Source organism: Schistocerca americana, chromosome 3, assembly GCF_021461395.2.
Source record: "Schistocerca americana isolate TAMUIC-IGC-003095 chromosome 3, iqSchAmer2.1, whole genome shotgun sequence".
NCBI classification, from domain to species: Eukaryota; Metazoa; Arthropoda; class Insecta; order Orthoptera; family Acrididae; genus Schistocerca; species Schistocerca americana.
In genome coordinates, this window is record NC_060121.1 from 595,021,339 (window position 1) to 595,164,329 (window position 142,991).

The following is a 142,991-nucleotide window of genomic DNA, read 5'->3' on the forward strand; positions in this document are numbered from 1 at the left end:
TCCAGCCTTATTCCAAAGTAACTGGTATCCTGACTGTCAGGACCACTTACTCAAGTAAGTTTTCTTAGTTAAACATGTTGGTGACCACTCATATGTTGCCCATGGTTCATGAAATAGGACATGACAACAGGAACCTGCACCATGAACCACTCCTTTTCTATTTACTAAATTAAATAATTCTGGTGAAAAATAGTTTTTAATATTTCTTAATTCATTTTTGTTAAGATTTATTAAAGTTTATCAAGTGAAGAAGCCATAAATGTAAATGTATCATCAAATCTCATTTTTAAATTTTTTGTACATTTACCAAAGCTAATATACTTATTTTCATTACATGGTATTAATTCTACTTCTTCTTTATCATAACATAGTTCTTTTACAAAAAAATACGAATCGTAACCAGATAAATTATGTAAATAAATAGATACAAATCGGGTTGTTGTAGTTTTAAATTACAATTATTGCACAGTGGTGCAATATGTTTCCCAGTTACACGATCATGATGATGAACTTTTTTATTACTTTCAGTGTAATGATATGTACACCATGTACAAACTTAAGAATTATTATGTATTTTGTTTTCCTCAAATGTAAATGGTTTCATTTCTTCAATTTCAGAATAAAATTTTCCATTTTTTAACTTCTTATTTTGTACTTACACCTAATTTTTATGTCAAATTGGTTCTCTATAAATAACACGATGTTTATAATTTCCATATATATATGTTATGTAGTAACAAAATCTACTTGGTTCATGTTTTTGATATTTCATTGTATATGGTGTTTCTGGATTTGGTTCACAATTGTCCATATTTAAAAGTAAACATTCAAAATCAGCATAAATAACAAATGTAACTTTTTGTGTATATTGATAATTTTTAAAATATACACATTTTCCTTCACTTGGCATTTCAACTTTTAATAGTTTTCTTAGTTAAACATGTTGGTGTATGATTATTTAATTTTTCTGTACTATTGAAATGTAGTAAACTTAATCACAATTAAATTGTACTTCACTATGTTTGGTCATTTGACTTGATACAAGTCCAGATAAATTTATTATGTTACAACTGTGTGCATTATCATTTTTCTTGAAAAGAGTAGATTTACATGTTCACCTTTCTTTCATTTCGGAATTTTTTTATGGATACACATTCTTCATCATCAAATGAATAAACATTAATAGATATGTTAATTTTATTTTCTATTTTTGAAATATGATCAACCACTACAAGAAACTCAATATTTTCAAATTTATAATCAAGAGCAACGCTAACATTTTTATATTTTGTTATTCTTTCATCATCTTTATCTACAGGAAACAAAGCTTTTATGGTAGATCATAGAAAACTTTTTTCGTCATTTTTTTTTACATTAATACAAGCTTTCTTGTTCCTTATTACTTTACGTAAATCACTATAAGATGATGCTTTTAGTGGAACATATTTACTAATTGCTAGTAATAAACCAATAATTCTATTTAATGACCACCCTGATTCTTGTGCTTGAAAGTTAGGTATTTTTTGAAAATATCTCTCTTACCTTGTTCAAATTTTTTACTACAGTCCTTTTCTGTCATAATAGTGTAGTTTTGGGTTTGTTGTCCAAATTCTTGAACTTTTAAATTTATTTGATTTGTTTGTAGTTTACATTCACAATATAAATTAAAATTGATCTTTAAACCATAATGTACTTACAAATAGTTTTTAACAATACAAAAAATTTAGTTTTTACTGTGGTTGAAAAATGATTAGGATCAAGAATATCTAAACTATTTTCAAAATTTATAGTATCTAATCTGTTTTCAAAGATTTTTCAACTAAGTAATCTTTTAATTGTATTTCTATCTCTTGGTTTCCAAATAAATCATTATTAAAATTTATAATACTTCTTTAATGGCTCTAGTTTTTGGTATTACAAATATATCTGTAGAAAATGTTAATATTATTTTTGATGTTTTATCTTCTTTAGTTAGGAAAACATCAACATTATAATATGTTCACTGTTTCCAAAAATTATCATTTACTTCAGATGTATAATATCTTACTGCCTTTGTATGATTTTCACTTACCTCAGATGTATAATTTCTAACAATATTTGCATTATTTTCACTTACATCAGGTGTACAATTTCTAACAATATTTGTATGATTTTCACTTACATCAGGTGTATAACTTCTAACAATATTTGTATGATTTTGACTTACTTCTGTTGTTAATTTCTAACAATATTTGTATGATTTTCATTTACTTCAAGTGTATAATTTCTAACAATAATTCAACGATTTCTAATAATAAATTTAATTAAATCAGCTTTATGGTAATTTGAATAACCTCATAAATCATTTATTCTACAATTCTCATGAAGACTTGCAACAGTTAATTGTTGTAGTTCAGTATCAATGTATGTTTCCAATTTGCTCTTTTATTTATTGCAAAAAAATTCATTAGATTTCTAAAAAATATTTTTTAAGAAAATGATTTCTTTTAGTAGATGAATCAGGACTATTATTTAATAGATATTTAATCAAAAAGAGAATTCAATTATTATTTAGTTTAACCATCAATTTATAAACATTGGTCAATCATAGTTAAAAATAAAAAGAATTAGTTTAACTTTAGTTTATCAGTCAATTAGTTAGACAATCAATTACTTTTTAAACAATTTGTTTTAGTGATCTATGTAATTAATCAAAATGGATTATTATTTATTGAATAATTAATCAATTAGTTAAAGTTTTTTTAATCTTAGTATATTCTAAAGTACACTTCTTACATTTATTATTATGTTTATCTTTATGTGAAGTGTTTATGTAAAAACAATTTAAATCTTTAATTTCTTAACAACTTTTTACATAACTTTGTAGATGTAAATGTTTCTTGAGTCACAACTTTTTCGCTATACATTGTAGATGTTTCTTCAGTTACGACTTCTTTGCTACTCATTGTTAATAATATTTGTGTATGTTCTTCACTTGGATTTCGTTGTATATGTTCCTTGAAATAATATTTAGCAACATTTTTCCATACACACAAGGAATTTCTTGTATATTCTAATATTTTACAAGATATTTATTTATAAATGGTCTACATATAGTTCTATAATCATCTTTTTTATGTTTTTGTAAAGTAAAATTATCAATTTATTTCTCCATAATACAATATTTACAAAATAGAGATTTCACAGATGACTTATATTTAACTTGCTCCATTTATATATAAAAAATTTATTAAATTTGTGAAAAAGTAAATTTTTTATAATTTTTATAATTTTACAATTTAAATATATAAATAATCACCATAATATGCTGCTTCATCTTGATCATCAAAGATAGCACAAATATCAATTATTTTAACTGTTTCTGGTACTTTATTTTTAATAATAATGCTCCAAATTGGAGAATTTTCTTTTTTCCTTTAACCACTCATCAATAAATTTTTTATGAACTATATGATTGTAATTTGTTTTAACAAATTGATTATTATCTTCATTACTGAAACAAACAGGACAATCAAAATCTTTTTCAGAGTGCTCAATTAGTTCATATGTTGCTTTTAGTTTAATTTGCATTTCGTTAAGGTTTTCCATTTATAAGAAATAATTTTTATTATACTTTTTAAAAATAGAAAAAATTATTTTTAATAAATCATTTAGCTATAAGTTCAAAATTACAATTTTTAAAAAATATGGAGAGTACAAACTACTAATTTATGTTTGTAAAACTAATAAAAATTTTTGTACATAAATGGAAACTACTTTTATCAGGAGCTCAACAGAGTAAGTATTTCTAAAGAAATTAAAAAAGTAAGTGAGCTAGAGATAAATGTTTTATATAATATTACAAACTGTGAATATTTAAATACTAGATATGGAGAACAACTTTGTCTAGAACTCAATAATGATTTTAAAGTCATTTGACCAAATAGATTTTCTAAATTAGTTCATGATTCTGATTTTGAAATATTTAAAAAAGGAGAAATGAAAAATCTTAGAAATAGAATTAATGAATTCCATGACATAGAGTTCACAATATAAAATATTAAATAATGTACTTTTATTGTAATTAATTTATTTTATTAATTTACTTATGTTCACAATGTAAAATTTTTAAATTAAATTACTTTTGTTAGCTGATACATTTTTTTTATTTACTTACTTCACAATGTGATTTTTAAAATAATGTACTTTGTTAACTAATACATTTTAATAGATTTACTTATGTTCACAATGTGATTCTTTAAAATAATTACTTTGTTAACTGATATATTTTAATTAATTTACTTACATTAACAGTGTAAGTTTTTTAAAAAGTAACATACTTTTGATAAGTAATACATATTACTGTGTTACATTCACGCTGTATCTGAAATAATGAAGTTAAAAATCAGTTGTTTATTGTATTTAGTTGTGTCATTGTAAAAAATAGGTATTTACTTAACGTAATGAAATCGGTTTAGTTAATTAAATATACTGTTTTTTTTTTTAAATTAATTGTTTGACATATAAAACAGAATTTTGTTTAAAATTGCGTTAGTGCGCCAAAACCAGTAAAAACAATCTACTCCTCTGCCTGCTTGTAGGGGCCCTACACTATGTTAAGGAAGTGTACCAGTCCTCTTGGCTCTTCTTTGTAGAATAATTGCGTGGGAGTACACCTAAGGTGCAGATTGTATTGTCTTATGGAGGCAGAAGGCACGCGACTGTTTCCACTTTGAATGACATATAGTGAAAATGTCTAAAATCATATTACCAGTACTTTAAAGGAACCACAGACGTAGTGTCTGGGGAATACCGTACACTATAAAAGTGGGAACAGGGTCAAGAGGAATCGTATATAGATTGTGAGGTAAAAAACCATTTTTTTTCATCCAACATAAAAGTAATTTTACATTTCCGTGAGCAGACACTACTCTTTCTTCACACATGTTTTTCTTCTTCTTCTGCTTCTCCTTCTCCTTCAATCGAAGAAGAATTCCAGGTCTTGAGTAGCAGCAAACTTTAAGATTCGATGCATGCATGTAATCTTCTCATCACCTTTGTAAATGATGTTATCTGTGTCTTCATATAATCCAAGCGATGTCACCATACCTTTATAGAGTAATTGGGGATCTTCCTAGCAAATTCTGTCTTAGAAACCTGTTAACCACTTTGTAATCCCCTGTGTTTTAGCATACTTCACATCTGTGAAAGACCTCAGTCATGCAATGTTTGTTAAGAATATCTATATTATTCTGGCATCTTCTGTGTTTGCTGTGAAATATGAACTGTCTATACTCATCATCATAGAAACCCTGAGCATCTGCAATAATGTTCACTCCTTGAGATACCATTGGGAAATAATTTGGGTATGGTGCAGCACCTGTTCATTTCTATAGTTTGTTGCACAACACCAGTGAGGGATCATATAGAACTAGAGCATACGCTGCAGTGTGTTCTGAGAACTTTACCATGGATTTAAATTCAATTAATACATTTATAGATTTAATTATCTCGTTCTGTTTCGAGCAGTCTATTATGATGATTGGCACCAGATTTTTGAATTTCTATGAGCTGAGTAGATATCCTTCTTGATCATAGTATCAAGCATGGAGTGTTGCATACATGTCATATGTATAGACTGTATATATTTTCATTCCACTGCATGTGTAAGTTATCATACAGATAGAATTCAGAGTTCATATTCTAGTGTTAGTTAACCTGTAGTCAAATTTGGTGGAATCGTGCTTCATCCCCTCCTGTTGGTCTGAGACACAAATATGATGAACCAGGGGTCTACAATTGAGACAAGGCTTTAATAAGTCTCCTTTATCTTTGCAGTGGGTAGCAGTGGGTGAACCTCTCGTATCAGAAATATAGTGGTAGAAATACGTCGACGTTCAGAACTTTTAAAAGCTTCAAACACTGCTCATCCGATACAGTGATGTGTGATATTATCCATATTATTTTATTGATGGTGATTTTGTTCTCCTCTTGAGCTTCTTGAATGTTGTTGTGGGCCAGGATTATCTACAGTTGTTACCTGTTGTACTCTGTACTAAGATAAGTTCCGGTTTAGCATTCATGACAATTTGCTACATGTCCTCAAAGTATCCCATAAGCACTTTGAAAGGTATACATCCAGTAAATCTCTTGTACTCTTCCACTGTTCTACCCACTGGCTGGTCTATGAACCATACAGCATTTTCTAAATCGTCCAAATCTCAGAGAGAAGCAGAGACATACGTTTTAAGAGTTGGTGTTATGCCTACATGGATTGTAAGGTCAGACTCGACCACATTAAGCTCATATCATATCTAATGAAACAGGAACACACAATGTGGGTTGCCACTGTAGCAGTACCATTCTTTTTTGTAAATGACCCATCCAGGCATATGAAACTTGTGCACAGGATGGTGTAGGATACCAATTCTAATCTCATCGTTCTTGTTAAATGTGGTTGATGCATGAAATTCGTGTGAGAAGTTTTCCTGGTGTATAGTACACTCATCACATTCCATCATGTAAGTTATATCGAACGACATCATTGCAAGGTTTAAGACCTACTGATTTAAGAAACGCGTAGTCTGCACATGTCATCGCCTTGCTGTTCTGCTGTGAAGTCCAACAATGTACATTGTAAATTGATTTTATACCTTACGGCCATCCTATCTTCGTTGACAATACGAGGACGCTGAGGGCTGTTGCGATCCCTGACTGGTTAAAGCTCGCCACTGATGCTTCCAGTCTGGCAAGTTAAAGGTCGTCACTTCTGCTTTCAAGAGGCCCCGGCTGGTTGAAGATGGCCGCTTTCTCTCATCTCTCCCCCCCCCCCCCCCCCCATCCCCCTTACGGGTCTCTGCAAGTTTGAAGTCACTGCTGGTTCACCTTTAGATGTAGCTGTACAGTGATTTTCTTTCCATGAAAGTCAACAAATTGATTTTCCTGGACCACAACAAGCAGCACCAGATAGTCCAATGTTCGAGCAGTTACTGGTCGGTAAATAGCATTGGTAGGGGTCTCAACGATCTTCTACCCTTTTCCCACTGATGAGAAGCATCCATAAATTGCATAAATCGATCTGTTATTAAGATAAGAGTGTGTTATAATGTTACACTCGAGCCGGATTAGACTCACAGGAAGTACATCCAGTGACTGGTCAGATCTGAAAATTAATTAGGATCCTTCTTCAAAACCAGTCCTTTGGTGGAGTTCAAAGGCCATCATATTGAATCTTTCTGGTCGAAGCCAGTCATTGCACTCGTTTTGTTTATTTCAGATTTAAGTGTATTGATGTTTGCACATAGCACAATCTCTTTTCCAGACCATTTTAATACTTCTTCTAAATCGTTGGGTTCTGTTTCCACAATTTCTTTTTCACCATTAATTTCCAGATGAATTTTGTTATTAGCCTCTGATATGCGGAACACTGTTATATGCCTCCAATGCGTTAAATGCATGCTCACCTCACCATTACCTAAATCAACTGGTGAGAAGCAATTTGTGCATTATATACTTTTAAAGTATACTATGTTGCATCTGCAGTTCTACTGATGAGTGGATGTTTAATGCACCTTCTTATATATCCTTCTTTGTAAACACTAGGAGGAATATGATGCACAAGTGCCAACATAAGTAGGTACTAAAGTACTGGTAGCGATGAAAATTGTAAAAAGCATGTCTTCTGACACTGAAGTATCGTCGTAACTCTTCTGGTGGCTGCAGGTCTCCAAATGAGTCGAAATAGTAACCGTTATTTGTATTTTTCTTCACATGTGCCACCCAGTGGATTCCTGTAACATCTAAATTCACAATTTCACATTCTCCTGATCTCCACATACTCTTCGGTAATATATCCTGCATAAACACACCACGGAATGCTGATTTTTTCCTAACGAACTTGAGCAGATCTTTATATATAAGCAACCTATTCAGTAGGTTGGCTAACCGTTTTTTTTTAAATTTATTTATGGAGAGACCTAGTCCTTTCTTGTATGGTTCCAGGTGCAGTCCTTTTCTAATGGCTGCTGCGTCCTTCATGTGGTTATGTTTTCTTGCTTCGTCTGGGAGTTTTGTGCATTATTAACTGTTATAGCAAGAGCTACAGCACTTCCAGCCTGAGAACTAATCAACTGAGAGATCTATGAGGGCAGGAATGAGGAAGGGTACAATTATGCCTGTCTTGGGTATCTGCAAAACCTGGGCTGCTTTAACCAATCCTTTATGCTTCAGGAGGATATCAACTGCGTATGTCACTGTTGGGATACATTTGCTTAATCACCTCTGCCCAGGCTTCTTCTTCATCTTTGTCTTATTCTTCAATGCATAATGTGCAGCGTTCAGAGCTTGCGTGTAATACACAACCAAGACCAACTCAGTTTTAACGCGCCTAGTTCTATCAACTACAAAGCTGAAATGCGCTGCCCTATATCATTATCATTCCTCGCAGCTATTGATTTGGCTTTATCAGCTAAAATTCGATCGGTAGACGTCCTTTATGTTTGGTGTATGCAGTGTTGTTTTCCTAACATGCCTCATCAAGGAGGTTGATCCCTTTAACACCACATGCAAAATGTTTTTTAAGCTTTGTATTAGGTCTGCAGGAAGTATAACCAAGAATGCGCAATGCCACTGGAATTTTGTCGATAATACCATTACCCATATTGTGTCACCTATCATGCACGTTATGCTACTGTGCTGGTTTTACTCTGTGCACCCCACTGTATAGCAATCTGTCAGCCTCAGTCCAGCTCTTTTGTGTTGCAGGAAAATCAACCCATTTAACTAGTGCTCTATCCTCCCAATGTCGTATGGCACGCTGTATGAGAAATACATGTTGTTCAGAGCTGTTCTGCATTTCCTCTGTGTGAAAGTATCCTGAAATTTTAGTGCCACTGCTATTATTTAAGATGTAAGTTCTGAGATTGATTTTCTGCACTTTGGAACTGTGAACATCTCACTCGACCAGTATGCGACGTATGACTACTCAAATGCTGTCTTGTGTTTCAAGATACATACCAAATCACCCACATTAAATTTCTGTATACGTGAATCCAGCATTTTATTGTGACAGTGTACTGTATCCATCATTCCATTATCATGAACATCGACTGCAGTCATTTTTATTGTGCTATGTTTGTTTTAATTATACTGTGCATTTATTTCTGGAAAGATGTCCATCCATTTGTATCAGCTGTGAAGACTAAAATGAATCCACATCTGACATTTCATTGTTCTGTTCAGACGACCCATTATACTCACCTTTAGATAGTTGAATGTTGAGTAGTGATATATTCCACGTCACTGCACAACAGTCTTGAAATACATATTGTAAAACTTTCCACTACATTCGGTTTGGAGCTTGTCTGGACATCTATTCGTCCCTGTCTGAAACAAATGCTCAAACACATCAGTGACGTATCTCCCTGTTTTGCTTTTACCAGGTAATGCACAGAAAATTTGGAGTATGTAGCAATAACCATTATTTACATGTTAATATTCCTGCAAACCTACGAGATCAGACTGTCACAAGTCGTCAAAACCTTTAATCATAACGTACCTACCAGGGTATGTTTTGTGTGTTCGTTTGTGCTTTTGTCGTAGTACTGTCTCCATACTTATTGAATTATACCTCTCTCTCCAAGCTTGGAGAGTACTGAAACAACTTCATTCGAATGAGAAGTATTACCAGCAGCATCTGAAGCCACAAGCAGTCGCAGTTCATCTATTAGGTGATTGGGATCATTGTGGTATATACACTGTGGGGGTTTAGGGCTGACTCTTTTATGCTAATGTCAATACCATAATCAATGCTGTATCGAGATTCTTAATTGGTTTTATAATTTTTCTATATTTCGCGCTCCGCTTTTATCCCACTTTCCTATGTGCAATAGTCAAGTTCTGTATTTTGCCATACTTCACCATATATTTGGGCATATAATTTAAAGTTTTTGTGGGATTTAGAAAAATGTGGTTCATTAGACCACTTGTTTTTTCAAATTTTCTATTGTCTACCGGTATTGTTTTTTCTTTTAAACTTATAGGCTGCATAACCAATAAGTACGGTGTTTCTCCACTGGAACTGAGTTTTTAGTCTATCCTATTATCGTTGTGACAGTTAATGAAATCAGGAACGCCGTCGTTGTGTAATTTCGCTGAGAGTTAATCGAAAGGTCAGTAACTGGTTTGAAGGTTTCTCTCAGTGTGTGCTCTCGATCCAAATCTCCTAATCTTATTAGTTGTAACCTCTCTCAAATAGCCTTCTGTGCAACAATAACATGCTTAGTTGACATTTTGTTATACTCCAAGCAGACTCTTTCGCAGAGTGCACCTTATATACATTCCATACAATTCAATCGATCTTTACAGTTAAGTCATATACTTTCTTTTCAATTCAAGCAACCTTTGCACCTAAGTCATCTGCATCTTTCCCAGTAGGATCTGGGCTTATGTCTCTAGTTCCTTAACCCTAGGATTTAAGTCATTGATTGGAGTCAGAAGCGTTAGGGCATACATTTCTAGGTTCTTAACCTTATGTTTGAGAGGCTGAAATTTTTCAACTTTGTATACACACTGTCAGTCTATGCACACTGAGGCTGATTGCCTGACATACATGTGAACTTGTGCATAGTGTCATTAAACCTAATCTACTCATAACTCTTTTCATATCTGTACATAAAGTAATACTTGGAAGTTCCATCTATAACTACCATCACTTCAGTTTTCTTGGTTAATAGATAACGAAAATCTCATACCGTGTGTGTTCTTTATAAAAACATTCATTGATGTATCAATTCCTATATGCATCTGGAAAATGTGGTTTGAACTCAAACTGTCTTGTTTGAAAGCTATAGTGACATTTGCATTATCCCTCACGAGCTGTTTTGCGATTCTGGAGTAATTTTGACTCAAATAAGGTACAACAATATGTAGATGACAACCAAAACAGAAAGATCACAGACTTTTACCCTGATTTTCCACAGCAGCATCACCAAATATGAATATGGTGCTTGGCTTTACTTTTTCTTGTGGAGGCATTTGACTGTTTTAGCTGAAAGCTTCGTTTATTACACCATCTAAACCCAGCAGTGTCTTTGCAGTAACTGGTACTTAGACCAAAACACCATTTATGAAAATACATGCTCAAAGTGAACTCCTGATGTTTTACCTGCCCCACCACGATACTGACTGTATCAAGTTCTGGAGTGCAATAGGCTTTCATAATGAACACTTACAGTATTAATAATAATAATAATAATATTTGTAGCCACTATAGTGCAATCGTATTACCAGAGAGCTACAATGGCTACACCTTACATTACATAATGATAATGTAGTTAAATAAGAAAAGCAAAAAAGAGTTGTAATATTTTTTTTATATTCACACAGAAGCAATGGCACAGATATCAGTAAGAATTCACTAGTTCAGTCTTCACAACAGCACAGCAAATAAAGCTTTCTTGTATGGACAGAATTCAGCATGTATTTCTCACAAACTGATTGGTGCTCTTTCAGCTTCTTTTTTGACACTGTATTGATGCAGTGTTCTAAATCGTCTGCATGTACTCTATACAAAGAGGGACCATTCTGAGTATTTTTATATGGAAGCCCATGGTTCAGGCTTTCCAACACGAGGGATAGCACCATCCATAGAGCAAACAAGTTTGTAACAGTGGAGCATTGTATATAAATGGTTGAACCTTCACATCTCACCATGAGTGTCATGCTGTCATACAGATATGTTATAGATAGCATCAGGGGACAGCATAGTAAATTTCTGGGGGTGGACGAGATGGAAACTACTCTGAGATCATCTTTTGATCGATGTAGGGTTCTGAATGACGCAGTTCATACCATTATAACTCTGTAAATCACACTTTAACACTTATCGATTCATTTTAAATCTCTAACACAACATGCCAATCACTGTAAACCGATGTCCTTATACTAATATTGAAACGTTTTGAAGCACTAACTGTTAAATTATAATTTGAAGTGAAAAGCAGTGGAGCACTGGGAGGAATTGGTAGCTTCTTATCCAGCACATCAGCACTCTGCCCTTGCATTAACACCAGAATTTTCTGGGATGGTGTTAGAGAGCAGTACTGCCCTGACCCATGTAGTGTAGGGCCCCCAGCACATTTCTTCATAGAGCTGCAGGCTGTATGGGTGTCTTCGTTACACAATTCAAAGAGCATAATGGAAAGTAGCAGGTTGCTGTCCTGCTCCAACATGCTAACTAGATGTGCTACAAGATCCAACAGTGCTGCACAATGGATGGAGGTCACTGCAGGTCCCGACGAGTCAGCAATAGCTACTGCTTGCCTGGACATGCTTAAGGGTTGGACACACTAGAGGGTGCTGCCAGCATGCACAGTCAGAGATCACTGATCAAAGAGGAAGAAACAACAAGCATCCACAGGCAAAGATATGGAGTTGAATAAAGTCATGGAACTAAACCGAGTGTTTAATGCCTCTGCAAGGTAGTGGCAGGTGAGGATCTTGGCTACTGTTGACATTTCATAGTTCTTCCACAGACTGACTACAACTGAGACCAAATATGTTTTAGACCTTCCAACAGGATGATCACATGACCAGATACAGTGTTCCCACACTCCTATTGGTTTCTGCCAATTTTCATGTGGGGGAAAGGCCATGCATTCCTATTGGTTACTGAGGGAAGTAATGGGGGAACAAAACCGACATCAAATGCACTCTAGTGGTAATATTGTGAACTAGTACATTCAAGGCCCATACATCAAGGTGAACACCTCTGGTTCATTCTGTCTGGGATAGTGGAATAGGATCAAGTTGTCTCCTGCAATGTGAGTTAACTAGACATTTCAAAACACATGAACAGCTCCAGATCAGTTGGTAGTCTCTGTGAGGTGTGAAACGTATCTTCACTCCATCCCACTGTATCACAGCTATTTATATTGACTCCACACTCATTGAATATCACCTTCTTCCATTCCTCATGCAGTAAGCTTTGGACAGAGTCCTTAGCTGTATACTTACATGTAATGCACTTATTAAACTTCTTCCTGTGCAACACCTACATCTCATCAAAAGTGGTTCAAATGGCTCTGAGCACTATGGGACTTAACATATGAGGTCATCAGTCCCCTAGAACTTAGAACTACTTAAACCTAACTAACCTAAGGGCATCACACACATCCATGCCCTAGACATCTCATCAATTGAACACATGTTGACACTATCTTCTCAGGGGGAAATTACATGCTGAGGCACTGCAGTAATGTAGTTCTGAACTGAGCTAAAATATCTGGCAAAACGCGCACTATACCACAATATCTCTAATTTTTTTCATCATCATCACCTGAGTTCTCCATATTCAGATGCTTCCTGTATGACAGCTCATCACAGGTGAGGATTTAGGTGTGGGACCCAACAGGAATGCTAATACCACCTGGCAGCGATGTATGGAACTAAGGCTTCAGTAGGGGTCTGACCTCTACAGCACACAGATACAGTGCCCAGACAAAAGATACACGTTTAAGTGACCCAAAATGGCGACTAATATATGGCACTTCATTTCATTCCTCAGTGTTTACAGTTATTACATCATGAAAAGTGTGAGTAGGGGATGCAGACTTGAGCTGTACCTATTGGTGGAGGCATGTCTTCCACAAACTGATAAAATAAAGAATATACCACAAAATATGATCGACAATGTAATATTATTCCATGCCATGACATACTACCTCTCCTACACAGACTGAGTCTTTTTACCACCAATTTACAGTTGGTGGAGGGGAGTGAAAGTTGATGATGTAAGGAGAGGGTCAGGGCTTTTCCAGAGGGGGAGGAAGTAATCAATTGATCAGTATAATTAATTAGTCTAATAATTTGATATCAAAAGTATGCTTGTATCAGGGAGAAGGAGGGGGAGGGGGGACAGTTGGGGATTTCCGAGAGATGTGGGAAAGGAGAGTGAAGGGTGGTGGTTCCTCACAAGGATTATCCACAGGCAGTCTTAAATCAACCTATAGGAGGTGATGAATGACTGCACATAACAGTAGATTAAAGGGAGAGGGGTAATTTGCCCCTGACTGTATACTTGCCTGTGAATGTATGCAATCTGCACAAACAAAGTCATCCAAAAATCTCTTTGCCGCACTATTGCCTTAGAGACAATTACAAAATTGTTTAGCTTAATTAATCGTCTTGCAGCAACTCAACTGTAGGTATGCCAATGCTGGACACCATCACTGAGCAGCCATACTTCTTCCAGAAGTACTTCCTCGCTATGGGGTACAGAAGCCATGGCCTGATGTGTTCATCTCAGCTGACAGAAGGTAAGAGGATTGAAAAATTAGCATAGACGCCCAAAACCAACTTTGGATGCTGACAGCAAGAAGGAATGTCATCTCAACTGATGAGCTGTACCCTCTACACCTTGGTACAAACTCATATGATATTAATATATTGAAAACTCCTTGGCCGCATGGTATTGCTGTGAGTGGGAAGTTAACACAGAATGAAATTGGGTCCTATTATCATTACCATTGTCTCTCAGAAATCAATGATAAAGGAACCAACGATCCAGTTGTGCATTTCTTTGTCACAAATTTTAAACCACCACACCATCGCTCCCAATTTGAGTCTGACTTGTCTGTCCTATTTTCAGCCTATGCACTCTGTTGACTGTACATTTAGTTGATTGTTCACAGTTCACATTAGTCAACTGCTTCAGGCCCAATGTGGAGAAAAATGACATAAAGTTTGAGAAGTATACCAAGAAATTAAAGCAACATTTGTCATATAAGCAGATATTCTGAAAGTTTACCGTCTTACCTCCTTGCCTAGGGACGCCAGATGAAAGTTGATGTCAAGCCCTGAATCAAAATTGCGCAACAGATGACTGGGGAGAGGAGCTTGAGAGCGCTACCTAGAGAGCGTGTCCTCTCTGTACGATACTAGGCAAGGGGCTGGAGGGCTCACACGCTGATGTGTGGGTCCCTGCATTCTATAGCTTTTATTTTAAATAAATTCCTTTAACTTGACTTCTATGTGATTTTTAAGGTATGTTAAAGATTGATGACAGTTGATTACTTACTTATTTTAAACATTATCACTCGACTTTACAGCGATAGCAGCAATTGTTTCTGTTTACAGATATTACAATTTTGCAACTTATAGCTCGGATGTAGTATATAGAAATCTGCACGCACATTTCTATTGGTAAGACAGAATTGTGTTGGCCAAATGTATACCACCAAAGTCTCCCAATATTTTACACAGGACATTCACTATGTGAGGAGGATAACAGGCAAACTGAGGACCAGATACTTTAACACAGGGGTCAAATTTCCGGAATTAAACGAGCACATTCATTACCTTGCACAATCCGAAGCTGGAAATAAAAGAATTAGTACAAATATTCAAATACCTCTCTTCCATGCGTGAACATTGAGACAGACGCACTGAGGGCACGTCTGCTCACTTACGCGTCTTCTGTAACCCTCCCAGAATATGGGGAGCACCCGGAGGTCTTCCTGGGCCCTGGTGGAGGGGGTGGTCGAACCACTTGGCCGTGACCAACCTCTCCACCCCAAATCTTGTGACACTGGAAAGTCTTTGACTTTTACCTGCCTGTGCTGTCTCTCTGATCCCCTAGCCAGGAGTAAGGTTGGCACTACTATACCACAGAACTACTTCCCAACAAGGATTTGGCCACACTTTACGGAAAGGTGTGAGGAGGAATAGGAAAGTTCATGTACAGATTCACATCCATGTACAAGAAATGCATAATACATGACACATATAAATACGTATTATGAAGCCTGACACATTTCTTTCCACCTGCCCACATGGGTTCTGTTGCACCCACGGCCGGCCGCGTCATGTAGTGAAATTGGCTGCAGAGCCGCCTCTGTTTCTATTTCCCGGTGCGAGCGAGCAGCGAAACCTGCTGCTTATAGAGCAGAAACTACTGTACCATTTCAATTCAAACTTCGTTACTACTTAGCGCTAATGGCGAAATTTGTGTACTTAAAACATATAGCACTGCTTTCTATGAACACTGCATTTACTGTGACAAATGTTCAGGACTTCAGTTGTACTGAGATACTGACTGTATGGAGTAGTTTAGTAAACAGCTGTACCTTATTGCTGAATGCATTTCATGGACCGCTTTAGGTAAATTGTTTCGAATCACACATTTTACTAATAGATTTCGAGAAGCTACATGTGCTACATATAATTTAAATTACAGTCCTAATTTTACAGAGCTGGTAGGGTTTCTCAGTTTGTTGAATCATTTTGATCATTTGTCCATTATGAAACTATGCCAACCAGTGGAAGAAAGTGAAAGTAATAAAGTGATGGAAATAGATCCAGTACATATTTCAGTGACTGTGACAAATACGAAAAAGTCTAAAACATTTACTAAAATTGTTGCAGTGAAACATCATTGCGAGATAAAATTTCAGTATATAGATGTCTTCAGTTTTCTGGCATTCTCTCTAAAAAACGTTTCTCATTTCAAAAAGTAAAATTAATGTATTTCCCCAACAGCAAGCAGTTTAATATGTTTAATAAAAAAGTGGTGTTTCCATATGAGTGTGTGATTGGTGAATCCGTTTCGTTGGATGAGTTGTTGTGTTGCATTAAGGTGTTCAAAACAGTGAAACAACAGTGAACGAATTTCAGTACCAAAAAGCGTGCAACCTGTGGCGTTTATTTAAATGAAAGACTTTAAAAAATCACTCTGCGTTATTGTTCAAAACTGCCTTGTTATTAGCCGATGTCTTAGAATGTATCTCTGCACTCTGTCTCGAAACATACAGGCTGGATCCTGTCCTTTATATGACTTCACCCAGTTAACCATGGGAGATTTTGTTGAAAGTTACCGCTGTAAAACTTCTGCTTATTACAGACATAGAACAATTACAATTTGTTGAGTGTGGTTGCAGATGTGGTAGAGTTCACTGTTCTCATGGATATGCTTCTGCAGAATATAGCTTCATGGCGGATTACAAGGAAAATAACAACAAATCCCTCTATTTTATATATTTCCATGTTAATGGTCTCCATAGCAGGTCAACGATGTAATATCTTCCAGTGTCTGATATTTCATGGCTATCTGTGGACAGTTTTAATGCACTGGACACGCCAAGTGATTCAGACATAAGTTACATTATCTAACTGAATCTTGAGAATGCAAAAAATGTCCATGAACTTCACTCTGCTCTACCATTCTGCCCACATAAAACCGTAACAACTCCAAGCATCAACAAGCATGTGTTCCAAACTGACTGATTTCCATATTATATGTGATTTACCACCTCTACCTGAGTAAAAGAGGAAGAACAAATTAGATGAGCATCTTGTAGAAAGACTAAGGGGAGCCACAAGTAAAATACCTGTGGTTGCAGGAGACAGAAAGGCTCATTTTCTAGGTTGCAGTCAGGTTATAGACACATGGGCTGAAAAAAGTTAGAACAGAAGAAGGTTATAATATACATAACATTTTCCAGAAAAGTAACATTAATTTATTTCTCTAGAACATTAGGGGCTGGAAACATTGTAGATGGCCTTCTTGTAGCCTACAAGATGTGAAAAAGTTTGAAGTGACAGATGTCCTTGTCTCTCTGAGCACATTACAATCACAAGAACAGAGAAATTAAATATAATGGATTATAAAGTGGTATCATTTGCGTGTAAAATGACCATTAAAAAAGGAGTCGCAACATATGTAAAAGGTGGGCAGAAAATCAAGAATATTGACAGAATCAGTTGCTTGTAGATCAGAAACGAGAAATATGTGTTTGTGAGTTATTAGTGCAGAATACTTCCTTGCAGTTGTAGCAGTCTACAGACTCCCTCTAGCAAACTTTCATCTATTAACGACAAATGTAGATGCATGACTGAGCTATCTGTCAGACATAAAGGAACAGTTAGTAGTTTTTGAATATTTGAATGTAGATTTTTTTAAAGAGATGGATAGTGAAAATGAACTGTAATCATTATTTGGGTGTTTCAATCTGAGTTCAGTGGTTAATTTACCAACTTATATGGGGCAAGGTAGTGGGATCTTGATTCATAGCATTTTTATAGACAGTGCTCACACTGAAACAATTAATATGTACCCAGTAGGTAATGGACTACCTGATCATTGGTACAAGTAATGGAAATAAACAATACACCCTACACTCATGAGGCAGGTTCATACAAAGCAGTGAGGTTTATTAATCAGTACAGGATACTGTGTTTAAAGAATAAGTTAAAATAAGTGGTGAAGGATGATATATATGTACAGAAAGAGATGCTAATGTCAAATTACACTTATTTCTTGGTAAATATGTATCAATATAACTCACAAATGACTTAAAAAATTAAAACCTCATGTACGAGGAAGTGAGAAATTTATATAAAGGTCTAAGAAAGATATTAAGATCAGAATAATTCAAGAGCTGACATTACTTGAATACTTTAAAAGAGGGATATATTGTAAGGGAGGTCATTAATATGTCCAGAAGTATGCATGTCCTGACAGAAATTAATATTGCAGATAATAATGATAATGTTGTGACTGATAATTCACAAGCTGCAAGTACTTTTCACAATCACTTTCAGTGTGCAGCAGTAAAAGGAAGATTAAATGGTTTAGATGAAGCAGCAAGGGAAAATACTAAAAGGTCGTTCCACAAAACTGTAAGTAACTAGAAGTAGCACCAGAAGCCTTTACAGAAATTAAAAGAATTATAAAAATTATAAAATAAGGCTCACATTGTGGTGATGGAATTTCAAACAGAATTTTATTTATTTTTTTATTTGTGGTAAGGTCTTATGGAACCAAAACTGCTTAGTCCTCGGTCCCTAAGTTTACATACTACTTAATCTAATTTAAACTAACTTACACCAAGGACGACACACACGAGGACTCGAAATTCTGACGGGGGACCCACGCGGACTGTGACAAGGTGCTTGACACCACGCGGCGACCCCGCAAGGCTGAAACAGAATTCAGGTATGTTTTTCTAGCTTAGCAAGTAATGTCGTTAGTAACATACATAACGCGTCACTGGTACAGGGAATTTTTCCAGACAGGTTAAAATATGCAATTGTTATGGCTTTTTCTGGAAAAGGTGACAAGAAATACTTAAAATAATTCTCATCCAGTATCTATATTAATATCTTTCTCTTATTAATTGGAAAAAGTGCGTAGTTGAAATTAGTCTCACATATCAGTAGAAAAGATTACTTAGCTTATCACAGTTTGGATCCAGAAGAGTTAATCAACTGAGCATGCTGTTTGCACATTCAGTCACCAAATATTAAAAGCCTTAAATAATAAATTATCATCATTTGGTTTCTGTGATTCTTCTAAGGCATTTGATTGTGTAGGTTATGTCACTCTCTCAGAAAAACTTAGATTTTGTGGAATTTATTTCTTTACACACAACTGGGTTGAATCTTACTTGACAAACAGAATGCAAAAGTTGTATAAGGGACTCCAGTGGGGTTCAGCTTTTGGTCCACTCCTGTTCCTTATGTATGTCAACGACCTACCACATAACATTCAACAAGCAAAAGTGGTTCCATTTGGAGATATACTAGTGTTGTAAAACATACCATTAGAGAGAAAGCTACAGAACAGATTGCTAGTGATGTTTGACAGAGTGGTTATCTTTAAACTGACTACCCTAAATTTTGAGAAGGTACACTACATTCAGTTCTGTTCAAGAAACAGTGTCATACGAGCAGTTTATGTTTCACATGAGCAAGCGTCAGTACATAGGGTATAATGCTCCCAATTTTTAGGTGTACAAATTGATGAATACTCGAGATGGAAGAAGCATATTACAGGGCTTCTCAAAAAATTAATTTCAGATTACTTTGTTCTCTGTATTTTTATTAGTCTTAGAAACAAGCCAATGAATCTCCTAACATACCCTACATATTTGTGATCAGTCATGTCATGTGGAATAATTTTCTGGAGTAATTCATCAGTTTGAAAGTAAGTACTGATTGCACAAATGCGAGCAGTAAGAATGATATGTGGTGTTCGATGGTCATCATGTAGATACCTCTTCAAGAAGATGAGTTTCTTAACTGTGTCACCACAATATGAATATTCGTTAATAAAATTCGTCGTCAATAATAATCGAAATTTCAGAAGAATAGTGATATTCATACCTGTAACGTTAGAGGAAGAAATGGCCTAATACCCATTAGTAAAGCCATCAGTCATTCATAAAGCAGTCCAATATGCAGCAAAAAAAATTTGTGATCATTTGTCCAATATAATAAAATGTTTGACATGTAGCAAATCAAGTTTTAACGCTAATCGTTTCTCCTGGACAACTCCTTCCACTCCATTGCATTTAAAAATTGGTAACATGAAAAAAGACTAGTTTTTAGATTTTAAGTATAGTGGCATGAGTGGGACTACAAAAATGTTTTCTTTAGTATTAACAATATAGTCTAAGAAATTACAGTTTGAGCTGTAGGAAATACTACAACCAGCCACAAGTTTTAAAATGATTTTATTGTACCATTACTAGTTTCTGATCTAAGCCCATCATCAGATGGACGCATTGACTGCTTTGCAAGTTTAACATATGTAAATAAATGTATACACCATCTTGTATTTAGTTCATGTCACTATTCAGCATGAACTGTAAAAGAAAATCAGATCTCTGTGTTGGAATATGTAAAGGAGGGCTTTTCTTGAGGGTACAAATGTAAACATTACAAAGAAGTCAACGCTACCATCTGACTTTGGGCTCAGGCCCGAAACCAGTAACTGTACAAGAAAATTATTTCAGAAAAGCTTGTGGCTTGTTGCAGCATTTCCTGTAGAGCAATTTACGGAAACGGCTGCGATGTTTTCTAACCAAAAATATAAGTCACACTTTATTTTCTAGTATTGATAATTCTTTGTTTATTTCATCTTCACCACTAACCGTCGAGAAAAGTTATTGGGATCTCCTTTGTGGTCACAAGTTTCCTTTTGTTGCTCACCATGGACACCATACAGCAGTCGAGGGAGATATGCATGGCGTAAAGCTAGGGTTAAGTGGAACTGTGGACGTCCTGGTGAAAGTAAGCGGCAATTATCGAGAGCCACAACTCTTCAAAATCTGGACTTATTGGATATGAAAACAGAAATAATTTTGGAACAGCTAGAGAGAGGTTCAGGTCTCGTCAGTATGTAGCTGAAATGGTAAACCGTATTGTCATATACTTCGTGACAGGGGTATCAAATGGTGTATAATTCCAAGACAATCAAGGTCCCACATTGTAGTTCATACAACCAAAGGCTCGAGGTGTGCAGGAAGCCTTGATTGATCTGCTCAGCATCTCATTTGCCACTCACAGAACATGTGTTTGATGCAATGGAAAGATGTATACTTTCATACGTTCCTCCAGCTATCAGTTTTCATGAAGTGACGCAACATGTGCTAGAATAAAATGTGAGGAGGCTAGTTGCTTCCTCAATGCAACAAGTAAAAGAGTGCCCTGGCTGCCGGCCACACTGAATCTTGATGTTGACGATCTATGTGAATTCAAAATGGAATGAAAGGTGAATCATATGATACCTGTTAGGAGACGAATTTCTGAATGGCTCTTGATGGTGCAAAATTTTCTATTTCCCAAAACGTGAAGTACCGAGAATTTGACAGTGTGAGTCCATTTATCAGTATGACGTTGCGCCTCCTCTGGCCAGGATACATGCATTGATTTCAGTTGGGACGTGTGTGATAAAATCATTTGTATCCTGAAGCTATCCAAGGACGGTTGTAAATGGTCCTTGATAACTCAATACTGCCAGCGGAATGGAGATGACGTCTGAACACTTGTTTTATTGGGGAGAGATTGGGGGATTTTGTCAGCCACAGGAGGATCTCAACATCAGGTGTCATGAGTGGACGAGCATTGTCTTGTTGAAAAGTGTCATCACTATACTGTCACATGAGGAGTAACACTAGAGGACGCAGGATATCCATATCGTACCTGCGTAGTGTCAGAGTACCCTCAGTCACAACCAGCTATAATGCGATGTTATACCCGATGGTTTCCGACAACAGGAGTAACACTGCTGTGCTTCTTCAGAACACTATAAGAATGGGACCTCACCTCAGGTTGCAGCGTAACTGCGATTCATCACTAAACACAAAGCGACGCCAGTAATGAGCAGCTCATGCTTCCCATTCTTGGCACCACTCTAAACGCAGTCTTTTGCTGTGTGATGTTAACGGTAGCCTATGTGTGGGATGGTAATTCCCTGAGTAATGGTGCTGGATGACACAAAATGTTGCAGAGAGTCCTATATCTGTTATCTTTGGCCGTGCAGATGTGAAGGGGCTGCGGCGCACTTGGTATATAATACTGCGATCCTCTCATGAGGTTTCCAGGCAACATCGACTGGAACCTCGACTACGAGTTTCCCTGCCCTCACGTTCCCATGTAGCACAAAATCGAGACAATGCCACATCCTGATGTCCCACAAATGTGGGTATTGCGTGATTCCACCAGGCGGCACATACAGACACACAATGATGCCCCATTTAAACAATGATTAGTGCTGATAACGTTGTGCCACACGTGTATGAGACATCTCAGGATTCTTCGCAGTGATCTCTCATCACCTGTCCTCGTACGCGCCCTTATGTTCACTACCAGGCCTGGTAATAACACTAAACACGAACAACACTAGAGCACTCTGGTGGTCGATCTACTTGTCAAAGGAATTGCAAGTCTAACCATTTACATGCCTGCCGATATTGTGTACATGTACGGGTTGCCGTTGACATCCGACCATGCTTTCAAGATGCTTCACTTTTTTTGTCGGGCACTGTACATGTGAGGCTAATTGAGCACAGAAAGAGTCGAAATATAGGCGTAACCAAACTCGGCTACAAAAGCCTCCACTGAAGTGTTTACTGGAGGAACATTCAGCAGTGAGACGAAAGGCCTTCACATTGTAGAGAGCGTGCTTGGACAGAGGAAATTGCTGTTAGAGACAGGAAAGAATGGATAGACCTTACGATTATTTGAAACTGCAGATAAAGACCGATGGATATTAAAAGTGATGCATTGTTCGTTTTAAGTACTTTTCTGTGGGAATTGGGGAATGATTCCTCACCAAATAAATGTAACGAATAGCCGATACTTATTTAATTCAAAAGCTCCATCACGTATTCAGGATAAGGAACCAACTTTCACGACATCAAGTGGAATTTTGTTCATGAATCGCAGTGAGCCATGACTTTTACCTTATTCAGAAGGGAAGAATTTGATTTAGTTATAAGCGGTTCCGTAAGTGCAATGGTCGCAACGGGTCAGAGAGAAAAAATTCGATCCCTACAAAGAAAAGCACGAGATCCGCAGGACCTTATGGAGACCGACTAAGCAAAAGTATTTATTGATTAGTTAATGTGCTGAGCTTAAGGGTTGATGGGAGGCAGGAAGCTGCTCTTACGTGAAAGGGGAGTTTCATTGAATTGATGAATGCAGATAGACATTAGTATGACATCTTTATTACTAAAAGAGCATAAACGAGAGCTTGCATAAAGCATATAATTTTGCGGAGGAAGGAAAGATTGATACAGCAATCTGCCCTCCCTACAATGGCGAAGAACAGGAGGAGTGCGGAAGAGGAACAAGGGGTCTGATCGTTGTGCTTAAATGGATACGCTACGACTTTAACATGAGAGTGGAATTACCGTCATGCATGCGCCACTACCGTAGACTAAACAGAGTAAGAGATAAATACGAGAATAAGGAAGTGCCAAAGTGGCCTCCCCACCGAAAACCAAGTAACTCACGTGAATGTTCGTCACAGCAACACTCGTGTAAGCGAAGAAAATAAAATCACTGCAAAGCTTCGAAGTTCCTATGGAATTAGCAGTACGCAAGACCAACTGCTCGCCACGTGGTCTCGTGTTCTAGCACAGAGGACCACGAGTCCATTTCGCGAAGTTACAATCTAGAAACTTAACTCCACACACGTATCACAAGAAAAATATTAAAGAGTGATGCTGAAGGCGATACTGCAACCCTGAGGACAAGAATCTTTTATCCAGGTATGGCCCGTAGCTGACCTGGCTCTCGTAACGGACAGAGGTCAGACGTCAAGACCTACATCACTCACGAATTATCGAAATTACGAAACAAAATTTATGAGAAACGAATCCCGAGTGCTCAAAGTGCATTATGACCAAGTTGGCATTCACTGAGTACACACATGCTGACCGATGTCAGCATCGCGACCTCAGGCCTCCACCAGCGAGCGGGAACAGGACAGAACTGACCGAGGTTCCACATCTCCAAAGCGTAGCTGGGAACATCGTGGCACAAGAATTGGCGCTCCCCTAACCCGGCCAACCACAGGCCACGGGATTAGCGCGAAAAACGATATCGTTATGGCTAGCCGCCCAAGCACCGAAAAATGGCTGGTGATTCGTCAGAAGAAGTTTTGCCAGGGAGTCTACTTAGCAGCGTTAAAAGGGAGTAAGTAGTTAAGCTTCAGCATTGGTACTACAACATGTGAAACTAGGAAGGGCTCAACTTTGTCAACTACACAGCATTCAAATTGATCCCACATGCTCCCTACAGCAACGAACAACGAAGGAAAAGGAAAGCCATCATGGCCACTCCAGGGAGACTGCTACATTGGGTTCCCAAATAACGAAAATATCCTGACCCCGTCTTCTCTCACTGACCAGAAAATTGTAAAATGCGGAAAGAATGTAAATAAAATAAAAGACGTAAAACATGAAAGGCGTGCGTAGCGAATAAGAATGAAATGCACGTTTTTCAGTATCATGATTGGGAAGATTATTGACGAATAGTTTCACGGAGGGGAAAAGGCTGTTGCGACGCCCGACAGCTGATGTATCAGTGATTGCGACAGTGCTATTTCTTTCTGTGCAGAGTTCATTCGGGCTAAGTGTGTGTTTCCGGTGTGAGAGTGCGCTTGAAGGTCAATGAATGTAAAGTGACTCTCAGTGTACAATAAGCAGTTATTCTCTTCTGAAGGATTTATACTTTGTATACTGATTGTTAAACGGCTGACACTGTCGTGTTTCGAGCAACTATGAGTACGCCACGGTCTTACGTGTATGATCACAGAGTACAGTGCCAAGCCCATACACTCACAGCAGGAAGTATTACAGGAGAAAGTGGTGTACATCTTTTCCTAGCTGTGAGGACATTTCTTCTACATTACAGTAAGAATTGGTAGAATTCAACCGTATTTTTGTCCTACGCACACTCAGCAACGCATTTTAGTGGTCTATGCCTGCGTCATCAAATTATGAAACCTAGTCTCATGAAATTAAAAAACTAATTAGTCTACCACCATAATTGCAGCGTTCACAGTGTTAAAGGAAAAAAAAACACTATACTGTGTTGATTTGATGCCTTCAGACTGGGTAATTATGAGAAATCAACTGTTTCAAATCATGTATACGAAACGGGTCATGCCTCATGGCAATGGAAGAAGACTTGGAAACCTTGCACACAGAAAAGAAAGGGAGTAAACTTGACTTGCTGGAAGAATATGAGACCGACATCCATGAAACGAAACACGACAATATTCTGAATGCTGAACGTAATGATAAGGAATGAGATTTCTTAACGTCTTTCAAGAATTATTTTGAAGCAGATACATAATTAAAGCTTTAGAAAATGAATTTAAGTATCAGATGTTTTATTTAACCCTTATATCATCCAACGGTTCGGTCAAAGACAATCGTCATTGGATGTAATATAAAACCATACCTCAATTTGCTATTAAGTTGATGCAAAACCAAGATTCTCACAATGAAACCAGCCAAACAACTATCGTAATCTCTCCTCCAAATACCAACGAACGTATCAAACATTTCAAGTCAAATAGCTACTGGCTATTGGTATTAGCTATTTAACTTGAAGCACTGTGAGATATGTTCGTTAGTATTTCAAGGTCTGGTTACGATAGTCGTTTGGGAGGTTTAACTGCCAAATCTTTGATGTTGCATCAGCTTAGAAGGAAAATGGGATATGGTTTTAACTGATTCATTTTTACCTCGCATCCACTGATGAATGTCTATGATCTAAAGCGGTAGATGATATATAGGTTAAATGAAACAACTAGGTGGTAATATGCATTTTCACCTGATGAAAACGTTTAACATAACTTTAAATCTGCAGAGGCTTTTTAACGAAGTAGCTAGAAGCTGCCGACCGTAGACTTCGGAAATAAGGAAAATGTAGGCGACCAATAAAACAGCTCTATGGTTGATCCAGTATCTATGTTTACGCAAAATGAGCGCACAGCTGTCATTTCACAACCCTTGGAGCTCTGCATAAGCACCAACTTGACGCTCTTGGAATGCACAGCTGACCTGCAGGTCAGGGACAGGTGCAATGTGAGATGGGACAGCCACTGACAGAAGCCGTCGATTTTAACGTAAGACAATGACCCGTAGTCCAATGCGTTTATGTAACATTTTTTGAAAGCTGCAGTTATGGTGGCAGAGGTTTTAGTATTTTAACCTCGTGAATTAAGTTTACAACGTGATGTCATTGTTCCTCGAAACGCCTTGCTGAGTTTTGTGTAGGATAAAAATTACTACTGAACACTACCAATTACTGCTGCAAAAACCTAACACCCGTTGCCTCACATGCGCAATCGGTAATATTAAATCTTCTGTCTTAGTGGCTCATCATCGAGAGATGACTGGTTACTTATCATCCCAATATTCTGTTACGTAGGGTCGGGAAGGGGACTAATACAGAATTCTCTTCGACTACACTCCGACTGCAATGTCTTGGGGCTTGTTCCTGATTAGCCTAACATTTTAAAAAATGGATCATAATAGACATACTGGTAGTTTTCGCTCCATTTTTACCGGAAGAGAGGTAACATTTGTTTCAAATTTCTAAAAAATAAACAGTGCATTGCTCTGTTTCCACGTTACGAGTGAACAGCGACTAACGTGGTGGATGCATACCATGGCTGGCTGATACAAACAACGCACAGGAGTCGCCAGCTAGCTAGGTACAATACATCGTGTCATAGACTAGGAATATCTACAGAGTGAGCATAGAATGTGGCTAACATCAAACTTAAATAGTCACGTGACTTATGTGTACTGCTGTTTACATGTTGAGCTAAGACTGCACGTATTTGCCCTGCTTTTACGCAGCTATTTCTGTGTAATGGTGAATGATTGTTGCTGCTACAGTTGCAAGTCGAGATACATGAAGGTGGGAGAAAACTACTTTTCGTACGAAAGTACCACACGTTCTAATTGCATGTCAGATAGAGGCTCGTTATCAGTCCATTAATACCGAGACAAAGTCTAACAATTAGTTAACACACATGGGGTAGTTTACACAGGATGATCATAACTGATGGTGTAAACGCATACAATTGAAAGTACACAATATTACAAGCAAAGAAGTCTCAGTAAACACAGGGTCGAAAATGCATACCTTAAGAGCTACGAGCAATTTTTCATCTTCGATTGTGTCCAACAAATCTCTTCTAGTGCAAGCTCTTTGCTTTCCATATTTTGGGAAGTGACAGTATGGACCAAAACAAGGAAAAATATCCATTACATCTGCTCTAAAATGCATACTTTAAGAGTTACTTTGAAACATAACTCTTCTAATAAACATATGATCATAACTTTTAAGGTAGGCATTTTAGAGCATATGTTTACTAGACATTTTTTCTTGTTTTGGTCCGTATTGACACTTCCTAAAATATGGAAAGCAAAGAGCCTGCCGTAGAAGATATTTCTTTCACACTACTGAAGATGAAAAATTGCTCGTAGTTCGTAAGGTATCCATTTTCGACCCTATGTTTACTGAGACGTTTTTGCTTCTAGTATCGTGTACTTTCAACTTTATGCATTTACGCCATTAATTATAGGATACCCTGTATATTTACTAGGCAAAGGCTATATAAAAATTCTGTAAGGCGGGAATGTGCTCTCTGTCAGGCCACTGAATGACCTCATATTTCAAGGAATTTTGATCTACAGATGAGATTTATATATGGCAGTATCAGTCATCAACTCTTGATTGTCCAATTTCAAAACTAATTTGTTTATTTTGAAGTAGTCACAATAAGCTACGTTTGTCGTGCAGAATGGTTATGTGTGAATAATAACTTAGTGATCGCAAAATGAAAAAAAAAAGATTTTAAAACACGGTCAAAAAAAAAAAAAAAAAAAAAGCACAGAAATTTCGTTCGTAAAAGTATTTCGTTGTTTGATGAACCTTTGATTTTCTGCAGTTCATAGCTTCAAATTTCTCCTTTTTTGGAAAACTTTTACTTTGGCATGCTTGGAAGCCATTTCACAATCTAGCCACAGCAAAGTTCATTAAAACAGAAACTCGGTAATGCGATTAAGTGGTGTACAAAAATCTAAAATTGGCAGTGGCTGTCACTCCTTGTCCTATAGCTAAACAATTTGAGACGTCCTAGTTGTGACACTAATCGCAAATAAACGAAATTCCCTTGCTACAATATGTTAGAGGTTTCAAATCATGTTAGTAGGAATACTATGTGGCTGCTGGCCCACGGTTTACAGGTTTAGTGCCGTACCGTTATAACGTACTTCCTGTTACTTAATTTGTCTGACTGAGGCAAGTATAGCAAGCACTACCGTTATCGCACGGAATCGTGGCACGATCGACCTTCAAATTAAGTGGCGCAAACTTATTTACATATCTAAGTTATCTGTCTTATTTTTCGCAATACGGCAAGGTATTGGCAATACTGGTGCAACTTACAGATTAAGGTACATTTGACACTCAAACTGTTGTTCGATCTTTGAACCCACTCGATGCGAGGCACAATGGACCTTCAAATGAAATGCCACTGGGTCATCTCTATGTAAAAATTTTATGTATTATTTGTCAAAATACGTGAAGATTTGTTCTGCGCCAAACGAGACTGCGGCTCGATCTTTAACACGTATTAAAATATTCTGGGCTGTTGCGCCGTGGTCAGGTGAATTTGTTGTTGAAACACAAAGTTTTGTCATCTTCTGTAGATGACAACTTCTAAGCAGCTTGCATGTAGAAACTTTCCGGCGGATGAACCTGTGTGCCGGCTCGAGACTTGAAGTCGGATCCTTTGCCTTTCGCGGGAAAAAGTGCTCGAGCAATTGAGCTACCCAAACACGAATCACGACCCGTCCTCACAATTTTACTCCTGCCATTACCTCATCTCCCACCTACCACACTTCAGAGAAGCTCTCCTGTGAAACTTGCAAGGCTAGCACTCCTTAAGAAAGGATACGGCGGGATATGGCTTAGCCACGGCTGGGGAATGTTTCCAGAATGAGGTTTTCAGTCTGTAGTGATGTGTACACTGTTATTAAATTTTTTGACGGATTAAAACTGGCAGAAGGAAAGCTGTGAGACGAATCCTGAGTCGTTCTTCGGTAGCTCAGTCGGTAGAGCATTTAACTGCGAAAGGTAAAGGTCCTGAGTTCGAGTCTCAGTCCTACACACAACATAAATCTGCCAGGAAGTTTCATATCAGCGCACACTCCGCTGCAGATTGAAACTCTTATTCAGGTTGTGGCTTTTTTGAAAGCCCAATGCACTCCCTGGCTTGTTATTAACATAGCAGTTACTCCCATTTTAGTGAGATAGGATGTGCATCGGACCTTCGAATAACCTACAACACCCTCCCCTCGAAGATTTACTTTGCAAAATGGGATGAAAGACGGCATTTCGACAAGAAATCATCTGACCACTGCTTCATAGCTCTAAATCTTTTAATAAATGTGATATTTGCGGTCGTGGTAGTTTACATTTACAGTCAGTTTATCAGATCGGAAGATATTTCTGAGAAAGTGCGTTTGGAACACAGCACCGTATGGTAGTGAAACATGGGCTATGGGAAAACGAGAGAAGAAGAGCATCGAAACACTTGAGATGTGGTGTTACAGAAGAATGTTGAAAATTGTGTGGACTGATAAAGCAAGGAATGAGGAGGTTCTCTGGAGAATCGGCGCGGAAAGGAATACATGGAAAACACTGTCAAGAAGAAGGTAGAGGATGGTAGGACGTGTGTTAAGACATCACGGAGTAACTTCCATGGTACTAGAGGGAGCTGCAGAAGGTAAAGGTTTTAGACGAAGACACAGATTGGAATACACCCAGCAAATAACTGAGGACGTAGGTTGCAAGCGTTGGTCTGAGATAAAGAGGTTAGCACAGGAGATAAGTTCACGGCGGGCAAGACTGATGACTAAGAAGAAAGGCCTTTAAAGAAACCAAAAGTTGTTTCCCTGACATGTCACCCTGAAACGTTCCTTCAAGGGGCAATTCGAGGCTGATGCACCAAGCCACACACCATGGAAAGCACGGGAGAGAAGTTGTGGTGCGCATTGCTGCACAGATTTAGTCGGTAACGTCACTGGCGGAATCGGATTCATAGTCTGCACTGCAAGTGTAGTTATTTACAGTGAGAATCTGCCTGAGTTACTGTTACCCTCCCAGCCCTATCTTATGTATGGGGTACTTAGTTGGAGACTGGAATTATTTACTCCGAAAATTTTGAATCCATTAAGCCGGTAAGAAATACAATTGATAGGTAGATAATTGCAATAAAACTAATAGTTCACAATTTAATTGTAAAGTAAATAATTCTTTTAGGCACAAAAAGTTTTGTTTACACATGTCGTATGTAACAGAGATGCACAAGCAGCATTTGAGTGCAAAAATGTGCAGCAGGATTTAATTAATGTTAAGATAAACTTGTCTTGATTGACCTCTACTGAAACAAACTTAGAAGACATGTGTCTGCCACTGATAGGCTTCATGTCATTGCTGAATAATTCCAAAGATTCCTCGTCAGGTCCAGAGGAAAGTGGAAGCTGATGCAAAGAACAAACTGGAGAAAACTGGAAATTTGTGGTGAGTTCCTGTGGGACCAGACTGCTGGGGTCATCGGTCCCTAGGCTTACACACTACTTAATCTAACTTAAACTAACTTTACGTTAAGGACAACACAAACAGCCACGCCCGAGGGAGGACTCGAACCTCCGACGGGCGGAGCCGCGAGGACCGTAGCAAGGCGCCCCAGGCCGCGCAGCTACCCTGCGCCCCAACAAACTGGAGAACGTCATGAACAGGATTGCAGACTACGGATTCTTTTGTTCAGTGAAGAAAGAATTTTGTGGTGAAAGTATTTACGAAAAACGTGACCTCACTCTGTTAGAAATACAATCGTTCAAATTTGCGCCTATACGTTCTTGTGACGTTGATTGGTCATTTTGCGCCTAAAAAAATATTTTGAGTGATAAACGCAGCACCCTCAAAGAAAACAATTTACAAATATTGTTAATCGTTAACTGTGAAAAAAAGGAATAAAATAAATCGGGAAAAGAAATTATATTACAAGTTACATTTTATTTTTCACTTGATCTTGCTTGTAGTGTGGCAATGCATGAATGCAAGCATATTTTGGGATTTTATAGTGCTTGGAATTCTCGTCTTTACTTAAAAGCCCTGTCTTACAAATTTTCTGATGAAACAAACATACACACACTGAAACAAAGTATACAAGGTATTCGGAAATTCCTATTACAAACTTCTAGGATCTGCAGACGGAAGTGAGTTCATAATATTTTAAAGAGGAACACCGTTTCCGTGATACAACCGTTTGGAAACATGTACGCTACGTAGGCACTCAAAGGGTAGTCATGGAGAGGGCTGGTTAGGTCGGATCGGCTGATGACGTTTGATGTCTGTCGTACGTCTCTGACCTTGTTCGAGCCTCATTCACGTGTCTGCGAATGTTGGAGCAACACGGTTGAGTACACGCACGTTTGCAGAATACATCGACACGATTCTTTTGAATGCCGAAGCTCACGGTAGTGGAACTGCTATTCGTCGCCTATATGAAGATTGTTCTCCACAACATTCACTTCGTCGAATAGTCTCTTCACCACAATTACGCAACGGCTTCGAGAAAGGGTACCTCCACCGTCAGCAGCTGTGACTGTGGCGCTCCAAGTAGACACCTCTCGCCCGAGTTGGAATCCACTGCATCACGCTGAAGAGAACACGTCGAAGAGCACACGAGCAATTTCTTGCGCTATTAATGAGTGGAACTGTAAAACAAGTGATGTACTGGGTCACCCCTAATCAACTGCTTGTAAAAGTGGTTGCGTTACCAACTCGTTTTCAAATAGTAGAAGCATGGAGGGAGTACGTATCAGGAGATACGTTCCAATTAAAAATATTATCTACTCATTACCCTCTAAAAGTCCTAGAAATATGTAATGGGAATTTCTGAACGCCCTGTATATCTTTCACGTTGAAGCTAATGTGTGTGTGTAAAGTGTATGTGTAGCAAACTCTTTTTTTTAGCACTCACTTATTAAATAACTTATTTATAACAGCTTGTCTGCTTCTTCTGCACTACATTTAATATATATACTCATACTGTAGCTGTCTTCAAGCCTAATCACATGGTGTGTAGTACATTGTATTACGTCTGTAACTTTTGACATTGTTGTTATAAGCAATTTTACAGTTAAATGTTAATAACTTTACATAATATTTGTTGTATAAAAATGCTAATAATTTGATTGAACTCGTATCTTTATTGCAATTTAAACGCTGTCTTCGGATTTTCTGTAGCTTGACCGGAAGTGCTTTTAGTGTTTGTGGTGGACATTTGGAGCTTTAATTTTACCACAGTTAGATTCTCGCCGTACTGCTTGGCGTCCTTATTAGTACGGTGACACAGTATACCCTCGCCACTGAGGGATTTCCTGGCGGCTTCCACGCAGCAGTCCGCTATTCTTCGTCCGACGTCCCTTCCCGCTTCCTGCAGTACCTGGAAGTTGCCCAAGCGCTTGCGTACCTACCACATCTAGCAGCCTGGCGGCGACTACCGAGGTACCTGACCCACAAATCAGCTTCCAGTTCGCTGATTAATTAATGTAAACATTAAAGTGACCACCACCTGCATTCAACATCAACGTGCAGGAGCCACTCACAGTCGGCAAGTGGCAGCACTAGCAGTGGACGGTATATAAAGCGTGTCGGCGGAACTCCCGAAAAAGTGTGGTGGTTGTCATAATGCGGAAACGGAGCGATTTATCTGACGTCCAAAAGGTCATGATCAGTGGTTTTGGGCCAAAGGTGGAAGCATTTCAGAAACTGCTAAGTTTGTAAAACTATTCGCTCGCTGCCGCTGTTTAAGTACAAACTACATAGCAACTGGCGCCGAGGCAACTATAGTGTTTCACGAGTCATAGGTGACGGGGGTGAATGACGACTGCGGAGATATGTACATGCGAGTAGACAGGAAATTCTGGAGCAGCTGACCACCCAAATGAAGCAAATGGCTGCCAACAGTGTCTACTCAACGGCTTTTCGGCGAACGTGGCAGCGCAAAAGCCTTCGCAGCAAGCACCAGGTTCATGAGCCTATGCTGCCTGCTCTACATCGGCTACGAAGTCTGGAATTGGCACGCCAGGACCTCAAATGGACGTCCACTGAGTGGCGACAGGAGGCCCCTTCAGATGAATCGCGTTTCGTGCTCCATCGGACGAGTGGCCGTTGGCGTGAAAGGCGTGAAACATTTGAAAGTAGACACCCTGCAACTATCGTTGCAAAGGTCTGGGCCGAAGGAGGGAGCGTTATGGTCTGGGTACGTTTTCGCGGCATTCCTTGGGTTATCTCGTCATTCTGGAAGGCACAATGGCTCAACACAAGTACGCGTCTACCCTCAGGCATCATGTCCACCCCCTACATTCAGTCTGTGTTCCGAATCTACTAGCAGGCAGTGCGACGTGTCACAGAGCTCACACTGTGCGTGCGTGGTTCGAGGAGCAACAGGATGCGTTTACCGTACTCCCCTGGCCACCAGACTCCCAGGTTTAAAACCCGGTCGGTTGTCTGTTCGGCCAAGTGATCCTGAACCGAAAAACCTAGCGTAGTTGACTGCGATACAGGAATCGGCATGGCTCCACGTCCGTGTCGGCACACTCCAGGGCCTCACCGACTCCCTTCTTGCGGCTCTCGCAGCGGCCCGCACTGCAAAAGGTGGTTATTCAGGCTTTTGACAGTTGGTGACAATAGTGTATCTGGACAGTTTAGATAGAGGACACACCGCTCGTAATATTACAAATGAACTGTCCGTCAGTGCTTCACAACTGATTTGTTTGAATTTGCTGCTCCCACCGAAAGTGAAATTCCCGTGATTGCATTTGGAAGAGGGAAGGATACTGGGAGACTGAATTAGCAACACCCACCTGTGGCATCCCAAAACACCATTTTTCTGGCTCCTGGACTACGGCTGCATCACAGAGTATGAATGTTGAATTGTAATGACTCAGTAAACCATCATGGTGCCTGTAAACATAAACAGTAGTAACAGCATCGCCATCTTGCCAACAATACAAATAAAAAGACATTTGGTGTTTTCACACGTTCTTGGACATTTATTTTGCGCATATTAGACAAATATGCCCACACACGGTTTCCACACGAGCTTTTTATAACTTCGATGTGATGTATATTTACACTGTCACTTTGATACGTATACTTATATTGACACTTAGGTATTGTTGATGCTATCTTTTTGCAGGGACTATTTATACATAGGTGCTCATTCTGTGGTTAACTTATTTCTGATGTTGTTTTAGTTTCTTTCATAACCTATCATTTTGCATAGTTGATTTTTTAGATTGGCATGTTACATCAGGATTTTGCAGTTTAGTGTATCATCTAAGTGACCAGTTTTTAAACATGGAATATTTAATTAATGATTTTATTCTTAAATAGTACATTTATACAGTGCATAGAGTGGAAATTCGCTATGGTATACTATATATAATTTTATTGTATTTATGTGAAACCGACATGTCTGTTGATTTTTATCAAATTATTACTGTAAATTCAGTTATACAGTTTTATCCTTGATTCGTATTCTGTTTTTAAACTGTCTTTGTATTTGCAAGGTTGGTAAGGTCATGATGCTATTAACTGCTCTGTACGGTTGCAGGACTGAAGATGGTATACCGAGTCACCGAAACTGGTTGCAATAACATAAAATAAAATCAGAACGACAACTGCACATGTTTCATTTTATTATGTAAGTGAACGGCCGTAGTCCGACGGACTATCAGTCGTAAGGACGGACATACATAGAAAAACTTTATTTTTATTCTGTTGTAAAACGAAAATAAATTATGCTACAAATATATCAGACACAAATTGTCACCAAAAGCTTATTTGTTTATTATATGCAATTACAGTAAGCATGAGATGCTCATTTTCTGGAGTTGGCGGGTACGTCCCACAGGATAGAGACGTGGCTGTCGAACGCCTCCTGGCAGGTGGTGAAGATCTGGTCCGGTCAGCAGGAAGCAATTGGCACGCAAAAGTTTTACGGATTGCTGGTGACGCCTTGCACCCAGAATTTCCTGAACCCACAAAAATACTTGAACGTCTGACAAGGACTTTTCACTCGACTGTTTGATAACAATAGCGCTCTTATTCTGAGATGATGCCAGTGCTACCAAATGATTGAGGTGATATTCACAAGCTGTCTTCTCAAATTTATTTTTTAGTCACTGGGACTCACAGTACATCTCCTTACTTGATTTATTAGCCACTGGTGTCCTCAATTTCTCTCTTCGCTTGTCAAATAACTATCATCATCCCATAATTGCAGTGCAAGACCTGATATGTCAGGCATCTTGACTATATTTATGCGTAACTTTAAATGCTACTCCATGTATACCAATTATTTTTTGTGTTCTGTCTTACTTCATTTCCTTCCTGTTTACAAGCATGCATCTCTGAGGCAACATAGCTTGTAACCCCCGTCTAATCCAAACACTCTACCTTTAAGAAGAGATTAAAGATTTTCCATTATCATGGCCGTTATTCCAGCTGCCTCCGCCTTATCGAATCTTTGTTGCATTTTACTTCCTACTTTTCCAAATCTATGTTCACTTCCGTGTTTTCTTCCATATCATCTGATAATTTCACGCTATTAGTTGTCGCTCTTCCCTAGGCCTGTTGACTTCTTTACCAGATCTGATTCCCTTTGCGCTTCTGCCATGCTAAAAATAATTTGTACACGTTATATACTGTGCACTCAGCATTCTTACTTGCATTGTTTGGTTTTGAAGCTCTGCCACCACCTATTTTTCTAGACTAAGTTACGGAAAAACAAATGGAAAAAATCAGCAACCAGTTGCATAAAGAAACTTTCTTTTCGATTCTTCTATGTGCGGAGGCTTTCTGCTGTGGTAATTTTTTTGTATAGTTGGTAGCTCGATTTTAGTGTTTTTAAATTTGTGTTATTTGTGGTGATGTGGGATGTTAAGTGGTGAGCATATGTACTGCGTGAACTGTAACGGTTTAGTGCTCTGGGGGTTCCGAATATCTTGTTTAAAAATTTCTGCGAATGTGTCCTACTTATAGTGACTGCTAAGAGGATCAGGTAAGTTGGTGTATGCCTCATCTGTTACATTTGTCTCTACCGTGTGTACTGAATTTTTTCTGTGTTGTCTTTTCGATATCCTATTTGAAGTCCCTGTTTATTAAAATTGTTGCTTATTTTGTATACTACGAGTATTTTATTATTATTGGTGAGTACGAGCCATTTTGGTTTGTGTATGGATCATTTTTACGTTCCGTCCGCGTGTTACCCTGTCTGTCGGTTGGATTCGTCTGTTCTGTTCACTGTGTGGAATATTCATTCCCTTTTTGTTTGTAAATTTCACAGCTTAGTTTCTCTGTCATGTGAGTGTTGTAACTATTCTCCTCTGATATTTGTTATGTTATTTTTAAGACCTGGGTGTAGTTCTGCTTGTTTATGGGTGCACGAATCTGAAGCTTTTATGTTAGCGTGCCAATGTATGGTTTGATTCCTTGTAAACAGTGCTTATGGTTGTGGGTTTTGCGCATATTGCGAAATCAAGTCTATCAGTTATCTTTCGTAGCTTGAGATCCTCAGTATTTGCTTCGTTGTCTGTTTATGTTCCTACTGTGAAATGAATTTTAGGATGTGGAATTTGTGTTATTGCAAAACTTTCGTTCCATGTTTGCTGGCAATAAAAATTTTATATGTGGAAAGAATAGTTCGCAGAACAGAATCAACTGTAGATTACGTGCCATAACTAAATATTCCTTTCGTCGTTCGAAAATTTCTCAATTGCACACCAGAAAAAAACTGTGACGCTTCTGTAGTTGAGAAACTACTGCCATTTTTTTACTTTTAGACAGTGAAAGGCGGATGTTACAGTGCCTGATATTAGAAAGTACTCGAGGATGACCTTGAAACCTAGCCACTGAATAAGGGCTAAATCGGTTACTCACTGAGACGCAATTACTGATTCAAGCGGGTTGCAATTGTCTTCACAAATGCCAAAAGGTTTAGGGATATTCCAGTGGGTGAATATCTCGAGCCTGGCGTCAAATCAAGGTGGGGATGAGGGGTTTACGAAAGTCATAATGCACGACCTCCCATACGGCCGCCCAAATGCATACCAATGTAAATGTTTATATTTTTACATACCTAAATTTCTTAATTTCTCTGTTATCTTTCGGAGAATAAAGTAAAGCGAGAAGTATGAGTATCCAAAGTAGCGATAAATTGTAGAAATTACATGCTATGTTTAACACTGGATACTATTAATCTGCTTTCTTCAGGACGTATCTATGTAACTGAGCAGGTTGCCTGACATGACCGGCCACAGAGAACATTCCAGGTAGGAAACGACACATATTCACAGGCTAACTGTGCCCACTTCCAGACATAGATCGGAGCGGTTCATTAATGCTCAGTTGGAAACATCAAAACTACAGGATGGCAGGATACGAAGGGAAAGACTATCCTCCATCTTTAGAACAAAATTTCTATGAAGCTATGGTGAAAACGATCGGAAATTCGACGACGAGTATGCCGGCCCCCATGTTCCCACGCAGTCCAAGATGGGCCCACTGTCACATCCTAATGCCCACAAATGTGGATATTACACAGTTCGACTGGCCGGCCAAAGGGAGACACACAGTGAGGAACCTTTCAAACTATGTCATATACCTGATGTGCATTTTCAACTTCTTGCGGCCGCTCGGCTTGTTGTCGTGTCTTGTGACTCACTCTGAGGATGACCGGACGATACGTAGCCGAAATACCAGTGTAGGAAATTTTATTTGCGCTGCTGCATGGCCGAAATTTAACGGACTATGTCACATACTGATAACGCAGTCATTCAACATCTGACACTGTACACGCCCCCTATATAGTCCACCAGGCCTGTTAACGGTACTGTACACGAACGAGACTAACACAGTCTGGTGCCCATTTCACCTATCACAAAGAATTGCACCTCTAATTATTTACTTACCTGCCGTTCGTATGTCCGTGTAAGATGTTACATTCACACACAACCACGTATACGCGTACTTCACTTTTTTGTCAGACAGTGTGTTTTGCACACCTCTGGTGTATCAGTTTCATCCTCATTAAAGATAAGTGTACTATGGTGAACACCCACTTTCCGCTGTGATACCTGTTCCATAATTCACCATAAAGTTGTAATTGCGTTCTGAGAGCTATTTATTTTCTTCGTGTAACGCATTGATTTAACCTCGTGGTTTCTAATCTTTCTGAAACCATTAGCCCCGAGTGTAATCAGATGTTAACTGGAACCCAACCCCGTGCCCCCCACTCCGCCCATTGCCCCCATCATCATTGACATTAGCGCGTAACTAAACAATAGAATGGAAAAGAATTTTCTTTGAACAATTTAATTCGTAAAATACCAAAAGATTAGTGGTATTTAGTTTTTGCAGGTGTTTTATTAGACAACGAAGTAATGACTCGATTGGTCGATTGGTACTGCTTACTTCTAGCAATTTTTTTGTTTTGTTTTGTACAGAAAGATGCAATTCTGAGTGGATAGCGAGTGCTGCCTACAACACCTTCTTAGGAAAGAAAGCTTTGCATTCAGGGTAGACAACTGTTAAAAAACATGCTTGCTCTGCAGCACTCCTCTCCATAATGAGGCCTGCTTCATCCCGACCCGGAAACCACATATAAAATTACACAAGTTAAATGTGCGTCTACACTTTTTGTTTTTAAATCACTTGATTCATGGACTATATACCGCTGAAACGGCGGAAATTGGAAGACTTCTGGCTGGCACCAATGTTTGTCTCCACCATTGCCACCAGTAATAAAAAATGTAATAATAGTGATAATACTATGTAGGCCCCCAGAGCAATGTAGTAGCTACGTTCTACAATTACTTCGTTTATCTATTGCGAAGTAAACAATGACACAATTTCTGATCCATTTCTGGACCTATGTACAGCTCGGAGAAACCATTTTCATGAGATATTTAAGCATTCACGATGCGTGTGTCTCCATTTTACTGTCATGGAATGATAATATAGCGTGTAAGTAGGCTGTTTGGGTTTTTATGTTGGTAACACCATGTAGCGCTCTGTATGAAAACCACTGACTGTGCTGTGTTCAGTCTGTGGCTAGTTGGCATTGTTGGAATATTCGCCGGCCGGGGTGGCCGAGCGGTTCTAGGGGTTACAGTCTGGAACCGCGTGACCGCTACGGTCGCAGGTTCGAATCCTGCTTCGGGCATGGATGTGTGTGATGTCCTTAGGTTAGTTAGGTTTAAGTAGTTCTAAGTTCTAGGGGACTGATGACCTCAGAAGTTAAGTCCCATAGTGCTGAGAGCCATTTTTTTTTTTGAATATTCGCTATTGTAGTGTTGGGAAGATGGATGTGAACAGCGTGTAGCGTTGTGCATTTGGAGGTGAGCCGCCAGCAGTGGTGAATCTGGGGAGAGAGATGGCAGTTTTTTGAGAGCGGACGATCTGGATGTGTGTCCGTCAGAAAAAGAAAATTTGTAAGACTGGATGTCATGACCTGATATATGTATGATGACTTTTGAACATTATTAAGGTAAATACATTGTTTGTTCTCCATCAAAATCTTTGATTTGCTAACTATGCCCATGAGTAGTTAGTGCCTTCAGTAGCTAGAATCTTTTATTTTTAGCTGGCAGTATTGGCACACGCTATATTGCCGTAGTTTGAGCAACGAAGATTTTTGTGAGGTAAGTGATTCATGAAAGGTATAAGTTATTGTTAGTCAGGGCCATATATATATATATATATATATATATTTTGTGTGTCAGTTTAGTGTTGATCAGAATAAGTAAAGAGAGAAATGTCTGAGTACGTTCAGTTTTGCTCAGCTGTTTGAAAATCTGAAAATCAAATAACGTAGAAGTTTACCAGCACAGTCTTTCATAATTTTTTTAAGGGGACGTTTCATACGTAGAGGTAAGCGTACAGGGAATGTGTGTAGTGGAGGCACTATGTGAAGAAGATATTATTTGTACATTTATTTCGCAAGATGTAACAGCCACTGCATTGTGTCACTTGTTAATGATAGTATTTGAAAAAAAAATTAGTTACTGGGAACTTATGTAATCATTGTTATGGTCTTATGAAAGGTGGTGATAGTAATAATCTTTTAAAAATTACTAAGCTTCGTGACGGAAACACTACTGAACCCGTTTTTACCCCCCAGAAAATTTCATTTCACCCCTCAGGTGGTAACTATCCACAGCTTGGGAACCACTACTTTAACCTGACATTCATCAGAACTTTGCAGTATTGTCTGAAGTGAAATTCTGATACCGGAGTGTGACTGCCCTTCATGTTATGAGGCAACTCCCACACTCTCGTAGATAGTATTGTAGACCCTAATGCCATTAGTAACCCAAATCGGTTGCTTATTGCTAGTAATGGGATATGAAAGAAGGCGACAAAAGGTATAACAAATATTTTACATTCTTTGTTCAAGCTGTCTGTATTGTAGACTTCTTGGCAAGTTTACTCTTCCAGATTGGCTTCAAATATTTATTTCAAGTGGATTCGTATCTCTTTGTCTTTTTTTCACTGCTTTGGGATATGACTCTGCTTCAAATCCTCCCAGTATTACTACATGTGTATCGTGTTACTACAGGCGGTTACTAACTTCTCATACTGCGCTCTTCAACTAGAAAACCATCTATGACTATACTGTCTACGATCGTTCCGAACCCTGCATCTGCTTCCTGCGTCTTTGATGGTACCGCTGCCTCTCTTGTTTCCCTAATTGCTAATTGGCATTTGCTTTTTCAGAGGCATCCCATAGCCGAACCTAAGACTCCTCTACGGAGTTATTATCGTTTCAACATTTGTTCTACCGAACGTTGTACGTGGTGTACAAATGTGACGTAATCGAGCACTAGTCAGGGAGAATCGTATCTGGCGATTGTTGCACAGACTAGTGTCTGTCCATTGCTACTCTACTGAAAAAGGAAGTATTACCATTGTAAACAGGACTAACCGGTACGTTAATGAGTTACTGGTAGTATGTTGACTTCTGGATACCCTGCTCTCGTAATCTGAAATTCACTATTCTTTACTTCACGCTATTCTTCCAAGGACAATGTGATCTGCTGCGATTTTGTATTGCAGGTGGTATCCATTCAAATATATGCGTAAGCTTCGTACATAATTTATCTATATGTGAAATACTGAATATCGTTTTTTTCAAAAACTTGCTCCTCGTGTAACATAAGCTTTAGCTATCGAATTCAACTGCTGAACAAAACTGACTCTTGTTTGGTCCTGTGCGGCGCGTGTGAGTGGAGTCATGAAACAAAACTTAAATCTTAATGAAGTTCTGAATGTGAAATAATGAAAATGAATCTAATTAAATCGCAAAAGAAACTAATTGTGTACTCAGTGAAAAATATTTAACCCTTTGTTTCCTGACATAAGAAAAAACTTACTTTTTAACACTTTCTTTGCAGAATTAATGCTATTGTGGCCTCAAATGACGGTAGCATTTTTTGTAAAATTTTATTTTATTTTTCACAACCTTTTTCTCTCCTGGTACTCAGAAGTACCGTCAGACTCCATGGACATAATCAAAATATGCGCCGAAAAGTGCTCCCATTTTTATAACTTGTACTTTATTCCACATAAATATTAAATATTTTTACATTAGAAAATTAATTAACAGAAATATGATATTTCTGAATTATTTTTTTTTAAATTTCGCATAAATTTATTCTAGAGCAACTTCACAATACATAGTAACTTAGCTATACATTTTTGACAGTATATACATATCACATATTTAGTGTTAGTGATACCTCATGAAATTGTAGGAAACAGTTCTTTTTCTCATTGTAACACAAATACACTTTACATGTACAACATTGTGAATGTGGTGTCGACTGAATTTTATTTTTCGCACACATTTCGCATCGTCCTCTTTTATAAATGAACACTACAAAATGGTTTTCTCAGTTGCCAAGACGTACATTCTTCGGAACAGAAAAGTTATCCTTCCTTCTCTTAGGGGGAGTTATTTCATCTTTACCAGAGTTTCTCTTTTTGAAATCTGGCACTTGCTGTTCATTCATTAGCCCTAGCGCCACAGCACGGCTGAATTCCAGCAGTGGCAGTGCCCCTTGTAGATTACTGCAAATGACGTAAGCATTGACAAAAGCAATTTCTATTGCTCCGCAGAAGAGACGGTGCCACCATTTCTTTGATCGCCTGTCAAGACCATAAGTTGAACGTAATCTGTCTGCATGATCCACACCACCCATGTGTTTATTGTAATCACATACAATAACTGGTCATGGTATAGTCATACTAGTTCCATCTTTCTGTTTTCTTGTCACTACGCTCTTTTCAGTGCCATGGAAGTTTGACGCAAAATACACTACTTTATTTTCCCTCCATTGAAATACTGTTAGGTCTAAAGATGACTCTCTGTGATTTGATTCCCCACGGTTTAGACATTTTTCTTTAGGTAAATTCCCTGGCAAACCTTTCCTGTTTGTTCTAATTGTTCCACAGGCAAATGTATTTACAGATTTCTGTGTGAGAAAAAGTGGACAGAACAACTAGTGAGAGGTAACGCATTGTTGTTACAATAAAGTGTTCGCACAACCTGACGGTACTAATAAGTTGGCCTTATATTTTCCACTTTATCTCATTCACTTGTAACGTAATGTTTCAAACTATTATAAAAAAAAAGAAGGTAAGTACGTACAATGGAAAACTCAACGAAAGTTTCAATAAATTGCACACAAATTCAGGCAACACCGTGGAAACAAGCACATACAATCTTCTGTTTTCACAGCAGCGCGCGAAAAACAATTTCAAGCTCTGACCGCCAGAGAGGTCTATGTATTGCACAATAACATCTATGTAACAGTAGAGCAGAGCTACTGTTACGTACCGACAGGCTTTCAGATCACGAAACTGCACCACGAGAAAATAATGAGAGTCAAAACTTACTGGTACTTTTAAGTACCGTCAGGTAACAAAGGGTTAACTGAAGTTGAATATTGAAGTACGTTATGAAAGTTACGTGAAATGAAGTGCAATATCTGACTTGAAATATCCACAAAATAAAATACTATTCAACACGAAAAAAATAACTATTTAATATTCCCTTCACTGTTCACTGTAAATTAATCCGCTTAGTTAGTACAACACTTGAAAATTCTGACGACGTACTGTTTGCCTACAAGACAGACCCTTGAAAGAAAAATAACCTACTTCTTGCTCAGTATACAATTTCCGGTCTGATGGACTGATGTTATAGAAAGCGAATTGAAATCAGCAAACGCAGCACCTAAACAAAAAAAAAAATCTACTGCAATTTTTTCCTTGCTTGTCAGAAATAATAAGCGAGTGTAGTAAGGTAGGATACACACACGACACATTACTATATTTAAAACTTCACAAGGGATCATGGAGAAGAGTTTTGCTTCAAAGAAAAGTGTTCTCGAAATGTTAAACACTGGTTATTGTCAAAAAAGACGGTACAACATAAGAAGAGTATAAAAATTACGAAATTCTCTCATTACAAAAATTACAAACATTTCAACCAATTACGTAATTGGTGTCGTAACGGAAACAAAGAGATCAAATTAAAAGAAATCTTGAATACTATTACTTATCTAAGGGACAAAGACTTCCTTGTGTTGATAGTTCTGACAAACACTTCATTCTTGCGCTTACATGAGTGACCTTCAAATAGTACTCCAACAATCTTTTCCGTCAATACAATCAATAAAATAGCTTTATAAACTAGTTTTCATCTCCGTAATAAAGTATTTCAGATATTTTCTCCCAGATCTACAAACATTAGAGTTCCTTCTCTAATACTCAACTGCAGGCTACTATGCCTCAAACGAGAATGTCTCAGCCCTGTACAATTGACGGACAAGCAAGCGCACCTCAGTTTACATTAAAAACAGAGTCAAGGATCTTATCCCCTACTCGTGCAGCGCGGTCTTGTATCTTTGTCCCAGTGCAGTAAAGCTGAATAATTATTTACAATGGCAGGAAACAAATGAAAACCACAAATATGGAACACCGACTTAACGACCATCTTTCAGTTCTGTCCATCACCGTTTAGCCCTTCCTCACTCTAGCAATTTCTTTTTAATTATGCTTTGTCGATTCTAGGCATTGTCTCACTCAAAAAGTAATCCATTGCCACACAATTCTTGAAACAGGTTTGGTGTTTTAAAAACTAATAATCGTGTCATCCTTACAATAAAACCAGTCGCTTTGTATCTAGCACGCATATTTTGTGAACTGATTTCACAATGAATGGACAAGTGATTCCCAGGTATTGATTAGCTAGCACTTGAAGATATCAGGAGAACGTGCTCGAATGACCCTGTGGCCTATTGGCTGCTCAAGTGACGATAAAACGTCCCGTCCACTATAAAAATACCACGGAGCCGAGATTTCGCAAGCACACGGACTTGCTGCTACAGTAAGTATGAACTTCCTTCACCGAATCTTTATATGTTTGCAAAATGATTAGATTTACGAGAACTGAGTTTCTACTTTTGCATTGAAATACCTAATTTACTGATGTTAGTGACCGTATTCGGCAGAATAATAGTATCTCTTCTCAAAAAATAATTTTTTTTTTTTTTTAAATTTATAATAGAATTGTCAGAAGAGGTAAGTTTTCGTAGGTCTGATAATCTCCAGTGCGGGCACTATTTGTAGCGAAATTCTCTGCCAACAATGCTTTGTTTCGATTTGTGGTATTGAGTCGTCTAGGATACAATTGTAGCAACAGCTTAGAAAGAAACTTGATTCATTGTATCTACGTTTGTGATAAAGAGCAATTAGAGCATGAGTATTTATCTACCACTCTAAGCAATTTTTTTCGATAAGCAGAGACCCATAACTCTTGTGTCACTCTACCAGCGTCACACTTCCATTCTGGGGACAACACAGACGAACTCAGTCACCTCGCATTTCTCTCTGAAATCAACTTTAAGACACATTTCAGATTTTCAGAGCCGTTGTCATGGAAAATAAACTTATCAGTGAAAATCACGCCTCTTTATAACGTTTCCCGTAGCAAGTCTACTACAGGTTCGGGCAAATAAAAGTGGCCTGGAGAACAGGGTTTCAGGATACAAAGAAACAGAGCAGAGGAAAGGAAATACAGTACTAACCTGACTACAGGAGACGTTGAAAATGACCACGATTCATCTCTTTGCACTTCTGGGCCCTAGTCAGCAAGCTGTTGGAGGCGGATCGAAGTTGGACTGCTGAAATTGCTGCAGTCTCATTCGAAATGATCAGCTGTAGTTCTTGAAGACTCCGAGGGTTGTTGCAGTACACCTTAGACTGGTGGGCCCTCCACTCTAATTAATCGCATACAGACAAATAAGGTGACCTGGGTGGCCAGAGTGACCTCTGTTAACAATCCTGCCACGATGAAGAGTGTGCAAATGCACTCCAAGGTTCGGTCGGCCAGCTGTATGGGTAGTTGCTCCAGTCTGTTGGAAGTAACTGTTTTTTCCTCCTCCGCTAATGCTACCACAAATGGTTTCAAAATGTAGGCAATGTAACGCGCCGAAGTTAGCGTATGATGAAAGAAATTGGAACCAATAATGCGACATGGACACTGCACACCAAACACCAACCTTTCGATCATGCAGTGGTGTTTCGTGGAAGTTATGCGGATTCTCCACTGCCGAAAACTTGTGATTCTGTGACTTGACATAACCAATCAGGTGAAACCAGATAGAAAGAACAGGTTCATATCCAAGCCATTCATTGATATCTCACTGAACAGCCGCTCGCGAAACTGGAGGCGTTGAGCAGCATCCGCTGGTTCTAATGCATGAACAACAGACACTCGCTAGGGATGCATATACAGGTCCAGGTGGAGTTTTTGTCTGTATGATCGCCGTGATATGCCGGTCTCTTCCGGCAGGCTTCGGGATGATTTGATAGAACTCTGAAGCATCCTCTGGTGAACTACAAGCAGATTTTCTGGTGTGCGGACACGTTTCGGAATGTTTTTTGACTTGCTGAAAACAGATCCCGTCTGACGCCATTTTCGAATCAAGTGTTGCATGGCACTCTTCGCTGGCACTTTGACACCATTAAACTTATCAGCAAACAACTGACCACACCGTTTCCACGACTTTTTTGTCGTGTAACTTCCCACAGCGAACACCTGCTGCTTCAATTTGAGTACCATCGTCACTTTTGTACTGATCCACTCACAATGACACAGTCCACACTACCGAGCGTGGTGGCGTACTGGTTAGCACACTGGACTCGCATTCGGCAGGACGATGGTTCAATCCCGCGTCCGGCCATCCTGATTTAGGTTTTCCGCGATTTCCCTAATTCGCTCCAGGCAAATGCCGGGATGATTCCTTTGAAAGGGCACGGCCGACTTCCTTCCCCGTCATACCCTAATCCGATGAGACCGATGACCTCGCTGTTTGGTCTCTACCCCCAAACAACCCAGCCCAACCCCAACAGTCCACACTACGCTCTGAACCGGAATGGCTCTTGACCTCCTAGCAACAAGTAGTCCAGAGATAATAACGAACGTAAAAATGGATATAGGGATTAGTGAACACAGGGTTGTCGTAGCAGACTGAATACAATCCTCATAAACAAAAGAAAAATATATCTATTCCAGAAAGCAGATAAAAATTCGCTTGAAGCCTTCCTGAGAGACAATCTCTACTCCTCCAAATTAATAATTTATGTGCAGACCAGATGTAGCTTGAATTCAAAGAAATAGTATTTACAGCAACTGAGAGACTTACACCAAATAAATTAACAATCGGTGAAACTAATCCTCCGTGGTACATAAAACAGGTCAGAACACTGTTGCAGAAACAACGAAAAAAGTATGCCAAATTTATACGAACGTGAAATCCCCAAGATTGGCGATCTTTTTCAGAAGCTCGGAATGTAGCACGGACTTCAACGCGAGACCCTTATAATAGTTTTCGCAACGAAACTTTATTTCGAAACCTGGCACAAAACCGGAAGAGATTCTGGTCGTATATAAAGTATGCTAGCGGCCAGCTAAAATCAGTGTCGTCTCTGCACGATAGCAAAAGAAATGCAATCATGTCAGTGTTGTCATGGCAGAGTTACTAAAAATAGCTTTCCGAAACTCCTTCACCAATGAGAAGGAAGTACATATTCCAGGAATCGAATCAAGAACAGATGCCAGCATGAGTAACTCAGAAGTAGATGTTCTCAGAGTAGTGAAGCAACTTAAATCATTTAACAAAAGCAAGTCTTTCGGTTCAGAATGTGCACCAGTTAGGTTCCTTTCAGACTGTGCTGGTGCAACAGCTCCATAATTAACGATCATATACAACCGCTCGCTCCACGAAAGATCCGTACACAACGACTGGAAACTTGTACAGCTCGCACCAATATTCAAGAAATGCAATAGCAGTAATTCACTAAATTATATGCTCATATTATTAACGTCAATATGCAGCAAAAGTTTGAACGTATGTTGTGTTTGAACACTGACAATTATCTCGAAGAGAACGCTCTACTGACACTCAAAATGGTTCAAATGGCTATAAGCACTGTGGGACTTAACATCTACATCTACATCTTCGTGATTACTCTGCTATTCACAATAAAGTGCCTGGCAGAAGGTTCAGTGAACCACCTTCAAGCTGTCTCTCTACCGTTCCACTCATGAATGGCACGCGGGAAAAACGAGCACTTAAATTTTTCTGTGCGAGCCCTGATTTGTCTTATTTTATCGTGATGATCATTTCTTCCTATGTAGGTGGGTGCCAACAGAATGTTTTCGCAATCACAGTTAAAAACTGGTGATTGAAATTTCCTGAGAAGACCCCGTTGCAACGAAAAACGCCTTTGTTTTAATGATTGCCACTCCAATTGACGTATCGTGTCTGTGACACTATCTCCCCTATTTTGCAATGATACAAAACGAGCTGCCCTTCTTTGTACTTGTTCGATGTCATCCGTCAGTCCCAACTGATGCGGATCCCACATCGCACAGCAATACTCCAGAACAGGGCGGACAAGCGTGGTGTAAGCAGTCTCTTCAGTAGACCTGTTGCACCTTCTAAGTGTTCTGCCAATGGATTGCAGTCTTTGGTTTGCTCTACCCACGATATTATCTATGTGATCGTTCCAATTTAGGTTATTTGTAATTGTAATCCCTAAGTATTTAGTTGAATTTAGCCTTCAGATTTGTGTGACTTATCGCGAAATCGAATTTTAGCTGATTTCCTCTAGTATTCATGTGAATAACTTCACACTTTTCCTTATTCAGGGTCAACTGCCACTTTTCGCACCATACAGATATCTTATCTAAATCATTTTGCAAGTCGTTTTGATCACCTGATGACTTTACAAGACGGTAAATGACAGCATCATCTGCAAACAATCTAAGACAGCTACTCAAATTTTCTCCTAAGTCGTTAATATAGATCAGGAACAATAGAGGGCCTAAAACACTTCCTTGGGGAACGTTGGATATTACTTCAGTTTTACTCGGTGACTTTCCGTCTATTACTACGAACTGTGACCCTTCTGACAGGAAATCACGAATCCAATCATGCAACTGAGCTGTTACTCCGTAGGCACGCAGTTTGCTTAGAAGACTCTTGTGAGGACCGGTGTCGAAAGCCTTCTTGAAATCTAAAAATGTGGAATCAATTTGACATCCCCTGTCGATAGCACTTACTACTTCATGAGTATAAAGACCCACTTGTATTTCACTAGAACGTTATTTTCTGAAACCGTGCTTACTATGTGTCAATAAATCGTTTTCTTCGAGTTACTTCATAATGTTCGAATACAGTATATGTTCCAAAACCCTGCAGCAAATCGAGTTAGTGATATAGACCTGTAATTCAGCGGATTACTCCTACTTCCCTTTTTGGGTATTGGTGTGACATGAGCAATTTTCCAGTCTTTAGGTACGAATCTTTGTGTGAGCGAGTGGTTGTATATAACTGCTAAATATGGAGCTATTTTATCAGGATACTCTGAAACGAACCTGACTGATATACTATCTGGACCGGAGGCCTTGCCTTTATTAAGTGATGTAAGCTGCTTCGTTACACCGAGGATATCTACTTCTATATTTCTCATCGTGGCAGTTGTTCTTGATTGGAATTCGAGAATATTTACTTCGTCTTGTTTGGTGAATGAGTTTCGGAAAAACCGCGTTTATTAATTCTGCTTTAGTGGCACTGTCGTCAGTGACTTCACCGTTGTTTTCGCGCAGTGCAGGTATTGATTGTGTCTTGCCACTGGTGTGCTTTATGTATGAGCAGAATTTCTTTGGGTTTTCTGCCAGATTTCGAGACAGAATTACATTAGGGAAATTATTAAAAGCATTTCGCATTGAAGTAATCGCCATATATCGAACTTCTGTAAAACTTTGCCAATCGTGTGGATTTTGCGTTCTTTTATATTTCGCATGCTTTTTTTCGTTGCTTCTGCAGCAGCGATCTGACCCGTTTTGTGTACCATGGGGGATCAGTACCATCACTTATTAATTTTGAAAAGCGTCAAAGCTTTTCATGTTTATAATTAAAGGAGATAATTGCTTTTAAAATCAGTCATTAGTTTATTGCAATGTATGAAGTGTGATGGAGGTGAATTATTGTGTCAATAAGCATCGGTATAGGGCAGGGCCGCACAAAGTGCATGCACCGGTGCATCTCACAGTGCAGAGTGCAGAAGACGGCTGCGCTGTGTTGACGACGGTGCAGACCCCCCACTCCTCGGCTTTGCGCAACAGCGCTGCCTCTCACTTCCTTAGCTTGAGTCGCACGCGCCGCCTGTCTCGACCTGTTTCAAAGCTTTTACCCTGTTGTCTTCGTCATTGCCAAATACTAATGTACACTAGGTGGAGAGCTTAGTTTGGTGTACCGGTACTAAAGAGATTTATATAATAACTGTAATGGTAACAATTTTAAATTTGGTTTCAACACGAATGTATCTTCCTATGTGCTCTTTATTTTATTTGCAATTATGCTACTAAGATCTGGAACAAGAGATTGGCTGACAGCAATTCTGAGAGAATTTTTTAAATTACAATTAGAAATACTCACACGCAATCTAGTTTTTGTACAAGACAAAACAGAAAAAAAACCTTTCACTTACACAAGTGGAACCAAACACAGAAATAATCTTCGCTGCTTCTCTGTGTAACTTGGGAAATTCTTCCTTCTGCAAATTCTGGTAGAAATGGAGCAAATCTTTTGTATTGCAAACCACATCCTTTCGGTGAACATCGCTTTGCAAATCAAATAGCTCGAAATGTAAATCTGAAGGCGCACTTTCAATATCCATCGAAAAAGGTTTCACAAAAACGTCGAGAATTGGCTGCAAGTAGCTAATTTCCTGAAACAATAACAAAGCCAATGTTAATGAATGAAAGTAATGTAAGCCGTTGTTTCGAAGTACTACAATGCGATAGATTTTAATAAACATGTAATGTTTACTATTGGTTATAACGCAATCTCCTTTATTTAGCTGTATGTCATATACCGGCACATTACCTGGAATCGGTCGTTAAACGCATTTTCAAGGGATTGTAGCTCCTCGACGTATTTTTCAAAGCGCGCTCCTTACTGCACAGATGCTGTCAAACAAAAACATAGTACCGTTTTGATAAGAGCGGTTATAAAAATCAGGCTGTTTTAATAAAGGTACAATTTATATCTCGGTTACCTAGTTCAGGAAAGTGTTGCGTATTTTTCTCTGAAAGGTTGTTTTTGAGGAGCTTCAGTTTATACTGAAAGGCGTTTATTTTGCTGATAATATCGTTGATGAGACTGTTTTCTTTTTGGAGTTTCAGACTTAAATCATTTAGGAGAGCCATAATGTCTGCTAAAAATCCTAAATCAGCTACCCATTCAGGGTCATGAAAAAGTGGCTCCAGACGTCCTTTGCTGTCCAAAAACTGAGCCCAGTGTGGCGTAGTCGAAAAATTCGGAAAATCACCTTCCCTTAGCTCAGCCAGCGCACCTCAGCGTGGTAGGGAATATCTGGATACTCCTCTTCAAAGCAAATCAAAAATTCTTTGAATTGACGATGAGTGAGTCCATGAGAACGAATGTAGTTCACGATACGCACCACTACCTTCATCGCATCTTGAAGACCGATAACTTTCGCACAAAGAGCCTCTTGGTGTGCAAAACAATGAACGGAAGGAAAATTCGGCATGTTAAGTTTCTCCGCAGTAGGCCAATAAACCCTTTTGCTTTACCGCACATTGCTGGTGCCCCGTCTGTGGTTACGGAAAACAGCTATTCCCAAGGGAGTCCTATTCCTTCAGCTGCCATTTCAACAGCTGCTACAATACCCGCCCCTGTAACAGTGTCCGTCAACGAAATCACATCCAGGAGCTCTTCCGTTACATGTAAGTCGTCGTCTACGCCACGCAAAAATATTGCTAACTGAGCCGTGTCGTTAATATCCGTGGACTCATCAAGTGCGATGGAGTACGCTAGGAAGTTTTCAATTTTGGCTGCCAGTTGTTCATGCAAATTCTCAGCAATGTTGTTGATTCTCCGATGTATTGTCATTCTGGAAAGTGGTATTCTGCTGTACGCGGGAGCTAATGTGGGATTCATTGTCTCTAGCCGGCCGAAGTGGCCGTGCGGTTAAAGGCGCTGCAGTCTGGAACCGCAAGACCGCTACGGTCGCAAGTTCGAATCCTGCCTCGGGCATGGATGTTTGTGATGTCCTTAGGTTAGTTAGGTTTAACTAGTTCTAAGTTCTAGGGGACTAATGACCTCAGCAGTTGAGTCCCATAGTGCTCAGAGCCAGTCATTGTCTCTACTACGTCCAACATAATGTTTTTTGTTAATGTCCCGTCCATAAATGGCCTCCCACCTCTTGCTAAACGTAGAGCAACTTTTTAACTAGCTCTGAGAGTCCTTTCGCTACACCCCTCATCTTCTTCATCCTAAAGTAGAGAAAAAAAGGTACGTTAGAAATAATTTATGCGAAAACGAAAACTAAGGAATCTAAACAAATGTTATTTCGTTTCGCATGACCGTTAACCAAAATATACATGCTAAATTACTTGCAACAAACCTCGTTTGTAGAAACAGAATTCTCTTCTGCAAGAGTTTGCAACTTCCGTAATTCTTCCTCTCTGGCATCCCCTGTTATATCACTATACTTTTCTGAATGCAATTTGCTGTAGTGCCTTTCAATAGACGATTTTCTGACACACGTAATTAGTGTACCGCAGGTTAGACATTTGGCTTTATCGTCAGAACGCACAAAAAAGTAGGAGAGTTCCCATTCCGGTTTAAATTGACTTTCGGCAATTTTCCCTTTTTTTGGAGCAGATGGTTCCATTATTCCGGTAATTGTCTTGCGCTTACGTATTCCAATGTTGACTAAGCCGTCTGGCAGCGCACAGCGTCGGCCTCACCTAGCAAGCCGAGTTGAGGCGAAGTGTGCCGAGTTGAACCGATGCACTGTGCAGGCACTCGCTGCACCTCGCTTTGCACGCGTGCGGTTTTCCGTGTTTGTGCGGCCCTGGTATTGGGCTATGAGTCTTCTCTTTGCAAACTTGGTACATTTTGTGCATGAAAGGAATTCTTTTGATGCGTTCCTAGCTGGGAAGCCCGGCGACCAGGTGGACACAGGTGCTGCGCCCACGGGCGAGCGGCGGTCTCGCGCCCATGTCGGCACACTTCACAGAGGGCAGGCCCCCACAGGATTAGCGACAGGCGAAGACGCTGCATACATCAACACGCTGCCAAGGGAAGCCGTGGACATTCGCACGTGTGCCCGAGGCAGCGGAAACTACAAACTTAGAGTGAAAAACAGTTTTGTCACGATTCTAGGTAACGCGGACAGAGCAGCAAGTTGAATAGCAACAGCACGACTTGGGTGTCCAGGAATCTCAAGTGGCCCGGCGAATTCTGGCCGTTTCCCGCGAGCAGAGCACCTGGGAACGTATCGGCAATACTCAAAGTGAGAAGTCTTGGTTTATTTGTATACTCTGTCTCACACAGAGTAGCGCTCTCTTTTCCTCGTGGAATGCGATGGCAAGGAGGGAGGAAATTTTGAAAGGGACTTCTTCACTGGCAAAAATCTAATGTTCGCTTTGAAAAATGGTACGAGCTACGTAATTTGTGGAGGGGCGGAGACAAGACGCTGGAGGGGAGCGGCTCTCTCTCTCCAGGTGCGAGGAGCGTAATGGTATGGGGATTCTGAATATTGCCTCTGAGGAGGCAGGAGTTCACTCTTGACTGCTTCCGATAAGTCGCAAGGATTCTCTTATCGCTTGTCATGAGACAATGCACTTTGCATTCGTCGCAAACAGCGTAGGGAGCTAAGTTTGTTAGATCCTAGTAGGCGAGCTTCACTCACTGTGCGCGTTATCAAGAGCTTCTTAACTCAGGATCACATTTTGATTTACTACATGTCCGATGATGGTACTACTGTTAGAACAGTTTTGAGCTTTGTTTAATGCAGTTTCACGTAGGTTTGCACTTGAAGATGGACGCATACCGTCGTCCAGTAATGCTAACTTGCAGTAGCAGGTTTCGGTCACTATTTTCAGCGAAGGGCATGTTAGACGCTATCAACTACGACGCCGGCAGAGTCTTGATGCAGCCGCACGCAATCAGCCGACTCCACCGCCACGCCGACCACGCTATGAACATGGTAATAAAGAAAACGCCAGCCTTCTTAGCTGCGCATTCTTCTTTCACTTTCCTCAATTTCTTTGCAACGTGTTAGATGCTCATACAGACGCAAGGCACGATTGTCCGTTAAGAGAGTCGTATTTTCAGCTGTTATTTTTTTTATTCCTTCCTCATTTAATACACCAGGTCAACCCATCTCGCATAATTTATTTCTATGTTAAATTAGAATGAAGTCATATAATGCTCATGTTAAAAGGCAAATACCAGGGCAGGCACCTCATATAATTCACTTGTTGTGAGCTCTTGGTGCCAATTCAATCCTATTTGTTGTTTTTTTTATTTGATACTTTCTACAATATCTGGCGACCCAAATTTTTTATTTTTGTTTATCATTATTTGAATAATTTGTGAGTGATTGTTAAATGAATTTGATAAAATTTCAATAATTACTGCATGTGTCATTTAATGCAGTTTCAGTGAATAAACCACTTATATGCTGAACAGCACTCCTTGCATTTCATTTATAGAATTTAAATCAAAATTCACACCTCTTTCTCCCTCCCACACGAGGTATCTTGCAATTTATGTGGTATATACCTCAATTGCTGTCGATACTATCTCTTTGAAAACATTCCACAACTTTTCTACACTTACATGATCAGATCGGAAGGAGTGAAGACAGTCTCTTAAAAAGGCGTTAAGAGCATTTTATCAGCTTTTTTAAATAGATATACTTTGCGTTTCTTTTTTATGGTTTAGGTGTTACGGTATTCAGCCTGGCAGTGACTGCCTTGTGGTCGCTAATTCCTGTATTCGTCACAGTACTCATTATTTGTCCAGGCTTATTTGTTGCTAAAAGATCAAGTATGCTTTCGCTACCATTTACGCTTCGAGTGGGCTCATGAACTAATTGTTCAAAATAATTTTCTGAGAAAGCATTCAGTACAATTTCGGATGACGTTTTATGCCTGCCGCCGGCTTTAAACGTATAATTTTTCCAGTATATCGGGGGTAGATTGAAGTCACCACAGACTATAATTGTATGAGCGGGGTACTAATTTGAAATGAGACTCAAGTTTTCTTTGAACTGTTCAGCAACTATATCTTCTGAGTCGGGGGATCGGTAAAACGATCCAACTAATAGTTTAGTCCGATTGTCGGGTATAACCTCTACCCATACAATTTCACACGAACTATCTACTTTAATTTCGCTTCAATTTCGAATCTGAGGTCATCTGTCCGCTAGAGTTAGAACTGCTTAAATCTAACTAACCTAAGGACATAGCACACATACGTGCCCGAGACAGGATTCGAACCTGCGACTGTAGCAGCAGCGCTGTTCCGGACTGAAGTGCCTAGAACCGCTGGGCCACGACGACCGGCATTTAGGAGACAATCTGAGCTGCCATCTCTGGTTGATTGCAGATGACGCTGTCATTTATCGTCTGTAAAGTCACCAGAAGATCAAGACCAATTGCAGAAGATACCTGCAAGGTGCGACAGTTGGCAATGAAAAGTGTGAGGTCATCCACATGAGTGCTAAAAGGAATCCATTAAATATCGGTTACACAATAAATCAATCAAATCTAAAGGCAGTAAATTAAACTAATTACCTAGGAATTACTGTTACGAACAACTTAAATTGGAACACATCGAAAATATTGTGGGGAAGGTGGATCGAAGAGTGCGTTTTGTTGACAGAATACTTAGAAGATGAAACAGATCTACTTAAAAGACTGCCTACACCACGCTTGTCCGTCCTTCTTTGGAGTACTGCTGCGCGGTGTGGGTCCTTACCAGATAGGATTAACGGGCTACATCAAGAAAGTTCAAAGAAGGGGAGCACGTTTTATATTATCGAGAAACACGAGAAACGGGAGAGAGAGTGTCGCGGACATGATACAGGATTTGGGGTGAACATCATTAGAACCAAGGCGTTTCTCGTTGAGGCGGGATCTTCTTACAAAGTTTCAATCAGCATCTTTCTCCTCCGAAAGTAAAAATATTTTGTTGATACCGATCGGCAGAGGGAGAAACTATCATCATAATAAAACAAAACAAAAATCAGAGCTCACGCGGAAAGATATAGATGTTCATTTTTCCGCTCACTCATCGGCAGTGGAATAACAGAGATTTATTGTGAAGGTGGATTGCAGAGTAGTCATGTAGTTGCAGATGTAGATTCCGGATCAAAGTCACCGGTCCAGCACACGTTTTCACTCGTCGCTGCTGATTCCGCATCAAGTCCCGGTGCAGTTGATATCATCAGTTTCTCCCCTTTCCTTTCCTTTCTTCCCACTCCACCTTCAATTTACATAATAGATATCTGACACATCGGTCATTCTCTTCATTAGTGCAAGTTTTCAGGCAATTCATTTTGAGGTTTACTGGGCTCTTTAACATATAGTTCCTCTCATTTACCGTGTTGTTCGTTAAGGCTTCTCTGACGGGTGTTCGTCTGCTGAACTGAAACAGCAGACTTAATTTCGAAAAGCACAAAACACACTGTGCTTTTTCTGCCAATATAGTGTTTAGCAACTTCCTACTGAAATGCTAAACATAAAAACAGTACAGCCAGTGTACTCCGATGAGCGAAAACCTTATGACCACGGTCCTGGGGGAGACAGACTGTCACTCGTGGCGTTATCGACACGTAACCTGATAAGGGGAGCACACGGGTTGTCTCAGGAGGAAAGGCCAGTAGTCAGGGATGTGACAGGACCGATAATTTCAAACAAAAAAAATCTTATGGTCTTTTGCCCTGGTCCAAATTGCTTCCAACACAGAATGAAACTCGTGTCTATAGTTATTTAGTTTCTGTAGAATTGAATACAACGACAGGTTTACGCATGTACACACCGGCAACAGTTAATAAACATTACATCAAGCATTTCTCAGAGTATTAATTGAAAAATACATATTTTTAACACATTCACTTCTAAGCATTATCGTACACGTCACATTACATGTTATACAGTTCACAATAGACGTTCAAATCTCCCAGAGTGTTACCGCTCTCTTCGAAGAACATGTTGCCTTGCTTGTTCGAGTGCCTCTGCATATTCCCTGTTGAGGGTAGCAACGTCCATGATGCGATCAGTCAGCTCACCTTGAGAATTCAGTTTTCGTTTCTGAATTTCAGACCATCCAACTCCATAAGCAAAAATCTAATGGCTTAACATCTGGCGGTCTTGCTGACCAGTTACTTGTACTATCACGACAAATCCAGTGATTAAGGTGAAGTCCTCCCCCCACGAACCATGGACCTCGCCGTTGGTGAGGAGACTTGCGTGCCTCAGCGATACAGATGGCCGTACCGTAGGTGCAACCATAACGGAGGGGTATCTGTTGAGAGGCCAGACAAACATGTGTTTCCCGAAGAGGGGCAGCAGTCTTTTCAGTAGTTGCAGGGGCAACAGTCTGGATGATTGACTGATCTGACCTTGTAACACTAACCAAAACGGCCTTGCTGTGCTGGTACTGAGAATGGCTGAAAGCAAGGGGAAACTACAGGCGTTATTTTTCCCGAGGGCATGCAGCTTTATTGTATGATTAAATGATGATGGCGTCCTCTTGGGTAAAATATTCCGGAGGTAAAATAGTCCCCTATTCGGATCTCCGGGCGGGGACTACTCAAGAGGACGTCGTATCAGGAGAAAGAAAACTGGCATTCTACTGATCGGAGCGTGGAATGTCAGATCCCTTAATCGGGCAGGTAGGTTAGAAAATTTATAAAGGGAAATGGATAGGTTAAAGTTAGATATAGCGGGAATTAGTGAAGTTCGGTGGCAGGAGGAACAAGACTTTGGTCAGGTGAATACAAAATCAAATAGGGGTAATGAAGGAGTAGGTTTAAGAATGAATAAAAAATAGGAGTACGGGTAAGCTACTACAAACAGCAAAGTGAACGCATTATTGTGGACAAGATAGATACGACGCCCACGCCTACTACAGTAGTACATGTTAACATGCCAACTAGCTCTGCAGATGATGAAAAAACTGATGAATTGTATGATGAGATAAAAGAAATTATTCAGGTAGTGAAGGGAGACGAAAATTTAATAGTCATGTGTGACTGGAATTCGAGAGTAGGAAAAGGGAGAGAAGGAAACATAGCAGGTGAATATGAATTGGGGGAGAGAAATGAAAGAGGAAGCCGTCTGGTAGAATTTTGCACAGAGCATAACTTAATCATAGCTAACACTTGGTTCAAGAATCATAAAAGAAGGCTGTACACATGGAAGAATCCTGGCGATACTAGAAGGTATCAGATAGATTATATAATGGTAAGACAGAGATTTAGGAACCAAGTTTTACATTGTAAGACATTTCCAGGGGCAGATTTGGACTCTGACCACAATCTATTGGTTATGAACTGTAGATTAAAACTGAAGAAACTGCAAAAAGGTGGGAATTTAAGGAGATGGGACCTGGATAAACTGACTAAACCTGAGGTTGTACAGAGTTTCAGGGAGAGCATAAGGTAACAATTGTCGCGAATGGGGGAAAGAAACACAGTAGAAGAAGAATGGGTTGCTCTGAGAGATGAAGTAGTGGAGGCAGCAGAAGATCAAATAGATAAAAAGACGAGGGCTAGTATAAATCCTTGGATAACAGAAGAAATATTGAATTTAATTGATGAAAGGAGAAAATATAAAAATGCAGTAATGAAGCAGGCAAAAAGGAATACAAACATCTCAAAAATGAAATCGACAGGAAGTGTAAAATGGCTAAGCAGGGATGGCTAGAGGACAAATGTAAGGATGTAGAGTCTTATCTCACTACGGGTAGGATAGATACTACCAACAGGAAAATTAAAGAGACCTTTGGAGAAAAGAGGGCCACTTGTATGAATATCAAGAGCTCAGATGGAAACCCAGTGCTAAGCAAAGAAGGGAAAGCAGAAAGGTGGAAGGGGTATATAGAGAGTCCATACAAGGGCGATGTACTTGAGGACAATATTATGGAAATGGAAGAGGATGCAGATGAAAATGAAATGGTAGATGCGATACTGTGTGGAGAGTTTGACAGAGCACTGAAAGACATGAGTAGAAACAAGGCCCCGGGAGTGGACAACATTGCATTAGAACTACTGACGGCCTTGGGAGAGCCAGTCATGACAAAACTCTGCCATGTGGTGAGCAAGATGTATGAGACAGGCGAAATACTCTCAGACTTCAAGAAGAATATAATAATTCCAAGCCCAAAGAAAGCAGGTGTTGACAGATGTGAGACTTACCAAACTATCAGTTTAATAAGTCACAGCTGCAAAATACTAAAGCGAATTCTTTACAGACGAATGAAAAAACTGGTAGAAGCCGACCTCGGGGAAGATCAGTTTGGATTTCCGTAGAAGTGTTGGAACACGTGAGGCAATACTGACCTTACGACCTATCTTAGAAGAAAGATTAAGGAAAGGCAAACCTACGTTTCTAGAATTTGTAAACTTAGAGAAAGCTTTTGACAATTTTGACTGGAATACTCTCTTTCAAATTCTAAAGGTGGCAGGGGTAAAATACAGAGAGCGAAAGGCTATTTACAATTTGTACAGAAACCAAATGGCAGTTGTAAGAGTCGAGGGGCATGAAAGGGAAGCAGTGGTTGGGAGGGGAGTGAGACAGGGTTGTAGCCTCTCCCCGATGTTATTCAATCTTTATATTGAGCAAGCGGTAAAGGAAACAAAAGAAAAATTCGTAGTAGGTATTAAAATCAATGGAGAAGAAATAAAAACTTTGAGGTTCGCCGATGACATTGTAATTCTGTCAGAGACAGCAAAGGACTTGGAAGAGCAGTTGGACGGAATGGACATTGTCTTGAAAGGAGGATATAAGATGAACATCAACAAAAGCAAAAAGAGGTTAATGGAATGTAGTCGAATTAAGTCGGGTGATGCTGAGGGAATTAGATTAGGAAATGAGTCACTTAAAGTAGTAAAGGAGTTTTGCTATTTGGGGAGCAAAATAACTGATGATGGTCGAAGTAGAGAGGATATAAAATGTAGACTGGCAATGGCAAGGAAAGCGTTTCTGAAGAAGAGAAATTTGTTAACATCGAGTATAGATTTAAGTGTCAGGAAGTCGTTTCTGAAAGTACTTGTATGGAGTGTAGCCATGTATGGAATTGAAACAAGGACAATAAATAGTTTGGACAAGAAGAGAATTGATGCTTTCGAAACGTGGTGCTATAGAAGAATGCTGAAGATTAGATGGGTAGATCACATAACTAATGAGGAGGTATTGAATAGAATTGGAGAGAAGATGAGTTTGTGGCACAACTTGACTAGAAGAAGGGACCAGTTGGTAGGACATGTTCTGAGGTATGAAGGGATCACAAATTTAGCATTGGAAGGCAGCGTGGAGGGTAAAAATCGTAGAGGGAGGCCAAGAGATGAATACACTAAGCAGATTCAAAAGGATGTAGGTTGCAGTAAGTACTGGGAGGTGAAGAAGCTTGCACAGGAGCATGGAGAGCTGCATCAAACCAATCTCAGGACTGAAGACCACAACAACAACAAGGTGAGGTACATAAGTGTGCTCCATTGGTCCACAAATAAATGGATATTAAATGAAACTATTTTGAATAGGGCATATGACCAAATGGAGTTTATTTTGCTTCAAATGAGCGTTTCTGTCACATCCCTGAATATTGATCATTCCTCTTGGGACATATTACGTAAGAGGAAAAGAGACAAGTGGGGATTTGTGATAGCAACGATAAAGCTGGCAGTTGTCGAAATCCATTGACGTAAGTAACTGACAAAGGACAGATTGCCGTGGCCCTACGAATAGGAAGAAGTATCAGGGAAACGGCGAAGGTTGTGGGCTGCTAGCGTGCTACTGATGTGAGAATCCATGGAAAGTGGCTGAAGAATGTTGAAATCACAAGCAGGAGAGAAAGTGTTGGACGGCCACGCCTCATCACAGGACATGTTCACAACATATGCGCTGTGCAAAGCAGGGTCGGCGGCTATCTGTGGCAGATTTGACGCCAGAGTACAATCGTGGTGCAGGAACTGTTCAGCGCTCACTGTTGAGCCTGGGGCTCCGCTTCAGAGGACTCCTGTGTTTTCGCATGTTGACTCAAAGACAACTTCAGTTGCGGTTCCAGTTGGCACGGCATCACTGAGATTGAAGGCAGGTCAAAGGAAACGGGTCGCCTCGTCAGAGGAATGAAATTTATTTTTACACTAGGCCGCCATTCATACGAAAGGCTGCTGGAAACATGCACTGCGCCGACGAGGCAGTCCCTGTCGACGTCGGTATCATGCTATGGGGGGCATTCGCCTGGGTTTCCATGGTACCACAGGTGATACACATTATTCATTTCTTTGGCCCAAATGTTATACAGCAATGTTTGTGATCTGACGGAATCTGTAGTCGAGGTTTGGATTCGAAGACTACTTTACTGGGCTGCTGGAAATATTACTCGAGGATCCAGAAAACTGTATTTCATAGCTTTCAGTAACCGCTTTATACAATGTGATACATGTTGCTGCCTCATAGCAGTTACGAGAGGTGCCCAATATATGCTCGTCATTTCAGATATTTTACTAAACTGCGAACCTACGTTTCAGTATTACTGATGGAGTCCATGAATTTTGATCAACAATACAAAAAATATTTTAACATCACAAGTAGACACCTTCATAAAAGCAGCCTGCAGAGGTAGTAAAAACAATCGTTAGCAGTGTGCATCGTGACACGGATAGAAATTCATAAGGATTTCATAGTATTGTCTTTCTTGTTATTAGGGCTACCTTCGCAGTTTTTATTAAAAAAAGGAGAGAGAAACATGTTCTTCATACAAATAGCCTTATTGGTTCGCCAAAATATTCTTCATTAAAAGTTATACTTCTTGCATTCGTTCAAATCTATTCTGGAAATATTCATTCCACCCTGATATTAATAGGTCAAAACCATACTTAAAATAATCTTTAGGCGATTAATAAAGCAAAATGGGGCAGTGACACATCAATTCCTTGTTTTCCTCTGTTAAATAATAAACTGTTCGACCTGGTGCGTAGCAGCTATCATTCTTGTGATGAAGACTGATGGGACGTTTTCGGGTGTTTCCCAGTTTCCGTCCGTGGCGTGTGGCAAACAAATTGTTGTATACGATTTTGCGTGATCTGGTCGTTGAAAGCCTAAAGCAGTGCTTGTGATTTGTTCAGTTTAATGCAACAAGCAAGTCATATTTTTCTTGGAAGTGTTTCACAAACGAACCACGTTTGTTGGTTTCGGTTCTTCTTGAAACACCCATACAACTGATCGATACTTAGTCTCCCACTCGAACGAATATAACGAATTTACTCTCCTACTATAATGAGGTATATGAATTTTGCATTTCCTTGGCAGAATTTTCTGTGTGTTTCTTTACACTGATTGGCACGAACTGGATTCTGAGCTACACTGAAGTTGTACAGACCCAACTGGGAACTGGAGTGAATTGAGTTATAATTTCTTTGTCAGTTATTGAAGCAAAGTTGGGCGAGACACCAAGCAACAGAATATTTCGAATGCTGAAATCAATTAAATTCGTCACCTCATTTTTCGCTACGAGGAACTGATAACACTACAGATACAATAACAACTACAGATCTACAGGTTTCGTAGGTGACCTGCTCATTTGGCTAAATTCAAAATGTATCACATATTTGTAAAAGGTTATGGCGATACAATGTTATAATTCATTGAAACGACTATTTTCTAAAATAACATTGGTTAAACAAATGCTGGAGGACAAAGATCATGTTTTAAATACACAGCTGTAGCTGAAATGCATCAGTGAAATTAATATTACTAAAACTTCAATCATAAAATTAAATTATCCATAATCGCGGAAATATTAAACATCTAAGACCAGATTTGGAGTCAGCACAAGAATTCCTTCAAGACGAGACATTTTAGACATCAATTCGCAGTTGTTTTAAATCTCGAAAAAATCCTTGTTTTTCTAAAATGGCAGAACGAACTGCCAAAAAAAAATAATCACTCAGATATGGTTGCTACCACAGTAAAATACGTTCCGACCAATCTAATACATGAAGGGAAAACTCTTTTAAGCTAATACTAATATATTTTAAAACACCACTAGACGTCATGCAGCTTAATTCTACTATAAATTATGAATTTATATTTCGTATTGGTGACGTCACTTCATTTAAACCGGAGGGGAGATGCATGTTTGCAAATAAATTTTAAAGAGACTCCAGAAGGTAGTTCAGATTGAATATTTGTAGATGTGTGGTAGGTTGTATAGACCAACAATAGTTTTATTTCTGAATAGCTTCCAAGAGTAGGTTGACAACAGTGGCAAAATATGGCCAATGGTTGTTGTTACTGTGAACTTGTATTGTGAACTGTGTTTATGAAGTAAATACTATGGTATAGTTACATGGTTCTGAATAATTAACTTTCCATAGATTGTAGCACATAGTATAAGTGAACTCCAGAAATATACTCCTGGAATAGACTACAGCTAGTTTAATTCATCATACATTATTGATAAAATCCGTAAGTTAGATTTGGGCAGCATTGAATAGGGGCTGTGACTATTTTTTGTCAACCCTGAGTATCGAAAAGTCACAAAATGATTAAGAAAAATCGAATAAACCTCAGTCTTGAACCTGAATAAGGATTTATCTTTATGAAAGTACCTCTACGCCGAATTTCTGTAAAGAATTGTAAACAACCATTTCTGAAGGTGATTGATTACCATAATCTGAATGAAGCTATTCGAGTCTTTGCTGCTGAGTCACACCGCTAAAAAACTCATTAAAAATCATTCATCAAAAGCATTCGAGTGAAATTTCAACTTCTCAAGAACAATGTTTCTTGAAATACTGCATATGATCATATTATATGGCTAATTTCCTGACAGCCATCATTTAAAAAAGTCACAAATGACAAATTTTAAAACAATAGTAGCTGACAAACTTTAAGATAATAGTAATGTCAAATCTCAATAGCGCTGTCTAGTGTTTGTTCTAAAAGCTTAAAATAAGACTCCTGAGTGTTACTTTGCTTCCTACGGTTTCATTACTGTTAGTCGCTTGTCCAACATCACAAAGATTGCTGCAGCGTAGCGAAGGACACTGGTTCCAGTTTCAGGATGCTGTGGAGAGTTGCGTTGTTGGTGTTGGCGGTGCTGTCGCTGGCAGCTGGGGAACCCCGGCGATTCGACGGCCACCGTGTGTACCGCGTGGTGCCCACCAAAAAGCACCACGTCCAGTTTCTCAACGAGCTCGCCAGCAAGTACTACAATGACGTAAGTACCCTCTGCTGACGGTAGTTTCAAATACACTGACTGTTCTCGCATATTTTTTAATCTATCCATGCTGCTGCTTCTTTTTGGTCTCATTTACAAGATCGTGATGTAGCATTTTCGATTGATTGACTTTCTTTTACGAATAACTTGTGAAATATGTTCGCTATAAAGGATCTAATACCAGGTTTAGCATATATCCAATGCGCAGAGCCATTTCTTAGAAAGAATGGTATTCGACTGTTTTGTTGTGCTGCATTACGCAGAAGGTTGCCTTTTGGTTATTATTTTTGGCTCTATGAAAGCAATAGTAAGGTACTAATATCTTACAAGTAATGTCAATAATATAGCAATGGTATTAAAATACGCAACTTGTAGGGAAGCAGCCTACTCACGCCGTATAAAATTCACATCAGTCTTTCCATTGTGTGCCAGCCAGTCCGCTGTAACTAGCTCTGACGTCATAAATGTTGCACAATACTTTAAAAATCAAGTAAATGACCTGAAACGTCTCTAGCATGTCAGGAGTAATACTAAATCAATATGTGTTGAATAGGAGTTCAATAACTTTAACCATTTTCGAAATTTGGGTGTTTTTCTGTAAAAATCATTGGCGCAACAGAAAAGAGCTAGAAACTTAAAAATTTATATTTAGATTCCTTTTTCATAATAATTTAGTAGAAACAGTATTCGGGATCTCACAAATTAAAATTTTAGTTGAAATTCATAATTTTCTGGTTTTTGTCTTAAAAATTAAGGAAGCAAGATAGATTAAGTAGGCGAATGAATAAGGCTAGGATGTTTATATTTAAGTAGAAGGGAGATCCGCTATAATCATAAAGATATGAGAAGTTTCAACTGAATAGCTATAAAACTATAGTGATAGCGTATCTCCAAAGGACAAGTTCAGAGCTCGTCTACTGCGTGTAGTGTAATAAATTAATTCTCTCGCCCAAAATATTTGACTTAGCCACGTCAGACTTTTATTATGATTACTTACCTGTGTGCTGATTGCACATTTAAATTGAGAGCTTCATCGGCCATCAGCAAAGGAAGCAATGATTTATTCGATAACTTAAAGTGGTGCATTACTAGCCCAGCGCCTAGTCGGGAGAGCCGATTTGATCAGGCGTTCCCTTAGCCGTCCGCACCGCGGCTTTATATATAAGAACGCTGCGCGTGAGAAGAAGGCCCCAGTTCTCTCCAGACGCTGATTTGCGCACCACATGTGCCGGGAGTCGCGTCGCGTCGGTATCATTGCTATAAACAGCCTCGGATGCCGTAATAAGTTACTCGGGATACGCGTAACCATGAAATCGTTTTCGAGTGAAGTGTTAATTCTGGGATGACTTTAATGATCTATCTTCAGTTTGCGTAGGTCGTATTTTCACGTGCCGCCGCGGGACAGACATCGTACCATTATTTAGCGTGGCGTTTGATGAACATTATCATCAGATTATGGCGAGCATTCACTTAAACCTTTAATTTGAACAGTTATAGTTGCATCAGCGCATTAGACTCTGAACTGCTCTGGTAGTTGGATTGTGTGGATTCTTTTTTGGTCTGTGACTTTCAGAATATAGTGAACATTTTAGAGAGAATCGTTTTTGATTATGAATCCCAGACAATCTCCTAATTCCTCAGAGCTATAAGCTGTAGCTGTAAGTGTATTTCTCAGATGAAGTGGGCTCTAGGAATTCTAATTACAGGCTTCACGTTTTGCTAATCACTTCCTGGTTGCCAATATTGTAGTTAGAGAGCCAGTGTTGAGAACGGCAAACAACAGCATTAAATAAATAATAGGAAACATTTTATAACAACAATAAATTCCACCCGCCGCCCCACATATGCTAATCGGCCGGGAAATGCATCTTTTCTACATTACATTCTACATTTATATATAGCAAAAATATCCACCCGCTGCCCCACAAACTGCCAGTTTTTTTGCATCCCATTAATCTGAACTCCATTGTACAGCAATAATTCAGTTGTAGGGGGAATAGAGTAAACATGGCTTTGTTCATGAAACTATTTATGTAATTGCCAGCATTGTTTTAATGGAAACAGAGGACAAGTCTACTACAATGTGAATATCACATGAAATATCATTGACCAGTTCGTTACATTAAAGAAATTGTCAGTGAAGCTGATGCGTGAGTTGGATTGCTCAGATATTTATGATGTTTGACAATGTTTCGGATAGGAATCGTATTTTGCGACTGTTGTGAACAAAGAAAACCAGGTATTTACTCAAGTTAGAACTATAACGAAATCGCAGCATTTTGGTATATGTCCGTCGCTATAAATACCTGTGCACAAAATTATTGAAACATTAACTACAGAATTTAAGAATAGGGGAATAAATCTTACAGAGATGGAAAAAGGCGACTGACTACCGTAGGATTCCTTGTAGAGTCCCTGTGACCCGAGTGTGAGGTAAGCACAAACATTTATTACGAAAGAAATAGAACGACTGATATAATTTACATAAATTACGAAAAATGTGAAACTGCTGAAAACAACGAGAACGCAAACGACACTGTAATATCATTGAACGCACACTTTGAGGGCTATGACCACTTGCTCATCTTGGATAGTGTGAAACACATCTCTTCTACCGAACAATTCTCATAGCTCTTAAGGTATGCACTTTAGAGCCCATGTTTACAAGATATTTTTTGTTGTTCTTAAAGATACTGCATCCTCCCAAAATATGAGAAGCAAAGAGCTTTCAGTAGAAGAAAAGTGTTTCGTAGTATCGAAGGTGAACAAGTGTTCATATCTCTTAAGATATGCACTTTCAAGGCCCTGTTCACTAGGCATTTTTTTCTTGCTTTGAGGTAAGGAACCTGTCTCTAAAGTTTGTTCGTGTTTTTTTTTTGCGACACCCTGTTTACAATATGATTCAAAATTCCTTTAACCGGCTTCTAAAGGTTGTAGAAGACACATAGTAGACGAAGGTTTGGCAAGGAAAACCGTCTCACGATACGCACATAGCGGGGACTATGAGCTATGGTGGTTCAAATGGCTCTGAGCACTATGGGACTCAACTGCGGAGGTCATTAGTCCCCTAGAACATAGAACTAGTTAAACCTAACTAACCTAAGGACATCACAAACATCCATGCCCGAGGCAGGATTCGAACCTGCGACCGTAGCGGTCTTGCGGTTCCAGACTGCAGCGCCTTTAACCGCACGGCCACTTCGGCCGGCTATGAGCTATAAGCTGTGTGTTACAGGAGCACATGGCACGGGCAATTATTTGAATACTTGTCCTCGGCTTCTGTTCTATGTGACGAAGGACGTGTAGTTTTGGACGTCCCAGCTATCTCGCAGCCGTTGTAGTCGGGCGAAGGCGCTGTGTGTCGTCATAATTACAGCAGGGACTGACGACGACGTCCTCTTCTCAGATTGTGAAGTGGGAAATTTGAAAGTGATCCAGTATTCGAACGGTGCATTTCCGGACACGGTTCCCTTTCAATACTTCATCTGCTAAGCCCCTCTACAGCCCCTAGAAGCCTGTAAGAGGAATTTTGAATCACCCTATATATTTGCTAACGACTGTATTTAACTGAAAATTCCGAAGGAAGAGTCACGTAACTGTACCAGATATGAACAAACATAATTAGTTTGCAACGTGCTCAGTAGTCCTCGACTCTTGATCTGAGGCGCACCAGTGCATATATTGATCAGCCACTGGTGCTGGTTTTTCTTCAATGAAAGCACGTCCAATTGTCGTTAACGAATTATGGACTTACAGTGTGCACATCGAATTCAGCGCTCACTGAAATTTCATAATAAAACTGCTTTTCTACAGTGATAACGAACCTGTCTCTGGATAGCCTCTACCACATACGTACTCCAGGATGTGTACAACAAACACGTCGCCAGGGACACACGCAGTTGGCACGAAAGCGCGGAACAAAACACGTTCTCTTCCCTTTCTTCTTCCGAAAGCTAATTGTTCCGGCTATTTCTGTGTTCTGTCGATGTAACCAGTTTTTATGTTTCCTCGTTAAATATTTTCGTTTTTACGTATTACTTTTCTCATTAGTACTATTGCGTGAAATTTAAATAAGGAAGAACAAACACATAAACTTACTAAGAAACTTATCAAAATTCGACAACATAAAGGAAACTGCTTAGTGCTGAATTAAGTATTTGTTAGAGAGAAAACGTGCACAAAACGTAACATTTACAAAACAAAACATCTGTAACTGGGTACTGAAAATAAATTCACAACTTATAGAACACAATGTTGCTAGAGGTAAAACAAAATTTTTTTGTGATGACAGCGTCAACTTGTACAAGCATTCTCTTAAATTTTTCAATATGATTCGTCTGCCTTTAGTTTCTAAAGATTTCTTAATAACATTGTATGTGTGTCTCAAAGCATAATGATAAAGTAATGATTTTTAAAGGTGCCTTAGTAGCCTACCAGTAACAGTGTGAGCCTGTTGCTGATCCTGCTGATCCGCCGCTTCTTTTTCCACTTCCAAAACCGTTCGCCCCTTGTCTAGTCTAGAAGCGAGGCAGCTGCCAGCAGTGTGTCTCCCACAATATAAACGACACTAAATTTCATGGTGAAAGCTGCTGTGATGCCTATAGTTTCTAAAATGAGTTACAAGAGCGGCCATTTTTGTTTCCAAAACAGATCCTGTTCTGGAAGGACGCCAGTGTCGCCAACAGAACGGCAGACGTGATGGTATCGCCGGAATTGCAAAATAGCTTTCTGGAGGCACTCGAAAAGAAGGGTATGAAGTCTTCTGTCTACGTAGAAGACGTGCAAAAGTAAGTCTCTTTATTTAACAGTATTAGTTTTCTCACTTTGTGTTAGGGGTCGCAACACATATACAGTACAAAACTTCAACCAGTGGTGCTCCTCTTAATATATCCGATCACTGTCATTCCTAAAACGACGTGAATGTTATTGCAACGGCTGTGCAAATGGAAGCTTTGCGACGGATGGAGAGAAGTGATCAGATGACTTAACTCAAGAAGCTCATTGTGCTACAGCAAGTGTTCCAGTTCGAGTTTCATTCGTAAAGATTAGCCTCGGACGAACGGTGGAAAACAGACATTTTGTTTCCAGAGAAATTATTAATTTGTGAGTTGTGATCGATATCAGTCGCTTTAAATATTTAATTCCGGACTTGTAGCATTCCTAGCGTAACTAGGCATTTAGAAATTGATGCTAATCAAATTTTCACTGGCGTTAATAAATGGTTTGCGGCTAATTCACTGTCATTAAACTTTTAAAAGACCCACTATATGCAGTTCAGAACATGTAAGAGATTTCCTTCCAGAATTTGTATAACATATGAAGACATCCATATCGAAGAGGTTGACAGTGTTAAATTTCTGGGCTACAACTCGATAATATATTCAGTTGGGGAGGGAATACCAAAAAATTGCTGAAGCGCCTAAACAGGTCCATATCTGCAGGAGGCAGCTGTAGGAGATATAAATATATACACTCCTGGAAATTGAAATAAGAACACCGTGAATTCATTGTCCCAGGAAGGGGAAACTTTATTGACACACTCCTGGGGTCAGATACATCACATGATCACACTGACAGAACCACAGGCACATAGACACAGGCAACAGAGCATGCACAATGTCGGCACTAGTACAGTGTATATCCACCTTTCGCAGCAATGCAGGCTGCTATTCTCCCATGGAGACGATCGTAGAGATGCTGGATGTAGTCCTGTGGAACGGCTTGCCATGCCATTTCCACCTGGCGCCTCAGTTGGACCAGCGTTCGTGCTGGACGTGCAGACCGCGTGAGACGACGCTTCATCCAGTCCCAAACATGCTCAATGGGGGACAGATCCGGAGATCTTGCTGGCCAGGGTAGTTGACTTACACCTTCTAGAGCACGTTGGGTGGCACGGGATACATGCGGACGTGCATTGTCCTGTTGGAACAGCAAGTTCCCTTGCCGGTCTAGGAATGGTAGAACGATGGGTTCGATGACGGTTTGGATGTACCGTGCACTATTCAGTGTCCCGTCGACGATGACCAGTGGTGTACGGCCAGTGTAGGAGATCGCTCCCCACACCATGATGCCGGGTGTTGGCCCTGTGTGCCTCGGTCGTATGCAGTCCTGATTGTGGCGCTCACCTGCACGGCGCCAAACACACATACGACCATCATTGGCACCAAGGCAGAAGCGACTCTCATCGCTGAAGACGACACGTCTCCATTCGTCCCTCCATTCACGCCTGTCGCGACACCACTGGAGGCGGGCTGCACGATGTTGGGGCGTGAGCGGGAGACGGCCTAACGGTGTGCGGGACCGTAGCCCAGCTTCATGGAGACGGTTACGAATGGTCCTCGCCGATACCTCACGAGCAACAGTGTCCCTAATTTGCTGGGAAGTGGCGGTGCGGTCCCCTACGGCACTGCGTAGGATCCTACGGTCTTGGCGTGCATCCGTGCGTCGCTGCGGTCCGGTCCCAGGTCGACGGGCACGTGCACCTTCCGCCGACCACTGGCGACAACATCGATGTACTGTGGAGACCTCACGCCCCACGTGTTGAGCAATTCGGCGGTACGTCCACCCGGCCTCCCGCATGCCCACTATACGCCCTCGCTCAAAGTCCGTCAACTGCACATACGGTTCACGTCCGCGCTGTCGCGGCATGCTACCAGTGTTAAAGACTGCGATGGAGCTCCGTATGCCACGGCAAACTGGCTGACACTGACGGCGGCGGTGCACAAATGCTGCGCAGCTAGCGCCATTCGACGGCCAACACCGCGGTTCCTGGTGTGTCCGCTGTGCCGTGCGTGTGATCATTGCTTGTACAGCCCTCTCGCGGTGTCCGGAGCAAGTATGGTGGGTCTGACACACCGGTGTCAATGTGTTCTTTTTTCCATTTCCGGGAGTGTATATAAAAAAACTTGTATAATTTGCTTACTTTCGTTTTATTATGTCATATGGGATCATATTCTGGGGTAACTCGTCAAACCGAGCAGAAGGTTTTAGAGTGCAAAAGCGTGTAAAAAGACTCATCTGTGGTGCAAATTCAAGACTCTTGTAGAAACCTGTTCAAGGAACTGGGTATTCTAACCACTGCTTCTCAGTATATTTATTCCATAACGAACCTCTGTTTCCAACCAATAACTCAATAAATAATGTCAATATTGGGGATACGAACAATTTACATAAAGACCTAAAACCACTTAACTTCGTTCGAAAAGGGTCCAATATTCAGGAACACGTATTTTCAATAAATTCCCAGCAGCTATTAAAAACTTGGTTACAGATAAAGTGCAGTTCAAACGCAGTTTTAAAGACTTTTTGACAGGCAATTACTTCTACTCTGTAGATGAATATCTTAAGAGGGAATGTTAGACAAGCTTAAGTAAAAAAGTCTGTTAGATTTCTGTTTTGACAGCACTTAGTCACAACAGTCAAGATAAAATGTTTTGTGTATGATACATTTATTTAATGCGCATGACTGTGTTTCATTTTGACAGTGTATTAATTCTGTAAATATTAACAGCTCCAGTTTACTGTAATGTATTTACCTATTGTGACTATCTCCTGACAAATGATGTGGGTAGTGAGTATTATATTTGAACGTTTTATGTTTTTTATTTTAGGCTTTCTGACTTGTTGTAGACCCACGAGAATCGTCTCATTATAGGGTTAGTGCGACGAAAAAAAAAGAGAATTATCATAGTAATAGTGCTGTTAGAATGAACATACAGGAGAGACAGAAGACCGGTGTGGTCTGAACTCGTTCAAGAGCTTACACACGATATGGGAAAGAGTATCTGTATTACGAGGGGTGTTCGAAAAGTAAGTTACAGATTGTTATGGCAGAGCAAGTAAGGTTTATTAAACGCTGCACTACTCTTGAAATTGACATAGGTGATTGACAATATTTTTCACCATACTGACCAAACTTTTGTAAACAATGGGCGGAACGTTCTGTCAATCGTTCAATTTCTCGACGATAAAATACATCTTCTTGGTCACAGAGCCGTTCGAGAACCACTGTGTGAACGTCCTCATCAGTGGAAAATCTGAAATTTCTGCGAATCTGTTCCGCAGATATACCTGAACATTGTTGACGGCGGTCGATGTCGGTGATCTTTCTTCTCCATCAGCAACACTTACGTCTGCGCTGCCCTGCTGAAATTACGGGCACCATTTTACTACGGCTGGACGAAACAGGCCATTTGATCCATATACTGCTGAATAGCAAAATGTATCTGTGTGTAATTTAGATGATTTGCTCACAGGAATCGCACTGCGTCGCGTTTTTCTAGTTTGGAGAACGTTCCCAGTTACTGCCTCATTTCATTGTCACAGGTGTGATGCACCTGTTATCCATTGTTATTGTTGTTGTGGTCTTCAGTCCAAAGACTGGTTTGATGCAACTCTCCACGCTGGTCCATCCTGTGGAAACCTCTTCATTTTCCAGTACCTATTGCTAGCTACGTTCTTCTGAATCTTTTTAGTGTATTTATCTCTTGGTCCTCTACGATTTTTATCGTCCACGCTACCCTCCAATACTAAATTGGTGATCCCTCGATGTCTCAGAACATGTCCTACCAACCGATCCCTTCTTCTAGTCAAGTAGTGCCACAAGCTCCTCTTCTCCCCAATTCTATTCAATACCACCTCCTCTAATCTTCAGCATCCTTCTGTAGCACCACATTTCGAAAGCTTCTATTCTCTTCTTGTCTAAACTATTTATCGTCCACGTTTCACTTCCATACATGGCTACACTCCATATAAACACTTTCAGAAACGACTTCCTGACATTTAATCTATACTCGCTGTTAACAAATTTCTCTTCTTCAGAAACGCTTTCCTTGCCATTGCCAATCTACATTTTATATCATCTCTACTTCGACCATCATCAGTTATTTTGCTGCCCAAATAGCAAAACTCCTTTAGTATTTTAATGTCTCATTTTCTAATCTAATACCCTCAGCTTCACCCGACTTAATTCGACTACATTCCATTATCCTCGTTTTGCTTTTGTTGATGTTCATCTTATAGCCTCCTTTCAAGACACTGTCCATTCCGTTCAACTGCTCTTCCAAGTCCTTTGCTGTCTCTGACAGAATTACAATGTCATCGGCGAACCTCAAAGTTTGTATTTCTTCACCATGGATTTTAATACCTACTCCCAACTTTTCTTTTTTTTCCTTTATTGCTTGCTCAATATACAAATTAAATAAGTTCGGGGATAGGCTGCAACCCTGTCTCACTCCCTTCCCAACCATTGGTTCCCTTTCATACCCCTCGACTCTTATAACTGCCATCTGGTTTCTATACAAATTGTAAATAGCCTTTCGCTCCCTGTATTTTACCCCTGCCACCTTCAGAATTTGAAAGAGAGTATTCCAATCAACATTGTCAAAAGCTTTCTCTAAATCTACAAATGCTAGAAACGTAGGTTTGCCTTTCCTTAATCTTTCTTCTAAGATAGGTCGTAAGGTCAGTATTGCCTCACGTGTTCCAACATTTCTACGGAATCCAAACTGATCTTCCCCGAGGTCGGCTTTCACCAGTTTTTCCATTCGTCTGTAAAGAATTCGTGTTAGTCTTTTGCAGCCTTGACTTATTAAAGCGATAGTTTGGTAATTTTCACATCTGTCAACACCTGCTTTCTTTGGGCTTGGAATTATTATATTCTTCTTGAAGTCTGAGGGTGTTTCGCCTGTCTCATACATCTTGCTCACCACATGGTAGAGTTTTGTCAGGACTGGCTCTCCCAAGGCCGTCAATAGTTCTAATGGAATGTTGTCAACTCCCGGGGCCTTGTTTCGACTCAGGTCTTCCAGTGCTATGTCAAACTCTTCACGCAGTATCGTATCTCCCAATTCATCTTCATCTACATCCTCTTCCATTTCCATAATATTGTCCTCAAGTACATCACCCTTGTGTGGACTCTCTATATACTCCTTCCTCCTTTCTACTTTCCCTTCTTTGCTTAGCACTGGGTTTCCATCTGAGCTCTTGATATTCATACAAGTGGCCCTCCTTTCTCCAAAGGTCTCTTTAATTTTCCTGTTGGCAGTATCTATCTTACCCCTAGTGAGATAAGCCTCTACATCCTTACATTTGTCCTCTAGCCATCCCTGCTTACCCATTTTGCACTGCCTGTCGATATCATTTTTGAGACGTTTGTATTCCTTTTAGCCTGCTTCATTACTGCATTTTTATATTTTCTCCTTTCATCAATTAAATTCAATATTTCTTCTGTTACTCAAGGGTTTCTACTAGCCCTCGTCCTTTTACCTATTTGATCCTCTGCTGCCTTCACTATTTCATCCCTCTTTCCCCCATTCGTGAAAATTGTTCCCTTATGCTCTCCCTGAAACTCTGTACAACCTCTGGTTTAGTCAGTTTATCCATGTCCCATCTCCTTAAATTCCCACCTTTTTGCAGTTTCTTCAGTTTTAATCTACAGTTCATAACCAATAGATTGTGGTCAGAGTCACATCTGCCCCTGGAAATGTCTTACAATTTAAAGCCTGGTTCCTAAATCTCTGTCTTACCATTATATAATCTATCTGATACCTTTTAGTATCTCCAGGGTTCTTTCATGTATACAACCTTCTTTCATGATTCTTAAACCAATTGTTAGGTATGATTAAGTTATGCTCTGTGTAAAATTCTACCAGGCGGCTCCCTCATTCATTTCTTAGCCCCAATCCATATTCACCTACTATGTTTACTTTTCTCCTTTTTCCTACTCTTGAATTCCAGTCACACATGACTATTACATTTTCGTCTCCCTTCACTACTTGAATAATTTCTTTTAACTCATCATACATTTCATCAATTTCTTCGTCATCTGCAGAGCTAGATGGAATATTAACTTGTACTACTGTAGTAGGCGTGGACTTCGTGTCTATCTTGGCCACAATAGTGCGTTCACTATGCTGTTTGTAGTAGCCTCCCCGTACTCCTATTTTTTTTATTCATTATTAAACCTACTCCTGCATTACCTCTATTTGATTCTGCATTTATAACCCTGTATTCACCTGACCAAAAGTCTTGTTCCTCCTGCTACCGAACTTCACTAATTCCCATTATATCTAACTTTAACCTATCCATTTCCCTTTATAAATTTTCTAACCTACAACCCGATTAAGCGATCTGACATTCCACGCTCCGATCCGTAGAATGCCAGTTTTCTTTCTCCTGATAACAACGTCCTCTTGAGTAGTCCCCGCCCGGAGATCGGAATGGGGGACTATTTTACCTCCGGAATACTTTACCCAAGAGGACGCCATCATCATTTAATCATACAATAAAGCTGCACGCCCTCGGGAAAAATTACGCCTGTAGTTTCTCCTTGCTTTCAGCCGTTCTCAGTACCAGCACAGCAAGGCCGTTTTGGTTAGTGTTATAAGGCCAGATCAATCAATCATCCAGACTGTTGCTCCTGCAACTACTGTGAAGGCTACTGCCCCTCTTCAGGAACCACACGTTTGTCTGGCCTCTCCACAGATACCTCTCCGTTGCGGTTGCACCTACGGTGCGGCTATCTGTATCGCTGAGGCACGCAAGCCTCCCCACCAGCGGCAAGGTCCATGGTTCATGGGGCGAGGGCTTCTCATTACCTGATCATTAGTTACGTGATCTACCCACCTAATCCATTCTTCTGTAGCCCCACATTTAAAAGGTTTATATTCTCTTCTTGTCTAAACTATTTATTGTCCATGTTTCAGGTCCATAAATAGCTGCTCTCCATACAAATACTTTCAGAAAAGACTTCCTGACACTAAAATCTATACTCAGTGTTAACATCTCTCTCTTCTTCAGCAACGCTTTGCTTGCCATCGCCCATCTACATTTTATAACCTCTCTACTTCGACCATTCTCAGTTATTTTACTGCCGAAATAGCAAAACTCATCTACTGCTTTAAGGGTCTCATTTCCTAATCAAATTCCCTCAGAATCACCTGATTTAGTTCGACTACATTCCATTGCCCTCGTTTAGCTTTTGTTGATGTTCATTTCATATCTTCCATTCAAGACAATGTCATTCCATTCAACTATTGTTCCAAGTCCTTTGCTGCATCTGACAGTACTGCAATGTTATCGGCAAACATCAGGGTTTTTATTTTTTCTCCCTGGATTTTACTTCGTACTCTAAATTTTTCTTTGGTTTACTTTACTGCTTGTTGAATGTACAGATTGAATAACATCGAGTATAGGTTACAACCCTGCCTCACTCCCTTCTCAGCCATTGGTTGCCTTTCGTGCCCCTCGACTCTTATAACAGCCTGGTTTCTGTACAAAATGTAAACAGCCTTTCGCTCCCTGTATTTTACCCCTTCCACCTTCAGAATTAGAAAGAGAGTGTTCCAGTCATCATTTTCAAAAGCTTTCTCTATGCCTACAAAAGCCAGAAACGTAGGTTTGCCTTTCCTTAATCTATCTTCTAAGGTAAGTCATAGGGTCAGTACTGCCTCGCATGTTCCTACATTTCTAGCGAATCCAAACTCATCGTCCCCGACGTCGGCTTTCACCAGTCTGTCCGTTCGTCTGTAAAGAATTCGTGTTAGTATTTTGCAGCCTTGACTTATTAAAGTGATAGTTTGGTAATTTTCGTACCTGTCAACACCTGCTTTCTTTGGAATTGGAATTATTGTATTCCTCTTGAAGTCTGAGGGTATTTCGCCTGTCTCGAACATCTTGCTCATCAGATGGTAGAGTTTTGTCATGGCCGGCTCTCCCAAGACTATCAGTAGCTCTAACGGAATGTTATCTACTCTTGTGGCCTTTTTTCGACTTAGGTCTTTCTGTACTCTGTCAATTTCTTCACGCAGTATCATGTCTCCCATTTCATCTTTATCTACGACCTCTTCCATTTCCATAATATTGCCCTCAAGTATATCGCTCTTGTCTAGACCCTCTGTATACTTCTACCGGCTTTCCCTTCTTTGCTGGGGACTGGTTTTCCATCTGAGCTCTTGATATTCATACAGGTGGTTCTCTTTTCTCCAAAGGTCTCTTTATCTTTTCTGTAGACAGCATCTACTTTAGCCCTAGTGATATGTGCTTCTACATCCTTACATTTGTCTTCTAGCCATTCCCGCTTGTCCATTTTGCACTTCCAATCTGTCTAATTTTTGAGACGTTTGTATTCTTTTTCGAGTGCGTCATTTACTGCATTTTATATTTTCCCCTTTCATCAAATAAATTCAGTATCTCTTCTGATACCCACGGATTTCTACAAGCCCTCGACCTTTTACTACTTGATCCTCTGCTGCTTTCACTATTTCATTTCTCAAAGCTACCCATTCTTCTTCTACTGTATTCCTTTTGCCTGTTCTCTAATGCTCCCTCTGCACCTCTCTACAGCCACTAGTTATTTCAGTTTATCCAGGTCCCATCTCCTTAAATTTCCACCTTTCTGCAGTTTCTTCAGTTTTGATCTATAGTTCATAACCAATAGGTTGTGGTCAGAGACCACATCTGCCCCTGGAAATACCTTACAATTTAATACTTGGTTCCTAAATCTGTGTCTTACTATTATAGAGTCAATATGAAACCTTCCGGTGTCCCCAGTTCTCTTCCAGGTGCACAATCTTCTTTCCTGATTGTTAAACCAAGTGTTAGCGATGATTAAGTTATGCTGTGTGCAAAATTCTACCACACGGTATACTCTTTCATTCCTTATCCCCAGCCCGCATTGACATACTATTTTTCCTTCTCTTCAATTTCCTACTATCGAGTTCCAGTCCCCAATGACTACTAAATTGTCATCTCCCTTAACTATTTGAATTATTTCTTTTATCTCATCATACATTTCTTCAATCACTTCGTTATCTGCGGAGCTTGTTGGAATATAAACTTGTTCAACTGTGGAGGGCGTGATGTTCGTGTCAATCTTGGCTACAATAGTGCGTTCACTGTACTATACATAGTAGCTTATCTGCGTTCCTATTTTTTATTCATTATTAAACCTACTCCTGCAATACCCCTATTTGATTTTGTATTCATCACCTGACCGGAAGTCCTGTTCCTCCTGGCATCGAACTTCACTAATTCCCACTATATCTAATTTTAACCCATCCGTTTTCCTTTTTAAATTTTCTAACCTACCTGATCGATTAAGGGATCTGACTTTCCACACTTCGATCCGTAGAACGCCAGTTTTGTTTCTCCTGATAACTACTTCCTCCTGAGTATTTGCCGAACGGGATATTGTACCCAATAGGAAGACATCATCATTTAATCATACAATAAACCTGCATGCCCTAGGGAAAAAATACGGTTGTAGTTTCCCCTTACTTTCAGCTGTTCGTAGTACCAGCTCAGCAATGTTGTTTTGGTTGATGTTACAAGGCTGCTTCAGTCAATCATCCCGTCTATTGCCCCTGCAACTACTGAAAAGGCTGCTGGCCCTCTTCAGGAACCACACGTTAGTCTGACCGCCTCAACAGATGAGCCTCCGTTGTGGCTGTACCTACGGTATGGCTACCTGCAACGCTGACGCACGCAAGCCTCTTCACCAACGGCAAGGTCCATGGTTCACAGGGCGGCTGTTATCTGTACCGCAGCAGAACTTTTGGTGTGTGTGTGAAGGAAAACGGCAACATGGGAATGCACAACTCTTGTTGTGCAAAGGTCCTAGAATGGATCGACATGTGTAATTTACATTTCAACGTCCTCTCGTAGTTTCGCATATGGTAGAGGGGTGGAGGAACGAAGAACAGTTTCTGATAATATACAATGAAGTCTATTTTCATTAATCATAAAATACACTAACACTTCCTTTTGTAATACGTCGTTAGTACTGACAATGTTCTTAACCGAGAGACACTGGTTTTGCACGTACTAATCTGATGTCAGGCCGCTAGGATTGAGATACGAGTGTCATTCGCAAAGTAGATAACGGTTTGACCACACAGTTTAAGCTTTCACGGCTGGTACTGACATCACTTAAAACTGCCACTTTACCTCTGAATGTGTGTCCTGCAGTCGGAGGGGAAACGGTAGGAGAATGTTTTATAAATCGACCACGGCCTGTTAGCCCCGAAGTTTTAAATGTTTAAAACAACGTTTGTTCTGCAGAAATTTTTATTTTATATAATTAAAAGAAACTTTATTTTACAAACAATTTTATACCCAAGCTACTTTTCTACGCAGTCACTGCTCAAATTTAAGCACTTGTCGTACAGTTTTATCAGGTTTGCTACACCTTCTTCATACCCGGTTGTCGCCAAGTTGTTGAACCACTGATAACGGCTTCTTTACGTTCGTCATCATTTCCGTAGCATTGTCTACACCAAAGCTTTTAATTTGAGGAATAATCACATGGGGTTAAGTCCGGACTGTATGGCGGATGTTGAAATATTTTCCACTGAAATCACTGAAGCAAGCATTGTGTCTCTCCCGCTGCATGTAGACGTGCATTATCGTGAAGGAGGCGACTCCGCTGGTTACCATTCGGTGGCTGTTGTTTCTAATAGCGCGGCGAAGTCATTGAAGAGTCTGACAGTAAGACACTGCATTTACGAAACGCCTATCTTTGAGTTTTGTTTCAGTCCTTGCTCTATCAGTCACCAATGAGGGCCAGCTCGAGCGATCTTCGTCTTGAACCATATTTCGGTCCGCCATTAAAGATGATACGCCACTTCTAAGCTTGCGCTTCGTTCATCACATTGCCTAGAACTCATTTATCTGTCTATAAATTTCGATAGGTCGGACTTGTGGGTTGTGGGTTTAAAAAGAGGATAATACTACGCCCTTCACACTTAACCGGATCGTCAATTTTTTCGCGCGTTTTAAAGTGGCACAGCTAAGCAGTAAGCGACCGCATAGAATCGCAGCTGCCGTCAAAGTGAAGCGGACGAGTACCAAGATCAGTGGTCGGGCGGCGGTGGTGGGGTAGGGACACGGCGACGTGTCAAAACAAAACGTTCTTAACTTCCCGGATGACCCTCGTATATGCGAATAATTTCTAAACTCACCTTTTTGGTAGTTTTACAATGGCTGGTAGCACAAGCAAAACCGTCGCAAACTGAAGGTACAGAGCTACTGGAAAATTTTGAGATAGAGAAGCATCTTATATTTTCAGCTATATGAAAATAGGGGAGAGCGGCAGAGTAATTTTGTGGCTGAATGGCAAATAGCTATGAGTACGCTTACTCTACCGTAAAATATTCAGCAGAAGCGTAAATTGGAATGAACACATAAAATATACATTAGGAAAAGAAGATGAACTCAACCGTGAAAGGAGTGGGTTATAAAACACTTGTTCCGCCCATCAGTCTGCGACCCTAACCAGATTGGCTTGAAACCAGATGTGGACAAGATCCAAAGAAAATCGTCTCGTTTCGTCACGGGATCGTTTAGATGGCGCGGTAGCTTTACAGAGATGCTCAACAAACTCCAGTGGCAGAAGCTGAACGATAGTTGTTGTGCACCACGGATACGATTGTTACGAAAATTCTGAGAGATTGCTTTCCAGGTAGAGACAGACAACATGTTACTTCCTCCCATATACGTCTCGCAAAATGACCGTAACGACAAAATTCGAGCAATCAGAGCTAATAGAGAGATTTACCGACGGTCATTGCCTCCACTTGCCACTCACGAATGGAACTGGATACGGCGAATCAGTTAGTGGTAGCAGGAGTGCCTTCCACCACACGTCGTCGGGTGGCCTTCGGAGTGTTGATGTAAATGTAGCTGTAGGTGTAGATATTAGCCGGTATTCATATTATGGTTTTCTTCAAACTGACACTGATTCATACGTCTGTCTTTGCGGCGGAGCAGGACGCGACTTGGGTTTGCGAAGATCGTATGAGTCTTAAATACTACACAGAATGTTCTGTGGAGATGCCTTCTGTGACCGTTGTGTTCAGTTTGTATTCAGATGAATTAATCAATAAATAGATGATCTAAGGGCATGAAGGTGTTGAGCTACACTGACATGTAGCTGTTAATACTATTCGTTTTGTTGAGAGTAAAATCATATTAACCTCGTCTAAAAATTTCCCAAAAACCTTTAGTCACGTCGTTAATCTCACCGTAATCTGTAGTTGTGAATATCAAAAAAGAAAGCTGGAGTTATGGTACCATAAGGCAAAGTTACTACAAGATCTAAAATATGATTGGAAAATGTCCCATTAGAACAAATAATGCGTTTTATATACCTCTGATGCTACGGTATACGCGACTGCAACAGAAAAGCTTAAGAAAAGCTCGATAGATATTCAAGAACGTGCGTAGCAATAAGAAGAGCTCTGGGTCTCCACTGTAGAAAAGATATACAAATAAAATTCTGTAAGATCGTACCGTTTCATCACACCTTATGAGTGGGAGTCCATCATTTGCCGATAAGTCAACCGGAAAAGGCAGCAGCGTCTGATTGTAGCGGGGATGATGGGAAATAAATGTTTCATTAATGTTCGCAATGTTCATCCAGCGCTGATCTGCTTCCAGAATTCGATGGCGATAAACGTGTACTTCACGCACGTGAACTTCAAGAGTCGCGCAGAAATGGTCGATCAACAAGTTGGACTATTGTTGATACAATTTTTCTAGAAATAATTAATTTGGGAAAGTGGATCACATTTCAATTACAGCTAGGTTTACCGTTCATACACCTCTTTAGTCATTATAAGTTGATCTCGAGTAACGTTTTCTCCATTATTGCAGGCTTATCGACAATGAACTTCCTGCAAAGAAATCGAGGGCATCCTTTGGTTGGGACGACTACCACACATTGGACGAGGTGAGTCAATACTTCCGGTATACTAGTCGCAAAGTAAACGACAGAGAGGAAATTTAAGATTTAAAAATTTATCGAGAAATGCTTAGTTGAATTCTTTGTAGACTTTTAAGCAGACTTGTACTTTAGTAATCTCCATAAAATTACTTGTAACTATGCAATTACTTTTCATTTTGATTCCAAATTTTGTTGGCCTGCACATAACTGCTTCAGTGACCTGGTTCACGCTTGGGAAGGCGCCAATGACGTGGAATCGGCGTACAAACATGACTACTATATTTTACTATTGCTTCATTTGCGTTAAGGGATGAACAATAAAAATATGATACATTAGAATTGCTGTTTCTTATGAAGCTGAATACGTAAATCAAATACAATAAGAAGTACTAATTATGGATAATACACCCAGAACACAAAGACATCCTGGACAGGACAGACGCTGTGAAATTGGAATGGGCAGGGCATGTTACCAGAAGATATGATGACCAACGGGCAAAGGGAGTGCAGGATTAGAGTCTAAGAGACGGAGACCGACCACGGAGAAAACTACCGGACCGATGATCGAAGACCTGCGGAAGATAATTGAGATCAACTGGCTGCATATCGCCAAAGATCGTTGCTCACGAACGAAGAAGTTACCGACATATCTGAGCTCAATACTTGGTGAGATCACTTCCTTTAGTGATAGAAATAACTGATAATGATGACTCTCAGTGCATTTGTATTATAGATAATTAGGAAATTACTTCCAAAACCTTCTCCGTAACATCGGTCAACTGATTCGGTTGCCATACATCCATAAAGAAGAAGGGAGATAACAAAACTCGATATATTAGTATTAAACACATGACAAATTTATTTCGCTAGTTATGAAGCTTCAGGAAATCTGGACCATGTGAACACTAGGAGAGAAAAGAGGCTTACCAAGTTATGTGTTCGCATAACAGTTACGTAATCCTGTCAGTTTAAACGATTGTCATCATCGTATGGAGTTCAGTACTACGCCGTTCTCCAATTCATTCGCTGCTGTCTTCACCTTGTTATTGGCTACCTGGCACCCTAGCATCCATGACCACAGTGTAAATTCCCCATTATGTGGTTCTGTATGAAATTTAGCCCAAATTAACCTTCCACTCTATAAAAAGTCTACGTATTACCAAAACTATGTACCCACAAACTGTTATTGAACTTAAACTCATATGCTAACCTTTGACTAAAGGAACCTAATTTGGATTGAACTGGAACTGGTCTGAATACAGCTCTTCTTTATATGAAATGCACAACTGAAGTAAAACAATTATCTGGCCCTAACCAAAATTTTTACTAACCCCACGTCTTGACAAAATTGTTGCAGATTTCTCGAAAGCAAACAGCAACCAGGCAGCGGCTAATCTATATTTCAATTTAAAATAAAATTTCCAAACAATATTCAAAATCTTCTATTTGTATAGCCTGAAGCGGACAGTGAAAATTTGTACCAAGGCCGAGAACTGAAGCCGGCTCTTCTGCCTCAATTCCCGGCCTTGGTTCAAATCTTCATTCAACGCTTCAGTCTATATACATAAATTCATATCTGTATGAGACCAGTAAAGACACTGAAACTGTGTCATATCATTTATATAAACATTCAGAGTGTTGCATACTACAGTGTATAGCGCAAAGTGGTAATGAAAAAACTTCTTTGAACAGTAGGGTGGGGAGAGTAACTATTCCTATGAAATGATGTTCCAAAGACAATGGTTTTAGAACGAAGTTTGTATTCAAAAAGACAGAGTAAACCTAACACTGGACTGGATAATATTAGATGGTTTTAGAACGAAGTTTGTATTCAAAAAGACAGAGTAAACCTAACACTGGACTGGATAATATTATGCTTGACAAAGTGAACAACGATTTAAAAAGGGTACAATGTTAACAGACAATATTTAAAAATCAAACAGCTTAATCAGTTGATATGTTAGTGCATGACCCAGGGAAGTTGGGTGGTCTTTCTCTCAGCTCTAAGAAAGTTAACTGGCTGACAGTAATCATTCCGACAAACTTGCTGCGGAGTGTTGCAGTCTTACCTCAGATTTCTTCTCTTAAAAAAAAAAAAAAAAAAAAAAAAAACATTATTCAAAATTTATAGTGTTTTCGCCTTCCAATATGTACGTCATATTCATCCTTTCTGGTGTTGACAATTCTCTGTTCATCTAACAGATTCATTCACAAGTCAATACAGCACTGCTAAATACGTCGATAACCTACCACACTTCAACTAAGAAAGTAGCAGACTGCGCAAAGGCGAAGACTGTGCCACAACAAGACCAAAGATTGATTAACAGTAACTTGCTCTCTCTCTGACGTGCACATCAATAACTTATAAAAAGAAGACATGTCCACCTTACAACAGGCCCTGCACACTCCCACCTCTGACTCTGCGCACTCCTGCCTTTGCACGTATTCTATCGTTAGATGTTTTCTTCTGTAAATGATAATACATATACTTCTTACTTTGCCTTTCCTGTCTAACACATTCTAATTGTGTCCTTTTAACTCTATGTTTAATGTCACACATCCTCTCTGGCTTCCAGTTTCTCGTTCTTCAGCTTCCCCACATCGCATGCCTCTCATCAGCACAAGCACATGTGTTGCTATAAACGTGCATCCTCCTCTGTGCAGATAAACGAGTGGCTTGACTCGCTGGCCGACTCCTACTCCGGCGTAGTGACTACAGTTGTGGGCGGCAGCACCTATGAGGGCCGCGAAATCCGCGGAGTCAAAATTTCCTACGGCACCGGCAACCCCGCAGTCGTCATCGAGGGAGGTGAGTAAACAAGTGAGCCATCACCGTTCTTGCATTCAGTATTTGTCAGTCGATCATCAGTGCTTAATCAATTTTCCTATCATTTGCGTTAAGCAAGATCCCGTTACCGTTTTTCTGTTAATATGCTTTGCTGAGTCTCTACTCTCCATGAACTCTGGATGGAATCCTGCGTCGTCCACCCAAGAGATGGGCTAATTGATCAGAAGCAGATGGACCTCCTATACAATTCGGAATTGTTCACTAGATGTCACTACATGCGGAGCCTTCCGTATAAAATGAGGCGGGAAGTATTCTGATGTCAGCAGAGAAGCAGTCACAGTCAGGACAGCTACCTGACTTCGATGGTGGACTAGTCTTTGCATGTCATCTGACTAAGAAATCCATCAGGACATTTCTACCCCTCTAAAGCTGCCGGTATCGACTGTTCGTGATGTGATTGTGAAGACGAAACGCGTAGGCACGAACAGAGCTAGACCAAGAACTGACAGGCCTGATGTACAGACGGACGGGAGCCATCGAGCACGAGAGAGGACGGCTAAAAAAAATCGCATCATGTCAGCACAAGGAACCACTCATGAGTTGCAAAGTGCTACCAACAGTCTAGTGAGCACATTGACGGAATGGTGAAGAAAATCCTTATAAGTGGCACATTTCTGTAGCCAGTGGCAGGCGACGCTTGAGGTGCTGCAAAGAGCGACGGAGCGACGCCACTGGGCAGTGGACGATTGGAGACGAGTGATCCGGAGTGATGCATTACGCTGTACTCTGTGGCAATCGGGTGAATCGCTTTGGTTTGACGAACGCGTGAAGAACGTTATCTGCCGTCGTGTGTATTGCCAGCAGTGCAGTGTGGTGGAGGTAGTGTTAGGGCACGCTGTGTTTTTCATGGTTAGGGTGTGGTGCCTTTGATGCACTTAAGAAAAACACTCAGTACGGAAGGTTAAAAAAATGGTTTAAATGGCTCTGAGCACTATGGGACTTAACTTCTGAGGTCATCAGTCCCCTACAACTTAGAACTACTTAAACCTAACTAACCTAAGGACACCACACACATCCGTGCCCGAGGCAGGATTAGAACCTGCGACCGTAGCGGTCGCGTGGTTCCAGACTGAAGCACCTAGAACCGCTCGGCCACAGCGGCTGGCAGTACGGAAGGATATGAAAACGTTTTACAGCACTGTGCACTGCGTACAGTGAAGGAGCAGTTCGGAAATGATGACTGTTTGTGTTAAGATGGCAGTACACCCTGTCATAAAGCAGCATCTGTGAGGAAATGATTTGTGGACGGTAACTTTCCTGAAATGAACTGGCCTGCCCAGAGTCCCTGCTGGAACTCCGAGATGAATTGGGAAGTCGACTTCACTTCAGACTTCAATGCCCAACAACCTGACCTTCCCTGGTTTCTCCTCATGAGGATGAACGGGTTGCCATTCCTCCGCGGACATTCGGACACTTGATTAAAAGTGTCCCTGGCTTTTAAACCGTCATAAGGGCAGAATATGGACACACCACATATTAATGTCCAGTAGAAGCGCTGCGGATATAGTGCAATTTATCAGTTGAATGTTACCTTTGGATGAGTTGACTGAAGTGTACTAGAACCGTTATAAATATTAACTTTTACGTATGACTTGAGGCCACAACCCGGCGGCACATGTTTCCGCCGAGAGTGGCGTACATTTTCATTCGCACCGTCGAACAATACTACGAAAGCACAATATGATTTTATTTCATAATTTGTTTTCGGTTCTACAGAAGCGTTATATGACTGAAATCGTCTCATACAGATCTCGTCGAAAAAAATACCACAGTTGTATTAAACGAAAAGTCTGATTATTAAGGATGATTTGAGGACGTATTAGTCATTACTTATGAGTCTCTAGTCTCTGTATAAATAAAAAGACATCAAAGACGTCTTTTAGGACTAAAAAGTTGAGGTGCAGAAGTTGAGCGATTCATTCTCTCTACAAAGTGTCACTAAATCACCGACAAAACTTTGTATGTAGCGAGGGACCACATGTTGTTTATTTTTCAAGAAAGAACTACTGTCCGGAAATGCATAGTTAAGATACTGTCGTACGCTGGAGAAGGGACATGACCAAACAACTTCGGGTTGTGTTTGATATCATGATTTACTACGCAACGCCTTAACTATCAGCGTAAAGAGAATTGCCCCTAACAAATAACATTCCTCCTCACTTCCGGAGCAAAGTTCCATAATTAAAATGATCAGTTCGTCCTCCAGCTCAACACACTAAATTTTCCGCAGGCAGTGTTATTCCTCAATTTTACACACAAGCCAAATTATTTGCTAGCCAAAAGCTTACCGAAAACAATTGAAGAATCTTTGACGCCATCGTTCTCAAGCTTCGACGCCCCGCGGCATCACAACCCTGCATTGCGCGTCGTGCAGTGTACTAAGTGTTGTCGATGTTATTTTTTATACATCATGCATAAAAGAGCTAAAGAGCTGCCCTTTCTATAATAATTTCATTAGAATGTCGTTGACAGTCTGAAAAGCGCGCTGTTTGCAGGCATCCACGCGAGGGAGTGGATCAGCGCTGCCAGCGTGACGTGGTTCATCAACGAGATCCTCACCTCGACCGACGCCAGCGTGAGGAGCATCGTTGAGAGCTTCGACTTCTACATCTTCCCCAGCACCAACCCCGACGGTTACGTGTACACCTGGACGGACGTAAGTGGTTGCCTGATAAATGTGGCCAAAACTGTTTTCCCAAAAAATTCTTGAGATTCGTAGACCGCACCGTTGTGTACGACTTCGTATACAATGGTTAGGAGACGTGGGTTACAGGGTGCTGCGCAGAGTCGTCGTAGGAAAGCTGGAAAGAAGTACAAATGATTGGCGAACAAGTTAACACAGTAAACAGAAGATTTACTTAACTTTTATTTCTCGCTACAAATAATGCAACAAGAAATACGGTCCTGCTCTCAGTGGTAACAAGAATGAGGCTCTCTGAACTAAGGCAAGAATGATACTGTCGTAGTCACGACTAGGCGGCGTCTGCGTAGCGTCACGTAGCGAAGGGGCTCCAAGTGTGAGTGGGTTGTCTGGCTGCCACCGGCTGTCTCATACTGCAGCGGCAGAGGTCTCTAGTCAAACGCAGCCGCAGTAGGTGAGACGCAGTGGGTGGGCACGACTGATGTGGGGGTAAGACAGAAACCTGCGATTCTGTTGTCAACTTCGTTGCTCGCAGGTGCTATTGAATACATGACAGCATATGCATCATATTGCTGTTGTGCCTTGCACGCCAGTGTAATCCAGTCTGTCAAGGCTTCATCTTCTCTTCATAACTATTTTAACCTACATCCAATTGATCTTCCTACTGTAGTTGAGCTGTGGTGCCACACTGCTGTTTTTAACCCTTACACTATACTCTACATGCATCCTTGCACGCTAGTGTAGTCCAGTCTGTCCAGGCTTCATCTTCATAACTATTGTAACCTACATCCAGTTGAACTTCCTACTGTAATCGAGCTGTGGTGTCACACTGCTGTTTTTAGCCCTTACACTATACTCTACATGCGTATTAGTTATTTCTTGATTCCTCAGGATATGCTCTCTCAGCCCTAGGGTTTCACAGGTCTCCTTGCAAATACGTTATTTCTCGATGTCTCAGAATGTGTTCCGTCAACCTTACCATTTCACAGGTGCGTACGCTTCAGCTAATCGAGCTCCCCAACATTAGAACTCGACAACGCAAGGCAACTTTTATCATACTCTGTGGTGACAAAAGTCATGGGATAGCGATAGGCACACATGCAGGTGGCGGTAGTATAATGTATAAAAGGGATTAATGGGCAAAGCGTTGGCGATGATGTCATTTGTACTCAGATGATTCATGTCAAAAGTTTTCCGATGTGATTATGGCCGCACGAAGGGAATTAATGGAATCTGAACCCGAAATGGTAGTTGGAGCTAGTTGCATAGAATATATTCGATAATCGTTAGAGACTTCAGTATTCAGAGATCCACAGTGTCAAAAGTGTGCCGACAATACCAAATTTCAGGCATTTCCTCTCACTACGGACAATGCAGTGGCCGACGATCTTCACTTAACGACCGAGAGCGGTGACATTTGCGTAGAGCTATCAGTGTTATCAAACAACCAACACTTCGTGAAATAGCCGCTGAAGCCAGTGTCGATCGTACGACGAACGTACCCGTTAGGACAGTGTTGCGTAATCTGGCGTTAGTGGGCTATGGCAGCAGGCTACTGACCCAAGTGCCTTTGCTAACAGCACGACATCGCCTGCAATGCCCCCCTTGGGCTCGTGACCGAATCGATTTGACCCTAGACAATTGGAAAACCGTGGCCTGCTCAGATGAGTCCCGATTTCAGATGGTAAGTTCTGATGGTACGATCAGAGTGTAGTACTGAGGCCACGAAGCCACACAACCACATTGTTGAAAAGGCACTGTGCAAGCTGATGGTGGCTCCATAACGATGTTGGCTGTGTTTACACAGAATGGACTGGGTCCTATAGTCCAACTGAACCGATCATTTATTGGAAATGGTTATGTTCGGCCTCTTACAGACTATTTGTAGCCATTCATCGACTTCATGTTCTCAAAAAGCGATGGAATTCTTGTGGATGACAAAGCTCCATGTCACTGGGGCACAACTGTTGGCGATTGGTTTGAAGAACATTCTGGACAATTCTCGCGAAAGATTTGGTCACCCAGATCGCCAGATTATGGGACATAATCGAGAGGTTAGATCGTGGACAAAATCATCCATCGGTAACACTGTCGCAGTTATGGACAGCTATAGAGGCAGCGTGGCTCATTATTTCTGCAGAGGACTTCCAACCCTTGTTCAGTCCATGCCACGTCAAGGTACAGAACTACGCCTGGCAAAAGGAAGTCCGACACGATATTAGGAGGTATTGCACGACTTTTGTCATCTCGGTGTACGATACCTAACTAGAGATACTGTTGTGTCTGCCAGCTGGAGGAGATGCTGAAATAGCTAGACTTACATCGTTCGCCTGTCTGTTTCGCCTCTGTAGTATTCTTAACTTAAGTGTCTGACGTTCTGCACCGACACCACTCAAAACTTTAGCATCAGTCTTTTTCTCGAATGAAATACGAAAATGCATTGATATATTATTACTATACAAGATTCCTCATAATCACTGTCGAGAGATAAAGTCACGTACACTCGTTGTTGTTCTCAAGTACAGGTGCAATTCTATGAGTAGATGGGAAAAGACTTTTCCGATCCTGCCAGAATTCTGAATCAGTTCCCGATCACTCCCTAGTTTTGAATCACTGGAGTCGTAGATAGTGAAGCACGTCCATGATATATTTCTTAACAACACTGTTGATGAACAAAACTCACATAGCTCAATTTTTGCTACGTTTCTCGACTTCTTGCCCTTAAACCGACTGTTTGCACATTCGCAGAGATAAGTCATTAACGAACGAAAACTTGTATAAAGTGATGCACGTTTTCCCCACGCATTGTCTCACCCACATCTCTTGGAAAGAAAATCTTTCCGTGTTCCATCACCATGCTCTAAACACAGACTGTTTACTGAGGTATGATAAGAGAAGTGTTTCTCACGTCTTTTTAGTGATAGGCAACGGCTGGTTAAGTTGGTCAGTCACAGGTCCGTCTATTTTTCAACCTTCGTCGAGTATCTTTCTGCATATCTTAATGTCCTTGATTTTCTAAACCGGATTATGAACTACTTCTGCGTTAGTGAATATAGTAACCACTGTTTTTTTTATTTAGATAGATTTCGATGGTATCTCTCTACAGCTGAAATCCAACTAATATTACCAAGGAAAACTCATTTTTGAAGTAGGTTATGTGTTGAAGTTCTCTGAAATGTTCTACGCCCATAAAAAAACCTTTACATTTGCAGTTTTTTATATACGACCTTTAAATATGTGTGGGTGTATAAAAATATCTTTAATGTTACTAACTTTCAGCCTCAAAATACTGAGAACATTTGTTACGATTTTCATTAAATTACATGGAAAGTATTCAGTTCAAATTTGCTAAATACCACTCTCTAAACATAGTGTACATTAAAATAAAATTTACAAGTTGTCACAAAACCCAAAAATACGTATGGGTGAAAACTGCAACAAATTAATAACTGGTTTCCTTTATCATCTTCTCAATTCAGTTGATGAAAAGTTCGGTGAAAATTTTAATTTCATTTCAGATAGGTACCACATACATACAACTATACAGGTGTTAGTTGTGACTTTAATACACCCTCGAAATACCGGCGAAAATTCGTGTTTAAAGTTGGTGGTGGCATAAAATATCTTCCTAAATTCTACAAGTGCTTACTACTAAAATTATTTGAGCAATAATTTCGGGAGCCCACCCGAAGTAAAAATGATTACGAAAACGTACTTGAACACTTAACAACAAACAATCATGAGCAGACAGGGAGCTTATTGAACGGCGCATGGATTAGTGACCACTAGGTCGCTATAGCGAGACTGGATACTGTAACGTCAAAATCCGCCAAAGAAAAAGGCAAAATATATCTTTTTAGAAAAGCAGATAAAAATTCGCTTGACACCTTTCTAAGTGACACTTTCCAATTCTTTCAAAGTAACAATGGAAGCGCAGAACAGATGTGGCTTACAGTCACAGAAAAACAATCGACGTGAGTTGAGGGTTATGGTACACAAAACACGTTTTAACAGAACAGTGTTACTTTTACATTCAGGCAGTGTATTGTCCATGTCTGACATGGACTGCATATTTAAAGACGATTATGAGGGTGAGATGTTTTCGAACCATTGTAAAAGTAAATTATAATTAGTAACTGAACATATATTTTGTTATTATCTATGTAATGGATCAAAACAGTCAGTTTTCTAAACTGTCAGTTCTTCCACAGGATGCTATATTTTACTGATACGAAAAGAGCAGTTTTCTTCGGAAGAAATAAGGATGCCCCTTAGGCATGGGGACGGCCTAGTTTTTTTCTTTCTCCGAGGGATAAATTTGCAGTAAACTAATTCAGAGGATAGCGTCTACACAGGGTTGCCAGGTGTGTCTTTCCGTTTCCATTCTGTGAAAGCTTTATGCGTAGAACAAAGTATATCACAAACAAACTGAAATGTAAGAAGTAACTAGCTATCAGTGGTTGAGTGAGGTCACGTATTGGTGCGCTGTTCAACGTATTAAATATTTTGCCTAACTTTGTTACAATTTCTGGAAGGAGTTGCTAATTAGCACTTCTGCAATAATAAGTCGTCTCCCGTAAATCGTTGCAGTGTATGCAAGACTTTTTCAGGCCAGAATATGGTGTTGCAAGAATCGCACAATCTTACTTCAAGAATTTTTTCAAATGTAAACATTACGGAGACTTTGGTCTAATTAATAAGGAACGTGAAGAATCGCTGTAAGTATTTATGTTCGACATTTTCAAGTCTCCTACATCTGACAAGGCAGACTACAGACAGTTTATTTCGTTGTTCATACGCAGGAAGCCAGGCTTCTGTTAACGTAATCTATTATAAAAGGTGCCTTTGGTTCAGTATATTGACAGTTAGTTTAACAAGTCTCACAATCTTATTTGAAGTACGGTACGTGTCATCACTTTACTTAAATCCTATCGTAAAAGTACTATTTATTCTGTGGAAAAGTAACAACAGTGAATGAAATTTTTGTACGATTTATTACAGTAAGAACATGGGGACGCACAACTTGGATTGATCACTGGCATCTGATTAAATTCCTGTTTCTTTAACTCCATTTAGCAAAAATATAAAGATTAAAGTAGCTCCAGTCTGGAAACAATTACCAATTCAATTTTTGGTTTGCAAAGTCTGTATAAAAGTAATTAAAAAAGGAATCCTTTAAGATCTTTTAACTTTAGTTCTGTTACGGAAAACAATAATTCCATTTATTAAAATATAAATTCTTTAAAAACTCTAAGTTTAATGAACAGACTTACATTCCAAATTCGTCCCTTCAGGATACAGAAACTGGTATTACCAAGCAGAATTACTGATTTTCAAAAGAGAAATTGTCGAGGAGATTTAGTATTTGTTCCTGACCCAGTGGTAAATGCTGACACTGTGCTTTAGTGGAAAACATTAATTATAAGAAAGATAATTTTAGGTAAGAAGTTAAGTGTATACTTTGTTTCTGGATACTACGCCCACCTAGGTTCTCTGCTAGACTTTGTGGAAGATTTACGATAGCGTATTTAATATACAGAATGATACAAACGTAAGAGAGTTCAGTATAATCTAAAATAGTGTTCAGAATGTTAATATTACTTTTATTCGCGAGTCCAAAGTTAGATGTTACGAAAAACAAGCAAAGGTTGTAGCAAGGCCATGCTGTTTAAGAGGCGTGACCGGACACTTGCAATAAAAGACGATACGAGAACACTATATTTACGAATAAATAAGAGGGCGTAGGATCGTTATAAGTTCGGAATACTGTTGCAGAAGCCGAAAAAGCATCCAAAAGAACCCAAAATCTCGAAGTTGGGCGACGTTTTACAGAAGCTCGAAATTTAGCTCGGACTTGAATGCCAAATGCTTTTAATAGTATCCTCAGGGAAATTTTGTTTCGAAATCTGCTGAAAATCGAAAAGGTTTCTATCGTATGTAAAGGACACCATCGCCAAGACACAATCAATACCTTCACTGGGTGATTTCAATGGTGATGTTACTCCTCAGGTTAACTTTGTTTCGAAATTGCTGAATATCGAAAAGGTTTCTATCGTATGTAAAGGACACCATCTCCAAGATACAATCAATACCTTCACTGGGTGATTTCAATGGTGATGTTACTGATAACAGTAGCAGTAAAGGAGAGTTACTAAACACAGTTCTCCGAAGTTTATTCACCAAAGAAAACGAAGTAAATATTCCAGAATTCGAATTAGGAACAGCTCCCAGCATAAGTTACAAGTGACCCTCTTAGTTCAGCGAAGCATCTTGAATCATAAAATAAAGGCAAGTATTCCAGACCAGATTGTATACCAGTTATCTTCCCTTCTGAGTGGGTTGATATAACAGCTCCATACTGAGCAGTCATATCCAGCAGAAAGACTGGAAAGATGCACAGGTCACGTCATTTACTCAAGTAGGAGAATAGCGGTAATCCGCCACGGTTTCAACTACCAGTTAGAAATGATCATTTTAACCTACGTGATTTTCACACTATAACTTAATAATCGAAAGTGCTTAATATTCCAGAGTGATGCTTTATAAGGCGCACTCTTGCGCCATTTCAGGCAGTCTACGTTAAGTATTAGCTTTGAGTTCATTTCGGTGGGTGAGTCCCAGATTTGCTTTCACAAATGTTGGCATTTCATCGATCGCTTCATACGATCACATTTGTCATTCCTGCGATACCACGTTTCATTTACAGAAAAGTATGCATTGCGTCTCGTATTTGAGTTCATTTGTGTCTATCAGCCTGAGGAACCCTTATACTGCAATATAATGTTGAAAAGGCAGTACCATGTAGACTCACCTGCAGCTTTTGAGCAGTATGTTAGAATGTGAGTGAAACAATTTGAGTATATGTACAATTATTGCCACTGTATGTTGTGGAAAGATTGTTAATACTTCGTGTACCAGCAATAAACTTCAAGAACACTTAATTTACTGTTATTGACACTATCAGTAAGGATTTGTAATAGACGTTTGTGTAAAGACTACCAGAAAACGTAACATTTATCTTCTTTTGTCGAAAATATCTGTTTCCCTTACCTGTCAGAAACGTCTAAACTGTTTGAAATCTTCTCATCATCCGTCGGAAATGACTGAAAAAAATGAAAGTAGGAAGAATTTTCCTTTGAAACTATGAAGAAATTGTTTGATCTCTCATTTACTTGGCCATAGAATTATGTTACATAAGTTTTCAGATGGTAAACCAGCTTGTTTAGGCAGCTACCGAGTGCAGATACATCGAAGTAGGTGCCGAAACGTGATACATCGTCAGTTATTCTGTTGCCCAAATAACAATGCGTGAATGCTATTGTTGGATAATGGGACAAGAAAATTTGTTGAACTTGTATTGCAGGACGAAAGTCTAAACAGCCTTCGAAGATACAACATTTTCTCCTAGCTTTTTATTGTACAACTCCAGAGAGTCCTTGAGTTACTTTTGTATGATCATACTAGACAAAACAAGCACTGCAGAGGAGCTGTTTGACCACAGCAAAGGCTTTTGTTTACGTAAGGCACATACATTTATTTGAACTGAACAGCTACGTTTTACTTTAACATGGAACAGCATATTAAAAGTTAAATTCACCTTACTTTCAACGTAAATGATTTACTGCAATCCCTCCTACTTAAATGCTTGATCAGTGGCTTCCTATACAAGTCCTTCTCAGAAACTCCATTCTGTTTTTAAGTCTTGTTTCTGTTATCTCTAGCTGTAATTTCTGATAAAACGGATTCTGATGATTTCTTAATAGTAATAATTTTTTATGTATGTAACATGTCAAGTAAGTGTTTTTTTGCTTTTGTTATTTGAATTTGGTCCCACAATGAAAACGTTTTGACTGTTTGTGTCATATTTTAATCTCTCACATTCATTGTTCTGTATTGATATTCTCAATGAACAGCAACAGCGAATTATATCTTCGCTGATGATTTAAGTATGCTGGCCGTTTATTGTTAAACAGTTGTATATAATATTGCAGACGAGTGGTGTTTCACCATTCACCATACATGTTGCTCAGTGCCTATGTCTTGCGTAAAAGCCTACGTTCGATTCATATCGTATAGCTCAATGCACAGAATTTGCCTGTTACGTAATCTACACTCACCTGGGGCCAACGAGATATACGGATGTCTGGGCGACCTCTCCAGCGGCGAGCAAGTTGTTATCTGAGACCACTTTACCACTTGGTAGATGCGCGGTTAAATACGCTCCCACTCTCGATCACTAATGACAACGTTAAGACTTTATTGGGTATCTTATCACTGACATCCTGATTTCTTGCCTGGCCTTCGATGTAGAAGAGTGTTCGCGAAGTATGTCGGGCAAGCCGACTAGTTTGATGTCACAGGTCCGTCGCAGGGCCCATATTTCCCGTGGGTCCAACACTAGCCGTACGCACGAATGCTTTGTCCCATAAACAACACCGGCCGCTAGTCGGATTGTACGGCACGGCCTAACGCATACCCGTACGGCGCGGCCTAATGCATGCATTCCCATGGTAAACTCTGCAGTGAAAAGTGGGCAATGGGAACACGACGTTATAGGGTAGAACATGATGGAGTCTGACAGTGATGTTGGTCACAACTTGCTGGGTTCTTGAATGGCTAATGTATGTATGTAATTTATGCCCGGTGTACGTATGTAATACAATGGTATTAATTTCTTCTCGTTGTTTATTTCTTTTTCAGAACCGAATGTGGCGCAAGACGCGTAAGCCGTACAATCTGTGCGTGGGTGCCGACCCAAACCGCAACTGGGACTTCCACTGGGCAGGTAAGCGGACGGAGCAGCAGCTGATGCGTCGGTGCAAAATTTTTACAGCGTTATCGGCAGGGTATAACTTCCTTTGATAATTATCAATAATTTACTATGTTTTTTGCAGTCTTGTCAGTCTCTATAGAAAAAACCCTGAGCGCAGCCAGTTCGAACCCTAGTCCGACAGTTTCCTGAACCGTTACATCAGTGTTATAATCGCTGAACGATAAATCCTATACAGCAATGTCGTTTTTGATAAAGGAAAACGCCTGCATCTCGTGGTCGTGCGGTAGCGTTCTCGCTTCCCACGCCCGGGTTCCCGGGTTCGATTCCCGGCGGGGTCAGGGATTTTCTCTGCCTCGTGATGGCTGGGTGTTGTGTGATGTCCTTAGGTTTGTTAGGTTTAAGTAGTTCTAAGTTCTAGGGGACTGATGACCTAAGATGTTAAGTCCCATAGTGCTCAGAGCCATTTTTTTTGATAAAGGAAAACAAAAAATTAAAAGTGGGGTGTGTAGGATGTAGTACGCAGCTTACGATATTGCAGAACTCGAAGTATTTACAGTATTCATTGTACGTCATTTTCCACTTAGGGTTGTAGAAATTTTTATTGTGTTACTGCAGTTTCTACATTATGCTTTTGTCAAACGCAATTAATGCCGTGTAAGTTATAAGTAATATGAGTGGTCACAGCTGGTGCCTCCATTACTGCAAAGTGGAGCACGACCCTACACGGTATCGCTACAAATAACTTGATAATTTACGTCTGTGGCGTGACATGGCGTCTTATTACTTATGTCTGACAATAGGGTAACGCCGAAACTGCAACAGTATAATAAAAACTTCTACAGCTATAAGCTGAATATGCACCTTTTCAACAGTTCACACGGGCTGCAGATATGTGTTGTAAGACGTTAATAGACGGATGAGCCAAAACATTATGACCACTGCCTACCGCGAGGTTATATGCTGCCGGGTGCCACTGAGGGCACGTGACGCGGTAAGAGAAGTACACTACGTGATCTAAAGTATCCGGACACTTGGCTGAAAATGACTGACAAGTTCGTGGCGCCCTCCATCAGTAATGCTGGAATTCAATATGGTGTTGGTCCACCCTTAGCCTTGATGACAGTTTCCACTCTCGCAGGCATACGTTTAATCAGGTTCTGAAAGGTTTCTTGGGGAACGGCAGCCCATTCTTCACGGAGTGCTGCACTCACGAGAGGCATCTATGTCGGTCGGTGAGGCCTGGCAGGAATCGGCTTTCCAAAACATCCCAGACATACTCTGTAGTCTTCAGGTTAGGACTCTGTGGAGGCCTAGTCCACTACAGGGACGTTATCGTCCTGTAACCATTCTGTCACAGGCCGTCCACAGGTTCGATCGTATTGGAAGATGCAATCGCCATCGCCGAATTGCTCTTCAACAGTGCGAAGCGGTAATCTGCTTAAAACGTTAATGTCGGCCTCTGCTGTGAAAGTGCCACGCAAAACAACAAGGGGTGCAAGCACCGCCTCCGAATTTTACTGTTGGCACTACACACGCTGTCATATGACGTTCACGGGACATTCTCCATACCCACACCCTGCAATCGGATTGCCACATTGTGTAACGTGATTCGTCAGTCCACACAACGTTTTTCCACTGTTTACGCTCTTTACACGAAGCAAGGCGTCGTTTGGCATTTACAGGCGTGATCCGTGGCTTATGAGCAGCCGCTCGACCAGGAAATCCAAGTTTTCTCAACTCTCCCCCTAACTGTAGTAGTACTTGCAGTGGATCCTGATGCAGTTTGGTATTCCTGTGTGATGGTCTGGATAGATGTCTGCCTATTACACTTTACGACACTCTTCAAGTGTCGGCGGTCTCAGTCAGTCAACAGACGACGTCGGTCTGTACGAGTTTGTGATGTACGTGTCTGTTCACGTCTCCACTTCACTATCACATCGGACACTATGGACCTAGGGATGTTTAGGAGTGTGAAAATCTCGTGTACAGACTTATGAGACAAGTGACACCTAATCACATGGCCACTTTTAAAGTCCGTGAATTCTGAGGAGCGCTCCATTCTGCTCTCTCTCGATATATATTGACTACTGAGGTTGCTGATATGGAGTACCTGGCAGTAATGGTTCAAATGGCTCTGAGCAGTATGGGACTTATCTTCTGAGGTCATCAGTCCCCAAGAACTTAGAACTACCTAAACCTAACTAACCTAAGGACATCATACACATCCGATTCAGGATTCGAACCTGCGACCGTAGCGGTCGCTCGGCTCCAGACTGTAGCGCCTAGAACCGCACGGCCACTCCGGCCGGCACCTGGCAGTAAGCGGTAGCACACTGCACCTAATACGAAAAACGAATGTTTTTGAGGGCGTCTGGATACTTTGGATCACATAGTGTATATAAGCGGAGCGGACACGAATGGGGTGTCATTCTTGCGACGATAAGTGGTGCAGTTGCGGAAATCCGCCGGCTTAAGCGACTTTGTCGAAAGCCAGGTTACTGTGGCCCAGCGTCTAGGAGCGAACATCTCGGGAACCACGAAGATGATCGGCTGTTCGCGTGCTACTGTTGGGAGTATATATAGAAAGTGGTTGAAGAACACAGAAACACAAGAACACAAGAAGTTGGATATCCGTCCCTCATCACAGAACATAGGGACCAGAGGCTTGCCCGGTCCCTAAAAGACCTGACCACGGGACACAGTGCTAATGCAGGAACAAGTGTTTTGGAGCACACTTTTCAGGGTACGGTGTTGAAAACGATGTTCCACAGTGGAGGATCCATACGTGCTCCCATGTTGGCCCAACAACATCGTCAGTTATGATTATAGTGGGCAAGGGATCATCGAGATGGGACCGCGGATGAACGGAATCGTATCGCCTGTTTAGATGAATCTAGTTTATTTTTACACCAGGCCAGGGACACAGGCCGGTGGGAACAGTATTATGTTATGGGGGACATTCACCTGGGCCTCCATGGGACCTATGGCGGTATTAGAAGGCATCGTGACAGTTGCACACTATGTGAACATTTTTAGGGACCACTTGTAACCGCTTATGCTTGATGTGTTCCTCAACAGCGATGGAATCTTCCAGGACGATAACTGTCAATGTCACGAGGCCAGAATCGTGCTGCAATGGTTTGAGGAGCATGGTAGTGAACTCACGTTAATGTCTTGGGCAGCAGATTCGGCTTATCTGAATTTTATGAAACCCAACCGTCACGCTATAGGGTGCCAGCTCCGCGCCCACAAACCAACCGCCCGTAAATTACGGGAAATGTGCGACCTGAGCGTAGGCATCTGGTGCCACAAACCTCTGTAAAGCTTTTAAGTACTTGTCGAAACCGTGGCACGTAGAATCACCGCTGAATTGATTTCCAGAGACAGACCTACACGCTTTTAAGTGGGTGGTCGTATCGTTTTGGCTAATCAGTTTGTACAGTATACAGTCATGTACACTGTTTGAATGTATAATTCTGCACAATACATCATAATAAGCACAACTGAACAAAAATAATCCCTCAAACACGCCATTACACTTGACATTGCATCTGCTCTCTCTAACAGCCATAAGAAGGATTTCCTTATTCGAAAATGTTGCTGCAAACGGGCCAGCTGGTATTTTAAAAATGACAGCTGGACTGGCTAATCGGAAGGCACAACACCTTCGTCCGAGTCATCACAGCTGCAATTTTGGTAAAGTGTCTCTTGTTCTTTCTTCACACGTCTACACTTAGGAACTAACAACAATAAACATGCGAACTACTCACTTCTTGAACACAAAAAACTAAAGACGCTATGTAAAACATCTGTACGCGGATACCACTTCTTACTTGGTGGAGGGGGGGGGGGGGAGGGAATAATGGAATGGCCTATGCCTTTAATCTCGTGATCTCATTCACAGCCCCATATATCAAAATACGAGAATAAAGTCCTGCGTTGCGAGAGCTAATTTGCGGAAAAGTGTAACACGAATACGAATGCCTGTTGAAGACAATAAACTCGTATGAACAGTTGCAAACTCACTATAACATTTCACATCTGGCTCATTAAATAACGAACTTGAGGAGTGGACAAAACGCAAGAAATTATTCAGATCGAAAAACAGCTTAGAGAAATTTAATGTCGTACACTATTATCAAGTTAAACACGGAACATAATAAACCAAGAGGAAGTCCATCGTTGAAGGCACATGGTCTTGTTCAGCATGAACAAAGCCAAAGTCCCTCTCCAGATATTTCGCACCAAAAATTAACTAAAGCAATTCAATAGAATGAAACGAAAAGACTTCGAATTGTTCTAAGAATGGAATGAAATTATTTCCTCATGCTTAATCAATACCTAACTGCATGAACAGTAACAAAATCATCTAAGGCAATCATCAATGAAAGTTAGCATGTACAGCTACTTTTCACTGTCCCGGTTGTATAAGAATCAAGGGGAAAATGACTTTCTAAATGTCTCGATATTTACCCAAGCGTTTCTTATCGTATGCTCATGGTTCCGATACACGATAGGGGTAGCTCATTATTGCACGGTTTCCCGAGAACAAAGTTACGTTTCTTCCACAGATTCCTGTTCCTATATTGCACAGGCTGTGCCGACCTGTTACCATAATATACACTATCTGATCAAAAGTATCCGGACACCACAAAAACATACGTTTTTTTGCATTAGCTGCAGTGTGCTGCCACCTATTACCAGGTACTCCGTATCAGCGACCTCAGTAGTCATTAGACATCATGAAAAAGCAGAATGGGGCGCTATGTGGAACTCACGGACTCCGAACGAGGTCAGGTGATAGGGTGTCACTTGTCTCATACGTCTGTACGCGAGATTTCCACACTCCTGAACATCCCTAGAAAAAGCGTACAGGCCAACCTCGCCTATTGACTGACAGAGACCGCCGACAGTTGGAGAGGGTCGTAATGTGTAACAGGCAGACATATATCCAGACCATCACACAGGAATTCCAAACTGCACGAGGATCCATTGAAAACACTATGACAGTTAGGCGAGAGGTGATAAAACTTGGATTTCATGCTCGAGCTGCTGCTAATAAGCTACACATCACGCTGGTAAGTGCCAAACGATGCCTCGGTTGGTGTAAGGAGTTTAAACATTGGACGACTGAACAGTGGAAAAACGTTGTGTGGAGTGATGAATCACGGGACACAATGCGGTGCCCCGACAGCACGGTGTGGGCATGGAGAATGTCCGGTGAACGTCATCTGCCAGCGTTTGTAACGCCAACAGTAAAATTCGGAGGCGTTGGTGTTTTAGTGTGGTCGTGTTTTTCATGAAGTGGACTCGAACCCCTTATTGTTTTGCGTGGTATTACCACAGCGCAGGCCGACATTAATGTTTTAAGTACCTTCTTGCTTCCCACTGTTAAAGAGCAATTCGGGGATGGCGATTGCATCTTTCAACACGATCAGGCACCTTTTCATAGTGCACGGCCTGTGGCGGAGTGGTTACTCTACAATGGCATCCCTGGGATGGACTGGCTTGCTCAGAGTCCTGACAGGAATCCTATAGAACATCTTTAGGATGTCTTGGAACGCCGACTTCGTGCCAGGTCTCACCGACCGACATCGATATCTCTCCTCAGTGCAGCACTCTGTGTAGAATGAGCTTCCATTGCCTAAAAAACCTGATTGAACGTATGCCTGCGAGAGTGGAAGCTATCATCAAGGTTGTGGTTGGGCCAACACCATACTGAATTCCAGCATTACTGATAGAGGGCACCACGAATTTGTAAGTCATTTTCAGCCAGGTGTCCGGATACTTTTGATCACATAGTGTAACTAAGCAAAAGGTCTAGTGGATCAAGAGATGATTAGGAGTGTTGAAATCTCGCGTACAGACGTAGAAACAAGCGATACCCAATCACCTGACCACGTTCGAAGTCCGTGATATTGGATAAATATCGAAGATTTTATCATCCGATCGCTAAACTATCAAGTTTGGATGCGGCATCACAACCGGCTGCAGTTAAACTAAGATTTCATAGGAATGCCAGAGTAGTTTCGGTGTGACCATTGGTGACGCCGGATCCCAGGCTTACGGTTTGGCCGATGGCAGGGATGATTGCGTGAGAATGTGGCTGCGGCACCGAAACCAGTCACGAAGAATGAAAGATAAGAATAGCTATGGCGAGTCTATTTCCATAACTAATGCTTTGCTCAATGAATAGAACTTTCTTAATTAGGAACGCTCTGTAGTGCTGAAGACTGAGGAGTCGTTGGATGTCCACAGAGGAGGGCGCCAGCTCCATCTCGTGCTCCGAGGCGTTCGCCGGGTCGGAGGCTTTCTCCGAGGTGGAGACCAAGAGCCTGTCTGAGTTCCTCACCGGCCTGGGCAGCGACCTGCAGGTCTACCTGAGCTTCCACAGCTACTCGCAGCTGCTCATGTACCCCTACGGCCTGTCCAGCGTCGTCGCCGACAACGCCGCCGAACTGGTGAGTGGCTCTGCAGTTTCTGCTAACTTAAAAAGCTGTCTCAATCGGCACTAGACCCACACTCACACCAGTTACAGTATGACACTCAAGGCGACGGATATTTTAGTATGTTCGGCCGAAGTGCAGAAACACTTAATTGAATGAAGGGGTAATAAGTTGATACATTTGTCTGCATCGTCATCCACCGCAGCAGAAGATGCTTTATAATGAAAAGCGAAATGCATCTGTTCAGTAAGACTCTTTAACTGTGGTAACCTACGGGCGAAAGACGAATAATACGGCTGGAGTTTTCTGTTGGAATATCTCTAAAATAATCTAGTATGTCAACACTAAGCAGACATTATTCTCTGTTACAGCAACAAATTGTTGAGAAAGCAGCCCAGGTTCTGGCAACCAGATACGGTACCCAGTACACCGTCGGCAGCATCGTCGACGCTATCTGTAAGTATCGCACAGTGAGGTAACTACTATGTCTAACGAAACCAACCATGTATAAAGTACTTAATTTAACAACACTGTCTCTAGACGGAGGTGATTTTCTCCGCCGCATTGATGGAAGACAAAAAAATGATTCATACCAACAGAATGTGTTCTCTCTCCAAGACTCTCTATCTGTCTGTCTTTATTTTATACTTTTCGTCGACAGACGACTTTAGTCAGAACAAATGTTTCTATTTCTTGAATCTGGACATAAGAACTTTATTTCTCGAATGAGATGCAGTGGCGCCCGGCATCATACGATTAGAAACGGTTTTCTCTTAACGGACGCTTCGTTCGAGAAAGAGCAAACCACACCAGGCTTACTTTAACTAGTGAGGAGTAACTGACACGTTTAGTCAGCGGCCAGTACAAGTGTTTCGTTTGTATGTTTCGCCAATGTAGGCGATATTATTTTAATAAGGCAGTACTTATTAACGTGGTGGCATCTACAGTAATTTCACCAGATTAGTGCAAAACCAGACGCCGATACCAAAGTTGGATTTGTAGCGTTCATAGTGCAGTCAAAGATCTTTTTACGTACGGAGTGATCCATTTATCTGAGGCCACACGTACAGCGATGTAGATGGCGGATAACAAGCGCTCCGTTGCCCGGCGAATTAGCACTCTAAGCGCCAAGCCCGTAAAATTTACGGGCCTGGGATCGCGCGAAAATCACCAAGCCCGTAAAATTTACGGGCCGCTACATTTAATTTCATTCAAAACACTGCAACGTTATTTCTACGGGTTTGGCCAGCGCTATACGTTTTTCAGATGTTTATTAACAAAATGCGTCCATAGATGTCACGGCAGCGCTGTAATTCATGTTAAAACTTATCTTTGCGTTCTCAGTCTGTATATCATTCAGTTGTTTGTCATCATGTTTCGGCGCGGTTTATCAGACGCAGAAATTGCGGATTTGATCAATCATAGCGACACTCTGGATAATGTAGAGAGTGATTCAGACGATTCTGAATGCAATGGTGTGTTTGAAGGTACGTATTTCCGAATTTTCCACGTAATTGTGCAGTACGCACATATCTGTTGAACATGTGTAAACGATGTATGTAGTTACACATAATGTGATATTCTTTTTAGAAGACGAGATTGATGACAGTTTGTCTTCAGATGAAGACGAGAATGATGTTGAAGGTGTTGCTTCAAATCCAGCAGCTGTGCCGTATCCGAAAGACAGTGAGTGGACTGCAGTTGACACCTACCGACCTCTGCCTGTCAACACGACACCCAGGCAGATACTAGTGGATATTGATGAGTCGAGTTCTGTACTGGATTGCAGTAAAGTGTTCCTTACTGACAGTGACGTAAATGAACTCAAGAGACAGACAAATTTGTATGCATCACAGACAATACAGAAGAAAAGAAGAGGAAATAATCTGAAGCCCCATTCAGTTTTGAGTTCGTGGAAGCCAGTGACTATAAGTGAGATGAGGCGTTTCTTGGGTATTATTTTCCACATGTGTGTTTCGAAAAAGCCAAAAATTGCGGACCATTGGAGCACTAATCCTGTTCTTAGTTGTAACTTTTGTCCCCATGTCATGAGCCGTTTGCGTTTCACTCAGATACTGTCATGCTTGCATCTTGTTGACAATTCAAATCAGAAAAAACCAGGCGAAGATGGATTTCATCCACTTTACAAAGTTTTGCCATATTATAATAATTTGAAGGAGCGATGTATCCAGGCATATCGTCCCTCAGAAAAAGTGACAATTGATGAAGGAATTTGCCCATTTCGAGGTCGTGTGAGTTTCCGTGTTTACATGCAAAATAAGCCTCATAAGTATGGACTGAAAGTATATGCTGTTGCTGAAGCCAGTAGTGGCTATGTTGTAAATTTTGAAGTTTATGCTGGTAAGCATATTGTTGACAATTCTTCGTCTGCGGTTATTTTGCGATTGTTGTCTGACAGCAGCTTGCTGAACAAAGGCCACACTGTGTATTTAGATCGATTTTATTCCAGTCCAGAGCTATTTCAGCAACTGGCAGAGAAAGGCACTGGAGCTGTTGGTACTGTGAACAAATCCAGGAAAGGATTGCCTAAAGATTTAGTATCTGCTAAGCTGAAAAAGGGCGAAATGTCTTTTCGGCGTAAAGATAATGTATTGGCAATGAAGTGGAAAGATAAGAGAGATGTGTATACATTGTCTACAAGGCATCAAGCAACATTTGGTACGCATACTAAGAGAAATGGGTCTGTAGTATTGAAACCACTTCAGGTACTTGATTACAACCTCAATAAAATTGGAGTGGATATTGGAGACCAACGCCTGCAGTACAATCCGTTCCAGCACAGAACTGTGAAATGGTGGCGAAAATTATATTTCCATTTGCTGCTTATGGGAGTATCAAATGCATTTTGGCTGTACAATGCAGTGCACAGGAAGAAAATTACAATAACAGACTTTATAACAGTGCTTGCAGTTCAGCTTGTTGAAGACGACACACTTGAATTCATTCCAAGAAATGAAGGAACTGTAGGTCGGCTAACAAAGAGACATTTTTTGCAGCACATACCTGCAACTACTAAGAAGTATGCTGCTCGTGTGTGTCACGTGTGCAGTTCCAGGAGCAAGAAACAGAGTGGCAAGGCTTCTCGCAAAGAGACACGATACGAATGTGAACAGTGTGGCGTTGCACTCTGCCTGGAACCTTGCTTTAAAATTTTCCACACTAAAAAACAATATGATTCTGTGTGAAATTTATATGTAATACTGTATACTATCAGAAACATGTAATGTAGTGCCACAATTTTGGTTAAAAATAAATCACAATTGTATTCCCTTATTCGTATGACTTTTTCTAAATTCTTAAAACATCTAAGTGATTTCTATAACTGTACCTTAAAGCTGTGCATTGTAAAGTAGTTTCTTTCACTCAGAATTAAAGTAGAAATGTGCAGCTTCAAGATGGTACCAAATTTGCCACAATCCAAACAGTAGATTTGATGCAGTAATTTTTTTAATATTGGTAAAATTGCCCGGTTTCTAGGGACGGGTGCATAAAATAGGCCTGGTACAGAGAGTGTTAGATGCCGTGTCACGCGTCTACAAACGCAGTACTAAATGTAAAATATACTTAAATAAATTTTGTACTTGCCTATGTAATTCATGGAAATGCTGGATCGGTCTGTCATTATTTTCCACGAATTTCTAACATCTACTTAAGAAATTATTCATCACACGATGTAATTCTCTCTTAGAAACTGAATTACTTGACTCGCCGATATTATCCTTGAATTCCTGTAGCTTATGTGGACTTATGGTGTACACTTCATCGTTTAGTGCTCCGTAAACAATAGAAATCACACGAGATTAAATCGGGATTTCGAGCAGGCCAAATATCGTTGCAAATCACTCTATCATGGAACACATCGTGAAATGAGTGCAAAGAAACATTGGTCGTATGAGCTTTGCCGAATCCTGTTGAAAACACGAGAAGTTTCGTTCACTTTCACTTTATTCATTAAAAAACGGTTGCAGAATGTTTTGCACATCACTTTCACCGTTAACTTTGCCATTATACAAAACTGAGCCTATTATTCAGTCATCACTAATTGCACACCACCCTACAATTTTCTGGTCGTGAAAGAGTTCCTCAGGACGCAGAACAGGTCTATTGGCGCTCCAATGTCGACAGTTTTGGTAATTAACAAACCCGTGCAAATAAAACCAGGCTTTTCTGAAAACAGAATGAGGTAAGAACGCGTTTCACCGTCAAGCACTTGTTTCAGAAACCATTCACAAAACCTAACACCGTGCACAGGACAACCAGGTTTAAGTTCTTGCATTACTGTACTATATTGGTCGTTAACCCAAGTAACTTTTCAGCTCTTTGTTCAAAGATGCAAGAAATTTGCGTTTGCTGTGAAAGATGTCTAAGAGGTTTTTTATCTTACAGATGATATGCTATGTCATCCAGATGGGCAGTGAACACTGTATGTAGTCGTCTGTGTTTCTTGTCATGAAAGCTTCCTGTTCCACGAAATTTATTCACCAATTTGTGAACTGCATCACGACTCGGAATTCGAGGACCTGGAAACTTCTGTTCAAACAATCTCCGAACAATACTAGCGGGCTCTGCACACGCATACAAATCGTCCTTGCTGTGGAATGGAATAATTTGGCCTTGCCATTGTTGCGTTCACAGACTTCATTGTTATAATCGTGATGTTTGTTTCGCTGTTCGAATGACGCTGGCGGACAATGCGCGTTGTGCGACATTACAACTGAGACGTAGGGCCCAGTCGACCGGCTTTCACGGCTCCGGTGGCTGGCAAAGACAACCACTGGGCGTGCGGTCATCAGATAAATGGTTGCCCTGTGTTCTCTAGGCTTCCTTTACTAAGCAGTACCAAAAAATGAAATCCTTGGGTAAGGATTTTTCAGTACGGCCTGTGTCCATTTATATTTACATATGGCTTGAAGTAGTCCATACATGTAATCTACAGTACCTGCTTAATATTAATATTTCCTTTAATCTTATGGCAGTGACAGAAAGAAACTTAATTATGAAACTTAAATATCTACAGTTCTTGGATGTTGGGTATGGAAAAAGGTAAATGCTGGAGTATCACGGATTTAGGGAGCATCAGCCAACTGTTGGAATTCAGACGTTTTACAAACTGTTTCAGATATTTAGAGTGAAAATTATGGAAATGGTTCTAAACTGACTATGCTGAGATGAGGAGCCAACTGTCGAACATAAACATTTCAGGAGCTGCGCGGTCTTGAATAAGAAATGCATCAACAGCTTAAGTCTCAAAAGCTACAACGCCTCCTGCGTTGATGTTGTGGCTCCATCTTGAAAAGCACTAATAAATAATCTGTGATGTGCTCACAGCGATGTGTATCAGTGTTCACAGTTCATGACTGCTTGTCTAAGATGATGCACTGTTGATCACCACTATAGATGTCGCAGGAACATGCAAACATGCATTCAACACTTTCAAGATGAATTTGTTTGGTGTCAAAGACATTAATGTATGACTACTTTTGTTAACATCGTATTCAGAAATAACAACACGAAAAAAAAGGAAAAAAAGTTTCCCGTCGGTTCCTTTTCAAACACAGGAAAGGATGGGCCATACGCCGACAGTGCAAAAAATTTAGAGTCTGTGTTACTAATAAATTGGAAAACGTTAAAAGGGTGGCTTTAAAGCTTTGGATGTACTACATAGTCTGCTTCCACTTGAATACAACGCACAGAACGGTCAAACAATCACGTTCCAGAAGAGTGCTTCTTTGGGATGTTGTTCAGCTCATGCGTCACACTGGCTTGAATGTCAAAAATTGTATCAAAGCGTTAAATCTTCATCTGAATTTCTACGCTTTGATGTTTTGTAGTAGGTTATATTGATCACACCAAGTCTTCTCACCCCCCGATGATTTTCTCCCGAAAAGAATGGTCCGCGATTTGCATTTCGCTCATGATGCGACAGGCGTCCATATCGCTGTTTCCGTTTGGTGTGCTGGAGAAACTTTGAACACCCATGTCCGTTTTTCAAAACATTCTGGAGAATGTGTGAGCAGTTGAGTTAAAGATGTTGCTCCATTTCGATTTGTGACACAACAACTCTCAGACACTACAGTCGCACGCCCACCACTTAACACTGCCCTCTCGTAGCTGACTGGTCGAATGCACTTCTGTTTTCCACGGTTCTTAGTTCAAGCTATCACCGTAGTTGCTGTGCCGACATAAGGAGCAAATTCAGTCTCGGAACATTTTGGACGGACAGTACAGACTCATTCATAGAAAGCTCTGCACAAAAACTACGAGACATACAGAAAACAAACACACATCAGTGGGTAGAGAATCTCTCCAAGTTTGTAATTAAGGTTACAGTTGGTCAGTATGCGTACCGTTTGTGATGCGGCGAACGTCAATACGTGCGTGCAGTTCATTGACACGAATTGTCCGGGAAGACGCCACAGCAGGCCACATTACGAATCTGTTCACTGGGTTGCCTGTCTGCAGACGCGAACTACTTAGATCCTACTGTAAGGAGCCGGGGGTTAACTATACAACGTGAAGAAAGCACGACATACAACTTACAACATACAGGTATAATATGTAGTTATAGGAATTCCGTATACCTGTAGTAGGCTTCCCTTTATCAGTGGGACGTTGATACATAGCAATAACCTGCAGCAAATGAGTTGGTGAAAGCTGCAACAAGATGTAGTGCCGGAAAATCTGAATAAATGAAAAAAAAAAAAAACGTTTTCCAGTGGTATCATCGTCAGTGGAAGGAATTGTCAGGATAGAAATCTAGTAAAAACTTAGTCCTTCTTACTGAAAGCTGGTTAAGTTTTCCGGCAAAGAATTGTTCACCTGGTAAAAATAGAGGAGATGGCGTTGGAAAGATGTGCACTTCAAAGAATTTAGTGTAAACCTCAGGCTCTTGTACTTATGAGTAAGATATGCGCCGGCCGCGGTGGTCTAGCGGTTCTAGGCGCGCAGTCCGGAACCGCGCGACTGCTACGGTCGCAGGTTCGAATCCTACCTCAGGCATGGATGTGTGTGATGTCCTTAGGTTAGTTGTTCTAGTAGTTCTAAGTTCTAGGGGACTGATGACCACAGTAGTTAAGTCCCATAGTGCTCAGAGCCATTTTTTTCAGATATGCAAATTCGGAGGGCCTCCGTCTTGATGGAATCAGATACACATACGGAAGGAGTTTTCTCTCTCATACATACAGTGTACACTGGTATGGTGAAATGGGATTTAAACAGAAACCGATCCACTGACTGACTGCGTTACTACGTTCGCTGTAAATTTATTTGACGCCTCTTCACAGCCGTAGTGAGGCCGTTGTCAATGAGTGACTGATTATTGCGACTTTTGATCATTTTGTCCCTGGTGAAACAGGTTTCAGCTGAGAATAATACCTAGGCAGGAATAAATATACTCTAACATGAAGCGCTGCATCATACGGTATCCCAAACCAGTGCATGGTCTGAAGTCATCATGATTTAAATATGGCACTTTGTGTGAATAGTAGGGATGAAACGACAGGAAATGTGGGAGCGTAGAGTGCAAGATGCCGGTGCCGTTACTGAACCAATTTTTCATCATTTATTAATAGAAGCCGAAACTGAACTTCACACATTATTGCAAGAACGAATTCACGCTGGCTGATAAAAGCATATAGGTCTCGAACTATATTTATTACGTGTAGCTGCAAGACAACGAATCTTTAGTCTTATAACTGATATCAAAACGTATGTCTTTAATCTCTCATGAACTTTATATTAAAACAACAAATAACAAAAACAGACACAGACGTGTTATCAAAGCACAATCATACAGGAAAGAAGATAATTGAGTGCTAATGGCCAATATTAAAACTCAAAATATTGAGACAAATGTTTTAGCAAACACTTTGAAGTGAATATTCACACAAGAGCATAACTGGCGTGTACATCAATTCACTTGGGACAAACAAGAGAGCCTTCATATTTTAATGCCACTGGTGCACTATACTTACTATGTTCACATACAAATGGTTCAAATGGCTCTGAGCACTATGGGACTCAACTGCTGAGGTCATTAGTCCCCTAGAACTTAGAACTAGTTAAACCTAACTAACCTATGGACATCACAAACATCCATGCCCGAGGCAGGATTCGAACCTGCGACCGTAGCGGTCTTGCGGTTCCAGACTGCAGCGCCTTTAACCGCACGGCCACTTCGGCCGGCGTTCACATACAACTCTACAAAAGAACGTCTGGTATGTTCAACAGTAACCTGAGGCACTTGGAAATCTCTACTTCTCAATAGAGTTTGTTAGTTCCTTGCAACACTTAAACACGTGATTACAGACGCAAGTACATGGCAACTGACATTTAATACTAATTTCAGCAAACAAGAGTGAACGAGGAGGAGATTGACATGTATAACAGGGTCTCAGACTTGTGGGAGAGACCAGCTTACGTACTGTAGGCAACATCAAAAAATTCCACGGACAACATGCACATGACGTGGAAGACAGCCTCCTGTAGCAGCCTTAGTTGAGCATCATTTTAATGTCCCCGGATAGTCGAATTTCAGACACACACCAGCGAGAAAATGGCAAGCTGACACGTTCCTACCTTTGCTGGTGAATCTACAGCTTCTGTTTGGGCGCTGTATTCGGTACACGGCATGGTGGTAACGACAGATCGAGAGCCTGTCCCCGATGACCGTTGCCCCATAACTTCCCTGCGGTCCCCGTTCGCTGTGCGTAACTCCGAGAAGTGCCAGACAAACGAAAAGCCGGCAATCGGTGCGCGCAGCTCAGGACTGTCGTCAACGCTCAGAGGTCCCTGACACGACTCCATCACACAGGCCGGCCGCCACCTGAATCAGTACAACGAACAACGAGTACGTATCGGGCCGTCTTCTGTGTGAGTTTGCTGCCCTCACCACTGATGGTAGACGCCGATATTTGTTCAGGATTGCCTAAACCGTAACGTTAGCAACTGTGCACATATTAAATTTTCTTATCCATTTTCATTGATTCAGCTGTGGGTTTTTGGTGAAACATTATACGGTGATAAGCCAAAGAATTATGACCATTGTACACCTCGACGCTGGATGCCGCATTGTGGCGTCACGGGCACACGACGCGGTAAAAAAGTATGTAAGAGGAGCAGACACGGACGGGGCATTGCCCTAGCGACGATATGTTTTGTAAGTGAGAAAATCCATTGAGATAAGCGACTTTAACATATGGCACATTATTATCACGCGGAGCCTGTTATCGAGAATCGCTAAAACGGCGAAGCTAGTCAAATACTCACGAGGTACTGTCGTGAGCATCTGGGGAAAGAGGCAGAAGGACAATGAAACTACCACTAGGCTATAAATGGTTAAACGTGAACGACTCTTCAGAGAACGTGGGTTAGGTGGCTTGCCTGATCTGTAAAGTGGGGTAGATAGTGATTTGCCGTATCTGTGCTCAGTAGCACACTGTTAATGGTACACTACTGAAGATGGAGCTCCGCAGCAGACCATCTCTACGTGTTCACATGTTGACTCAATGACATCGTCAATTACAATTGCAGTGGGCCAGGGATCATCGCGTTTCGACCGGCGATCAATGGAAACGTGTCGGCTCTTCGGGTGAATCACATTTTGCTACACTAGGTCACAGGTCGTCTCCACAAACCCCGCCATCGTGGTGAACGGTGGCTCGAAACGTACACCACGGCATTAACGCAGGCTAGTGGGAGCAGTATTATGCTATGGGAGACGTTCTTCTGTGCCTGCTTGGGACGTATGGTAGTAATTGAAGACAAGCTGACAGTTGCGAACAATCTGCATTCATGCTTGATTCTCCCTCGACGGCGATGTCTACTTTCAGCGGTATAATTGTCCGCGTCTCGGAGCCAGAACCGTGCAACAGTGGTTTGAGGAGCATCGTAGTGAACTCACGTTGATGTCTCAGCGACCAAATTCGCCTGATGTAAATCCTATGGAAATCACCTGGATCGCTACCGGACGCTATCACCTCGTACGCAAATCAGCGACCCGTTATTTACGCAAATTACGTAACCTGTGCGTAGACATCTAATACCACATACCTCCACACAGCTACCAACAAACTGTCGGATCCCTGATACGCGGAATCAATGATGTATTTCGTACCAAAGACGGACAAACAAGCTATTAAGCAGGTGGTCATAACGTTTTTCCTCCTCAGCGTACACTGCATTAGCTAAACGAAATACATTTTTAGCCTTGTTTCACAAATTTTATTATTACTATACGACCTAGTTTTCGGGTTATAAGACTATTTTCTAACACATAAGTGATCCCGAAAATGAGAAAGAAGCTAAGATATACACGTCAGCTTTTTAAAGCTCTCGATTCATGACTTAAAGTTTAAAAGTTATGTATGTTGACAATTTTGACAAATTACACGTGGATTTACAAAAATTCTTTAAAACAGCATTTACGGAATTCATTCGCACAGCATTTACAATAAACGACTAAACGTACATTTGCTTGGATTGGATGGTGGTGGTTAGTGTTTAACGTCCCGTCAACAACGAGGTCATTAGAGACGGAGCGCAAGCTCGGGTTAGGGAAGAACTGGGAAGGAAATCGGCAGTGCCCTTTCAAAGGAACCATCCCGGCATTTGCCTGAAACGATTTAGGGAAATCACGGAAAACCTAAATCAGGATGGCCGGAGACGGGATTGAACCGTCGTTCTCCCGAATGCGAGTCCAGTGTGCTAGCCACTGCGCCACCTCGCTCGGTACGTACATTTGAATAGAGCTATGTCCATAAAAGCAAATTTTTGATTTGTGAATGAAGGCACCAAGCTTCTTCTTCTATGTAGGAGTTGCACTGTTGTCTACGAGTGGTGAAAAACAATTGAGTCTATTCATTCAGTCTACATATTTCGTAACGATAGAATATGTAACTGCGTGAGCTTCACACTCTTTCTTTCTATATGTAGGACTTCTAAATCTATTGTGTGTGTGTGTGTGTGTGTGTGTGTGTGTGTGTGTGTGTGTGTGTGTGTGTGCGGATTTCATTCACACAATGTTTGGCAAAGGCTGAATCTGCATTCTTTAATCTCCAAATTCTGTGGCGTTTTCTGAGCCTAGAGCGGACTGACCTTCCACTCTGTCCAATACAGCGACACTGATACACTCTGCTGATGATCTTACAAGCACTGCCTTCCACAATGTCTGGTTCTTTATGATTTCAATTGAATAGGCATCTTTCTTGCTGTCTGTGGGACGTAGGAAAGTACTGAGAAACCCTATGATTTTAAAATATTGCTTAGGTTGTTTATTTATTTATTTTTATTTATTTATTTAGCCATCCGTGGACATTTTAAAATGTATGGATGTTGTGATCTGCGTACATTCATATATTTATACAGTTTGTTGTTACAAGTAGCTAAACATTGTGACGTATACGTTATTTACAATCATTTTTGCTCCTTATCAAAATATTGTGCAACAAAAGCTATTTACAATCATTTTGTACAAAGGAAGTCACTTATAGTGTAAAAGCAGTGTTCCTGCAAAAACAATTTAAGATTCTTCCTAAAGCGGTACATGTTATATGTTTCTTTTACTATCTGCGGTAGTTTATTATACAGTTTTACACCTTCATACAAGAAGCTATTTTGAGTCTTATGTTTATTCTTCCTGTCTAGGTGAAGAGAGTGACTTGTTTTTGCTCATTTTGCTATTCATTCAGTCTACATATTTCGTAACGGTAGAATATGTAACTGCGTGAGCTTCACACTCTTTCTTTCTATATGTAGGACTTCTAAATCTATTGTGTGTGTGTGTGTGTGTGTGTGTGTGTGTGTGTGTGTGTGAAAACTGCTATTCGTGCTATAATTTTCTATATTTTTCTTGATGTACACTATGGTTTGGAATATAAATTAACAAAGAACAGTTTGAATTTCTAACATTTTGAAAAGTTCCCTGCAGTGGGCCCGCTTACTGCTTTTTGTTATAATTCTTATTGCTCTCTTTTGTATTTTAAATACTGTTTGTAAATTCTGAGGAGTGTTTCCCCAGAAAATAATACCATAACTGATTACTGAATGAACATAACTAAAGGATACAGTTCTCAAACATTTACTACTGCATGCAGATACAGGGACTCTAAGTGCATAGCATGTTGTGGATATCTTTTTCGACAGTTTCATAGCATGTTCAGTCCACTTCATTTGGCTGTCAATGTGCAACACTAAGAGTTTCGTTGTGGGTACATCATCTATGGAGATGTTATCTAGTTTTAAATTTAAGGTACTCTGTTTTCTGTTCATTCTAAAGCTTATTGTATTTGTTTTCTTTACGTTGAGAATTACTTTGTTTTCCTGAGACCATTTGTGAACATCCCTCAGCACTTCAGTATAATTTCCCAACATTTGTGCTGATGTCTTACTGGTGATTAGTATGTTGCTGTCACCCACAAACAATATCTTCTCTCCATGGCTGATATGTTGCGGGAAGTCATTTATAAACACCAGAAATAATACAGGGCCTAGTACACTTCATTGAGGGACCCCAATATTGATATATTGTGGATCAGAAATATGGTTCTCAATGTACTTTGATCCACTGGAGACATGCGTTATCTCTACTGACTGTACTCTGTTTTCTAGATATGAACGAAACCAGTTGAGAACCACTCCCCTTACTCCTAGTGCCTCTAATTTATGCGACAGCTTCTGGTGCTCAACTGTATCAAATGCCTTAGACAGGTCTAGTAAAAGGCCAGTTACATAGCTATCCTCGTCTAGTGCTTCTAAAACCGTTTTTGTAAATTGTAATATTGCAGATTCTGTATCTCTACCAGGCCTGAAACCATGCTGGTCATTGCAGAGGAGGTTGAATTTACTTAGATAGCTCAGAGGCCTATTTTTCATTATTGTTTCTATCACTTTGGAAAAGCATGACAATAGGGCTATTGGTCTGTAGTTCTCAACGTTTTCTACATGACATTTCTTGTGAACTGGTAAAATTTTGTTATGCTTCAGATAGCCAGGGAAGAAACCAGTTTGAAGGATTCATTTGTGATTTATGTTAGTGGAGCTTTGATACAGTTTATGCATTTTTTCAGCACACACATTGGGATTTCATCTAAACCTGCCGAGTTTTTGTTCTTTAATTGTCTTACAACATTGCATACTTCCTCCTCAGTAGTTGGAAGCAATACCATTGAGTTTGCTATATGCTTCTGTATTGGTTGATTAGCATCTTTTGAAAAATTTTCTGTAAGTTTGTTGCAATGCTGCTAAAGTAGGTATTCACATAATTTGCTAATTCTTTCGGATTACGTTCTAAGTTTTCCTTGTTCCTGATTTGTGTGTTTGTACCTCTCTGCTTTGAAATTTTTCCCACAAAAGGTAAACTGCACCTTTTCCTTTTCGGTCTATCCATGTTGTTCACTGGGTACAGTAGGGTTCTGACTTGCTTCTTCATTTTTTTACTTAGAACTTCATCAATGACTTTGGAATAAAATTTATTATTTGTGGTATTGTTTTTACTTGAATTGAGTTTCTGTTCATAGTCTTTATGGGATACCATATGAATGCCTTGTGAATATAGCTACCTACGATTATCTACAAGACGCTGAGTGCAGAAACGATGGACTGCCGACCACTGAGTAGAAGGGCAGAAGAGCAGATGTCTGAATATGTCTCTCTCTGGTTGGCAGACCCGGCGGCTGGCACCAGCATCGACTGGTCGATGGGTGCGCTGGGCCTGCGCTACTCGCTCGTGTGGGAGCTGAGGGACACTGGCCTTTACGGCTTCATTCTGCCCGCCGACCAGATCATCCCCACCAGCGAGGAGACCTTCGACAGCGTCCTGTCCGTCCTCGAGGATGTGCTGGCCGCTTCCCGCAGCAAGAAGCAGCTCCACTAGAGACCCTTCTCCACTTACTGTAACCAACGAAAAATAAACTAGGTTCCCACTACAAATTTGTGTTTCGTTCGCCTCTACTACTACCTTTCCATCTCCTAACGATCTCGACGAGATCTGAAGACGTCTCTGCTGTGATGTAATACAGTAGACACCAATACTCGACAGTGATGCATCACTATTTTGCTTATATCCTTATGGCGAAATAAGAGTCCTCGCAGTCAAAGCGGTTTTGGGGTAGGTGTTTCACGAATTACAGCTAACAACATAATATTATTTTGTGTACGCCTCTATGAAAACACCTCAGTCTTGCTACAGCCCTATAGAAGATTTACGTTTCATAATCAGTATCTGGTAACAACGTCTTCTTTCGCCGTAGAAAGTATAGTACATGTTCCCATTTAAAGAACGAAACATCGAAGGTCACCGGTCTGCTCAAGAGGTGGGTTGAATGTGCAATTAGAAACATGGCCTTCATATTGTACTGCAACAAACATTTTACTTCGTACGAATTAGTGGTTCCACTGCTCATTTCTCTGTAGCTGAAGTCGACCGCGACTTTCCACTAAGTATAAGTTCCCTCTGTGCGACAGAATTAGGTTAGGTTAGTGTTGTTTTAGCGGCCCGTCGACAACGAGGTCGTTAGAGACGCAGCGCAAGCTCGGGTTAGTGAAGGATGGGGAAGGAAATCGGCCGTGCCCTTTCGAAGGAACCATCCTGGCATTTGCCTGAAACGATTTAGGGAAATCACGGAAAACCTAAATCAGGATGGCTGGAGACGAGATTGAACCGTCGTCCTCCCGAATGCACCTCGCTCGGTGCGACAGAATTCTTTAAACACTGAGGTAGTGTGCTATGAATTTTTTTTAACACGTATTCTGGATAGAAGCTACTTTTACCCTGTGAGGGTTTGCAGAAGAATTGGAACGACAGAATAAATGTAAAAACAAGCTAGAAATTTGCCAGAGAAAGAAACTAAAGAAAATCAATGAAGTAAGCACGAAATTTACCGGTGGGAAAGTATGGTAGGCTAAGACTCATTGACAATGAAAAAGGTTTCGAGTCATTATATAGAAGAAATATATGAGACCCAAACTTACATGGACGGGTATAATAAATTAGAAGAATTACAAAGTTAGAAGTTAAGAATGCCGCAGCAGATTTTAGGAAAGTAATGGCACTGGGGACTGATATGCTGAATGTTTTAGAACATTGTACACCACAAACACTAACATTACTCGCCATCGAAATTTGATCTCCAGAAATGTGACTTAGAAGTCATTCTGCCTATACCAAAGAAGTCAAATCCAAAAGAGTGCAAGATATCATACGAGATTTGCTGATATGAGGCATAACACTGTGGCGAATGGAAAACAAAACCTTGTCAGAGGATCATTTTGGGTTCAGAAAGGGAAGGCAGAAAGAGAGGCTGTTTGATGGCTCTGGACGTTCATGGTAAGAACGATGAAAATCAGTTCCAAGATGATTGTGTTTTGTTTGGAGGCTGTAAGAAAGCTTTATCTGAACTGAAATAGACACACTACTCAAAATTTTGAAAGAAGTAGAACCAGACTTGAAAGCTGGAAGACACTAATGGAACTTCACCTAGGCCAATGAGCAACGGCGAGAGTGCAGGAGGAAGAAGTGGGTACAATAAATATTACAAAAGATGTGAGACAACGTTGTCGTATTCTCCAGCCATATTCGTAGTGACAGACTTGTAGATGAAGCCTTCAATAATATAGAATGAATAAGAGCTTGAGAAGAGGTGGTTAAAGTAGTTTACGTGCTCAATTAATGCAATGAAGAAGATTTTCAGGAAATGGTTGGTGCAATAAGAAAAAACATCGGTAAGATACTACTTTCTTATCAACAGTCCCAAAACTAATGTGATGGAAGTAGCAAAACCACCAATTATAGCAAATAATGCACTAAATAATTAGAAATATGAACGAATCAAGTTCTTCACTTACTTAGGGTTATGATTATTACAGCAGAAAGTTGTACCAAACAAATAAGAAAGAGCGCATTTCAAATTACATACGTATTTATAAAACTTTAAAGATTACTGACAATAAGGGCAACATGAACTGATGTAAGAAAGAGATCTGTAGACTGAGATAGTTTCAGTGTAGTTGCATACTGCATAGAAATCTTAATGAAGGACAGTAATTGCTTTGGAAGCTTTGAAATCTGGATTGTGGGAAGAACTGAATGAATTAAATTTCAAAACAGGTAAACGAATATGAGGTTTTCAAAAGAATAAAAGAAGTAAGGCATTTTCTGAACTTTTTCATAAAGAGAAAACTGATCTGGAGAGCTAACTTCACAAAAGACTTGCAGTGAAAGTAAAACAGAAAAGGAAAGAGTTAGAAGAAGACATGGGATTGTGATAGATTTGAGGGATACCCTGCAAAGCACTATAGGAAACCAGAAGAAACTGACTTTTTGGATGTTAAAATTAAGCTAAAACTGTCTTTCGACAGTTTCATAAACATTGATGATTATGTACAGTACACACAGCGTTGGACAGCAAGCGATCTTGCCAGCACAATAACGAAATCGTTAAGTGTGTCACATGACACGTATGTGATCAGACGATTCGTTAACTTTGCAGGCATCAAAGTAATAGTGTGTGGTGATCAATATATGACTTTGTAATTTGACGAGATAGGGAAAAGCTAGATTTAGTGCAAACCCACACGATTACCAGAGTTTCCATTCTGGTATGGAACAGTTTCGTTCATATTTCGACAATACCCTGCCGACAGTTCTGTACCAATACGTCTTGGAACTGTCAATGGAAATGCTGCAAAAAAGTCATTTAATGACAAAATGACTTATAGTGAAAGGAATAAAGGCAAAACAATCTGGGGTGTTATAAAAAAGGAAACAGGGAGAGGCAAACAATCGCAGAATAACATACTGCTAAGGGAGGGGATAAGGTAATAAATGATCCACAACAATTAGCAAAACTATGCAAACGAGCACTTTTCAAGTATTGCAGAGAAGTTACAGCAAAAATTCCGCAAAACAAATATAGCACCTGTAAATAATGTTGCACTAAGTACAATGATGTTACTTCCAACCACAAAGAATGAAGTCAATAAAACTGTTCAAAAACTAAAAAATAAAAAGTCAGTTGGCTTAGATAAAGTACCAATGTGTGTACTGAAACACTGCATAGGGATCATACAAGGCCCCTTAGCAAATATAATAAATGAATCCTTCACATCAGGATTTCAAGGGCAGTTAAAACAGGCAATACTTGTACCTTTGGTTATGAAAGATAATGCAGAAGACATAGAAAATTACCAGCCAATTTCCCTGCTGTCAATATTCTAAAAAATAATAGAAGCAATTATGAAAGACAGATTAATGAATTACTTGAATAAATACTATCTTTTAAGTGAACCACAGTTTGGTTTCCGAAGTGGCAAAAATATGGAGCCAGCCACGGTAGAATTGACAAAAGTTGTACTTGATGCTCTTATAAAGATGAGTGTGTCACAGGCATATTTTTGGATCTTTCTAAGGCGTTTGATACACTCGACCACAAGATTCTATTAAATAAATTAGAAGTATTAGGATTAAGAGGGGTAGCTATTGACTGGTTTTGATCATACCTAGCAGACAGGTTACAAAGAGTAGAGATAACTCATACTTCAAATAGATCTAAATATTTAGTAAAACACTTATCAGAGTCAAAATACGTCAATATATGGGTTCTGAAAGGTAGCATATTAGGATCAATACTATTCCTGATACACATCAATGACTTTCCCATTAGTATTACTCATGGTGAAAAAATTTTCTTTGCTGATGACAGCAATATTATAGTCACTGAGAAAACAAGAGAGCTCCTTGCCGAGGAAGCAAATGAAACTTTCAAGGAAGTTTATGATTGGTCAATAAGCAATAAAGTGACTTTGAACATAAAAAAACTAATGCCATGAATTTCAGTTTGAAGAGGAAAAATGACAATGTTAAATTAAGTGGTGATGGCACTTCTATAGACTGTGTAACAAATGGAAAATTTCTAGGAATGAATATTGATTCTTAGTTGAAGTGGCGTGAACACACAAAGTTACTTGCAAACAGAATGTCGTCAGCATGTTATGCCCTTAGCATCTTATCATCAGTGTGTAATACGCAGTGTCTTTTAGTTACATATTATTCATATGTACACTCAATTCTTAGCTATGGCATTCTTTTTTGGGAAACAAACGCACAAAATATGAATACAATTTTCAAGCTCCAGAAAAGAGCCATAAGAATAATGACCAAAAGTACTAGTCGAGCGCATTGTAAAGATCTGTTCAAAACACTAGGGATTTTAACTGCTCCATGTGAATACATTTACGAGTCAGTTAGAAATCAAAAATAACATTGGTAATTGCTGCACAAACAGCTCTGTCCATGATCATGCAACAAGGGATAGACTCAACTTACTTTTACCAAGAAAAAATAAACATAAAACTCAAAACAGCATTTTCTACCAAGGAATAAAACTGTACAATAAATTACCAAAAGAGGTTAAGGAAATTGCAAAAATGCACTTATTTAGAAAGGCATCTGTTATGTAATACATTTTATAGACAGAAGGATTACTTAGATAAAACAGAGTAGCGGTTTCATAAAAAATGTTGTACAAATAAGTAATGATAAACATGATTATAAAACATCCAACATTCCACATAACACCTTCACTTTATGTTTTTTCCTGCTTTTTTCCTTTCTAGAAATACTACCCCCAAGCTATGCATAGCACAATACTAACACCTCTTCCTCTTTCTGAGCTCAACATCTCACTCATTATGGAGGGATGCTGACTCAGTTTGTCAGTAAAGCAAATGGGAAGTTGCGGTACAGATAATGGCCCAGGGAAGACCAGTGTGCGTGTGTGTGTGTGTGTGTGTGTGTGTATGTGTGTGTAGTGAGTGAAGTGTTATGAAACAATGAGTGTATAGTGTGAGCAGTGACTGATAGTGAGATATGAGTGAACAGTGTGGCATTACACTATTTAATAAGTTATTTGTAAAAAAAGTACCGTATACCAGGAGTAAATCTAATGATTATGTCTAACTAGAAGTCTGTAAATATATGTGTATACGAATTAGCTTATTGTGAATACTTTGGCATGTCCTATATCCTTGTAAAAAGATATCTACAGATGAATAAAGCTACTTCTACTACTACTACTACTAAATAAAAAAAATACTCAGATTAATCAAGATGGTATAGGAATGTAGCAGCAAGCAAAGAATTCTTTACATTTTGAAATTCGCTTGGCACTTATTCATTCCAGTATCATGACACGTTTTTATTAGTTGATTCACACAATCTAGAGATGACGTTACCTGTATTCCTAAATTTCTTATAAAATTTTCAGATTCCAGGTAAAGTGTATGACTTGTCATATTTGTGTAGTGAGTAAAGTTTTCGATCACCCTAATTTTATGTGGGCCAGGCTAAATTCCTTTTACAGAGATGGCATATCCTGAGAACTTAATAGTGTGCTTGTCAAACACACCTCTTTAGCTCAGCAATGACACAACAGTTACTTAAGACTTGAATAAGACATCTACAACATGGTTAAGCTCTTTCCAACAATAGATATTATCGACTTATGAAACTACTCTGTTCTTGAGTTCAAACTATGAATGAAAGCGACAGCAGGTAATTTAGAATTCAATTATAGATAGATAGATCTACAACATGGTTAAGCTCTTTCCAAGAATGGATATTATCGACTTATGAAACTACTCTGATCTTGAGTTCAAACTGTGAATGAAAGCGACAGAAGGTAATTTAGAATTCAATTATAGATAGCCGCTGTAAAGGGGATAAAGCGCTTGTCTCACCATGGTGAATGGAATAGTTCGGTGCCTCATTGTTGTTGTTGTTGTGGTCTTCAGTCCCGAGACTGGTTTGATGCAGCTCTCCATGCGGTGCCTAATTAGATTTTATTATACTAGAATGAGATTATCACTCTGCAGCGGAGAGTGTGCTGATATGAAACTTCCTGCCAGATTAAAACCGTGTGCTGGACCGAGACTCGAGCTCGGGACCTTTACCTTTCGTGGGCAAGTGCTCTACCAACTGAGCTACCCAAGCACGACACACGCCCCGCCCTCACAGCTTTACTTCTGCCAGTATGTCGTCTCCTACCTTCCTAACTTTACAGAAGCTCTCCTGCGAACCCTGCAGAACTAGCGCTCCCGAAAGAAAGGATATTGCCGAGACACGGCTTAGCCACAACCTGGGGGATGTTTCCAGAATGAGATTTTCACTCTGCAGTGGAGTGTGCGCTGATACGAAACTTTCTGGCAGATTAAAACTGTGTGCCGGACCGAGACTCGAATGATACAGAAACAGACTATCCGATCATGTGTATTTCTTCGACACAGACTTCAGAAAGAGCCATCACACGATCTCTCCCGGTCTGAGTCTGAATGATCTGAAGAGTACTGAGTAAGTCATGTGTTCCGATTACAAGTGAACTACTCTCGTGAGCAGTAAGAGGAAAAGGCCGGAACTTTTAAGCTATGCATTAAGTATGAATCCTTAAGCCACAGAATGAAGTTGGAAACGCAATGTTTAACACAACAGTCGCAAACACATAATTATACGAATTAAGTGCAATTGCAACTAGGTCTTTCATTCCCAACTTTTCAACACAGAAGAGTAAGCAATGATTCAGCAAGAAACTAAGCAATCTGTTTATTGTGTCGAGCAGTGCACATTGGTGATCCGGGAGCTATGAATTGCTGGCATCGTGCGGGAAGTGCCTCAATTTATTCTCCGTGAAAGGTCCAGTCACCCTGTGGACCCTAGCATGTCTGCTGTGTTGCTCCTCGGAGTTATGATGGCTTTTACGGACTTTATTTTTCCTGATGACAGATACGTTGTGTTCTGTGATCGAGATTGTGTTGAAGGTATCGTATCTGGCCTCCATAATCGTACTTCAGTTATTGAAGGTTCGCTCATTCTATTAGATGGTGTATAGCCCTTGTGTAAAGGTGGCAATGCGAGCGAAGTGACCATCTCGGCAGTGGGTTCTCGCCACTTTCTAGAAGCGACCGAAAGAAGGATTTTGTCATAATACTTAGAGGAAGTCCTTGGAACACTGTCATAGAAGGGCAAATAAAGGAAGAGAAGGAAAAGACAATGAAAAGAGGGTAAAACGGCAAGCAGTCGAAGAGTAGAAAGGCAGTAAAAAAAAAATTGCGAGGAGTGGGTAACCGAACCCAGTCCTACAAGAATTCTTTTTGACGACAATGATGAAAGCAGAGACTGCACGAACAGCGAAGAAATATTTTCAGACTCAAGGCCAGAAGTGCAGTAAATTCAGTACCATATGTGCTCTTTCTGGGCTCACGAAATCTCTACGGGAGTGGAGGAACGCAGTTTACTTTTATTTGTGAAAAGTTAATTCGAATCATTTTTCACGATAAAATATATTTAGTGCTTTATTAAAACAGTATTTACCCACTTCTCTCTTTTTTTTTTCTTTAAAGCTGAGTGGTCGTACTGCCACTTGTGGAAACTGAATTGTTTAAACCACTTAATTTGATCCTAAGCTGATTAATCTAGTCTATATTATAATTCAGTACATACAGATTATAGTCACTAATTTCTATGAATTTGCATCTATTTCTACTCAGCTTAAGAAACAGGAATACCCTAACCGGCCACTTTCACCGGCTATTCATTTTGTGGCTGTGCATTTCATTATTCGCATTCGACAGGAACGTTATGTTATGAAGAATGTGTTCAATACATTTTTAATACACTGAAGCCTCAAGAAAATGGTATAGGCATGCGTATTCCAGTACAGAGTTACGTAAACAGGAATTATACGGCGCTGCGGTCGGCAACGCCTACATAAGACAAGTGTTTGGCACAGTTCTTAGATCGGTTACTGCTGCTACACTGAGAGATTATCAAGATTTAAGAGGGTTTGAACGTGGTGTTATAGACGGCGCACGAGCGATGCAACACAGCATCTCCGAAGTAGAGATGAAGTGAAGATTTTTCCGTACGACCTTTTACCGAGTATACCGTGAATGTCAGGAATCTGGTAAAAATGCATCTCTCCGACATCGCTACGGCCGGAAAAACACCGTGCAAGAACCGGACCAACGACGACAGAAAAGAACCATTCAACGTGGCAGAAGTGTCACCCTTCCGCAAATTATGCTGGTTTTAATACTGGGTCATTAACAAGTGTCAGCGAGAGAAACATTCAACGGAACATCATCAATATAGGCTTTCTGAACCGAAGATCCATTCGTTTACTCTTGATGACTTCAAGACACAAAGCCTGGGCCAGTCAACACCGACATTGGACTGTTGATGACTGGAAACATGTTGCCTGGTCGGACGAGTCTCATTTCAAACTGTATCGATCGGATGGACGTGTACGAGTATGGAGACAACCTCATGAATCCATGGAAACTGCATGTCAGCAGGGGACAGTTCAAGCTGGTGGAAGCTCTGTAATGGTGTCGGGCGTGTGCGGTTGGAATGATATGGGACCCCTGATACGTCTAGATAGGGCTCTAACAGATGACACGTACGTAAGCATCTTCTCTCGTCACCAACATCCATTCATGTCCGTTGTGGATTGGGGCGGACTTGGGCAACTCCAGCAGGACAATGGGACGCCCCACGCGTCCAGAATTGCTATTAAGTGGCTCCAGGAACACTCTTCTGTGTTTAAACACTTCCGCTGGCCACCAAGCTTCTCAGAAATGAACGTTATTGAGCATATTTGGGTTGCCTTTCAGCGTGCTGTTCAGAAGAGATCACCACCCCGTTGTACTCTTACAGATTTATGGACAGGCCTGCAGAATAGCTGACGTCAGTTCCTTCCAGCACTGCTTCAGACATTAGTCGAGTCCATGCCACGTCGTATTGCAGCACTCCTGAGTGCTCGGAGGGCCCTTGCACTATATTAGGCAGGTGTACCAGTTGCTCTGGCTCTTCGGTGTAAATCTAATATCACTGTTAATTACTTCATTAATCTTAATTATAATTACACAATATTATTACTATTTTATGGCACGCAACGCTGTCAAATATTAATTTGGGTTTGAAGCTCTGTTTGCAGACTGAATTATGTGAGTTCGGTGATGCCTTCTTCTATTTCCAATAGTATGTGCAGATTTGTATTGCGCTACATTATGACTATGTTGGTTTGTTGACGCATTATTTTAATAGATCGTTTTGAATCCAAGTTCCGTAATTACAGTAAGGAGGAACCATCCTCATTGCCTTGTATTTGGCTGCAAGCTCAATGTATTTAGACGACATAATTTTAATGCTATTTATTGAGCGATTACCTAATATTTGATGCTCTTTTATATAAGATATGCTTATTCTTCTTTTCTTTTGCCCAGATTTACGTAAGCGTGTGTACTATGATAAATTCATTTCATCACTTGTGGTCAGATTGTGTTTACAAATTGAAAAGTGGGTCATGAACATTCATAAAATAGAGCACAGCTCCATAGATCAGGGCTTTGCCTAACTACTCATGATAATTCTTAACAGAGACACAGACTACAAGATTGAAACAGGGGATTCAGTACTTATTAAAGCTCACGAGAAATAGAATGAATAGATTTCAAAGATTAAGTAGATTTATAATTGACCATTCAAATTTGAGATCTCCCTACTTCCTAATCTATGCTGTTTTGTGCTCCCACTTCTGGTACACAGTTAGGTGGATGTGACATTATCGATCCAAAACCGTATCAGAATAGAGATAACTGCATTTAATATGAGGTAATAATATGAATCTGAGACTAATACGAGGGGCCTTCAGTATGTAATGCAACATAATTTTCTCTAAGAACAAATTGGTTTTATTCAGGACTACAATACGCCATATTGTTCTGCACTCTTTTGGCTACAAAACTATTTTTCACTATCATCTCTGTTCAATGCGATTGTCTTATGCCACATTACTAGGAGCTCATGTATGCCAGGGTGGTATCATTCTACTGGTTGATGTCAGAGTCAACATTTTGCAGCATCAGTAGCCTCTCCACCATCTATGTGCTGCTTCCTGCGGAGTGCATCCTTAATTGGACCATACACGTGGAAATCGGAATGTGCTAGATCAGAGCTGTAGTGTGGCTGAGGAAGAACAGTCCAATGACGCTACGTGGGCTCTGCACATAATTGTGTAAGGCCTTGCATTATCATGGAGAAAGAGTTCGTTTCCATATTTGTGGCGACGAAATGGTGAGCTCATTCCTTCAATTTCCAGCGGGTAGTACAATAAATTCAAAGTTGATCGTCGCACCAAGAGGGAGAACACCGAATGGAATAACCTTGTAAGTGGGCTGCTTGGGTTTTTATGTTGGTAACGCCACTTAGCATTCTGTATGAAAATTGCTGACTGTGCTGTGTCCAGTCTGTGGCTGGTTCGACTCATTGTTGGAATATTCGCTTGTGAAGTGTTGGGCAGTTGGATGTGGACAGCACGTAGCGTTCTGCAGTTGGACGTGAGCCGCCAGCGGTGGTGAATGTGGAGAGAGAGATGCTAGAGTTTTGAGCTGACAATCTGGACGTGTGTCTGCCAGAAAAGGAAATTTGTAAAGATGGATGTCATGAACTGATATATACAGGGTGAGTCACCTAACGTTACCGCTGGATATATTTCGTAAACTACATCAAATACTGACGAACCGATTCCACAGACCGAACGTGAGGAGAGGGGCTAGTGTAATTGTTTAATACAAACCATACAAAATTGCACGGAAGTATGTTTTTTTAACACAAACCTATAATTTTTTAAATGGAACCACGTTAGTTTTGTTAGCACATCTGAACATATAAACAAATACGTAATCAGTGCCGTTTGTTGCATTGTAAAATGTTAATTACATCTGGAGATATTGTAACCTTAAGTTGACGCTTGAAACCTCCGACGTTCAGTTGCATGTTGTAACAAACACGGGCCACGGTCGGCGAACAGCATCTGCAGGCACATGTTTACGATGACGACCGTGTTTACGAGTGTGGCTGTAGTGCACTTGTGGTTTGGTCTAGCTGTCGCAGTGTCCGCAATTAGCGCTTGCTGCTACTGTTATTCTGCATTCGTCTCCGCACGCAGACCAACTGTAGTACACCGTGTTACCAGACGTCTGTGATAGTGTAGTGTTTAGGAACTGTGACCATGGTCTATTCGAACTCTGAAAAGGCGGAGATGATACTCATCTATGGCGAGTGTCGACGAAATGCAGCTGAAGCCTGCAGGGTGTATGCAGAACGGTACCCGGACAGAGAGCATCCAACGTGCCGCACATTGCAAAACATCTACTGCCAACTGTATGCAACAGGTATGGTCGTAGCACGCAAACGGGTCCGTAACAGGCCCGTCACAGGAGAAGCGGGTGCAGTTGGTGTGTTAGCTGCTGTTGCCATGAATCCACACATGAGTACACGGGACATTGCGAGAGCCGGTGGACTGAGTCAAAGTAGTGTCATGCGCATACTGCATCGTCACCGCTTTCACCCGTTTCATGTATCGCTACATCAGCAATTACATGGTGATGACTTTAATCATCGAGTGCAATTCTGTCAATGGGCATTAACAGAGAATGCGTTGCAGTTCTACCTGTTTACCGATGAAGCGGGTTTCACAAACCACGGGGCAGTGAATCTACGGAACATGCATTACTGGTCCGTGGACAATCTACGCTGGCTCAGACAGGTAGAGCGACAGCGATCGTGGACTGTAAATGTATGGTGCGGAATCATTGGCGACCACCTCACTGGTCCTCACTTCATTGCAGGGGCCCAAACAGCTGCAACATACATCACGTTTCTACGTTGTTCGAAAATGTCCCACTGGAAACGCGTCGACGTATGTGGTATCAGCATGATGGTGCACCTGCACATTCCGCAATTAAAACTAGGCTGACCCTTGACAGGATGTTCGACGGGCGTTTCATAGGACGTGGAGGACGCATAAATTGGCCAGCCCGTTCTCCTGATCTTACACCTCTGGACTTCTTTCTGTGGGGTACGTTAAAGGAGAATGTGTACCGTGATGTGCCTACAACCCCAGAGGATATGAAACAACGTATTGTGGCAGCCTGCGGCGACATTACACCAGATGTACAGCGGCGTGTACGACATTCATTACGCCAGAGATTGCAATTTTGTGCAGCAAATGATGGCCACCACATTGAACATCTATTGGCCTGACATGTCGGGACACACTCTATTCCACTCCGTAATTGAAAACGGAAACCACGTGTGTACGTGTACCTCACCCCTCATGGTAATGTACATGTGCGTCAGTGAAAAAGACCAATAAAAAGGTGTTAGCATGTGGACGTAATGTGCTGTTCCAGTCTCTTCTGTACCTAAGGTCCATCACCGTTCCCTTTGGATCCCTACGTAATCCGGTGCTCTCCGATACACACGATCGAACAGCGGAGGAGTGGTACTCAAGCGTCAACTTTATGTTACAATATCTCCGGATGTAATTAACATTTTACAATGCAACAAACGGCAATGATTACGTATTTGTTTATATGTTCAGATGTGCTAACAAAACTAACGTGGTTCCATTTAAAAAAACGTATGTTTGTGTTAAAAAACATACTTCCATGCATTTTTTTATGGTTTGTATTAACCAATTACTCTAGCCCCTCTCCTCACGTTCGGTCTGTGGAATCGATTCGTCAGTATTTGATGTGGTTTACGAAATATATCCAGCGGTAACGTTAGGTGACTCGCCCTGTATACAGGGTGTCTCAGCTATCTTGTCCACCCAAAATGTCTGTCGAACAATAACAGCTATTGGAAAACGACTTTCACCGGTATCAATGTAGGGCTGAGGCCCATGAATGTACATATTTGGAAACATTCTAAAACGAAAGCTTATGTGTTTTTTAACACAAACTTATGTTTTTTTAATGAACCTCCTATATTTTTTCTTCAGCAATCCATATCATGACCAAGTACATACACAATGGCGTTGATTGCATCGCAATATTCCCATTACATCCCGAGATATTGAGACGCAAAGTTGACGCTTGAAACACCCGACATGCGCTGCTAGCGCACGCCCTGAGGCTCAGGCGTGAACCCCATGCTGCCCGTAATCGCGATGTGATTGACATGTGTAATCACACCTCCATACTTATCAAGAGGTCCGAAACGAATAATACGGTCTGCTGCCATCAACTCTCATAAGCACATAATGGTTTCCCTCTTGCACGTTTTACGTACCTACGTACACAGTCTCGATCGGTGTACACCCGTCAGGTTGTCTTATTTATCCTGCATACCCAAAATAAGGTTTATCTAATGCGTTATATAACCCATTGTGCCTGTCGCGCAGGGCCTGGCTCTACCTAGTCAAGTGTCCAACGTAGTTCCCACCACTGCCACAGTTACCACTTCGCCTTGTTTATGATTTGCGACCCATGCAAACTCCTGTACTCCACCACCCTCCGAGCATCCCATTTGTTGTTGCTTTGGCGTGCAGTACACTGCTTGCCAGTGTAGTCGTGCATCAGAGTAATCTAGTGACGGCACGTAGGTAGTACACATTGCGAATAAACGTTGTGTTGTGGAACTTATACTGTACAGTATAATGTACACACATGAAGATATGGTAGAAATGCTGCTGATCTATGGAGAATGTACGTTGACGGGAAATACGTTATGAGATTGCTTGTTTGTTGATAGTACTGTTAGCGAAAATTATGATTATTAAGTTAATGTGTCTGTTTTCTACCCTACTCTACATACCTGTACTGTACCCTGTTGTAGGTGGACGAAATGCTGTTCAGGCAGAACGACTGTACAGAAGACGATTCCCTGACAAGCCATCGCCTTCGCGCCGGATGTTTGGTCGTCTCACATCTCGTCTACGTGAAACGGGAAGCTTAAATCCAAGACCTCGACATCGTCCTAGAACACGCACAGATGAACGTGCTGAAGTTGCTGTGCTCACTACCATAGCTGTGAATCCTCAAATCAGCACACGTCAGATTGAATGTGAAGTTGGTGTGTCGAAATCAAGTACACAGCATATTCTTAAACGTCATAAATTTCATTCTTACCATGTTCATTTACACCAGGATTTTCATGGAAATGACTTCCGCAATAGGGTAACATTTTGTCGGTGGGCTCAGCAAAAACTTCTGATTAATCCAAATTTTTTTGCAGATGTTATGTTTACCGACGAGGCATCATTCTCCAACAAAGGAACTGTCAATATGAGGAATATGCATTATTGGTCCGCAGACAATCCAAAATGGCTCCGTCAGGTAGAGCACCAACGTCTGTGGAAAGTTAATGTTTGGTGTGGGATTATTGGAGATACCATTATCGGACCTTTCTTTATAAATGGCATCCAAAATGGCAGACAATACTCCAGATTTATACGACACAATCTTCCTGTTCTCTTGGACACCGTACCTCTGAACCGGAGAATGGTCATGTGGTATCAGCATGACGGATGCCCTGCACATAACGCCTTACGAGCACGACAACTTCTGAACCGTAAGTTCCCTGGTAGGTGGATTGGACGAGGTGGCCCAGTTAGGTGGCCTGCCCGATCTCCGGACCTTACACCGCTGGATTATTTTCTTTGGGGAGCAGTGAAGGATGTTGTTTACCAACATGAACCAACAACACCAGAGGACATGAAGCAACGCATTATTGATGCTTGTACAGCCATCAAAGAGGAAACAGTAGCACGAAGTAGGGCATCCTTCATCCGCAGAGTGACACTATGTATGCAAGCCAATGAGCATCACTTTGTGCATGAGATGTGAACGCTATGTTTAGTATGTAGTGCTGGTATCACAGTGGAAGTTTCTACAAAGGGCCATTTTACCCAGTGATGTTAAGAAACATTTGTTTGCAACAATTTGTCATTTAACGCATTAGATAAACATAACGTTGATAACTATGTGATAATAAAACTAATTTGTTAAACATGTTTACATTTATCTTCTATGTCCTACCTGAACTTCCCAAATCAAAACATTTTTACCTAAACAACGGTAAAACTTTTAGTCCACTTGCTCGTTTCATTAAAACCATCAACATGAATTTTACTATTACGAGTGAATGATTAACTGTCACTTGCGCTAGATCTACAGTAAAGTAAAGTTTTAACGTTGAACGGCATTACCTTTGTAGTAACGGATTAACGATAAGCGAGGTTAACTTTGTGACTAACGCTGCGGTACACAGATATGTTACAGAACCGCATCACCCCTAGCCTATGGGATAAATACCTGCTGGAATGTACGACGTTAATGCAGGATGGGAGCAGACCGTATTATTCGTTTCGGACCTCTTGATAAGTATGGAAGTGTGATTACGCATGTCAATCACATCGCGATTACAGGCAGCATGGGGTTCACGCCTGAGCCTCAGGACGTGCGCTAGCAGCGCATGTCGGGTGTTTCAAGCGTCAACTTTGCGTCTTAATATCTCGGGATGTAATGGGAATATTACGATTCAATCAACGCCATTGTGTATATGCTTTGTCATGCTATGGATTGCTGAAGAAAAAATATAGGAGGTCCATTTAAAAAAACATAAGTTTGTGTTAAAAAACACATATGTTTTCGTTTTAGAATGTTTCCAAATATGTACATTCATGGGCCCCAGCCATATATATATATATATATATATATATATATATATATATATATATATATATATGACTTTCGAACATTATTAAGATAAATACATTGTTTATCCTTTAGCAAAGCGAACGATCTGAACGTGTGTCCGTCAGAAAAAGGAAATTTGTTTAATTGGATGTAACAAAATCATATATATATATATATATATATATATATATATATATATATATATATATAATGTTGAGTGGTACTTAAGTAAATAAATTAGTGAAATCAAAGTGAAGTAGAAATTAGAATATAAATGAAAAACTTGGGTTAGTTTAGAGAGTTACATACTGGCATTCAGCGGGCAGAACAGCAGAACAGAAGAGACAATGACCGTAAAGTCAGCAAGTTCCACATAAGCGGGCGCTGTCGATTCAGCCGTCAGGGCATCGCCCGACCGGCTCACTTGTTTCTCGGTTGTGCATGTGAGCAAAGGCCCTCGCCTACATCCCAAGAGCCAATGACCGACGTTAAGAAGATTCTTCAAGAAGTTTTTCAACGTGACAGAAGAGGCAATGGCCTTGAAGTCGTTCACCTCCAGTGAACTGAAGTGAATAAATACGCGAGACGCGGTGGGCCCGACAGACGAAGACGAGGACGGAGACGGAGATGGAGACGGAGACGAGAGACGAAGAAGACGAAGAAGTGAAGAAGCGTAGCAGTAGTTTTCAGTCAGTTTCGGTGCTGAAGACCGTCATGCAAGAACAGACTACACCATGCACAGTCGCACCAAGTCCGCCGCTGTAATGGAATAGCAAGGAGCAGCCTCGGCGCCAGAAGATAGAAAGAAGTTAAAAGGTATTTGAAATCTGATTTTTATGTACCCGGGTGACTCGTGAGGACGGGAAGGAGACGGCCTCACATCAGCAGTCACCTGTGAGTTGCGATGAAGACCTGACAGCCGAAGACTGGCAAGCGAGTGTCCGTGGTTCGAGTCCGCGACACTGGCCTTCCCCCGCCGCGCCGCTCCGCTGGCCGACGCACAACACACGCGGCCGCTTAGAGAAGAGAAACACTGGGACGCCACACCCAAGGTATCATCCGACGCACGACTTCGCTCGCAATAATTAAACCGGCCACCTCGCGCTGCGCGTCTCCAGTCAGCTGGGCGAGACGGCGACACGAGATACACACCGCTACGCGTAATCAGACGCCGCCGCCGCCGCTGCCGCAGCAGAAGACTTCACAAACGACACAGCTGCCGCTCTCCGAACCAGAACATTCCGTAAGATACAGTTGTACAAATCTTCAGTAAAAGTTATCTTATGTAAAAATGATGTTTCATTCGACCTCATACCCGAGCCAAGGAAGAACTCACCCTGCCCACATGTTGTTAAGAGAGAAAAGTTAATTTATTTAAAATTTTCACCCTGACAGAATGCTTTAGAATGCTCATCCTGACAATTGACAGCATCAAAAGGGAAAACCCAGTTACATTGAGTGACAGAAGTGTTACATTTAGTATCACAACTGTTACAATATATATATATAATGACTTTGGAACGCTATTAAGGTAAATACATTGTTTGTTCTCTATCAAAATCTTTCATTTGCTAACTATGCCTATCAGTAGTTAGCGCCTTCAATAGTTAGAATCTTTTATTTAGCTGGCAGTATTGGCGCTCGCTGTATTGCAGTAGTTCGACTACCGAAGATTTTTGTGAGGTATGTGATTCATGAAAGGCATAGGTTATTGGTAGTCAGGGCCATTCTTTTGTAGGGATTATTGAAAGTCAGATTGCGTTGCGCTAAAAATATTGTGTCAGTTTAGTGATGATCAGAGTAAGTAAAGAGAGAAATGTCTGACTACGTTCAGTTTTGCTTAGCTGTTTGAAAATCAAATAATGTAGAAGTTTAGCAGCACAGTAATTCACAATTTTTCTAGGTAGACGTTCCATATGACGACCCTTAGCCGAGGATACCTCACTGGAATTATCCGATTTTTTCTTGTAGTTTGTGTAATTACTGTGGTTATTGTTTATTGCTAGCGCGCAACTGTACAGAGAATCTCCTTTGTAGTAGTAGTTTTTCATTGTTGTACTGTAAAACAGTTGTGGCATGCATGTAGATTTGCACCATTATTTCGCAGCCGCGCTTCCAATTAATTAGGTATTATTTTCAGTGCTATGTTAATGTGTTTTCTTATTTTACTCTTCAAATTGCGCTTTTCTGTGTTATCGTGTGAAATATTTTGACAATTTTTGCGTGTGAAAAACGTAATACTAGGCTCCAAAGTAAACTAAGAAATGACAGTGAAGACGAGAGTAGTGTGTTAGCGCCACCGTGTAATGAATTAACAAACATTCAGAGTATTAATTTGGTAATTGTGCATAGGGAAATGGACCAGGCAATAAATAATCGTGTAGACAGTGGAACAACTAGTGAACAGGGTAGTCTTGTCGATCGATCGGTCGGCAACAGCTCGCCCCAGGAACCCGAAATGACAGGACACGACATTGCAAATACCGTAGATTCAGGTTCTGCGTCCTCACCTTTTTTTCAATTAAGTCAAGACACATTTTCTGCTTTTCAAAATGCGAATGCTGGTGGTGCAAAAGCACTGCCGATAGGCACAAAGGAACATGTTCCATACACTAATACATTATTATTGCTATTAATGAAACAAATGAAACAGAATAAAAAACAAATGGAACTTAATCAAAAACAATCACAGCAACAAATGGAACAAAATTCAACAAACACGTGAAGGTTTAACTGCTGAGTTACTTAAAATCGAATCGAAATGTCAAAATGTCTGCCATGACGTAAAAAGACAAATGTTGTGAGCATTTTCAACCTATTTTTTCGCGGTTTGAAAATGCATTACAGAATCACAAAGCAGCCAAAAAGAACTGCAAACTATTGTTCATAAAAACCAAAACACCCCGCAAGCTAAAGTTGACTCCGTTGCGTCTACCGATTCGATTACGCAACTTGCAAAAACTCAGGAAAATTTTAAAGACACAGTAAATACTCTGAAACTTGGTTCAGAAAGAGCACACGGAGGAAATCAGTTCATTATTAGAGAAAGTAGTCTAACTTTCGGATCAGCTAATTAACTTATCTACGAAGGTAGTCTTTACTGTCACGGAAGAGTACGAACAAATTAGGAAATTGAAAGAAATTCAGAATCAAATTAATACGCAACACAATGGAGAAATCCGGGAAGTACAAGATCAGTTGGCACAAGTAATAGAAGAATTACATATTTCAGAGGACACTCGCGCTCCAATACGGGAAGAGGGACTTAGAAATACGGAAAAACCGCAAAATAATAACACAGGGCACTTCGTAAATTATGAAAGAAATTGACAAGGTGCACCGAATTTTGAGATGGAATCGACGACACTACGTAACAATGACCGATATTCGACTCGCCGACATGTTGATTTTCACTATAAGCTGCTTATTACTACACGTAAATTCAAAACATTTAAGAATTCTGGCAACGACATTCATCCACTAGCGTGGCTTCATCAGTTCTCTCATTGTTTTCCTCGCAACTGGTCATTAGAGCACAGATTAGAATTTATGTGTGGTTACTTAGAGACTGATCCTACTGCAAGAATGCGTTCTGTCATTCAAGAATGTCACAGTGAAGGAGAATATTATCATGCGTTGCTCTCAGCATATTGGTCTCAAGTTACACAAGATCGCGTAAAACATAGCATCGTAGTGATGAAACACTTTGAATAATCTGAATTCTCCAGTCTTGTCTAATATTTTGATGACATGTTGCACAAGAATCAGTACCTGTCAAACCCATACAGCCCCTCAGAAATCATCCGCATTTGCTTAATCAAATTGCCTGAACATTTACGACATATTATTTTGGCAGGACGTTGCAAAGACGACAGTTAAGCATTTCAGGGACTGTTACAAGAATTGGAAATTGACACTGACAATCGCAGGACGCGAAACCAGGAGTACAACAATTACAGGTCACATCCATCACAATTACGTGACGACAGAAATAATAACTGGGCTCGACAATGCTATTCTTACAACCCAAATCGTGACGAAAACAGACACCACCCGTATGACAACCGTTGGCAGAGTAATAATAATTGCAGAGAAAGATCGCATTTACGTAGTAATGACTATGACAGAGACAATCAGAGAAAAAAACAATATGGAAACTAAAATAATTATTATCAATGGAGAGAGAATAACTTCACATGCAACGGTCCACCGCTCAGTTACTACTCAGGGAGAAATTCTCCACCACGTGACCGACAAGAAAGAAATTACAGAGCTACCGACACGACGGCAGACGTTATAATCATAACGACAGACCTGAATTTCATCAGAAATGGCGGGATTCTAACAGGGCAGGGCCCTCCCGGCAAAGTGAATTTGTAGAAATTTGGTCTCCTAATCCCAATAACGACGCTCGGAAGAGACAATAGGCAATGACCCGCACAGCAGGCAGCCACGTGCGCCGGCTGGCTACGTGGAAAATAACATAGACGCTAACCTTGAGAAAAATTTGAGCATTCTTTACCTATGCATACCACATGATAACTGCGTTGAAGCTGAAGTCTGTGTACTAGGAAGAGTATAGGTTTACACCACAATTCACATGTAAAACCATTTATTGAGAGATTTTTTCTTTCTGAATTAGTCTTTACCACAAAATTTTTCGCTTCACGTTACTAGTACGCTTTGTCACACTTAGAAACTGTTAACATGCAACAATGTTTTGAAGTCAACTATCCAGGCAGGAACCTAGGGAACTTATTTAGACAGTAATCAAAAATGCATTTTTGTAGTGAACAGACGACACAATGTTATTGTGTGTACATTCTTGCTTGTCAGTTGCACGATTTTGTGACGACTATAAGGCTTACATATTTGGAACATATACTGCTAATGAGATTTTAATACAACATATTGGTTTACTTGAAAAGACATTCTGAATTTAAAGTAATTTCTGAGAGATAACAGATGACACAGTGATTAGTTTATTTGACAGCTACACGATTATATCATGGTGCTATTAATGAGTAACAAAATTTACATTATTCCTTTTGCGCTTTATCTGTTTTATATCTGCACAGTTTTTCTGTATTATTCTGGAAAGTAAAACATGTTTTAGTAGTACCTTTTGTGGTATAGCTACAATGAGATAGGTATTTTTCGTTACACAACAATATATTATAGTACAGTACTTTCTTGTTTATGATGATGTACATAATAACTACGATATCAGGTGACGCTGATGTTCCACACTGCGATCGGCGACAGTTCTTATAGACTGGCCCACATAACTTTTGCCACACTCGCAAGGAATGCTGTAAATTCCCGGTACTCTCAGGCCAAGATTATCTTTCACGGGTCGCAGCATTTCCTTAATCTTCCTGGGTGGCCGGAAGACTGGTCTGATTCCTTGCCGGCTCAGGACTCTGCCGATCTTGCTGGTCGTTGCACCGCAGAATGGTAGCCGCGCGATGTGTTGGTCCTCTTGACCTGTTCGAACAGCGTCCATTCTTGGTTTCTTCGCCAGAGTAGATCTGATATCACGATCAGAATAACCATTTCTTATGAATACCGTCGTCAGATGGTTAATCTCGGAGCCGAGATGATCCTTGTCCGAAATAGTCCTTGCTCTGTGTACCAAGGTGTTCAGCATAGCTCTCTTCTGAGCTGGGTGGTGAAAACTACGCGCGTTTAGATATAAATCTGTATGCGTCGGTTTTCTGTGCACAGAATGTCCGAGACGTCCATCTGATTTTCGCTCCACCAGTACATCTAAGAAGGGTAACTTTCCATCCTTCTCCACCTCCACTGTAAATCTTATGTTCTGATGTATACCATTCAAATGTTCAACAAACTGCTGCAGTGCCTCATTGCCATGTGGCCAGATTAAAAATGTATCGTCAACATACCTGAAGAAGCAGGATGGACGTAAGGGAGCACTGTTCAACGCTCGTTCTTCGAAATCCTCCATGAAGAAGTTAGCTATGGCATGTGACAGTGGCGAACCCATGGCTGTTCCGTCAATCATTTGATAATATTTTCCACCATACAAAAAATAGGTGGTCGTCAAAGTGTGTCGAAATAACTTCAGTAGTTCAGGAGAGAAATGAGCAGCCAACATTTTTAACGTATCTTGCACTGGAACCTTTGTAAACAAAGAGACCACATCTAGGCTGATCATGATGTCATTCGGACCTATCCTCATCTGATTTATGTCAACAAACATTTTTGAGTTAGTAATATGATGGCTACAGTGGCCGACTATAGGTGCTAATAATTTGGTTAAGTATTTTGCCAACCGATATGTAGGAGACCCAAAGCACTAACAATAGGTCTCAACGGAACCCCATCCTTATGGACTTTGGGTAGACCATATAACCTGGGTGGCCTTGGTGCTCTTGGTCGTAGATTCTTGACTAGTTCTTCTGGGAGGCCAGAGTTCTTCAGTAGCTCCCCTGTCTTCCTACTAAGTGCTGCTGTGGGATCCCGTTTAAGAATACGGTACGTGGCATCTTCCAATAATATGGCCACTTTCTTATGATAATCGGTAGCACTGAAGATAACTGTGGCATTCCCTTTGTCGGCTGGTAGTACAACTAACTCTTCATCCTTCCCCAACGATTTCAATGCCAGTTTCTCCACTCTGCTCACATTGGGCTTAGGAGGCTTGGCTGTTGCTAAAATCCGACTAGTTGCAAGCCTTACCTCATCTGCTGCCTCTTCAGGAAGGTGCCGAACCGCTTGTTCTACTCCACTGATAATCTCGGCCACTGGTAGCTTTTGTGGAGCTGGAGAAAAGTTCAGTCCCTTACTGAGAACCGAGATGGTGGCGTCGTCAATATCCTTGTCGGAGAAGTTGATAACAGTGCGATGTACGTCGCTGGACCCAGAAGTTCCTTTTCCCCGGTTTAGGCGCACAAATTTATCAGCCTGTTTTGCTGTAGTCTTGCTTAAATCAGCTCGCTGATGTGCAGCCAAGGACGTGTCTACCCATTCCCAGTCCCATGGTGACAAAACTGCAGACAAAAACAGATGGCAACTATATACAGAGCGAGCGTTGGCATCCAGTTCATACCTCGTATGATGTATCCTCTCCCTGACGATCGCATGACTTGTCTTCCGCAAAATTCTATTCACTGCAGCAGTTCGGATGTGATGTTTGACAACTGCGACATTTGGTACAACCACGTTGTCACGACAACGTTGTAGAAAAGCCAGATTACTCAGCAGCTGTGACTGTTTCAAGCGCAGCTTTTCCAGCCGACGAACGCTGCGCGCTACATCCTCCCCGTAGAGGAAACTAATATGACTACGAAGTCTTTCGCGACGGAGTCCTTGCATAAAAAGTTCTCAGTTTACTTGCCGCGTCAAATTTGGATAAAATCCCAAGCTTTCGATGACTACCTCCGTCATCTTCGTCAGGGGTAAAACTGACTGTCGTGGACTGGTGAGGCGTATAAGCAGTGGACGGCTTCTCATTGGCTGGATGCCGTCACGGTGAAACCGATGCGTAATGAGGTGGCGGCCTCTATATCCATAGATTTTGTTTGCGCGCTTTATCCAGCGTTGCTTGCAGCGCCATCCATCGCAACAGGCGAAGAACTGAGAGGAATGTAAGAAGTCTCCCTCTGCGCTCTTTCTATATCAATTGCGCGCTTCCATGCATTGCTGAGTGCATAACCGGAATCTCTGTTGAAATTATTTTCACAGAGTCTAATTTCAACTGCTTCCCTGATGACAGAGTCCCAATAGTTTGAAGCGTGAGCAAGTAGTCTTGTTTCATCGAATAAAATCTCATGTTTATTTAACAAACTGTGCTCAGCCACCGCTGATTTCTCTAGATACCTGTATTTCAGGTGACGCTGATGTTCCACACTGCGATCGGCGACAGTTCTTATAGACTGGCCCACATAACTTTTGCCACACTCGCAAGGAATGCTGTAAATTCCCGGTACTCTCAGGCCAAGATTATCTTTCACGGGTCGCAGCATTTCCTTAATCTTCCTGGGTGGCCGGAAGACTGGTCTGATTCCTTGCCGGCTCAGGACTCTGCCGATCTTGCTGGTCGTTGCACCGCAGAATGGTAGCCGCGCGATGTGTTGGTCCTCTTGATCCGTTCGAACAGCGTCCTTTCTTGGTTTCTTCGCCAGAGTAGATCTGATATCACGATCAGAATAACCATTTCTTATGAATACCGTCGTCAGATGGTTAATCTCGGAGCCGAGATGATCCTTGTCCGAAATATTCCTTGCTCTGTGTACCAAGGTGTTCAGCATAGCTCTCTTCTGAGCTGGGTGGTGAAAACTACGCGCGCTTAGATATAAATCTGTATGCGTCGGTTTTCTGTGCACAGAATGTCCGAGACGTCCATCTGATTTTCGCTCCACCAGTACATCTAAGAAGGGTAACTTTCCATCCTTCTCCACCTCCACTGCAAATCTTATGTTCTGATGTATACCATTCAAATGTTCAACAAACTGCTGCAGTGCCTCATTGCCATGTGGCCAGATTAAAAATGTATCGTCAACATACCTGAAGAAGCAGGATGGGCGTAAGGGAGCACTGTTCAACGCTCGTTCTTCGAAATCCTCCATGAAGAAGTTAGCTATGGCATGTGACAGTGGCGAACCCATGGCTGTTCCGTCAATCATTTGATAATATTTTCCACCATACAAAAAATAGGTGGTCGTCAAAGTGTGTCGAAATAACTTCAGTAGTTCAGGAGAGAAATGAGCAGCCAACATTTTTAACGTATCTTGCACTGGAACCTTTGTAAACAAAGAGACCACATCTAGGCTGATCATGATGTCATTCGGACCTATCCTCATCTGATTTATGTCAACAAACATTTTTGAGTTAGTAATATGATGGCTACAGTGGCCGACTATAGGTGCTAATAATTTGGTTAAGTATTCTGCCAACCGATATGTAGGAGACCCAAAGCACTAACAATAGGTCTCAACGGAACCCCATCCTTATGGACTTTGGGTAGACCATATAACCTGGGTGGCCTTGGTGCTCTTGGTCGTAGATTCTTGACTAGTTCTTCTGGGAGGCCAGAGTTCTTCAGTAGCTCCCCTGTCTTCCTACTAAGTGCTGCTGTGGGATCCCGTTTAAGAATACGGTACGTGGCATCTTCCAATAATATGGCCACTTTCTTATGATAATCGGTAGCACTGAAGATAACTGTGGCATTCCCTTTGTCGGCTGGTAGTACAACGAAGTCTTCATCCTTCCCCAACGATTTCAATGCCAGTTTCTCCACTCTGCTCACATTGGGCTTAGGAGGCTTGGCTGTTGCTAAAATCCGACTAGTTGCAAGCCTTACCTCATCTGCTGCCTCTTCAGGAAGGTGCCGAACCGCTTGTTCTACTCCACTGATAATCTCGGCCACTGGTAGCTTTTGTGGAGCTGGAGAAAAGTTCAGTCCCTTACTGAGAACCGAGATGGTGGCGTCGTCAATATCCTTGTCGGAGAAGTTGATAACAGTGCGATGTACGTCGCTGGACCCAGAAGTTCCTTTTCCCCGGTTTAGGCGCACAAATTTATCAGCCTGTTTTGCTGTAGTCTTGCTTAAATCAGCTCGCTGATGTGCAGCCAAGGACGTGTCTACCCATTCCCAGTCCCATGGTGACAAAACTGCAGACAAAAACAGATGGCAACTATATACAGAGCGAGCGTTGGCATCCAGTTCATACCTCGTATGATGTATCCTCTCCCTGACGATCGCATGACTTGTCTTCCGCAAAATTCTATTCACTGCAGCAGTTCGGATGTGATGTTTGACAACTGCGACATTTGGTACAACCACGTTGTCACGACAACGTTGTAGAAAAGCCAGATTACTCAGCAGCTGTGACTGTTTCAAGCGCAGCTTTTCCAGCCGACGAACGCTGCGCGCTACATCCTCCCCGTAGAGGAAACTAATATGACTACGAAGTCTTTCGCGACGGAGTCCTTGCATAAAAAGTTCTCAGTTTACTTGCCGCGTCAAATTTGGATAAAATCCCAAGCTTTCGATGACTACCTCCGTCATCTTCGTCAGGGGTAAAACTGACTGTCGTGGACTGGTGAGGCGTATAAGCAGTGGACGGCTTCTCATTGGCTGGATGCCGTCACGGTGAAACCGATGCGTAATGAGGTGGCGGCCTCTATATCCATAGATTTTGTTTGCGCGCTTTATCCAGCGTTGCTTGCAGCGCCATCCATCGCAACAGGCGAAGAACTGAGAGGAATGTAAGAAGTCTCCCTCTGCGCTCTTTCTATATCAATTGCGCGCTTCCATGCATTGCTGAGTGCATAACCGGAATCTCTGTTGAAATTATTTTCACAGAGTCTAATTTCAACTGCTTCCCTGATGACAGAGTCCCAATAGTTTGAAGCGTGAGCAAGTAGTCTTGTTTCATCGAATAAAATCTCATGTTTATTTAACAAACTGTGCTCAGCCACCGCTGATTTCTCTAGATACCTGTATTTCAGGTGACGCTGATGTTCCACACTGCGATCGGCGACAGTTCTTATAGACTGGCCCACATAACTTTTGCCACACTCGCAAGGAATGCTGTAAATTCCCGGTACTCTCAGGCCAAGATTATCTTTCACGGGTCGCAGCATTTCCTTAATCTTCCTGGGTGGCCGGAAGACTGGTCTGATTCCTTGCCGGCTCAGGACTCTGCCGATCTTGCTGGTCGTTGCACCGCAGAATGGTAGCCGCGCGATGTGTTGGTCCTCTTGATCTGT

The 142,991-nt window shown here is 40.7% G+C and overlaps 1 protein-coding gene across 1 annotated transcript; it reads left to right on the plus strand.

Moving 5' to 3' along the window:
* Nucleotides 1-64,100: 64,100 nt before the first annotated feature.
* LOC124606619 (zinc carboxypeptidase-like) lies at nucleotides 64,101-116,642 on the plus strand. Its single transcript, XM_047138604.1, has 9 exons — nucleotides 64,101-64,271; nucleotides 68,922-69,058; nucleotides 81,924-81,999; nucleotides 84,658-84,802; nucleotides 87,337-87,497; nucleotides 96,183-96,267; nucleotides 102,514-102,716; nucleotides 103,073-103,157; nucleotides 116,384-116,642. Exons 1-9 carry the CDS (start codon nucleotides 64,116-64,118, stop codon nucleotides 116,590-116,592), a joined length of 1,257 nt encoding a protein of 418 aa, XP_046994560.1. The 5' UTR covers nucleotides 64,101-64,115; the 3' UTR covers nucleotides 116,593-116,642.
* Nucleotides 116,643-142,991: the final 26,349 nt, after the last annotated feature.

Bases quoted from the DNA above. Each gene is read 5' to 3' on its own strand.
- LOC124606619 (XM_047138604.1), top strand. From the start codon at position 64,116: ATGCTGTGGAGAGTTGCGTTGTTGGTGTTGGCGGTGCTGTCGCTGGCA. The intron at 69,059-81,923 runs GTAAGTCTCTTT...CCATTATTGCAG, and splicing joins TACGTAGAAGACGTGCAAAA to GCTTATCGACAATGAACTTC. The intron at 102,717-103,072 runs GTGAGTGGCTCT...TCTCTGTTACAG, and splicing joins CCGACAACGCCGCCGAACTG to CAACAAATTGTTGAGAAAGC.